The 105,665-nt window shown below is 46.9% G+C and overlaps 3 protein-coding genes across 7 annotated transcripts in view; all 3 read left to right on the top strand.

The window, feature by feature from the left end:
* The window catches only part of LOC142578198 (flavin-containing monooxygenase 5-like), a 62,685-nt gene extending 57,751 nt beyond the window's left edge, over positions 1–4,934 (top strand). The window contains exons 4-6 of the mRNA XM_075687600.1: positions 2,681–3,042; positions 3,818–4,025; positions 4,467–4,934. Coding sequence (XP_075543715.1) covers positions 2,681–3,042; positions 3,818–4,025; positions 4,467–4,934 — 1,038 coding nt within the window. The remainder of the gene's footprint in view (positions 1–2,680; positions 3,043–3,817; positions 4,026–4,466) is intronic.
* A 26,267-nt stretch (positions 4,935–31,201) lies between these two features.
* Positions 31,202–69,974, top strand: LOC142579119 (flavin-containing monooxygenase 5-like). 4 transcript variants are annotated; one of them, XM_075689007.1, is made up of 6 exons: positions 31,202–31,538; positions 62,131–62,417; positions 62,888–63,305; positions 64,034–64,360; positions 65,664–65,864; positions 69,224–69,974. In XM_075689007.1, the coding sequence occupies exons 2-6, from the start codon at positions 62,206–62,208 to the stop codon at positions 69,683–69,685; spliced, it is 1,620 nt and encodes a 539-aa protein (XP_075545122.1). In that variant the 5' UTR covers positions 31,202–31,538; positions 62,131–62,205; the 3' UTR covers positions 69,686–69,974. The 4 variants fall into 4 exon arrangements, with proteins under 4 accessions (XP_075545122.1, XP_075545123.1, XP_075545125.1 ...); XM_075689008.1 differs by lacking the exon at positions 31,202–31,538 and adding an exon at positions 56,126–56,148; XM_075689006.1 differs by lacking the exon at positions 31,202–31,538 and adding an exon at positions 58,098–58,301.
* A 14,025-nt stretch (positions 69,975–83,999) lies between these two features.
* On the top strand, positions 84,000–102,532 carry LOC142579120 (flavin-containing monooxygenase 5-like). Of its 2 annotated transcripts, XM_075689012.1 has the most exons (6): positions 84,000–84,015; positions 92,011–92,247; positions 93,863–94,280; positions 95,058–95,384; positions 99,178–99,378; positions 101,779–102,532. In XM_075689012.1, exons 2-6 carry the CDS (start codon positions 92,036–92,038, stop codon positions 102,238–102,240), a joined length of 1,620 nt encoding a protein of 539 aa, XP_075545127.1. In that variant the 5' UTR covers positions 84,000–84,015; positions 92,011–92,035; the 3' UTR covers positions 102,241–102,532. The 2 variants fall into 2 exon arrangements, with proteins under 2 accessions (XP_075545127.1, XP_075545126.1); XM_075689011.1 differs by lacking the exon at positions 84,000–84,015 and having other exon boundaries at positions 91,818–92,247.
* The last annotated feature ends 3,133 nt before the right edge of the window (positions 102,533–105,665 follow it).

A 105,665-nucleotide genomic window follows, 5' to 3' on the forward strand; every position in this document is an offset into this window, starting at 1 on the left:
TTAAGCAGGTACGTACCTTGTGCGTCAGAGCACCTTTTCTTACGCTACATTTGGTAGAGAGATGAATTTCTTTGACTGCATGTTCAGCTTACCAACGTCGTTTTCGTTTTATTTTCGTTTTTGCTCGCTGCGTATCTTTTGCGATGACGCAATAAAGTCCTTCCGTTGCCAGCTGGCGCTTGCGTTTGTCTTTTACCTTCAATCCTGTCTTCGCGAGCAGTTGTTCCTTTCTTTACAAGATGCAGAACCCGTATTCACAAAAAGCTCTTACAATATTATTGAGATATCTTTCAGCATGTTAAGTTGCAAAGACGCCCGTGCCCCGTGCAATATGTGCACGTTAAGGATCCCGTGCTGGTCAAAATTAATCCGGAGTCCCCCCCTACGGTGTGCTTCATAATCGAATCATGGTTTTGGCACGTAAAACCACAGAATTCAATTCAAGAAATTGGACGCACACAGCGCTGAATTAGCTCAGTGAACTAACAACAAACTGAGTTGTTAGCTTGGCGCTTTGTGCCTCCACATTCTTGTCCCTGTCTAATACTCTGAAAAATACCTCAATAATGCAGAGCCAACTAGTCCCACGCTCAACCTCGGTGAATTCTTACGACAGAATTGTTCGTAAGAAAAAATTCCAGTCAATCCTTATGCTGGACATATTATTAGTGAAGGCGACTGACCAATGGCAAAGAGAATTTATGGACGAAGAACTTTCTGAACGCACTAGAAGAAGAAAGAACCGATTTCCATCTATGTTATTTCTTTCTTGCGCGGAAGGCGTCTGCTGTGGTCAGTGCACAAAATGCATGAGTGCGTTGATTTTGAAAGCACTTAAGCACGAAGCCTGCGGGCAACATACCTCTTTCAAATGCCCATTGAAAGTACTTTTCATTACCTTTGTGATGCAGGAGAGCACATAGTTAAAATTTGTAAAAAATTAAATTATGGGGTTTTACGTGCCAAAACCACTTTCTGATTATGAGGCACGCCGTAGTGGAGGACTCCGGAAATTTCGACCACCTGGGGTTCTTTAACGTGCACCTAAATCTAAGTACACGGGTGTTTTCGCATTTCGCCCCCATCGAAATGCGGCCGCCGTGGCCAGGATTCGATCCCGCGACCTCGTGCTCAGCAGCCCAACACCATAGCCACTGAGCAACCACGGCGGGTGTTAAAATTTTTGTCGGGGCATTCCTACATAGCCCCCTGTGCGAGGCGCTTGTCAATATATGGCTGGCGCCGGCAGCTCTTGATATGCCATATATACGAGGGACGTTCGGAAAATAAGTTTCTTTTTTCTTTAAAAGAGAGTATGGTACACCAGGTGAAACAAAAAATCACCATAAGAATCCACTCCCATTGCTGGATCAACAACGGAAGTAGCGTCAGCGGAGGAGGAATGACGCATGCGCAGAGCTGCGAAGAAGAGAGAGCAGCAGCAGACCGGCGTGCCCCAAGGTTATTCGAGTACAAATCACGATGGCAGATGGATGTGTGCTGACACCGTGGTCGCCAGTGGAAGTGCGTGCTGTTTATCCGGTATGAATTGGCACGTGGGACTAGTGCGTCCGACATCCACGAACGCCTACAGATCGTGTATAGTGGAGAGGTCATGCCTCAGGCCTTGCATTGCAGGGCACCGAGTTTTACGAGAGTGCTATCTTCAAACTGATTACACGCTACGACGAGTGTCTCAATATCGTGGAGGCTATGTGGAAAAATAGTGCAAAGTGTATAGCCTATGATGCCCATGGTATATATATATTTTTTGTTTTTGGAAATAAAGTTTCCGTGTGAAAATAAATGACGCAACTTACTTTCGGAAGTTCCCTCGTAGAATGTATTCTTTAGTGACACCGGGAATTCCCTTAAAACGCCCTCTTCAAGGTTAAGGTAACTAGTAGCTTCCGGTTGTATAGAAGCGGCAACCTCTTCGAAGCTATATAGGGGCAGGTCAGATTCTTATTTAGCTGATTGCTAAAACGCCGCAGATGACGCACGCAAGTAGAGACACTTGAAGAAGCCCTTCGCGTTCATATCATACATTTGGAAAAGGCATTTGCATTTAGTGGGTGACGGCGAAAATCTCTCGTATGAATGTGACCAGGTACTTGCCCTCCTCCCCTCTTCGTCCTCCGATAAATTTGTTAGCAATAACCCACGATGGTCATCTCCCGTTCTCACTCTTTAAGGAAAATAAAAAGAAAGAAAGAAAGAAAGAAAGAAAGGAAGAAAGAAATTTTATTAAAATAAAATGTTTCATACTGGTTGGGAAAAATGAGATTAAGAAAAAGGCAGATTTGTTAGACGTTGGCTCAGTCTTCCTCGAGCCTGGACGCAGGGGACGACACCTGTCTCCTTCGCCAAGGCCAGGAAGCTAGGCAGCAGGTATTTTTCTTTATAAATAAATAAAAACTAAGCTCGCACGCTTTATGAAGCGAGAACTATGTCTCAGAGGTCCCTCGGTGATCTGAAATGTACAGCTCCGTAAGGACGAATGAAAGCGACACGCATCGATCGCACCACGAACGTGGCCAACTAGTACGGCGAGACGACAGTGTTGCGTAGGTTGAAAAGCGTGCAAGGTTACTCAGCGCTACGGTGCTCTTATTGTGTCACAGGCGCACTGCCGCTCTCTGGCCCTCTGACGTGGTGCGTGCGGCGCGCGCGACCGCAGGTGTACCTGAGCACGCGCCGCGGCACCTGGGTCCTGCACCGGGTGGCGCCCAACGGGTTGCCCATGGACACGCTCATACAGCGCCGCTACTTCCAGCACTTGCCCCTGTGGCTGCTCAACAGGATGGCGGAGCGCGAGTGCCAGAAGCTGCTCAACCACGAGCTGTTCGGTCTGAAGCCCCGACACCGCCTCTTCCAGCAGCACCCGACCATCAACGACGCACTGGCCAACCGCGTCCTCAGCGGCACGCTCGTCATCAAGGGCGACGTCGACGAGTTCACGGAGACGGGCGTCCGCTTCGGCGGCGACGCCGAGGACACCAAGGTCGATGACGTCGTGCTCGCCACGGGATACGACATCAGGTGAGCGGCGACAGGAGCGCATGCATGTAGCATGCGTCCGGTAGAAGTGCGCTGTATACAGACGGAGGTTGTACTATACAGGGGATGCACGTGGGTGGGCGAACGAAACTTTGAGAAAACGTTTGGGCCAACCAGAGTTCGCGTACGAAGGGAACACTGTACCCTTATGCAGCAGAGGTATTTAGAGAACCATTAACAAGCCAAACTCATCCGCTCCGTTACTGCCCTCGCTGCGCCACTTTCCTCACCCACTCTCACGCTCGCTTACACTCACCCACTCACTCATTCATTTAAACTCGCATTGTTGATCGGTTGTTCCGTAGGTAAAAACTTCATGAAGTACATGCCTGGATGATTAACTCTTTCAACTAGCAAACCAGCTAGAGCTTCCATATATATTGTTACGGATCGACTGTGTACCAGGATGGACGAGGTGTGCCACAGAGCAATCAAGACGATGATGGTGTGAGACGCACGCTTGCGCCTGCACCCCTTCGGACACATTGCCTTATCAAACTTGCCGGTTCTCTGTAAACGGTATGTAAATATACCTCTCGTCTCCGTCACAATATCACACCTGAATACTGTTGGCAGCACAATTCGTTAGAACATGTGGCATTTTCTGAAAATGCTCCAGGCATCGCCCCCCCCCCCATGCCAAACCGACCCCTCAAAAAGCTGATTGATTTACATAATGACAAGTATAAGTAACATCTCGGATAGTTGCACGAAACCGAACTGTGATCGGCACAGCGCGTTTGTTTCATTGTTTCAGGTTTCCCTTCTTGGACGAGTCCTTGCTGCGGATTGAGGGCAATCGGCTTCCGCTGTTCCGATACGTCTTCCCGGCACACCTGGAACATCCCGAGACCCTGAGCTTCCTAGGCTATATCCAGCCGCTCGGCGCAATCAACCCCATCGCCGAGATGCAAGCACGCTGGGTCGTCCAGGTTCTCCTGGGCAACGTCCGGCTACCGTCTAAGGCAAGTGAAACCGTATCCTATCGATTGGTCGGCCGAGAGTAGGGACCCAGGCACGTCTGCGAGGGCGCAAAACACTGAATTTTCTTTTCACGGTTCCCTGTTGCTGATAATAAGGTCGCGGGATCGTCTCCTGGTTGCGGCGGCCGCGTGCCGATGTCGGTGCGCGCAGGACGTAAAAACGCTGGTGTGCTCCGGTATAAGTGTCCATGAAAGAACCCCAGGTTCTCAATATTATTCCGGAGCCTATGCCATTGCGGTGTCTCCCATAGACTCAGTGCTGGTTTGAGACAATCAATCAATCAATCAATCAATCGATCGATCGATCAATCAATCAATCAATCAATCAATCAATCAATCAATCAATCAATCAATCAATCAATCAATCAATCAATCAATCAATCAATCAATCAATTGAAATCTATTCTATGTTTCTCCCCGCAGGAGGAGATGATTTCCGACATGGAGCGCACGGAGACGTCACAACGCTCACGCTACGTGTCAAGCCCACGTCACACCATCCAGGTGGACTACATGCCGTACACGCGCGACCTGGCTCGCCGCATCGGCGCCGACCCGAGCCTCGTCACGGCGCTGCTGCGGCGGCCGGCGCTTTTCTGGGCGTTGCTCGCAGGACCGCAGGTGCCCTACATGTTCCGGCTGCAAGGGCCGCACTCGTGGCAAGGAGCGGCAGAGGCCGTGATAAGCACACAGCGGCGCATCGAGGCACCGATCCGGACGAGGCGCCATTCGGCCGTTGGAGACGTCGGTGGCGGAGTCTCTTCACCGCGGCCACTGAACAAGCTCTTGGGCGCCGACAGGATTGTCGCTCACGCTCTAGAGATGGCCATCGTCATCGTCAGTGTGTGCGTGGTCGTTGTGCCGCTGTTGGTGAACTACCTGTTTGGGTGATGAGGTATACATCCGACACACCATGACTCTTCCTTCGCAAGCACATCGTGCCACTCAGGGAAGAATTCTCACAAGAACCAACTCAGGGAGCCTCGGGCAATCCGTCTGGCTAATTTGTGTGCAACACCATAAAGTCCTAGAAGTCGTGTTGGGCTCGACGATTCGTGCGCGGTGTTCGAGGCGTCTAAGTGGCATGCACGTGTGGGCCTTCCTTTCAGCGCCACAAGAAACGAAGATCGGTGCTCACCTCGAATCTTCGTTTTCTTTCGCCACGTTGTCATAAAGAGCGCGCACCAATGGAGAATAGCGCCGCATCGCACAACTTTTCGTGGAATGTACTGGCAATATATCCGGCCATCGAAGGAGAAGAATAAGTGCACGTGTACGGTGCACGCTTTTACGCGTCGCCACTGTACGATATGCAATGCTATCTCCATCTAACGAACGTGCCAAACGTTGCGCTTCGTTATAACGTCATCTTCCGATACCTTAGCCGCGGCAACACGCCCGGTAGAGCAACCACTTGAGAGCTACGGTTATTTACAGTTACACCACACCTCACGAGCTGTTTACTCCGCACTGTCCTGCTCATATCCTCTTGGAATAATTTGTCTGAATTTTTTATGATGAAACTAAATTACAGGAAGCAATGAATTTTTGTTCTCGAACAAAAAAATCACGAGACAGTCAGCCGATGCACACTCGGGGCCGAATTCACGAAGCTTTTCGTTCGTAAAAGCTGTTCGCCGATGGCCGACCCCCGCCTTCGCAAATGTGTCCAGAACCACGACTGGCTGCCACCTCTTCTCACGCCAGTTGTAGCGTGAAAACGTTTTTCGTGAATACGAGCCGATGTACTTAACGCCTTTCATTTTTCATCCTCTCCATCTTGAGTAGCACGCTAGGCATGCGCGCCAGCCAGACATCTCCTGAATCCATCAAAGTGTCTCTCTCTCTTGTCAGTAAAACAAAGAAAAGGTTTGATCTTTGCATTTGGAATAATAATGTACGCATAAAGTGACTGCGCTGACTCTTCAGCGATAAACAGTCGTCTACGTCTCTGTGTTCGCAGCTAATAGTATATAAGTTGTTATTCTTGAAAAGGATTCCCGAAACGTTTAACTGCCTTTGTATCTTATGACGGCTTTGCTGCTCGCCAAGCATGCGTAATGAGTAAGCACGAATATAACTCTAACGGTTCTTTATTTTTCTGCATACATCTCAATCCGCGTTTAGCGGACAGCGTTACATACAGGTTGTCCCACGTAACTTGATCCACGGCTTCAAAAAAGAAAGGCCCACCGGACGCGAATTGAACCGTTGTTGGCAATGTTGTTGTACAATGTTGGCAATAGCCTAAAGTAAATCAGGCTGCATTTTTTTTAGTTTCGCCATAATAACGATCTAACTACATTTAATTACACAACTCTTTAAATTAATGACTTAAGACTATAAGTGTGATACACAAATTTGAAGAGCACGTTCAGAAATCACCTAATAAATTGCGTTCTGCACCATATGTCTCGCGTAGTTCTTCTTTCCGCGTGCAAAAGAAAGTCCGAGAAATGCGAAAAAAAGACAACGTGATTGGCCTTTGCGCATTGCTATTGTGCTGCACTAAAGCAGTACAATAATGCAGACCAATTTAAGCACAATTTAATGCAGACCAGCATTAAATACTTTTAGTGCTGGTCAAATAGCACAGTTTTGTTCGATACAGTAAAGGAGACACGTAGTCGCGGAAGGCTCACGTTGCCATATATGGCTGAGAGGCTTAGGCGGCTGCAGGGCGATGTCACTTTGCAGCGAGACCAAGGTAGTCACGCAAGACCAGACTGGTTATAACACGTTTGAATATGCAAGTGATAACGCTGGAAGTTGTTCCTGGAAAACCAGCACGTTGTTCGTCCGATGATGCAATTCCAATGATGCAACCTTTCTACCACCTTATACCATTGAAGAAAGGACTTGATGTCCTAAATGCTTGAACGATTACCCGCATCACGCCAACATACGGTATAGGCGTGTCTTAGTGGGAGCGCCTATATTCAATCGCATAAGTTCACGCCTCACTCAATGGATTAAGAATTTCTTCTTGTACCAGACAGCTGGAACAATGAAGATGATGATGTTGCATAAGGTATTATTCAGGAAACGCTTATTTTCGTCCTATGGTGGGAGGCCTCCCTTACTCCAGGAAGCCTTGGCGCCGAGCCGTCCTCTTCGCCCGGTCAACAAGCTTGCGCTGGTCATCCGGGTGGGATGGGTGCTGGCCAGCACGCGCTCCTACTACTCAATGAACAAAAATAAACTATCCAGCAGACTTCCGCGATTGCTTTGGCTCTCAACTCTGCTGCATTCTCTCCCAGCGCGTATCGCAATTTTATATGCTTGTTTGCTTGTACCTCAAATTGCTTGCACCACTGTATATGACGGTGGGAGAGAGAGATACTTTCTGAGAATATTGTATTAAACGAAAGTAAAAATATGTAAAAGTGAAATATTTTAAGTAATAATTAAGAGAATAGTATAAAGTTTGTGTTATTGAAGACAAAATCACTGTTTATAAATCATGCTGGGAATTTTTTCTTCTTTGTGAGCCATGCACGCAGCTCCGTTTCTGTATGATATAGTATTCAGCTCAAAAGTGCATGTGCCATTAATCTGCGTTGTATATGCTATATAGTTTACAGCCTCGGTGAAGCCGTTTTGAGGGCGCTGGTTGGGGATTATCCACCCCGGATGCCGCATAACTTCTGTACAATGCATGTCACGAACGAAATGATGCTGTGCAACTTACCATAGTTTCCACGAAATGAAGAATTTTGTTCTAAATACGTCTGTAATGCTCATACAAACGACACTTGATGGCTGCGAATCGCGTGAGATAATATGTAATAACACTTGTGAGTCGCGGTCATTAAAACATCATTCATGAAAGCGACGCACTCGGTGTTTTCGACGTAGTTTAACGCCGAGCTTCTGGTTCTTTGCCAAATCCTCCGTTCTGGGTACTTGATATTGCAGAAGCGATGCACACCACTTAGCTGAGAAGGAACACCTCGTCCTTTTTCAGTGGTCACGAAGCCACTGTGGCGTTATCGCAAATGAACGCGCGCATGTAGCGGCTCGGTTAGCTCGCGAATAAATAAATGCTGCTTTCAAGAATGGATGCTGCAAGAACGTGCCGCGAATTTGCATGTCAATGCAAGCAAGCTGATTGGAATGGGCCCAACTTCAGACATACGCCTACATTCCATGTACCCTGACTTAAGCCTTCGGTCACCGTCAGCTAGGCGCGGTTAGCTCGCGAATAAATAAATGCTGCTTTCAAGAATGGATGCTGCAAGAACGTGCCGCGAATTTGCATGTCAATGCAAGCTAGCTGATTGGAACCGGCCCAACTTCAGACATACGCCTACATTCCATGTACCCTGACTTAAGCCTTCGGTCACCGTCAGCTAGGCCTTCCCCGACGAAACGCGACCCTATTATGTGGTTTTCCGCATTTATTATTGAAACGGTTGAATATCGTGCGCTGTTATACTAACAGATCTGTGTGCTTTAGACATATTCGTGATCTTGCTATAGTGTATTGGTGGGCTTTCTTTCTTGATTTATTGTTTCATTACGGGAAACAGATATGCGCTGACTGGTGCGCCAGTGTGTGGGTCAAAATGCCGTTCTATAAAAACCGGGTTTTATTGGCCTTGGATCGTCTGCATTGCGAGGATTGTAGTGACTCTATCTCTTTATTCGCTCTATAGCGATCGCGAAGCTTATTGCGAGAAGGCGGCCTGGCCAATACACAATGACGTCAGTGACGACAACGGTGTGTTCAGCATCACGGAATGGACAGGCGGGCAAACCAGTTTCACTAAAGCTAATAAAATTTGTTGTATTCACTTCCCGCCAACGAACATTTCACTCCATTCCTCACATTTTTTCTTGGTGTCAGTCCTATCCCCGCAAGTTTCTCCTGTAGTTATCTTGGTATAGAAGTAGACAGAAATCTCAAAATTTATTGAACAAATAACCAACGCAAAACAGAAGATTACCTACGGGATCAGAGTACTTCTATAGGCCCGAAACATATTTAACCATCAAATGTTACTATCATTATACGTTTCATTTATTTATTCTCACATTAACTACTGCGTTACTTGTTGGGGAAACACTTATGTAACCCATTTAAACTCAGTGCCAATTCTACAGGATAAGGCTGTTAGGATAATTAAATTTAGCCCATACAACCACAACGTCTCATATCTTTTACTAACTAATCACATTCAGTCACACAACTCCTTAAATATAACCTCGGTACCTTTTTGTTCCGTCAAATCAATTACACACGATGCGATAGCTTGATACCACAATCTACTCTAATAAATACTAATATTACCAGGCTTGCAGTAAATAGTAACTTCATTTTGCCCAAAATAAATACTAATTATGGCAAGCAGAGCGTCCATTTTTCATCCATCGCATTCTGGAACGCACTACCATTAGACATAAAAACACTTAAAACTCACCAATTCAAGAAACAACTAAAAGAATGCATTCTGTCGAATACTGATGTCTAGCTCATAAGCACAACCATTCTTTCAGGGTGTCTTCATTTAATTTTCATTATCATACCATCAGATTTCCGTTTGATGTCCTTGCAATGCATATATATTCGAGTTCGCAAATTATGCTGTGTACGTCATGTCATTTACGCTGTTAAATTATTAGTGGTCGACGAAATTGTGCTACAGTGCTGTTTTATATGACTTATTTATGCACATTTAATTCTTCAATTATGCTATTCATACTAAAACCTGTAATTCTTCCTTGTTAACGATTTGTTGAAACTGCTGTAATCTGTCTTCATTACGTTTAGCTTGTAAAGGAGGTCCCATTGCAGTCCTTAACTTCGGAACCTTCTTCTGTACAATAACATCCTGTAATCTTTCTAACCATCACAATAAAACTTATTCTGATTCTGACCACTTTCGAACACTTAACTGTTGTCACAGAAAAAAAAGGAAAAAGTCCAAGTTTGGCAGGTAGATATCCCAACCATCGCTTCCATGACGTGAAGCATATTGAACTGCATAAAATGTGTCATAACTATGGGGTATATTACGTTTTCGCCTGCCCGGTCTGTGAACTCCCTCTACGTTTTCTTCGGTGCAGGGACTACACAGGACCACATAATCATCATCGGAATTTGAAGGCACACTTGAACAGAGTTATAAATACCATCGCATGAAGAATGTTTCGCCATACCTGCAAACTTTCCCGAATTTTTCGTAAGCTTTACGAATTTGGGCCCGTTCTGCGATATTACGAATGCTAAACCACGTTTTGCGAAAAACAAATACAGTTAGCGAGAAAATCTTTAAAGGTGCTGAAAGATGGACCGGTGAAAAAGAAATGCAGGCAAAAAAAGAAACTGCGATGGTATAGTTACGCCGCCTGCTCGTGGCTGCGCAAGACGCGATATACCTGAGAGATACTTAATTGGTTCGAGCAAGTTTATTTAGACAAGTTACTGAAGCAGGCGAAGTCGGCGTCGGCAAAGTCGCGGAAAAAAGTTACTCTGATATAAAAACGCTACGTTCGCTTGTCGGTCCCTGCTGTGCCAAGCTTGCTACTGCTTTCGTGCTACGCGTAGAGCTAGACCATTGTAAGTGAAGTGTGCATGCATGTCACAGAAGGTTTGCGCTCAGGGCAAAGTTCTTAATGTGTAGTTGCTTAAAGAAAGCACTCCAGCGTATTGAAGGCAAGATTTACGGCGGGCACGTGCGCTGAGCTGGCGTCCTTTGATTTAAGCAACTTCCGCGATTCGGTTCTTCAATTCGAGGACGTGGTATATCTCGAGAGCCTTGACTCATGAGCGCTCACGCGATGCGGTGAAAACGTTGCTTCATTCTCAGCTCCTCCTATCCTTGCTACATGCCTGTTACTCACCTTGTTTTCCCCTTTGGGCGCACCGTCTGCGACTATTAGTGCGATTACTATAAGACCACACGCGTCAGCGAACTCACGGCTAATTTCCTTCTTTCCTTCCCTCCTTTCTCTCCCTGTCATCTTTGTTTTCCCTTTTCCCATTCGGCGTAGAAGGCCAACCGGACGCTACTCTAGTTAACCTCCCTTCCTTCTGCTTTTCTCTTTCCCTTCTTTGGCCGCCCTTCAGGTGTCAGCATACTCAGCCAGACAGTTACAATGCAGCGAGAAGTAATTTCCTCCTTTCATTTTTTTTCTAATTTTGTAATAAGTAAACGCTCAATTACAACAACAACGATGACGACGACAACAACAATACCTTCTACTACTACTACTACTACTACTACTACTACTACTACTACTACTACTACTACTACTACTACTACTACAAACAATAACAAGAACACGTTTTCTTCGTTTTCTGTGCTCTTTTTTTCGTTCTTTGTAGTGCTTTGTTAAGCAAGCGTTTGTCTTCGTTCTGTCGCACGAAGGTTTGGAGGCGGAATCCGCAACCAAGCAGAAGAAAGAAAGATATCTAATGAGAGCCATTTTTGTACCTATAAGAGCCAGGGGCCTCAATCGGACGACAACGAAAGTCACTAGTTGGAGTTGAGCATGAGTTGGAGTAACGTCCTGACACCGTTGCTCCTTATCCACTAAAGGTGCGCAGCTGTTCATCGCTGCGTTTAACTTTATTTAGCTGTGTGCTGTTGCGTTTCGCCTGCGACACGTGGTTTTGCCGGCGCGACTGCGGCGGGGCGGCAGACATTTTGGCCCGATCGTCGTCGCCGCAACGCTCATCGGCAGGTGTTTCCAGGCGCGACTGCGGCGATGCGACCGCAAAGGATCACCCTCGCATTCCAGTCATTGTGCCAGAACCAGGCGCTGCGAAAGCAGGGATCATCCTCTCATTACAGTCATTGTGCCCGACCGGCAGCGCTACAACAGGGTGCTACGAGATCGTGCTCGACATGGTGCTACGGCATCGCTACAACAGGGTGCTACGAGATCGTGCTCGACATGGTGCTACGGCATCGCTACAACAGGGTGCTACGAGATCGTGCTCGACATGGTGCTACGGCAGCGCTACGACAGTGTGCGTCACCATTAGCCCATTGTACATTCACGTGCTCGTCTTTTGAGGGGTTCCTTCTTGCCCTCAACTGCGAGAGTATAAAAACAGCTGCCCCGGACGCCAAAAGGAGGGCTCCGATTTCTTCTGTTGAGTGAAGTGCTCTCCCGTCTCTCTACTTCGGTCAACCTGACCGCCAACTCTTTGCGATGTTAAAATAAACAAGTTGTTTCGTTGTTACCAGTCGACTCATGCTTTGCCGGGACCTTCGGATGCTTCCAGTTGTACCCCAGGCCGCCAGGCCAACGCTACCCTTGGGGCTTGCGACCCAGGTACAACCACGGGCGTCAGCGCCGAGTTCCCAACAGATCGTACCAGCGGTGCGATCCAAACAACTGGTTGGCAGCGGTGAGATCGCCTCCGACTTCAAACATCTGGTTGGCAGCGGTGAGATCGCCTCCGACTTCAAACAACTGTCTGCCAGCGGTGAGATCGCGACAACGGAGGCCAGCAGCGAAGAGATGCAGTTGACTGTATGCTGAGCAGCTCATCGACGATCCGGGAGCAGTGCAACGAGCCCTGTGTGATGACTGGTTGCCTGCAGCGGAACGACTGCGCTGGACTCTTGGCTGCGAGGTTTGGTGAGTGCGGGACTTTCTTCTTCTGAGCTTTGCCAGGCTTTTTGTTAGTGTCAGAAACAGAGCTGGTAATTGTGGTTGTCGTTGCTGCCGGGTTAGTTTGCGGCAAGACAATAGTAAGCAGTAGAGAAAGCAGCATTCAGAGCAGCCATGGATTTGAAGTCGTTGCGCAAACCGAAATTGTTGGAGCTTGCAAGAGAGTTGGGTCTGGATGTCTCGGACAAACTCAGAAAACCAGAACTGCTAAAGGCTATTCTTGAGTTAGAGGCTGAGGATGACGAGCTGTCGGAATGCCTTGAGACTATTGAGGAGAGGTCAAAAAGACAGGAGCGCGAACTTAAAGAGCAAAAAGAGAAACAGGAGCGCGAACTTAAAGAGCAAAAAGAGAAACAGGAGCGCGAACTTAAAGAGCAAAAAGAGAAACAGGAGCGCGAACTTAAAGAGCAGAAAGAAAAAGAAGAGCGTGACCGTCAACACGCTTTGGAAATGAAGCGTCTTGAGGTAGAGATGGAACGCGCTCGTAATGGAAGTCAGGCACACGGTGCAGGAGAACGCGTATTGTTCAAAATGACTGACCTGATGCGGCCGTTTAAGCTTGGAGAGGACATTGGTTTGTTCCTGGTTAACTTTGAGCGAACGTGCGAGAAGCAGGGGTTCTCTCGGGAAACGTGGCCACAGCGCTTGCTCACTTTGTTACCCGGCGAGGCGGCCGACGTAGTCGCTCGCTTGGATAGAGAGGAAGCAGAGGATTTCGACAAAGTAAAATCGAGTCTGCTAAAAAAGTACCGGCTGTCTGCGGAGGCGTTCCGTCGGAAGTTTCGGGAAAATGAGAAAGGCAGAAGTGAGTCATATACAGAGTTTGCGTATAAGCTTATGTCAAACATGCAGGAGTGGCTCAAAGAAGAGAAAGCGTTCGGTGACCACGATAAAGTTCTGCACTGTTTCGGGCTAGAACAGTTTTATAGTCGGTTACCGGAGAACGTGCGATACTGGGTCTTGGATAGGCCAGACGTTTGTACGGTGGCTAAAGCCGCTGAGCTAGCCGAGGAGTTTGTGACGCGTCGGGCTCGCGGAGCTAAGGACGGTCAAAAGGGTGAATTTGGCTCGAAGTTTGAGAGGCCGAAGTTCACACCCATGAGATTAAAGGGGGACACGCGTAGTGAGGATGCGAGTGAAAGCAGTCCGACCAAACGTAAAGAGACGGCGGCAGCCCAACGCAGAAAGCGGTTCGAGATGAGGCGAGCGCGCTTGTGTTATACGTGCCAGAAGCCGGGTCACTTTTCGGCGCAGTGTCCGGAAACAACACCAAAAGTTGTGTTTTTTTCAATAGGCAGCACTGACGAGAACATGAAGCTTCTCGAGCCTTACATGCGAGACCTCCTCGTGAACGGGAAAGAGTGCCGAGTGCTTCGCGATTCCGCAGCTACGATGGATGTAGTTCACCCGTCTTACGTAGAACCCCATATGTTCACGGGCGAGTGCGCATGGATCAAGCAAGCCGTGGAAGCTCATAGCGTGTGTCTGCCGGTAGCAAAAGTGCTTATTGAAGGACCTTTCGGAGCGCTTGAGACGGAGGCGGCAGTGTCATCTATGCTGCCCCCCCCCCAGTACCCGTACCTATTTTCAAACAGGTCCGATCACCTCCTGCGCGAGAAGGGGCTTTTGTTTGGTGAAGCTAGTGTTCAGGCCTTAACCAGATCGAAGGTTCGGGAGCTCGCTGCAAAGGCGGTAGTTGCGGGGCCGACGTTATCAAACAACGAAAAAGGGTCAGAGGCGCAGCAAGCTGATATTCCGAGCACGCCCGAACTGGATAAACTTGAGTCTGTAACGTTAAAGGCGCCAGATACTGGAGAGGAAACGCCCGACGCGGGAAAGTTAGAAGAGCTATCTACTGATTTGCTCATCGCGCCTACGTCAGACGGACTTGATAGGTTGCTAAAAGTCAGCCGGTCGGCTTTGATAGCCGAGCAAAAGAAGGATGGTAGCCTAGAAAACATACGCTGCAATGTCAAAGAAGGTATCGCCAGGAAAACTGCGCGTTTTGTGGAAAGAGGTGGAGTCCTGTACCGGAAGTATCTAGACCGCAGAGGAGTGGAGTTCGATCAGCTGATCGTGCCTCAATGCTATCGTCAGGATCTGTTGCGCTTGTCACACGGGGGTTCGTGGTCCGGACACCTTGGAGTTAAGAAAACTAAGGACCGTCTCTTGCAAGAGTACTATTGGCCAGGGTGTTTTCGGGACGCAGACCATTTCGTGAGGACATGTGACACTTGTCAGCGGGTGGGCAAACCAGGGGACAAATCGAGGGCGCCGTTGAAATTGGTACCTATCATTACGGAGCCTTTTAGACGGCTCGTTATTGATACTGTGGGACCTCTGCCGGTAACAGCCACGGGGTACAGACACATTTTGACTGTGATCTGCCCAGCGACAAAGTTCCCTGAAGCAGTGCCGCTTAAAGAACTCAGCTCAGTTGAGATAGTTAATGCACTACTGTCCATATTTGCGCGAGTTGGTTTCCCTGCGGAAATCCAATCAGATCAGGGCACAGTGTTTACTAGCGCTTTGACGACAACTTTTCTCGAAAGGTGTGGGGTAAAGCTGTTACACAGCTCAGTGTACCACCCACAGTCGAATTCCGTTGAGAAGCTCCACTCCGTCATGAAGCGCCTGTTGAGAGCGTTGTGTTTTGAACATCGAACTGACTGGGAGCTGTGTCTGCCTGGGGTGATGTTTGCTTTAAGGACCGCGCCGCATGCGGCTACGGGGTTTTCGCCAGCTGAACTGGTGTACGGTCGCTCGCTTCGATCTCCGCTTCGCATGCTTCGAGAATCGTGGGAAGGCAGGGGCGACGACCCAGTCGTGGTGGAGTACGTGCTTAAGCTCCTCGAACGCTTAAGAAGGGCACAGGAGTTGTCAGGTGAAGCAATGACAAAGGCCCAGCAGAGGGCCAAGGTTTATTATGATCGGACAGCCAGGGCCCGTCGTTTTGAGGTTGGCGATGAGGTCATGATATTGCGCACATCGCTAAACAACAAACTAGACGTGCAGTGGGAGGGCCCAGCACGAATTGTTCAGAAACTGTCGGACGTTAACTACGTGGTAAGTCTGCCAGGAAAGCGGAAAGCACAGCAAGTTTACCACTGTAATCTGCTCAAACCTTATAGACAAAGGGAAGCAGTGGTGTGCATGATGGTAAACGTTCCTGAAGAGCTTCCGGTCGAGCTTCCGGGACTAGGCTCAGTGACGAACAGGGAAGACACCGGTCAAGTCATTAGTGACCTTATCAGTAAAGCACCGCTGTCGCCGGAACAGAAAACCGAACTACACCAGCTCTTACAAGAGTTTCAAGGTCTGTTCTCTGAGAGGCCTGGTAGGACTTCTGTCCTTACTCATGACATAGAACTTACCTCCCCAGAGCCAGTACGATCCAAGGCGTACCGGGTGTCACCCCGCCAGAGCGATATTATGGAGGCTGAGGTAAAGAAAATGCTACAGCTCGGTGTTATTGAGGCAGGTGAGAGTGATTATACCTCCCCTTTGATTTTAGTTGAGGTACCGGGCAAGGAACCTCGTCCTTGCGTCGACTACCGCAGGCTTAATTCCATCACTAAGGATCAAATTTATCCGATCCCTAACATCGAGGAGCGCCTTGAGAAAGTTAGTAGCGCTCAGTTTATTTCCACCCTAGATCTTGTCAGGGGTTATTGGCAGGTTCCACTTACAGAAGAGGCTAGTAGGTATGCGGCGTTCATTTCACCAATGGGAACATTCCGTCCTAAAGTGTTGAGTTTTGGTTTGAAGAACGCGCCATACTGTTTTTCAAGCCTCATGGATAAAGTGTTGCGGGGACAGCAAGAATTCGCTTTACCGTATCTAGACGACGTAGCGATATTCTCCGCATCCTGGTCTGAGCATATGGCACACTTGCGGGCAGTGCTAACCCGCCTGCGCGAAGCGGGCTTGACAGTCAAGGCTCCTAAGTGCCAGTTAGCACAGGCCGAGGTTGTCTACCTGGGTCACGTGATTGGTCAGGGTCGTCGCCGCCCCTCTGAAATAAAAGTGGCCGCTGTGCGAGACTTTCCGCAACCGCGCACCAAGACCGATATTCGGTCGTTCTTGGGTGTCGCCGGCTACTATCAGAGGTACATCCCTAGGTACTCTGATATCGCGGCTCCCCTGACGGATGCTCTAAGAAAGACAGAGCCTCAAACAGTCGTCTGGGACGAGACAAAGGAAAGAGCTTTTAGCGCCCTAAAGAGTGCCCTAACAAGCCAGCCTGTGCTACGATCGCCAGACTATACAAAAGGGTTCATTGTTCAGTGCGATGCTAGTGAGCGAGGCATGGGCGTTGTACTGTGCCAACGGGAAAATGGAGAAGTAGAACACCCCGTCCTGTATGCTAGTCGTAAGCTGACCAGTCGTGAGCAGGCGTATAGCGCCACCGAGAAAGAGTGTGCGTGTCTCGTGTGGGCCGTTCAGAAATTGTCATGCTATCTAGCCGGCTCGAGGTTTATCATTGAGACGGATCACTGCCCTCTCCAATGGCTGCAGACCATCTCTCCCAAAAATGGCCGCCTCCTGCGCTGGAGCCTCGCTTTACAACAATATTCCTTTGAGGTGCGTTACAAAAAGGGGAGTCTCAACGGTAACGCCGATGGCTTAAGTCGAAGCCCCTAACGTAGGAATCAGCCTCAAAATTGTTTGTTACTGATGTTTTTCTTCCTGAGGCAGGATTTTTTTTAACATATTGCTTTTGTTTAGTGTTTCAAAGTGATGATATGCTTTCTAGTGCAATTTTTCAATTTGTGGACGCGTTCTGAGTGATGCTAGACTACTGTAAGGAACTAGGCAGTGGTATAAAAAGGGGAAAGAGCCTGGCAGGGCTTAGTGAGGGTTGTGCCGTGCTTGCTGACTGAGCGGTTGAGTTTCAGCGTAGTTCTAACGCTTGCCGGGAACGAGAACAAAAATGTGAACTCTCCCGAAGTCACTTTGCAGTGTCCCGTGCGAACCTGAACGAGAGAACGAGGCCTTCTCTGTGCGCTGCGCTCAAGAAACGTCGAGGGACGCCCGACTTAGGTTATGAGCATCATCGAGCGACATCCCTCCGGACAGCGGATGCAGTCCCCTGTCCATCGGGATCTCCTTCCCCCGGCGGGGCGGTCTGTTGCGTTTCGCCTGCGACACGTGGTTTTGCCGGCGCGACTGCGGCGGGGCGGCAGACATTTTGGCCCGATCGTCGTCGCCGCAACGCTCATCGGCAGGTGTTTCCAGGCGCGACTGCGGCGATGCGACCGCAAAGGATCACCCTCGCATTCCAGTCATTGTGCCAGAACCAGGCGCTGCGAAAGCAGGGATCATCCTCTCATTACAGTCATTGTGCCCGACCGGCAGCGCTACAACAGGGTGCTACGAGATCGTGCTCGACATGGTGCTACGGCATCGCTACAACAGGGTGCTACGAGATCGTGCTCGACATGGTGCTACGGCATCGCTACAACAGGGTGCTACGAGATCGTGCTCGACATGGTGCTACGGCAGCGCTACGACAGTGTGCGTCACCATTAGCCCATTGTACATTCACGTGCTCGTCTTTTGAGGGGTTCCTTCTTGCCCTCAACTGCGAGAGTATAAAAACAGCTGCCCCGGACGCCAAAAGGAGGGCTCCGATTTCTTCTGTTGAGTGAAGTGCTCTCCCGTCTCTCTACTTCGGTCAACCTGACCGCCAACTCTTTGCGATGTTAAAATAAACAAGTTGTTTCGTTGTTACCAGTCGACTCATGCTTTGCCGGGACCTTCGGATGCTTCCAGTTGTACCCCAGGCCGCCAGGCCAACGCTACCCTTGGGGCTTGCGACCCAGGTACAACCACGGGCGTCAGCGCCGAGTTCCCAACAGATCGTACCAGCGGTGCGATCCGAAACAGTGCGCTTGCGCGCACTTGTCGGACACAGAAGGCTGTCCGTCTATTGCGCTTTCGTCCACTCCGCACGTGACTTCAGAACCGCAGTCGTAGTGTCACACTTGTCCACAGTTATGTGCCAGCGAAAATTCCCGGCAGTTCTCTGCCAAGGACGCTTTCAGAAATGTCCAAGTCCGAGAAGGAATGGGCATATACACACGCCGACTTCAGTTTCTCCTCTGCTGCTGCTTTTTCTTCCTTGGAAACCTTGGCAAACACATCTTGGAAAACTTGGCGAACTGTAAATCTCATATTTGGTTCCCTATACGCGAGTTCACTATAACGAGGTTCTGCTGTATACGTGCGGTCCGGGGCCAACCGCTCGATCAATGCAGACAAGTTCTATTCGGTTTGCACACACGAAGAGGAACTGTGCGCATTTGTGTGACAAGCGGGCCTCGATCAACAACATGCGGGAAATTTGTTCATCTGGACACGCGCTCTGCGCTCCGTTTGAGCAAAGCGACTATCTATTTTGGAGGGAAGTGCAACGGACTAGGGTTAAAAAGATTTAGGTCAGCAATAGCTTGCGTAGTCTCGAGAAAGCGTAACTGGGGTACCGTAGGGCATGTATTAACAAAGAACTGTTACACTAGAATGCTTCATAAGAGCAAATTTCAAAAAAGTTTGTTTACAGTACCTTACAGGTGCCGTGGAGGGAGCAGTCGGTAAGGGTGGTTACAAAAACAACCAATCCTCATGGTGAATATGTTAGCGAAAGAGGGCAATCAAAAGCAAAAAAAAAAAACACTTACGAACGAAAAGCTTTGTGGTGACTTCGGTCTCGTACACGCAAAACTTGTCTTTCGTAAGTGTCATCTGGGATTCGTAAGTGCCACGGCGCAACGGTTTCGCTTTCACGGGTGAGAGAGAGAGAGAGACGAAGTGCCGCTAGTTGCACCTTTCTTCGTTGATTTCTAGCGTGATTGGCGGATGCCGGAGCTGCATGGGTATAACTGAGAAACGCTCATAAGTAAAAGGGCCCAGATTCTGAAGGCTTTTCGTTTGTAAGTGCAGTGCTGTTTGCCACTGGCCATCCACTGCTCACATGTCCAATTTTACGATTGGCGCGCATCTGCTGTTACGAACAGTAATAGGGATAGACATTGTTTTTTTTTTTCTTTTTGCGAATATGGGCCGAGGAGTTTTGTGAACGTGGAGCAGGATTGAGGAGGTTCAAATGAATACGCTTCCGGACGCTCCGCTTGACGTATATTAGGCGGATAGCAATATTAGCGAGAAGCACTTCTTGACACCCGAGAATACTGGCACCTACTTTCTCCGCTTTCATTTGTGTATTCACAAAAAAGTTGTTACGCTAAAACTGTTCGTAAAGATAGCGCAGCCAATCGCGATGTTGGGCATACAGCGAAGGCGGCCGGTCAAGAGAAAAGGGCCGGCCGCCTTCGCGGCATGCCCAAAAGTGTCACAACGTGCGTAGGAAATAAAAATAATTTGTGCATACACGCGATCGCGGTTGCCTGCCTACGACATGATAACGGCATCTAAAGATTTGCCTCCCACATCTATAAGCAGTGTATATACTCTTCTAATTTGTTGTGCAAGGCGATTTGCGATCGTCCCTGTCATTACCGCAACCTCACTTGCCCGAAATGTGTGAGTGCGTGAATAAAGTTTACTTCAGAAACAACATAAAGAAGCCTCTGCGCTTAAATAAGCCCAAGTACTCCGTCTAATCTAAATATTCCATCTTTACGCCATCGTTACTCACTGGTTTACACCAGCCCTATACTTCGCTGCATTGCACGGAATTGCTAGCCGAAGGCACGCCCATGGTGACTTTCATTCTGAATAAATAATTACGATGTATTCCCTGAGGTAACCAAGCGTCTACGGCGAATGCAAATTAGACGTCCCAACTCGACGCTAAACATTGCACGTGTCGTGCAGCGACGCACCCTGGCGAACTCAAATTTAAATAGAAAGGTGATTCGGGCGCGCAGCGGCAAGACTATAACGTGACGCGTGACACGCATGATGGCGCTTGCAGTGGTCATACGGCATGCGGAAGCCACGATAAAGGTCAAGCCATCGGCAAGGGGAGCCGCATTGCCGTTCCGTGTCGCCACACATGCCACGCTGCGAGCGCCACGCGACAGCTGAGCGCAGGAGCTGCGCGCGCTGTCGTGCCCACCCTTAAAACAATGTCAGGACGAGCTCGCAGGAGGCAGCACGTGGAATAACACAGCCGCTTCGTCGTCGTCGTAATAGTAGTAAGTGCTGTGAAGCCATTGGGCCGGGGTAGTGTTCGGCAGTGATGGCGATCGGCAGACGTCTGCTCTTACGAAAGGTTTTGAGCGCGAACAGCTTTCCACAGCGTTCCCGTCACATGTGCAGCGCATGGAGTTCGTTAACCCGCGGTAAACGTCACGTGCTATTCGTTTCTTCTTTTTGCTTGCGTAGTATGTTGTGAAGTTTTCGTGGCAGTACGCTGGCGCCCGAAGGCAGGCGAACACGGCAAGCTGATTGATACTGGGGCCGAATTCACGAAGCTGTTCGTTCGTTAGTGCCCTTTTGCCACTGGATGGTTGCCTTCGCCAATGTTTGAATCCCTTTATGCATCGATATCTTTTTACCGATTGTATCTCGTGATAAACCATATGCCTCCCTCGCTGTATGCCTCTTCGTAGGCCTCTTAGGTCTTTCTAAATAAATAAATAGATATGCCCAGCATCAGGATTGGCTGGAATTTGCTCTCATACGAACACTACTATGCGTAAGAGCTTCTTGTGAATACGGGCCCTGATCTCTTTCTTGGGGCGGTAAAGGGCAATGTGCACCCGTGTTTGTAAGGCGATTCTTACGACACCGGAGCTTTTCGCAAGATTAGACGCTGGCCAGATCGCGTATGCGGATCGTAAGGCGAGACTACTCCGTGACCCAGACACCGACCAGTAACAGGCAGCATTAAGAGCAAAATATTGCGTATATGATGCACCATGCAGCAGTCGAATTTCGCCTGTAGTTTCGTAGAATTACTAGAGGGGATTGTGGCGCTAGTGTCTGCGGGAGCTGCAAGCCGCGCGAGTCATCATGGGAATGATGTTTTGTACATGGATTTGCCCAAACGTCGTCCTTGTGGCTTTGAACGGCTTCGTGACTTATCAAACTCGTCATTAAAAAAAAGTACTGCGTTGCAAATAATTAAATAAGCGTTATTAAAAAAATTGTTCGACGACAGGATTCTAAAACAGGACCGCTAGCACAGAAGCCCGATATAGAAACCATTACATCACGGATGCATGGACAAGTGGAACCACTGCAATTAACAGTAATTAAGCGTGTTCGCGGCGTCTTATTACCTTCTGCACTTAAAAGGGAAAGTATATATTGCTTTGGAATTCCGGCCAATTTAGGCCAAGGGAAAGCGTAACAAACGAAGCCATAAGAACGATGATCAGGCAAATCCATGTAGGAACGATCATTCCCATGGTGGCTGAACGATCGCACCGCCAGAGTTTCCTCTGGTGATTATTGTAGGAAACGCTATGGTTTTCCTTTCGTAGGAGCTGTTTGTCATTGAACGCCTGCTTTCGGTACTGTGTCCAACAGCACGATTGGAACACACCTACTCCTACGAACAATTCTGGCGTAAGAATTTATAGTGGCCCAAGTGCGGAATTCACAAAGCTTTTCCTTTGTGAAAACTGTTTGTGATTGGCCGGCTTCTTTCGCTAACGCTATTTTTGCTATCTTGGTCGCCTCGCATCCATATTTAGGAACCGCTACAGCTAATGTACGATGTGTTTTGACGATGCGGGCCTGTAAGGGGGCTAAGCTCACACAGCGTTCTTCCGCAGTCAATATCGTTTCTCAGCCGCCTTCAGTAATGCGAAATGTACTAGTCGCAACTGAAGTTCATGTACCTCAACTGCGGACTGCGCACACTGATAGGAAATGTAGCCATATCAGAAGGTCTAAGTAAGCCGAAGCTTAATGTACGTCTTCTTTTAATATTCTTCTTTTTTTTGCCGCAGCTGAGCAGACCTGTCAAAACCCAAGTCGCATGCACAGACAGCCTATCGACAGCCCGTATGCACGAAGCCATTTTCACACGCAATTTAGAAGTTCGTGAAAGCCTTTCGTATGCAAGAACAGATGCGGGCACGGCCTGCGGCGTGGTACTGCATTTACGGGGAGCTTCTTATACGGGATAAAACCTGCCTCTAATCCGCAGTGCTCTTCTTGCCATCTAGACGAAGATGTGCATCATCTCCTTCCCGAGTGCAATAAATACGATCCACAACGAAGCAAATTTGCCGCTTTTAGACAGAAGACCATTCACTCTAAAAAAAAAAATGCTTAATTAGACCATGGACAACTGCAGGCCTTCAGAAAGAAGCACTTCTTGCTTTGAAGAAGTTTTTCGATGACACCAAATTTCTGGGGAAATGTTAAGTTTCAGTTGATACTAATGAGCTAAATGAGTGATATAAACGTTGTTCTGGGTTCAAAATTTATTTATATGGTGATCGTAACTTTTACGCAATGCGTAATTGTGTTCTGTGCTTGCGTTGTAATTACATGTGTTGTATGTTTTGGCTATTCAAGATATCTGACTTTATATATGCGTAAGTGTACTGAACTCATGCACAAAAACTTTGCGATTCATGTACGGTTGGACTGTATAGTTTTCATTCATAGGGTGCTCTAATGAGTGCCATATTTCGTGACATTACTCTCCTTTCTTTCTTAGATTGTGCTTTTAGATTTAGGTTTTTAGATTTTAGATTTTTAGATTTTTTAGATCACCCTTCTAAATTACTCTCCCTTTTTGTGCATATTTGTTTCCTTTGCTAAGTGACAAGTAGTAGCCGGTGCCGCCATAAAGGTTCCAATACCTTCTATTATTCATTTCAATTTAAAAAAAAACAGATGCCAGCAAATGTGGACGCAGTCTACATCACTAATCAAGACAGCTGGTCCTCCCAACAGTCCTCCCGAATGAGTCCTCCCGAATGAACAGTCCTCCCGAATGAAATTATTAGTGAATTCAGGTCCCGGTTTCTTAGTCTGCCCATCTCTCTCCGAGGAAAACCAGCACTCACAAAAAGTTCTTACGCTAGAGAATTGTTTGTAACAGTATATCCCAGCTAATTTTGATGCTCGATATGTTATCATCGAAGGCGGCCAGCCAAAGTAAAAAAATTAAAAATTAAAAAAACTCTCTAAAACGAGAAGCTTTTTGAATCCGACCGCCCTTCATTCTTCGTACAAGTGGCAGCCGTTCATATGATCAATTAATTCATCAGATGTACCGCACATCATTGAGTAATTGACGGTGTGGCAATGGCGTGGTACGCTGTGCCAATTAAAGGACTGTCAATAAATCATGGACGAAAGAACAGCGCTCATAGCACTTAACCTTTTTTCGTGTTTCTATTTTACTGCTTTTTTTTTTGTCAATATGTCCGGCGAATAGAAGTTACCTATTTAATTTCATATTTTTTAGAAAGTTCGCCACGATTCCTAAGGAAAAAATAGCAGCAAAAGAAGAGAAACTTCTTAAGCCGTCTTATGCGCACCCATTGCTCCCCAGACCTGAACATTGCTGAAAGCATCCCCGGCAAAGAACTGTCCAGCACTTTTCACTCGCAGATAGCTACGGACAGGTGCGATAAGTAGAGTTTCGAAAAGTCCTGAGTTCAGCAGCAATATCCCGACTTGACGCAGTCTGGACGGCAAAATGTCCGGACTAAAGTTTTTTTTTACTGCTGAATAACGATCAATAAACCAAATTTCGTTTTTATAGTACCAGACTGCTCGGTTACGCATTCTTTTCTTTTGTCTTTTGTTGCATTGTCATAAACGTAAAGGCAGTTTCAATGTTGTCGTGGTTCTAGTTGCGTCGTAGGCCCAAACCGTTCATAGTATATGTCTATCAATTCTGTATTGGTAGCTGTGCAAGCCAGGCTACTGCGTCTTAAAATTTATTTTGTAAATCCCGACATGATAGGGCCAAGAAATATGCGGATCCCACGCACTGTGGGAATTGATGTAAGCGAAGCTTTGTATGCTGTTTGCTTTGATTGACGATAATTGGCGGTGATGTTCGCGGCGAATGTGTAATTTCTCCATCGTTTAGTCCAATACGAGAGTGTTGAGTTGATGCTAAACGTTACCTTGCTTGCACCGCTGCTGCTTGTTTGCGTAGTCCAAAGAACACACAGGGAGACGTGTTTGCTTTAGGTGTTGTTGTGCGTCATTGTTCATAATCTCTGAGAGGCTTGAGCATTGTCATTGCCTCAAATGGCACATCGCGTCGTGGCAGGAGTGTGGAGAAAAAACTTTCCTCAACAACGGCTAGACAGCAAGGAAACTGCTCATGCGCGTTCGCCTGCTGGAAAGGAGCGTTCGGACGTTTGACACGCGGGCGCGGCAGCGCATCGAGCTTCACCACTGCTCGTACCGGCAGAGGCAGCAGCTCCAAACGCTTTCTTCAGACTGTGGACGATTATAATGTTTACGCCATCACATCCAAGCGCGCAACCTCCACAGCCTGGCACCTACACTTGTCATGCTCACAAACTGTGAAACGCTGCCGCGGCGGCGCCGGCTGGTGGGATGGATGGATGGATGGATGGATGTTATGAGCGTCTCCTTTGGAACGGGGCTGGTGGGTTGCGCCCCCAAGCTCTTGTTATTAGACTGGTTAATGTCCTACCTACTTAAAAAAACACGAAGAATGTCCATCACCAAACTTTCTGAACCCCCATTGGGAATTTTGTTTTGTACGCCATCACATCCAAGCACGCAACCTCCACAGCCTGGCACCTACACTTGTCATGCTCACAAACTGTGAAACGCTGCCGCCGCGGCGCCGGCTGGTGGGATGGATGGATGGATGAATGGATGGATGGATGTTATGAGCGTCCCCTTTGGAACGGGGGTGGTGGGTTGCGCCCCCAAGCTCTTGTTATTAGACTGGTTAATGTCCTACCTAATTAAAAAGCTGAAAATCACGCGGATGGGCACGGACCAGGGCAAGCCAGGTACGTTAGCCGAAAATTGTGTTCAACCATCGCGAAGGCTGGTTTAATAGAAGATTTTGTGCAAGAATATCGCCAAATTTTACTGCTAGAATGACATACGTTTTGTACTACTGCAGGATTTTAAAATATGCCTGTTTGATTTTATGCAAAATCTAACGTTTAGGTTTTACATTAACAATATATTTAGGTTATAGTACAAATTTATTTTGGCTGCTCTATCAAGACCTCTGACCCCGCATCTTGACCATATGCATGGACATGCCTTCTTTTCAGAGGAACAAAGAAAAAAATTACCGACGATTACGTTACTTCCTAATGCGAAATTTGAGCGCAGCAAATAAGCTGTTTCACCTTTTCGATAGATTGAGGCAAAGAAATCGACCAACACATGTATGCGCTATCACAGAATTTTTTTTTAATTTTTCACACGTATTCCTTTAACAAAGGCTCCACTAGGTAAGCTTCTGCTTCGGCGGCACGCACCTCTGGATTCTGACGGCGACGGCGCTGGGCCTCTGCTCTGGCAGCTCGTTTAGCAGCAGCAGCAGCAGCAGCAGACGGAGGACTTCCATCGGTCGTCTCGCTCATGGCTCAGAAAGAACTGGCAGATAATTTCGCAGTGGCGAACGGCAGCGGCAATTTCGGCTCGGGCGGTGCACATATACAGATCCGCCGCCACCGATCTGGCTCTCTGATTGCCACCGCACAGGGGTTGCATTGGAGGAGGAGCGAAGAAAGGAATTAAGTTCGAGCCGGCGCTTTGACAACCGGAGACTCGCAGGAAGAGGGGGGAGGGGGGCGGCGTGTACACCCAGCGGCAAACGATGGGGGCAGAAGCGCGCGCAGCAAGCGGACAACACGATAAAGGGAGGAGGGAAGAGATAGCAGCGACTGACTGATGCCGCTGACGCCGATAGTGAGTCAACCCCAGCTGCGGAGTTGGTTTCAGGGACAACGCCGCCGATGCCGACACAAACAATATGATACCCTCGCTTCCGCAGCGCTAAGAACCAGGTCTAGCCGTGGGAAGGTGGTCACGTATTCGTCGACGTGCCGGGGCCTACGTGAAATAACCGGCGCGTCGGCAACTGAAGAGCACCCTATCCGCCACACAAGAACAGGGGGGGGGGACCCTTTCCTCCTCTTTCTGCATGGCGGCGACGGTGTTCTATGCAGTCACGTTATCTTGACTCTCTAGCGGCGTCAGCGGCATCCAGCGGTATCAGTCGGTCGCTGCTAGCGCTGGGGGGATGAAAGGGGGGCGGAGCTGGTTACGAGGCCGACGACAACGCCGACGACGACGCGAAACCCAGGAACGGACGCCAAAGAGCTGCGCTCTAAAAAACACGAAGAATGTCCATCACCAAACTTTCTGAACCCCCATTGGGAATTTTGTTTTGTACGGCTTCGTTGTTTGTTGTTTCCATACTTTTCTTCCACCAATCTTCCAATCACCTTTTGTTAATCTATTGCAGACATGTTTGGTTTGCTTTCTCCCTTCTTTCGTTGAACCCAAGTGCTTCAAGGAGGCCAGAGGTGCCTAAATCGATCGCTGGGTAGATATCTCTCACATTTTAATAAAAAAATACTTCACTGTTTCCCTAACATTACCGCAGCATGCACATGCGTCTTCTTCCTTGTTGTATCTCGCTTTGTAAGTGCGTGTTCTAAGGCATCCTGATCTCGCTTCAAAAGTAAAGACCTTCCGTATGAGCTATAATATTTTTTTCTTTCCTGATTTAGTTACTCATAGCAGGTTTCTTTTCTATTGCCGCCACCCGTGAGATTGTCTCAGCCTCTCTGACTTTCCGCTTGACGTTATTTGTTGCCATGTTGCTCAACGTACCGGTCGCATACTTGCTGGTAAGCTTCCTAGTTCTTTTCCTCCACTGTGAATCAGTGTTTTTTCTTGTAAAAATATCTGGACACTCTCCCAGCCCATTTACTCTCTTCCATATTCCTCAGTAAATAAAGGGAAAATGAGACATCCACCAGATTTGTAGCAATTGCTACAAAGGAAACCCATACGGGTTCCTCGAAAGAAAAGCCTCATAGTTGAAGAAAAATTCGTCCTGGTCCGGGACTCGAACCCGGGACCACCGCCTTTCCGGGGCAGCCGCTCTACCATCTGAGCTAACCAGGCGGCTAGCAGATGGTAGGGCGAAGTCGAATTTGTCGACAACACGAACTATGAGGCTTTTCTTTCGAGGAACCCGTATGGGTTTCCTTTGTAGCAATTGCTACAAATCTGGTGGATGTCTCATTTTCCCTTTATTCATTGCTTCTCTCCACCTTGCGGGTTTCCGCAGAACTACTACGTCATATTCCTCAGTAGTTCTTGATAATTAATTTTACTGTGAGCATCCCTGACTTCAAAACTCGTCCAGCCCATATCATCCTGTACAGCTTCATTTGTAGTCTTCCAGTGAATGCCCAATGCGAGGCGTCCCACTGACTTTTGGTCGTCATCGAGTCCTGATTGTACCCCTGATTTCAAGCAAACAATTGCATTTTTAAATTTAAGTCCTGAAACCATTACATCTTTCCACATACACTGGAGCACCTCGTACGTAATGTAGCCCCATAGCGCTCTGTTTCATTATTACCGAATTCCTCTTCCCCTTTGACGATGTTGCTTTTTCCTGCGTTTCCATACATTTATTGCCTTCGGTTATCCATATACCAAGGTATTTATATCCTTTTACCCAAGTTATTTCTTGACCCTGTACTGACACTGACTGTTTACTGTTTTCGTCGAATACCATAACATCTGATTTTTTAACGTAAATTTCAGACCTGAATTCTGGCCTTCTTGTCCACAGATATTAATCAGACTTTGCATATCACTTTGCTTGTTAGCTAGCAACACAATTTCGTCCGCATAAAACAAACCTGGTAGCTGCTGCTCTACTATTGTACCCGCCTGTTTGTATGAGAGATTAAACCTGATATTGGTTCCCCCCAACACCTTTTTCATCTTTACTATGTGCATTATAAGCAGCAGCGGGGACAGAGGGCACCCCTGTCTCAAACCATTGATATCAACTTGCTCCTCGCTCCACATCCCTTCCTATTCAACGCAAACTGTATTTTCTAGGTAAATCTATCTCGAAACCTGCATACAGCCGTTGCCTATGCCTTGCCCTTCCAGAATACCCACAATAATTTACGGTTTGCGTTGTCATAGGCTCCAGTAATGTCTGAAAAAGTCACATATAACGCTCTCCTTTCTTCTCTGGATATGCGCCGAGGCGAGCGCCATCTGGGGGTGTTGCAAGAAATCCAGCGGCGCGTGCGAGCTAGACCACAATAGCAGCAGCAGCGCCCGAAAATTGGGGCGAAGAGACCAAAGAAAGCTTCCCTTAAAAAAAAAAAAAAAAACGTGTGCGTGGCTCGTGGCACTGACAGGGTCGGTCGTCGCCTTTGCGCGATGTGACGAGGACAGACAACCGAGCGCTAAAACGGCGTGCTACAAAAATAACAAGAAATAAATAAAAATACGTGATGTAGTAGTAGTAGCAGTAGTAGTAGTAGTAGTAGTAGTAGTGGCAGTAGTAGTAGTAGTAGTAGTAGTAGTAGTAGTAGTAGTAGTAGTAGGAGTAGTAGCAGCAGCAGCAGCAGCAGCAGCACTGGTAGAGGTAATATTAGCAGCAGTAGTTGTTGTAGTAGTAATAGTAGTAGGGGCAGTAAAAATAGTAGTGGCAATAGTAATAGTAGTAATTAGGTGCAGTAGAAGTAGTAGGAGCAGTAGTAGTAGTAGTAATAGTAGTATGGGGGGTAGTAGTAGTAGTAGTAGTAGTAGTAGTAGTAGTAGTAGTAGTAGTAGTAGTAGTAGTAGTAGTAGTAGGTCGGGAGCAAAGGAATTTATCTGCGTTTGCGCCAAATACTCATGGACGGATGTTCACAACATGCTCGCCATGTTGCAGTCATGTCATGGACAAAAAAAGTCTTCTGCTGTGCACACGAGCTTCGAAAGCGATAGCTGCGGAAACCATCTTGTGCACACACACTATGAGTCTTCTTCGAAGACGACAGACATCACGAAGATGAAAACTACGACGATGGCACGACAATGACGACCCGAGCGCGTAACATCGAAGCTGTTCTCTCACTGCGACGTCAGAAGCGGTTTAAATAAGTGCTGCATCGGGAATCAGCTGGCTTCGGTTACGATGCAGATCATCAACGCGGTGGTTTCCGATTAGAGCGAAGGCCTCATAAAGGCAATCGCTGTCGAAGGTGCGAAAGGACAGAGAAGGGCACCGACCTTAGCGAAGAGTGGGAAATATAGAAACGCATCTTCGGGCAGGAAGATGAGATTGAGCCTTTCAAGGCGCAGACGGGACGACGGGGGTTAACCGGCAGTTTTCGACAAAGTAGAGACATTCTATGCTTAGAGACACGGGCTGCCAAAGCAAAACTGCTGCGTCCTCCTCGAAGGGAACGTTCGTTCACTTTCTCGCTTTACTTTACCCAGGCGAACGCAGTTTATTTTAACGAGGTGCTCATTTTCCCGTGGCGGACGAGGAAGGGTGGAGAGGAATTGTATTGGGCGGCGCTCAACTTTGTAAAGGCTCTGAGGTAGCGGAGGAAGGGTCAAGATATCCGCACTGCCGCTTTTCTCCAGGTTCGACACTTCAAATCGCGAAGACGCTATTCGAACTATCGTGCAGGTCGTGTGTTTCGGTATGGATGGTCCGGTGTTGCGTCGTCCTTTATAACGTTTCGTCTCCTTCTACCATAAGTTCTTGGCCTAAACAGCATGGTTTGGTTGAAGACCGGCATACATTAGGTGTATTTGTTTTCGCTTAAGGGCGTACGGGATATCGCGTCGGGCGGTGCCATGTTCTTTTTGTGTCTCTGTGGAGTCTAATTGGAGACTGCCTTGAGTCTGAAAGTGCAGCCTGCAGTTACTTTGTATACTTCCTTAAAGGGCACCTATTTAGAGACTTCGGCTATTTTGGCGTTCAAGAACCTTCTTAGCTATATGGCTGGTCAGGTATAATTATGCCGAAGTCGCTGCAGTTCTCCCAGACGTTCGCCGGGAGACGCTTGCCTCCGCGACGCGATGCAAGAAGATAACATCAGTGTTGTCATCGTCGTCGCATCAAAGGCGGTGCAGGATTTTCAGCGAGCTGTGCCACCACGACCTCGCGAGAGCTCTCGCTTTTCCCAGCGGTTGGCGCACTCGCGACCAGAGGCCGGCTCGGTCGTTTATCTCGCCGTAATCAGCGCCAATGTCCTCCAAAAAAAATTTGCCGCGACGACGGCGATAGCGCAACTAAATGGTGGCCTGCGTAGCGTACTACGCGCACATACCGCACGCACGGAAGAGTGTCCTAGCCTTACGTTGGAGAAGGGCACACGGCGAGTGAGTGCCCTTCGATTTTTGAGAAGCGCGCGCGCGTCGTCTCAATCGCGCGCACCAATGCCGACCATTGCCATTGCTGCGAGGCCGTCAAGTGGCGAGGGAGAGGGGGCGCCAAGCAATATCCCGAGCCGGAAACACGAGGGCGAAAGTGTGGAGAGTGAGAAATTGAGTGAGTGAGAGAGCAGCAGGGAGGCTTGCTGCTACTGCTGCTGCTGCTGCTGGCTGCGTTACCGTACGCGCGGGGGTTTCGTTTTTATCGGGCTCATTTAGCGGCTCTCCGGCGGACGGAGGGTCCTTTCCCATATTGCCGACCTTCGACAGCGTGCGCGTTTGCGCACGACTCCAGAGCAAGAATCAGCAGCGCTGTCGGAGAGACCTGCGCCTGGAAAAAACTTGGAGTCAATGCCAGACAAGAGGCGTTCGCCGGGAATTCAAGAGCAGCGGCTGCGAGACTTGGGGCTGCGAGACAGTTTCCTTCATTTGTTCGTGGAGTACGCGGCGCACAGCCGCAGTATACGACAACATCGCCGTCCGGACGCAGCTGCAAGCAGGGAGAACGTGAGTGTCGCTTCGTCGATCACCTCCCCCTCCCCTCCCTTTATTTTTATTTTTTTAAATCATTTTTACGTAACAGCTGCGTCCGTTGTCGTCCCATGCGCGACGGAAATAACGGGCCTCCGCTGCGTATTGTGTTTTCCGGATCGTGTGTTGCGCTCGAGCAGCTGTTCCAGTAGAAATTGGAGTACTAGAAAAACGATACTGGCAGCATCATACCAGATATGAAAAAGGTATTAAACCCTACCGCGTCGGTACGCTAGGGCATTTATTTCGGCGCTCGTGGTATACGACAGCAGCTAGTGTGGGAAAATAATTTGATTCGTTATTGCCGTATTGGAGTCCGAGTGGTTCTCGTTAGAAACGTTTCCGAAGTAAAAACGCTATTGCCGCAAATTCCTGGCCGAATCCAGCGTGTAGGTTCGCGTGCGCGGGGCGTGGCGCATGGCAACAGACGCATAAATGAACTGTCACCCTGAGCGGTCATTGTGCTTGGAAATGCGCTAAACTAAAGCGCTCCCAATTTCGTAAGCGTTCCTGTGGTTACCTAAGGAGAAAACTTTCCGTGCGTCTGTCCGTCTGTCCTTAGCGTAAGACGATGACTTTCAACATAGGGCCAGTCACCTGTGGAAGACTACGACGACGAACGCGCGAGCACTGGCACGAGCTCGTCTCTGCGATCACGTGACGCGCGCACTCGGGCACGCAGTAGGCACATCTTTCGTAAAGCCCGAACTGTGGCGCAACCGTGGCCTCGGATCGGAACGCCACCAGCGCAACCTAATAGTTCGGTGTCGCAACCGCGCTTCTCCGTTTTACGTTTCTTTCACGGCCATTCTCGCAATAATGCCAAACACGGCAGCGCGCGACCACTCGACACACCGCCTCGTTACTACGAGATGCTTACCCGTCATTCAGATAACTTCCCTGGGGAGAGTCCGCATGCAATTTTTTTTATTGAGAATTCACTATATGCCCCATTACGCGAAAATCCGCCGACTGGAGCGAAACGGCCATGGTGCCAGATGTGGCCGACGGCTCAAAGAGCACGAACGTGTGAAAGAATGCTCGGATTGACGTCAAATTTCTCAGGGAGGTTCCTGTAAACAAAGTAAATCAATGGCTTTGTACACAAACTTTCCTACACATCGGTCTGAGTGGGACATGAAGTGGTGAAAACTTTTATGCAACAGGGCACCACGGTTCAGCCTGACTAAAGGTGAGCCTATAGTGCGCGCGTTCACGAGCTCGTTGATGCGTGTTATGAGCGCGTTCATGACGTTCCGAGGTCTACGAACGGTATAATGCTTTCCCATTCCCACACGTAAGCAGTCCTAAGTGTCTCTGCCGAATTCGTTTTTTTTTTTTTTTTCTGCGTATCACAGAGCGAAAGAGTTTAGTTTGAAGCAGGGTCCCGAGCTGCCGCTATTGGAGATCGGTCGGGCGTTTGTTCATTTGGTTAGCAACATAAAGATAGGCAGGTTTAACCGACGTTTAGTGCTCACATTCGTTAAATATCCGACGCATACGAGAAACCCACCTTGCCTTTGAAATTCTAAAGCTCTTTTTTTTTTTTCTCGCCTTCATTTGCCGCGCAAGCTCTCTACAGCTGGGACAATCGCACACTTCCATAAAGTCATACCTGGGTCCGCATTTGCAAAACAATGTTCTCGCGCAAGAAATACTCGTACGAACATGCGAGCGGATTGTCGAGCATATCAGCGAAAGTAGTCGGCCAATTCGGCAAACAGCATTACCGAATGAAAATCGGTTTAATACGGCTTCTGGGCGTTTCCTCAAGCATGCCTTTTTCTACAGAAAGAAATTATCAACTAAATTATTATTATTATTATTATTATTATTATTATTATTATTATTATTATTATTATTATTATTATTATTATTTGTCAGCGAGCCATTGCTCAGAGTCGTCAGCTTGGTCAATTCCTAACAATCCGAGTGCGTATCGCAAACGTCCTTAAAACGTGCATGAAAAAAAAAAGAAGAACGTTTAAGCTATAACCGTTTCCTAAAAATGTACTTTTGAGCAGTTGGTGACGGTCTTCAGTCAAAGGACAATTCATTTTTTTTTTATTGTCGCATTTTGGGGACGGATATCGATGATGCTTGTCTTAAGGCTTCCTCCGGGTACACATGATTTCACCACTGCTCGGCTTAAGTTTCGCAATTGCAACGCGCATTCTACAGTGAATATTTAACGAGCTAACTAGTGAATTCCTCTTTAATTATAGCTATCCGCGCAGTGCGATTTAGCGGCTAAGCAAAGTGCGCCTCTGTAGGTAGTGAACCCGAACCGGCTAGATTGCGCTACACACTCCATGCATTTTTTTAGTCTATCGGGAAAAAAAAACGCCCGGTATAGTCCACAATGTTCTCGAAAGAACGATTTGCGAGTTTATATGACTATATTTTCAATATAGGCCCCAAGTTCTTCTTCTAACAGAAAAAATATACGAAAGCCAGTACATAAAAAAAAAAGGAAATGATGAATTAAGTATAGAATGCTGGCCCCGGATTCACCAAAACGTTTTTACGCTATTGAGTTCTTCGTAAAAGCAGATGCCTGTCAGTCTCGATGTTGGACTTATCATTGGCGTAGGCGACCATGCAGCCACTCCCAAAGAGCACTTGCGAACGAAGAGCTTTGTGATTTCGGCCCCATGGCTACGCCGTATAACAAAGGCAGATATCATAAAGAACAGCGGCGCAGGGTCACATCCATGCACTTGCCATACTCGCGTTTTCACCGAATTTTCACTGGCAGGCTTACAAACGAGCCAAAGCGTAGCATCGCTGTGAACCACGAAGGCACCGCGCTATTGTCTTTAACATTTAGATACGGTCTGGGGAATTGCCTTCGTGAAGAAGAAAAAACAAAAAAGAAATGAAATGGTCCGCCGGAATGACCACGTCAATACAGGAAAAGTGGAAAAGACGTTATCAATGCATGCGAGGTCACATATTTGCTTCAAGAACATCAACAAGTTTCGGTAGAATACTACTGGCAGCGCTTGCCAAGTCTTGCTACGGAAGTCGGCAAGAGAGAGCGACGCATATATAATATGTAAACATGGAAGCTGGCCAATGATGACACACGCTCAGACACTCTAGGTCAGGGTGCCTGTGCTGTCACAACGATAGGCCCACGACGGTCTGTCAATCTACCGCTACATCAGATGAGGCATTACGTTGATTACTCCCCAATTTAGATATTCAACACAGCAACGCTCTTGTTTGGAGGCCGCTGTACCTGTTTTAACGATATGTGTTGCATTTATAGGAACGAAATTCTAATGGCCGTTTGAACGAATGTATTTTTGATTTAGAACCCATAGCTCTTTTTTTTTCAATATCACAAGCAAACTGATAAATAAATTTTAAAGAGCATCAACTTTAGAATCTTTTCACGAACAAGTCATCAGAATTGTTTGTACTGAATTTGTTTAGGGACGCATACAAAACGTAAGAAAATTTATATATTACGCCGCACTCTTAAATATACCGATAATTGGTGAATAGTAACCTCGTAAAACTTGGATAAACAATGTAACGGTTACACCGAAACCGCATAGTAAAATATTCTATACTGCCGGTTCTATATATATATATATATATATATATATATATATATATATATATATATATATATGTATATATATATATATATATATATATATATATATATATATATACATATATATATATAAGCTGTGAGCTTACGGAATTGCGACGTGTACTTTTCGTGCGAAGTCGCAGAGTTATAGACTTGGTGCGCCATCCTTTATTTCATTCAGCAATCTCCTGAAATCCGGAAATCTTCTTACGAACACTGGCTGCAAGACGTTAGACGTTGGCTGCTATTGCATAAATGTTAACGAAAGCATTCGTAGCTCATTAGCGTACGGCAAAAAAAAAAGCCGTAACACTGAAAGTAAACGTGCATGGTCATTTCCGTCTGCTAAAGTATCAGGGGCCGAATTCACAAAGCTTTTCGTTCGTAAGTGCTGTTTTTCATAGGCTGATCGCCTTCGCTAATGATATGTCCTGCACCACCATTGGCTGGCACGAACGCTTTTAGAGTAAGATCGTTTTGTGAACGCGGGCCCGGGGCCCTTATTCACGAAAAGCCTTTACGCTAAAGTTGTTCGTAAGAGAAAATTGCTGCCAATCCATATGCCTTCGCTAATGATATGTCCTACATCACTATTGGCTGGCACGAACGCTTTTAGCCTAAGAACGTTTTCGGAATATGGGCCCGGAGCCCTATTACGAAGAGCCTTTACGCTAGAGCTGTTCGTAAGAGAAAATTGCTGCCAATCCTTGTGCCTTCGCGAATGATATGTCCTACATTACTATTGGCTGGCACGAACGCTTCTAGCGTAAGATCATTTTGTGAATACGGGCCCGGGGCCCTTATTTACGAAGAGCCTTTACGCTAGAGTTGTTCGTAAGAGAAAATTGCTGCCAATCCTGATGACAGACATAATAATAGCGAAGGCGGCCAGCCAATGGCAAAAGACACAACCGAAAAACCGTTGCGAATACGAAGTTTTTCGTTCGTAAGTGCCGTTCGTTATTGGTCGGCCGTCTTCGCCACTATCGTCCGACACCATGATTGGTTGACTGTAGCTCTTAAGAAAAGCCTAAGCGTAATAACTTTTTCGCAAATACGAACCCAGCTTCCTACATGGTAATGTCTCGCTTTCTGTAACCGTGATGAGAAGGTCAGCAACATAGTAGATCCTCTTATCGCTATTTTCACTACCTCGGAGACCACCTGCAAGAGGCTTAAAAACTGGGACGCTGCTTGAACTTCTTTACAGTGCCTCCGTAGTGTTCGCGCTGTCAATGTCACTACCGCTGGACTACGGTTACGAACACAAGAACGTGATTAAAACCAGGGAAAACAGAACACAGACAGAAAAGAGAATAGCAACACATATAGGCACAGCACGATGCCACGTGATAATCGTTAGAAATGAGGTGGCGGACAGATTAGCCCTGACGCCCGTGACAGTTTTTGCACCAGAGGCCAAGAATGCTCTTTGCGCCCTACGGTGCACTCCTTGCAGTGACATGCGGTTCGACGAACATGCAAAAGTTACCCGCCGTGGTTGCTCAGTGGCTATGGTGTTAGGCTGCTGAGCACGAGGTCGCGGGATCGAATCCCGGCCACGGCGGCCGCATTTCGATGGGGGCGAAATGCAAAAACACCCGTGTACTTAGTTTAGGTGCACGTTAAAGCACCCCAGGTGGTCGAAATTTCCGGAGTCCCCCACTACGGCGTGCCTCATAATCAGGAAGTGGTTTTGGCACGTAAAACCCCATAATTCTTTTAACATGCTAAAGTCTTCACTCCTATGCAGAGTTGACCCATTTCTGCGGTTTTCACCAAACCAAAAAAAAAAAAAATTTACGGCACCTTTGACACGCTCCTCCATTGTCTGCACTTAAGCGGCCTAGACGCCTCACTTCTTGTGTCGTGCCAAAAGACGAACGTCGCCACACTGTAGTTAACGCGATCACTCCGACGCTTCGGTGGTGCAGATTACCATAGAATGTTCTCAATATGACGAACAGCGAACTCGCTTGCGTGACCGTTTTGAACATCTATGACAGACGTCCTATCCCAGTGAGCAAAGTGCTCAGACCGCGGTCATGCCCCAATAAGGAAGAGCGTGCCGTTAGTGCCCTTCAAGATTTTTCATTAGAGGGTAACCTTATAGACTGCCTATAAGTGGCATTACTGTTTTTTCTTCTCCATGTTGGGTTTCTTTTTTTACCGAGATGATCTCGCGGTGATGTTGACCTTACGCATGTGTAAAGAGACTTGTGCGGACTTCTCCATTCCTGTGTAATGGGTGACCATCCTGTAGTTCCTGGACTGTGCTTTCGGTGCTGGTACCCGTAGAGAAATTATACGTGCACTTGTGTTGGTGTATTTGTTGAGCTTTTTGATATTTTCTTCTTTTCTTTCTTAAAATTTGTTGCTTGAGTTACGAGTTTGAGATTTTGGTATAGCCGGTTCTTACGTAGCCTACTTGCCCATGTTTATACATCTAAAAAAAAAAAGAAAACATGAGCGATGTCTACATGTTGCTCTTCTCTCAGCGTTCTATTGCTCTGGTTTTTAATTATGAAGTTACCAACTAGCGCAGTTTTTCGTGTTAACAATGCAAACACGACGCGCGTCACCATCCAAGCCGTGTTTCCTCGCGTTTACGCCCGCCTTCCAGCTTGCAGTCACCTCAGTAGTATGCCGCAAGGACTGTAGGCGGAGTTAAGCCTTCTCTTGGTCTGCAGCCTCCACTTATAGGCATGCGCAAGGAATATGGAGGACTCCCCGATAGCCGACGATTTTCGAGGAAATAACACCTGGCATCCTGCCGCGTATAGGAATACAGATGGGGCAACACTGGATGATCGAGACGACGACGGCGAAGATGCCCTCCGCGACGTTTTTTCTTTTTTTTTTTTTTGTCTCGCGCACGCGCACATGCCCCGCGGCGTGCACATGAACCGCGACGCGATCACTGACGCCGTTTCTCCTTCGGATAAAAAAGAAAAAAGAAAAAGGCGGCGAAAGGCACGCGAGCAGACCTTGGACAAGGTCGACCGCTTCCCCCATTGAAACAAGCAGCGGCGCAACATCGACGAAGGACACTCACAGACAATTGTAAAACCGATCATAGCCGCCCGGAGCGAGGTTACGTCGGTGGCCGTCTGAAAAGCAAACAACCATTTTTAGCTGAATCAAAGCCACGGCAAAATGCGTTCAATGTCGCCTCACGGCCTCCCGGACCTGTTCTGACTTCGTATATGACCGGTCTCTCGATCAGCAGAGAGACCTGGCGAGACCTGGAACACAGTGCTCTTGCATTGCCCTACATGTTAATCTAGGTTTTGATGACTACCGGTGGCTCTCCCGTGCCTAGTCCTGCCGTTTTGCGAACGCACTGCTTCGATTGCGATCGCGTTCTAGATCTCAAAGCAGCTAACCTTGACGCGGCATTTCTCTGGGCTTTTGCCGCCTGTCCAATTGGAACATCGTGGATATATTTTTCTTCTTTGCTTTGGTCTTGGTGGGAGAGGGGGGGGGGGTCAAATATTGGAGGACGTTTCTATTGTTATTGCGATCAACCACGCAGCGTTGAGGACTTTTTGCTGCCAAAAAGAGGCCGTTGCTGTTCTAAGCCGGCGAAAGTGGCAAGTTGAATGGCGAAACGAAGACATCGTGGAGAGTAACGAGAGTGATCCATAAAGAAATGACAAGTGATAGGCAGTAGGAGGTTTGTCTTGCTGGTGTTGTGATCGGCCGCTTACCCCGCGACAACCGCCGGTCACGGATACCGCGATAATGGGGAACGGGCCGACGGCGTCGTCAAAACCATTCTCCACTGGGATGATATATGGCCACCAGTGGAGCACCTCTGTCAGGAGAGGTTTGGGCAATTAACGAGACGACTGTCCTTCACCTGCCACCCACCCAAACTCGCGCGTGCACGCCGGAGACGGGGTCAGTTTGCTACCCCCCCCTCCCATGCTCGTGCCCCGTGATGTGCGCGTGTTTTGGACAAAGCTGCTTTCGGAGGGAAAGGGCAACAAACCTCCGGATTGGTGGGACCTGATGCCATCCGTCTCCTGACGCCGGATTGGGGTAAGGCGACTGAACAATGAGAACGAAGGGGATAAAAAGAGCGACGGACGTCTGGAGTGATCGGCGGCTACAACTTGCTCATGAACTTATGTTTCAGTACTTCTTTGAAACTTTTGTAATTGTGTAATATAAGCTTGTGAGTAAGACGCCTTGGATATCGGGCCCAGCCCCACGTTCTCTTACTCCTCCACGATGAAAGGACAAACCACATCTTCGAACCCCGAGTCGCAACACAAGCGAAAATCTAGAGAAACAGAGAGCTCTTCTCGATTAAGCCCAGCGAAACACAGCTAGAGACTAGTGGCGTCCTGTACTAAGGGACCCATCCACCAACCAAAACACATAAGAGAAATAAACTTTATACTACTACTACTACTACTACTACTACTACTACTACTACTACTACTACTACTACTACTACTACTACTACTACCAAACTATGGGCATTTGTCATACAGGCTATTAGCAGAGCCGGAAGTTTTAAATAAAGGGGAGAAAATACAGTTCGATAAAACACGGGGACGACGAATAGAATGCGCGGAACGTTTTGTCATCGCCGTGTTTTTTGCCCTTGTCTTCTGCCTCAGGTATTTTTCCCCTTTCCTTTTTCGAAGTACTAATGCATACCAACGCCTGCAGTTCTACAACACTATTGCTGCAGCAATACATTTAATCTCCCCAAACTGCATAAGTGGACTCTGCGTGACGACTTACTGGACTTCGGACTCGCTGAAAACTGCAGACGAGACGCTTCGTTGTAGCGCGGTTGTAGTAAAAAAAGGGATTGGTGCCAACGACAGCGTGAAAATGAGCCATGCTCATCGTACCAGACGGGAACTGCACTGAGGAAAAAATTAAATTATGGGGTTTTACGTGCCAAAACCACTTTCTGATTATGAGGCACGCCGTAGTGGAGGACTCCGGAAATTTCGACCACCTGGGGTTCTTTAACGTGCACCTAAATCTAAGAACACGGGTGTTTTCGCCTTTCGCCCCCATCGAAACGCGGCCTCCGTGGCCAGGATTCGATCCCGCGACCTCGTGCTCAGCAGCCTAACACCATAGCCACTGAGCAACCACGGCGGGTGGCACTGAGGAAAGACATCCTAGCCTTGCTAACCAACGTTTATCTTCAGCAAGTAAAATACAACGAGTGCCCAAGGCGGTGTGACCAGCCGATGAACAGCGTACAGCAACGGCACTAACTGCTCCACAATACTTGCGGAAAAAAGCATGAAACAACGTCAGGACAAGTGTTTGTAGGCAGCCAGTATATGGAGAGCTAACAGCAGTCAGACGACGACACACTCAACGCAAATTCTTCGGTACAATCGTGACGGCATGAAGAAGTCAAGAGGAGTTCCAAGACTACATACGCAACGAAACATTCGAGAAACACGTTGTGGACAATCCCACCGGCTGTGCCCCTCTCTTTGTGCGTGACATCCTGCGCTTTAAAACATATTCGAATACGGTGGCGCGGGCAGTAGCAAGGTTAATCGTCGATCCAAGGTGTGCATTTCTGTGCAACGTGAGAACGTTTTAGTACGTCGTCCGGCAGCGCTTAGGAAAAAAAAAATGAACACAAAAGTTTTCGCTCATAGACGGATACCGTTGCTCTCCAATCTGCCATCTATTTAACATGCATAGAAGGGTGAGCCTGAATGTGGGTTTACGATTTCCTTCGCACGTGTCCGATGACTGCGAGGACGCCGTTCGGCCAAGTCGGGTAGTTTGCCAATCTGCCCGCGCGGTGATTTCAGCTGTAATCAATGCCTTGCCCCGAGAGATTCACAAAGACGAGGCGCTTAGCGTTTACACCGAACGCTGCATAATTTCGCATCTGTGCATCTACGTGCGTAAGTTGTAGTTGTTGCCCTGGCTTGGAAGTTTTTAATTGCACTACTTTATACAAGCACTTTAACACAAAAGTGACCTCGCTAGGCTGAACCCGGACGACATACTTAACGATCCAGCCCAGCTCACTGTGCAGTCACTATTTGGGGGTATATAGCACAACATTCTTGCGTCCACAGATGCCGACGCTTATCGCACTAAGCTTGTTAGGTGGCAAAATCTCTCGAGCCATCCTACATGACGAAACCTTGCATATATTTCAAAGGTTGCTTGGAGGCGCTTGAGTAGTGGTCCACGAGCGCTCATCTGTTTCATATTTCTCGTATATCGCGGGATTTTGTTTTTTCTAGGAAATGAAAAACCAGGCATACTTCAGCAGGAAGTAAATACTTGATTCGGAGGTTATTTAAGGTGCCCTACAACATTGTAATTGATATGTTTGCGATTCGAGCAATAATTTTAAAAAGTTCGCTAATTGTTAGCAAATAATTAATTATTACTTCGTCATTAAAAAAATATTCGCTGTAAGTACACATGACTACGGCTACTACGCAGTCGGTACGGTTTCTCTACAGCTCTAGTTTTTTTTTTTTTAAACCTTGGTCCAAGTTAACTAGAACACCCAATATATGCACCCCGAGCATTCAGGACAACAACAACAACAACAACAACAACAACAACAACAACAATAATAATAATAATAATAATAATAATAATAATAATAATAATAATAATAATAACCCTGAAGGTACCGTATGTCATCATGATCACAGCGTAAGACTCATAGTGCGAATTCCAGTGTAGGTTATTATTATTATTATTTGCTTTGAAAACATATATACACATGACAGGAAAGGGAAAGCAACGAGCAGGAGGGGCACGCCTGCCTACTCTTCATAAAGGAGGAGACAGAAACACAGAAATGGAAGATAGGAAGAAGGGGAGGGAAGAGGAAAGAAAGAGAAAGATGACAAATATCAAAGGATAAAGTAGAACGCACACAGCACAGGTCGCACACAGTAGGGCCGGTCACTGCAGGTCACGTTATCGAAGAATGTTAAGACAGAATAGTGTCTGAGGTAACCTCATTGTCATTTGAAACGTAGAAATGGGCCACAAACGTGAACCTAAATTAGTTACTTTTAGAAAAGTAAGGATAGCGCGATGAGCCCGATTATGTCGAGACGTACCAACCACTGGGATACAAACATTTGTCGAGCGTCATACACCGCAGGCTCTTGCGTCGAAGTGGGCCGCCGCTCTGCGCAGCTCCAACCTCAAGACACAAGAGTGGGCTGTCCAGCAAGCCCGAGAGGCGGCGACGAGGCAAGGCCTCGAAGTCCCCTCATGGGAGACCTGAGCCCGGGTCATCAAATTTGCCAGATTCAGAATAAAGTTGTTTCCATCCATCTACACCGCAGGCCAAGGAGGTGATAGTCCCTCAGTACCGACGTGCGCTGTTCAATGAAAGCGGGACGCTCCAATATCAGGTGCTGAAGTGCCTCGCAGCAACCGCAAGACGCACAACGATGGAACGGCCGCACGTCCCCGTCGGTATAAGCGTTCGAACATGTTCGCGCAGCCAACCCTTAGCTTGAGTAGCAGCGCTCTAGCGCGACGAGGCAAGCCTCGACTGCGAACACGGAGCGGAAACGTTCCATTTACGACGCGCTGGTTTGGATGTTGCTTGAGCAGGTGACGACGAATCAGCAGACAAGCGTCATTAAGCTTGCACAAAATTTCGTGGCAGACACAGCCGTTATAGCGCAAGTTGAAGCCAGCCGATCAGCCTCTTCATTGCCGGCGATCCCTACGTGTGAAGGAATCCATTGGGCAACGACAGATACCCCATGTGATGCGATTTTGTTGGCAGAGTCGGTAATGTTACGTTGTAAACAATAACAAGCCACACTGTAGAAGACTATTCAGGGCGATTCAGTCAGGAAGCGTAAACAGCGTAAAAGCGTAAACAAACAGCGATAGCTGGCGCGACGACCACGACAGAGGCGATGACGACAAGAACATAGACGATGACGACCCGACACCACTCCCGGCGACATCGGCGTGACGTCACAACACGTCGCGAACTTGAGATGGTGGACGCCTTGGTGCGGTAAACAAGTGGCCTTTACCTGGCGACTGCTGTCTTCTACAAAGAAAACGTTATGAACAGGCTATGGTGCAATTATACGAACGGAGCCATTAAAATTTCCTAAAGAGTAACTCAACAGCTCTCGTTGTGAAACGTTTTTGCTTGGCCTTGAAGGTCACCACCTTCACCGGCGGCGCATTTTCCACCCGACGGCCTGACGAGAAGCGAGACGAAGCGAGACGACGCGCGCTATACATTCGAACCACGACATCGACGCTGTTCGAGATATGCTGTGACAATCATGAACAACAGGATCTTGTGCACCGAGTGCCATCTTTCCCGCGACAATGCCAGTATAGAGTACCTCTCTCTCGGTAACCCTGCCACGCGTCTTCGTCAACCAACTCCTTTGGGCAATAAAGACGCGGGCTCGCCAGCCTTGAGTAAGGTCATTCTGAAAGCCACGCTTCGTTAATGCATGCGCGTGGCGGTGGCTCGGTAGCCATGGCGCTCTGCCGTTGAACGCAAAGAAGCGGGTACGATCCCTGTACTCAATGGCCACATGCCGGTGCGCGCTTAATGCAAAAACACCCATTTACCGAGTGGAGATGCTCATTAAAGAAAACAGAGGCAAAAATAACAGAGGTATTCGGTCATAAATGATGCTTGGGGATTGGTAGACCGCACTTAGTAACTAAACATTACGGCAGAACCCATCTCACGATGACTGTCGACGGTAATGGGATTAGCATTGAATCATTACAGCGACCTAACGTACTGTCACCGTCGGAACGGATTATGCATGAGGCGTGTATTGGAGCAGGACTCCTCTCTCGCGTTTCCCTAAGGACGCTCGGTGCCATCTGGAGCCGCCGAATCTGTGCGTGGCTTCCAAAAGACGTGGCGCGCCGCCGCGTACGAATGCGGAAAAACGCGTCGCGGGGCAATCGGGCTGCTGTCTTGCGCTTCTTTCTGGACACACTACGCCACCTAGCGTCACTGCCGAGGAGTCCGCGCGTGGCCTCCGAGACGAGAAGTGTGGCATGCCGATGGCAGCAAACGCGGAGTATTGTATCCTCGCTTTGCCGCACACTCTGTGGCACATACTCAGTGACCCAAGTCGGCGATAGGTTCGTTGAAGAGCGGCACATACTCGATGCATTCGTGGCACAGTTCGCTAAAGCGTTGGCGTGAAAGGCGTTCATTGAAAAGCGTCACCTACCCAGTGCGTCTGTCACGTAGCCCGCTAATGCGTCGGGTTGCTGTCCTTGAGGAATCCTAGTGACGAGGGTTCGATTCCCTTCCGCATCGGATAAATTTAAGGGTCACTTTTCGCTGTGTTGCTTTCGGTGGTCATGGGCTCAGCAATTTCGCGAGTGAGAAAACTAGGTTAGGATCAATTGCATGTAGCTCTTGTTCTAACTGCTCTCTGTGCATGGCGTGTCTACGGCAATCGACGAGTATATGGCGCACATCGTCATTGCCACAGGAGGTAGCTGGGAATGACGTCCGTTCGGCAATTATGGAAATGTTTTGTGTATGCTGTTCCAAAGCGCGGTCGACGAATTAGTGTGTCAATATTTCTTGAACGGTCTACATCCAAGTGGCATTTTAAATGGGGGTCAACTCCGTAGATGACCGATTGCTTAGTCTTTTCAGTAGACCAGGCGCGCACACACACAAACCCTTCTTTAGTACTTTTAATAGTCGTAGCGTGTCCATGGACGACAAAGGGATCAGGTGAATTTCTGCATCCTAAAGAGTCAATTTTGTCAGCGGGTCCGATAACTTAAACGCAAACTACACAGTCATACAATCAGTCAGATTATCGCATGGATGAACTGTTTTATTTCAAATGAGGTACCTAGAACAAGTAAAAAAACTAAAACTCTTGGGGGTCTGGTCCCAAGATAAACTCGGTTGGAACTCATGTAAGTTAAGTAAGCTTTACTAAGCCCATGTCAATGAGTTTAGTAAACTAGTAAGCTGTAGGTATCATGACGTTGCTCATTAAGACTGAAGAAAGCAACGTACTATGCACTTTCTTAAAGTAAGATTACTTATTTCCCGTTAAATTGGGGAACAAAAACTGCAAAAAGTACGATAAATTAGCACTTTTACAAAAAGGGTAATACGAATGTTCGAAAACTATCACGCTAGGCCGCGAAATCTACAGGCACATAACTTCTTTGACAAGCACTCATTGCTCCAAGAGAGCCAAATATATATTTTTAGATTACATTTACATATAAAAAGTAATTGGCTTCACATCATTAGCAAAGCCGCCTCTACATTACGTTACCCGTTGCGCAAACAACCCAGAACACCATTCACCCGAACAAATATGATTGGGCACACCTACAGACTACCGATAGCCCTGCTATAAATATTGTCGAGCAGGAAAGTCATTCTTATGCTCATCAATTTAAAAATTGCATAAAATATTTTCTGCTAAATAAGGACATTTACTATAAGTAAATATGCTCCCTGAGAAGTAGTCCTGGTAGAAAGGAAAATAATTACGCTGCGCCATTCTAATCTATCAGACATTTAAGTCAGGCAACCGAATTATTTTTTCGTAAATTCTTTGAAAATTAGGGTTGAGGAGCGACTTACGCATAGTAAAACTTTCGACGTAATGAACTACGCATCTGTGATACGCCGTGTTCACTGCCGTGCCTTCATTTTTGTTGTTTTGCTAGTTGGCTCGCATCGCGGTCTTGAAGCCTTGGGCTCTTTATATGGGTAGAGTAAAGTCTGGTTAAGCCATGGTTGCTTGAATGTGACCAGGGGCACTAGAACGTAAAACTATTCCAATTCATTTTTATTTCAACCTCCTGACGTCAAATTTCTGTAACCACCGACGCTAGCATCGGGAGGTGTGCCGCAGCGTTGTCTGGACAGCCCAATCAAACGCCTTCCTCCTTTATGGGAGATAACTTTTGCTTGCTTTGAAAGCGAATAGCATTGCCTACCTTGATTGTATTTTTTTTCTTACCTGGTTGGCTGACAAAACGTGGGAACACGCAGAAGTGTAAAGGGTTTCGGTAGGTCCGAGCTAGCGCAGTGAAACTAGATTACCGAGCGAGGAAGGCAGTGCCGGCGTCTGCAATTGGTCCGCTTCCCCTTGCTTAGCTTGTGGTTGCTGGTCGAACATCGTGGTGGCGTGCAGTGGGAGGTTAAAAATTCCGCTAAAACGGAAATTCATCGAATATAAGTTGGCAGAGTGATGTCGCATACGTGGCCAAAAGGGCTAGACAACGTTATTCTTCTACGAAAATGTTTTTAATGTACGCGAATAAATTATTCTTCTCGGCAGGTCTGAGTACCCAGTGCCAGAGCGATCGGCGGGGAGCCATCTTGTATTTCAGTCGCGACAGGGCAGTCCCCGGCTATTAAGAAAAAAAATTCAGTTATCTTCGGCATATTAATGCACCTGTAAAGCGTACCCGTCATTTTGGCGTCCTGAGTTTTCGTGGTCTTGTGGCGTCGTGTGAAAGACAGGTGAAATGAGCGCAGCCCGAAAAATATTTCGACCAATAGCAGTGGGTTGATGTAAAAAAGGAAGCGTAGAATCGGAAATAATTACTCTTCTTCTGTTCGGTCTAATGATGCATAATCAGTTTGTACATGCCATATCTCGTGGAAAGTTTTCGCGGTTTCCGTGATGTCATGTGAGAGACTGGCATAGTGGCTCACCCACTATGCCAGTCTCTTACATGACATCACGCCCAAAAAGCGTTTCACCAGTCATAGAGGGCTGATTGCAGATATGGGATAGAAACCGCTTGGAATAGCTTTACGTTATAGCTCATCTTCGTAGTCACTGGGTGAAGCCGTACGTTATTAATACTCATCGAGTGAAGCGTGTGGTGTGTGTGAAGGCTGTGTAATTGAACGGGCAAGTCGGCCTTGAAGAACCAGCTGAAACCTATGAAGCACATGTCCAAAATTGCCGCTATTAAGGAGATTTGAGCATTTGTTAGTTCAATGCGTGAGTAAAGTTTACTTCCCCCTCCCCCACTCCTTGAATTTTAGCCTACAGCCTCCTCGAATTTCTTTAATTGTCCTTGTCGAGTCAGATGTTCTGTACGAATTCTAGTGTATGTGTCGTTTTGCGTTGCATTTCAAGTTTGTCAGATGTACAAGGATATGTGAATCATTTTTCGCTGCAACGTGCATGAGGAAGATGTGTTTCACACTACGGGTCAGTGAGCCAAAGCGCGAATGAATGAATTAATTAATACATGCACAAACACGTTGAAAAGACGATTCTTATTAAATCTTGTTGCTAAGCTAGTTTGTTATAGGTGACTTGATAGATGCTTACCAACTTGATAAACGACAACATTCGTGTAAGAAGGCGGGACAGGCGCTGTGCTGACTGCGCCGTTCATGAGAAAAAAAAATTAAACATTTGCACACGTCATTGCAGCTATCATAATTGTTTGTTTGTTTTCACAGGAGATCTCGATACAGTCTGCGACCATGGGACCTCCTTCTGTGTATTAATACCTGTAATGTGACCAAAATTTGAATAATAAATTCTCATTATGACGTCACGCAAACGCGATTGTGCGTGGCCTGAAAGAACAGTTGCACGTATACGCGCCACCAAGGGGTGCTTTGAGAAACACCGCGTCAAGCATAGGCAAGGTTACCGACGCAGGAAGGGCGGGGGAGCCGATCGCTATCGGCTAAAAGTCGTACGCACGCTTCTCGTGTGGTCGCCTATAACCTTGACGATACGGATCGCGTTTCACTGCCGTGCATGATCTCATTTAAAGTGCCTAGACGCGCTGTAAGCTTTCTTTCTTCAAGTTCGCTGGGCAACTTGTCCGCAAGCGATAGCGGTAAGTGACAACCACTTGATAGTAAGCTTGCCCATCCTGATAAACCATTTTGGTTCTCTTGAAGCGCGTTACCGAGAAGGGCGAGCGCGAACGAAAGCGGAACTTTTGCATGGAAGCGCGGTGAAGGCGCGCGGCTTGCAGCCCCACGGTTAACGACGAGCGATCTCATTCACACCTTTGGCCGTGGCACGTACACGCTGTTGGCGATTGACCTCAGAAGGATCTTCAATGTACATATTTTTATTCCTTTCGAGACCTCTTTTCTATGACCTTCAAAGGAAAAAGAAAGCCAAAGGAAGATTTAGATTTCGAAGCAATTAAGACTGCGGGCCTTCAGAAAAGAGCACTTCTTGCTCTGAAAAAGCTTTTTAGAGGACACCAACATTTTGGGAAAATATTAAGTTTCAGATGATCCTAATACGCTAAATGAGTAACATAAATGTTGTTCGCGGTTCAAAATTGATTTATGTATTGATCGCAACATTTATGCGATATGTGAAATTCTGTTCTGTAGTTGCAGTGTATTACATGTGTGTTTTGGCTGTTCAAAATATCTGACTTTTATATGCGAACGTGTACTGAACTCATGCACAGAACTTTGCGATTCATGTACTGTCGGACTGTATATTTTTTATTCATCTATCGTTCTACTTAGTGTCATATTTTGTGTCACTATTTCCCCTTCTTACGCAAATTTGTTTCCTTTGCCAAGTGGCAAGGAGTAGCCGCTGCCACCATAAAGGCGCCTACCTCTCCTTATATTCATTTCAATAAAAAAGACTTGATAATAAAGCGGATCGCAGCCCAACAGACGTTTTTTGTGCGGGCAACACGATACTGACATCCCTAATGATAGTAAAAAATACAGAGAATGGGAAGGGTATACCACACCGGGGTTGATCGCTGAATTGGCGGGCGAATTTTAACGTTTATCATCTTGAAGAATTGATGTATTTCACTGTGTCGCTCCATAAATGTGAAGAAATAAAGAAATGCTAGACATTTGCAAAAGAGAAAAAAGAAACGAGATAAGCTACAGACTTACAACAAATTTAACAGTACATCGGGGCTCGTATTCACGGTGGCAAAGACCATTGGCTGACCGCCTTTGCTAATGATATGTCTAGCATCAATATTTGCTTGAATTTGCTCTTGCGAAGATTGCACCGCAAGGGCGCTTTCGTGAATGCGGGACTTGCATTATTACCACATAGATTAGTGTAAGAGCCGCACAATTTTGACGAGGTGCGGCCGTTACACGGGACCGGATCTTTTGGGTCAAAATGGTGCCGGCGCAGCCAGCGACTACGGCTCACCCCGGATCGCCGAATGTACCATTGCATCAGAGGTCAATACGCTGTGCTCGCCATCAATAGCGGCATGTGGAAGTTTCGCGGCATGCGAAAATTAGCCGATGCGAGCGCGCGCGGCATCGGAGCACTAGTGTACCTGTATATGCTCCCTGCGGGAGCATATATATAAATATGTGGGGTATGACCCCACATATTTGTCGATTTTTGAGCGAACAATCTGAACTACTCGACGAATACTTAACATAGGACTTTTCGAGAACTTTCGGCTGCGAACTAATGGCTGTACCTCAGAAAGCGTCGCGTGCGAATGCGGGGGCAAATTCACAAAGTTTTTTCGTCTTTCGTAACTGTTATTTTTCCATTAACTGGCAACCTACGCTAGTACAGAATGTCCAGTATTAAAGTTGGCTGGCATTAGCTCATGCGAACAATTGTAGCGTTAGAGCTCTTTGTGGATAAGGGGCCGCGGTTTTCTGCAAACAGGGGCACTCCGTAGCCGCGAAATGGAAGTGGAACGATAATAATGCACCAGTGCCATTTAGTCGCTAAAAGAAAGAATAAATCGAAATGTAATCGCACAGTTTTGTGTTATACCGCACGAAAAACATGGTACATATCATCTAATCAAAATACGTACGCCAACGTTAAAAGGTAATCTACGCAAGCAAAAAAAAAAAGAGAGAGAGAGACAACGTAGAATATCACGAAGTAAGGAGCACGAAAATATAAAGAAGGTGAAAGTTAGTCTGTACGTAAGGCTATGAGGAGTGTCTGAGGGAACAATATGAGAGTCCCCCCCTCTCCCTTTTTTTTCATCGCAAGTGCGACAGCTATTGATGGCCAAAATTTTTCATTTCCTCCAATTATCGTATCTCACCTATTTACCAAAGTTAGCGTCGCGAAGACATAGCAGGCGCCATATTGTACTTGTTGCCAACGTTTACAATTCATAATAAATAAATCAACAAGCGAATACTTTCCTTTACCTTCAGCTCAAAGGTAACAGTCAGCAGAAATATTAGCTAAAGACAAATACGGCGCTCAAGCCTTTTCAGAATATTAGACAGCTTGTCTAAGTTTCTTCTTTACTAATAAAGTGCGAAGAAGAAAAAAACGCCCCCGCATAAAGAAGAAAGAAATTATTTATGCCCACGCGCATTACTCGTACAAAGTAATGAGGGAGTTGGTGGGAAGAGTAGTATTCCTACCAGATTACATCTGATCGAACTGTATTTAGTGGAACAATCAATCCCTTACTATAATTTTTTGGGCACGCTGTATGGAATAGACAAATGCGAGCAGCTCGTCGTTGCTGAGCGCAAATATCATATGCAATGATAGCGTTACTCAATACGCAGTGGGAGAAATCGCAAGGCCAAATGCGTATACACATAAACATGGGCGAGTTTCACGTTTGACATATGCGTCAGCCTCTTTGTCTTCGGACGCCTTTAGGCAGTTTTCGGCTAAAACCGGAAGCCCACTCCTAATTTGAAGTTTCACACGCTATACTCACAGGCCGATGTGCCATATTCCTCACAAACAATTTATTTGTTCGTTTCTGTCCCGCGTCAGCGAGCTCCAAACGGTGTATGCAAATTTCCTCGTCTCACCGTATCCTCACTGGTATCCGGATTCTTACAAAAGCACGTCCATACTTTAGTCTACCAACCTTTCTTCCTCTTTATCATGCATTCATTCAGTCACTTCGCCTACTGCATTGCGACTTGGGGCAACACATACAGCTCTCATCTTGTTCCTTTACAATATGTCCAGAACCAGCCCATCCGAATTATTACATTCCAGTTACCCCGATGTAGTGTATCTGGTCTTTTGCAAGAGCATCGCGTTCTCACAATTCATAAACAATTTCAATTAAACATGGCAATCCTTGCCTACAATTCCCTTCACTCAAACATTCCCCAAATAATCTTTAACACTGAACAACTTGCTAATCATAATAAAACTCGATTTGCATTAGCTAACAACTTCTTATTACCTAAAATCAGAACTAATTTTGGTAAGGATCTGGCCTTTGTTAAGAATGCCACCTCTATTAGTTGGCACAATAAGCAAGAAAACCTGGGAAGTGACCATTTTATTGTGGAGATTTCTCTGGAAGTTGCCGCAGCCCCCCTTAGGGCGTTCACCGTAGTAGACTGGGAGGCCTTCCGTAAACGCCGGGGAGAGGGCATGGAGGAGTACGAGTCCTTCGAAGACCTCTTAAGGAGAATCAAAGAGGACGTCAAGGCTGTTACTAAAACAGTCGAAACTGATTTAAAAGTAAACAGGATGGATGAGCACTTGGCGCACCTGGTAGAGGCCAAAAACTCATTACTCGCCAGATGGCAAACGCAGAGGCTCAATCGGAGGCTGCGTAAGAAAGTAGCGATGTTAAATCGTGAAATCGAAGCGTATTGCCAAGAGTTCAGCAAGCAGCAATGGAACGAGGTTTGCTCGGCACTTGACGGACAGATGCGTACGGGAGGCAAATGGAACCTCCTGAAGCAACCGTTAGATGACTCCCAATCCAAAAGCAATCAGGCCCTAGCTGTTGATAGAATAATTCATGATCTTAAAGGAAAGGGGCTAACAGATGTAGACATAGTTCAGAGCCTAAAGGACAGGTATCTCCCCGTAGGTCCCACGGGGAACGAGGACTACCCAGAGTATACAGGCGAACCCATGGAGGAGCTTGATGCCGCGGTGACTAAAGCGGAAGTCAGAGAGGTGCTACACGAGCTAAACGGCCGCTCGGCGTCCGGGCCGGATGGCATCTCCAACAGACTCCTGCGTATCCTCGATGAGAAATCAATTGAGAAGCTTACGGAACAGATCAACCGCACGTGGGAAACTGGCTGGGTGCCACAGGACTGGAAAACGGCCTCTGTTGTCCTTATCCCGAAAGCAGGTAAAACACTGACACCCGAGAACCTTAGACCAATCTCGCTCACGTCCTGCGTGGGCAAGGTGGCTGAGCACGTCTTCCATGAGAGAGTAACGAGATACATCGAGGAATGAGAACTGTTCCCGTATAACATGGTAGGCTTCAGGCCCTCTCTATCCGCGCAAGACATCATGCTTCTCATCAAAAGGCAGATAATCGACGTGAACACCAGGTATGTTAGAGGCATTTTAGCGTTAGATCTCGCCAAAGCCTTTGACACCATCACACACATATTCCTTCTGGAATCTATCTCGCACCTAAACTTAGGGAAACGCTTTCACGCTTACGTCAGCTCTTTCTTAAGGGACCGTAAAGCCACTATTAAAATCGGTCAACTAAGATCCGACGAGTTCAAGTTAGGGGCTAAGGGCACTCCGCAGGGTGCAGTAATATCACCCCTCCTTTTCAATATAGCGATGAAAGGCCTCTCGGAAAGACTGGCTAGGGTCGAGGGCGCGAATCATGCGCTCTATGTGGACGACATCACCGTTTGGACCGGTGGGGGGTCCTAGGGGGCCGTGGAGCGTGCCCTTCAGGAGGCCTTGGATATTACGGAAGAGTACTTAAAAGGGACGGGACTCTCTCTATCACCCTCAAAGTCAGAACTACTGCTTTATAGACCGGATCGCAGGGGCAAGAGGCACTCTACCCCTCTCGAACAGATTCCTATTAACCTATACGCAGAATCTGGTCAGATGATCCCTAGAGTCGAATCGGTCAGGATTCTAGGTCTGATCCTAAATGCAAAGGGAAGCAACCATCAAACTGTTGTCCGCGTCAAGGCAAAAACGGAAAACATGCTCCGATTAATCACAAGAGTCTCGAACCGCAGAGGCGGCCTCAGTGAGAGCAATCTTCTTAGGCTGTATCATTCGTTCCTGATGAGTCACATAAACTACGTAGCATCGGCGCTCAATTGGTCCCGCTCGGAAGAGGCCGAAATTGATGCGCTGATGAGAAAAAGCATTAAACACATACTGGGAATTCCCACTAGCACCAGCACGGAGAAGCTCCTACAATTAGGGGTTCACAATACCCTGACGGAGGTAGTCGAAGCACAAAGAACGGCACAAACCGTCCGCCTCTCGTCTTCGAAGGCAGGCAGAAGCATATTAATGTCCGCAGGTCTAGCCCCCTTGGCAGTCGACGAGAATGCCATCATGCTCTCTCACACCGTTAGAGCAACCTTTCAGGTTAGCCCTTTCCCTCGGAATGTACACCCCCAATATAATGCAGCTAGACGCAAGGCACGAGCCCGCTCTCTCATTGACTTTACGCACAAAAACCTGCAATTAAACACCTATGTAGATGCTGCCCAGTACGGGCGCACAGATTCATTTGTAGCTGTTGTAGCTGATCCTCATGGGAAAATTCTTAATGCAGCTTCGGTAAGACACACCACGGTAGCGGCGGCTGAACAGGCTGCCATCGCGCTAGCTATGAATGACCCCTCGCGGCCTTACATCTACACTGACTCGAGATCAGCCATACGAGCCTTTCTATCTGGCCTAATCTCAAAAGAGGCGGCGGCTATAATCAAGCAAAGACCGCCTGATGCTGTTCACACTATCGCATGGTTCCTGGCGCACATGGGATCCAATGTACATTCCAGCAAGGCCAACCCGAATGAGCTAGTTCATGACCAGGCGCGAGGTCTAACATTCCGCAATGGTCCTAATACGCTAAGCAGTCGGGATTGTGAGCATAACTCTGATCCTCTACTCTCTTTTAATGAAATAGTTAAACGCTATCAGCTTGGGCGCAGGCAATTCCCGCTGCCACACCCACAGCTAACTAGACCTCAATCTTCCACATTGAGAATGTTACAAACGGGATCTTTCCCTTCGAGAGGAAAGTTTAGCCGCTTTGCTCCGTACATCGACCCACACTGCCCCGAGTGCAATGAAGAGTATTGCTCGTTAGCACACATGCTCTGGCAATGCTATGCGTTACAAAACGCATCTTTTAATAAACAAGAGGACTGGGAAGAGGCCCTTAAAAGCGGCGATCCCCAGGACCAACTAAGGGCTGTCCAAAGGGCCCGCGAACGGGCGGAGGACCATGGTCTTCCGGCCCCAACGTGGGAGCGGCCCGCAACTACGACTTAGTAGTTCCTTAGGACCTTAATAAAGTTTGTTGACTGACTGACCGATTCACTTCTGCGCTCACAGCGATGTCTTTCTGGAACTGTATTCCAACGGACATAAAGCTGTCTCCTAGTATAGACAACCTTAAAAAGCATTTATTCTCATATCTACTTAACTTGTGAATGCTGCGATGTAATTTAACATGTTCTGTTTGCTTCATTATGTGTAAATCCTTATATCTCTTTAACAATTAACCATATCTCAGTCCACTTGTTTCCTTGTGTCAGTACTTGTCAAAACTCTGCCTCTTGGCTACATTTCGCTTCCCCTGATTTGTTTTGTTTTTAATTAGGTGCAAGATGTAATTCTATACAGCGTTATATCATGTTTTCAGTTTACTTGTTTTCTTGCATTACTACGTAAGATTGCATTAACGTTTTCTTGCATTAATAATAAGAATTCTACCTCTCTGCTGTATTTGTATTAACCTGAATTGTTTTGTTACTTTTCATTTGTTGAAATCGCAGTTCTGTATACTATTATATAATCTTTCAGTTCATTTGCTGTCGTGTGTAATTATTTGTAGACAACTTTACAACTTTGCTGCATTTGCTCTAACCTAATTTGTTTTGTTCTTTCTAATTAGAACCGAAGGTTCCCTTACAGCCTTGAGCTTTGGGACCTCCTTCTGTATATCTTGTCACTGTGCTTTTATTTTCGTGAGTGAATAAATAAAATTCTAAAAATTCTTTTAGAAAATGCACCTAACACTCTGCCGATCCCGACTACATTTTCTTTTTTCAAGCACCCATTACGCCGAGATAATAGACCACCAGTTTGCTGTTTTAAGCTTTGCAGGAAGTGTGAGATTCCCGCCTACGTTCTCCTCCGTCTCTTGCGCTCCGCCTCTTGCGCTTCGTCTTTTTCCGCCGCAGTTCAATATGGTCAAGCCATGCCAACTCGCTCAGTTTTCTGTTTCGCTGAAGTACATTCATTTGCCACTTATACCAGCGTCACGCGGGCACTGTCGATCGAGATCGAGTCCAATCGGTACCAAGTTTTTCCGATCGCGGTTGGCTTCATTCCGTGAGTTTGCGCGAAGGATCGAAAAATCTCATCCCGATCGGGATCGATCCCGATCGAAAGTGCCCCTGTTTCACAAGTATAAGTTAATATCAGGTATCAGCTGCAAAAAGTCGCTTACCTACGTGCTTCGAGCTTAAAAACGAAAATGATGGAACTACAGGACATTTGGGGGGGGGGGGGAGAGAAAAGGGGAGTGCAGGGAGGGGGAGTAGAGAGAGAGAGAAGTTTAATGATACGAAACGCTGAGAGGTCGGCCTGAGGTATATTCCTCTAGCCAGCTACTCGGCATTGGAGGAAGGGGAAGAGGGAAAGAAAGAGGGAAGAAAGAGGTGCATGATGGGTGACGAGGACGATAGAAGGAAGATGTAGAAGATATGGCAAGCAATTTGGCATGCTCAAAGTCTGCAATCCAGGCCAGTAATTTTTAAAAAGTTCAGTAATGCCTGGATGGCCTTCAAACTCGATTGAGCATCTGGCCAAGGGCCTAAAATAACATCCTCCGACAACGGTGCGCTGTCGAGACGCGTAAGGTCGTTGTCCAACCTTTCACGCTCTTCCACGTACTTAGGGCAGTCAGGCTACAATACGGTCTCTGCGTGTAAACAACTAACTGAACCCTAAACGCTCCAATGTCTGTTTCAGGTCGTTGACTGATGACCCACAAAAGACAATCCACGTCAAAGACCCGATCATCTTTTGTGTACGTCTAACGGTAATGTAGATAGCATACGCCTGCACTTCACTCCCATGTGGAGCGGCCAAGTCGAGCCTCACAGCGCTTCCATTATCTTGCCTTTCGAGCACCGTTCAAGAGCATCTCATAACTCGTACAAGCCGCAGATCGTGCACTGACAGTACGGGAAGGAGTGAAACATTTCTGTCTTCTTCCGTCTGAATATCGACACCACGAGCATACCACGAACCAAATCATTCCCAGTGTTCACATAACAGAGCCTAAATACACGCAATTAGTCGTACAGAATTGTGAACGTGCGGGCCCTATAACTGACGCTTTCACTGAAAATTCCCAAAAGAAACCTAGCTGGCATTGACTGATGTTGCAGATAGGACAAACAACTACTTTATTACGGCCGAGCATTAATTAATGAGGCCGCTAACGAAGAGCAATATGTACCACAGGAAAGCTGCAGCCAGACATGCTGATATGAGCTTGTGTGCAGCGCAGGCAACGGCAAGGTGTGCCAGCTACAGGACGCACTTGGATATACCAGTGATGCAAACCCAAAGACAACAAATTATGTACGGCTTTTGTCAATGAAACGAGGCCACTAAGAACGTGAGTGTTGCCGAGTACAGGTGACTGGTCGTCGTGTCGCAAGCGTGGGACTCCTGGTGGTGTAACGCTGAATACTTAAGGAAGTGGGTTCACCACCCTCTCTAGAGCTTTCGAGTTCTCCGGGGCCACGGTCGCATCGTTTCTTTTGAGAATGAATGCGCATAGACGTGACAACGAAGCCAGCCTGCCTTGAAAAAAAGAATAGTGCTTGTTTCTGAGAAATTAAAGGTCACTCCAGGAGTTCTTTACACCCTGCAGGTGTTGAATTTTTGAACCGGAAGTAAGTTAGGCCCGCGAGTGATGTCTGGCGTGTGCTTCTGACCTATTATTAAAGATGCCACATTCTTTTTTTCGTTTGAAAATATCAAACCATGTTGCCGATGATGCAACCAATAAACACTAAGCCAACATTAAAGTGAGATATTGATCTCCATTCCTTGAGTACGCTTTTGGAATGCAAATATATGTCATTCTTACAGTGATCGGAGGAATCTGTAAGCCAAAAAAGGGCGTAAAAATGACAAAAAGGTGGATCCGCACACTGATATTTTCGCGCTAGCCTCCTCTCATGACGTCACAGATTCTGGCGGCGTCTGCAGGTAGAAAAATTATTAGATTGCATTCAATATGTATGCTATGGCTCAACTTGCGAACTTACAAAAACTTCTCGTGCGCAAAAGAGGCTCATATGCACGAAATCTCAGTGAAATTTGTGACGTCGCACTTACGTCATTGGCTCCGTGGTCTGGGCGCTGAATTCGAGAATTAAAGTTCGGCCGTCTTCTTTGTCGCTAATATTCAATCATGTTAATAAATTATTTAGTATATGTGTTCATTGTGTCCGTTTAACTACAATTCAGTAAGTGTAGTAGTCACTAAACTGGATGCAGGTTTTGAATGTAGCCTTTAGGTACAGTTGGACACAAAAGTTTAAGGGACAAGGTATACTTGCGAAATAAACGGAATTTTCGCGAAGCCTGTGCCACGCAGCTTTAAATTGAAAGTTCCAATCTGTAGTAGTTTTTCCTCCATACATATATATTGGTTCATTGAGTTAGTACCGCCATGCCTTAAAAGAATGGAGATTGTCGTTTGTCGTGGATCCGAAACCGTGTTCCTAAACGCTTCTTGTGCGATTGCACAACAGACTTCAGCTTGTTGTTGTGCGTGATACCGGACGCCACTCGTGCACGTGCCGATCACGCATATGCGTAATGCACCGTTGCGACGGAGTCTTGTTTCCCTTCAAGGGAGCCGCAGACATCGGTCAAAGATACGCCCTCGTAAGAAGATAAAGAAGCGGTAAATAGACGCTGCAGGGCGACAAGCTCTTCTGCGACCGCGACTTCCTTCGATAACCTTCTCGTGGAGGGCGCTATCGCGAACTACGCAGCCGTTCTCCCGTTTGGCGTGCCCGCGCACTCCGCCCTTAAATCAGAGGCCTCAGCACTGCGCATAGTTTGTTCGAGGCAGGCAAAGCTGGCCCCCGAACCAATCCGCCGAGCGGAAACTCCCGTTAACGCTGAACAGCACCGACCTCGCCGTTGACAGCCCGGGTGAGTTCGTATTTGCCTCCGCGCCAGCTGCTTCAATGAGCAAGTTGACAGTGTTTGTTCAGAGCTGCGCATAGGCATGCTGGTAGCGTTAGGGCTGAAGCGTGCATTGCCGGAAAGGTCCTTCGCTCGTTCGATCAGAGGCGGAGGCTGCTGCGTCATTAGAAGCAGCGGAGAAAAGCATGCGCACTTTGAGTTGCAACGAAGCCGAGGATATGCGATATTGATGACTTCGCGGAACAACGGCATCGTAGAGGTGGGCCTCACGGGTTGGCAGTGTGGTATATGGCTGTGTATGGTAGTGCTGTTTTGAACCAGTTTATTCAAGTTCAAGCCCTTCATATGTGTTCGTTCTACAGATATGACTTGATTAGCGTGACGCAGAAGAAGCAGGCTAATTCTTTGTCCTGTCAAGGAGTGAACAGGCACAATCAACTTTTATTATAGTTGTTGACGGCTCTCTTAGGCGTCCTCAGTTTGACTCGCATTTTCGTGCTGTGCATAATAGGGTTATTATGCAGTGTCGTCGCGCGAAAACCAGAAACACAGAAACAAACAAACGGAAGGTACTTTTACTCGTTTAATATGCAGCGAACTGTGCCTCGAATAATAGGTCGATAAAGGCTCAGTGTACTTTTCGTTTTGTTTGTTAACTCTTATATGCATGGGCACTATAACGCAAAACTATTCCAAACTTTTCTATTCCAATTCTGCTATCAGACCTCCACAATTGGTCAAAAACTTTTTTCGACCACCCCCACTTCACCTGTCTGTCACGCGACGTCACGAAAACCGCAATACCTCGCCATCTGATATGATGTGTACACACTGATTATGCATGATTTGACAAAAAAAAAGAAAAACAGTTAATTCTGATTCGATCCCTTTTCGCCATTAGCCCTCGGCTATTGGTAAAAAGTTTTCGGGCTGCGCCCACTTCACCTGCCTGTCACGCGACGTCACAAAACCGCAAGAACTCTCCGCGTCAAAGTGACGTGTATGCGATAAAGATGCATTAATATGCCGAACAAAACTGAATTTTCTTCGGAATAGCCGCAGGCTGCCCCGTGCCGAAAGGAATAGAAGATGGCTGCCGCCGATCGCTCAGACGCTGGCTACTCGCACCTGCCGGAGAGCACGGGTGTATTTGAGTATAATAAATCTTCTTGCGTTGCCGTGTAACGTTTTCGAGCACTTTCGGCACGTTTACCCCTTCATTCTTCCAACTCTTCTTTGCTGAGGGTCCGTTTTAGCGTCATTCTTGAGCTTCCGTTGCATGCCGGCGCGATTTTCGACCAGCCACCGCAAGGTAAGTAAGGGAAAGCCGACCAATCGTAGACGCCGGCACCACCCTCTTCACCTCGTTATCGACTTTCAGTGCAGTGGCTCAGCCCCATCGAATCCCTCTCCACTTGAGCGTTCTCCTCGCCTCTTGTCAGCCAATTAGATACGACAAGACGCTAAGTGTAGGCAATGTTATTCGTTTTTCAAGCAAACAAAAGTGACCTCCTATGAACGAGGAGAGTGTTTGATTGGTCTGCGGTGCACCGCCCTGTGCTTGCGTTGGTGGTTACGCAACTTTGATGTCAGGAGATTGGAATAGAAACATATTGGAATAGTTTTACATTATAGGGCCCCATGTGACAATGAGGAGCAATATATTTGGTGTAATATATCCTGCACATTTGGCATGTTGAAGCGCCTGTCGCTTAGTCTGCCATGAATCTTCAATCCTCAATATGCCTCTGTAAACAGCGCCTATTAAATGTATGTGTAGTTCACCTGCCGACTCGGGTGCCGTGTCGACATTACCTGCGGTATTGTGACATGCGTTGCGGAAACGTAGTGCTTGATATTTAATTATCTGCACAAGTTATTTTACACACGCGCATTCAGTAATACACGTGGACTCTCTTACTGTTCGTGTTACGGAAATATACATAGTGCGCGTTTCTCTCTCTCTCTTTCTCTCTCCATATCGACTCGTATGAAATTCCTCAAACTTCTATTGCGGAACTTCTGTGATATGCTCTTTGCTTTCCCGTCACCCAACAGTTGACCGCTGCTCAGTCTTCAAACACTAGGCAAACGTTTTCACTTTAAATATATACATATATACAAATCCTACGCACATTTTGGAATCTGTGTGAAACGAAGCTTTAGTGAAGGGGTTAATTAAATGCTTTATGACCAAAGGCATTCGGTACCATGTTGTTTACTTTTATGCTATACAACGTGCAACCTCATGGAATGGTATGTTTATGCACTACATCGATCACAGGCTATGCAGAAATACAAGCCCCAAATCAGGCTTATGTGCAGTGAGAGGTGTATACGCAGAGACGTCACAAGGACGAACGCGATGCATGGTGCTTGTTCAGGGAAGAATCGTGATGACAGATGTATGTATGCAATAAAAGTGTGACACCTATATCAAGAAACATTTAGGGATTCTTTTGCCGCACACTGGGAGATACCAATTCTGGAGGATTGGCCAAGAACGGGCGCACCTCCAGTGGCACACACCGAATGACCAAGAAAATGAAGTAAACCAAGGAATCCATCAAATATGAATCATCATTCAACGAACAGATCGTCGTGCTTTAGAGATATCTGCGAGCCGACATTATATGTTCAGGCTTCATGTAGGGAGTTGTTTTTCTTTAATATGCACAACATATCAGCTCAATCTGTTCACTGGTGCTGTCATTCAGTTGACATATAAGCGCTGCATATATATCCACAAATATATCCACTGAGAAAGCTACCGACCCACAACAGCACCTAACAGCCATGCAGCCAAGCCAAATCTGGGAAAGTAGGCAAAGAAAACTTCGCTTTAAAAACGTTGATCGGCCCTCTATAGTGTTTCCGTGCTGCGCTAGCATTCGCTGACACCGCGTATGACACTGCTACACTTGAACAACAACAACAACAACAACCGTCGAGCTGTCGAGTTACACACCGAAGTGACACAGCATTCAAAATGCAAAGTACCAACCGGGAGTATTATAAATTCGTGGGCGTTTCTCCTGACCAACCAAGCCAACTGAACACATTCCATTAACATCACTAAGTTCCTTACATCATATTCTCTCTCTCTCTCTCTCTCTCCCTTATTCGGGATTGATGACACTATCAAGAATTAAACATTTCTGCTGACAAAGAAATCGCGGGTTTGGTCCCTGTCCTTGGCAGACGCACTCGTCGGGAAACGGAGTGTGGAAACGCTCTTGTGTTTAAGGTTTACTTCTACTTAGACCCGCCTGAAAATTACTAGCTTTGGCGCTCCCTGTGTATTAATAATACGGAATGTAGTTTTATAGAAAAATAGCATCGTTGACGAATAAACTTTAATGAATTTGAATAAACTTGAATAAACGTTAAAGAATTGCAGGTGGTCATCCGGAGCCCTTCACTAAAACGTTCCTAGACCACTCGAACAAAGCTGTCGCAAAGCTAAGTTGATCTGCCTCTCTAGTGTAGTTCCAGTGTTCTTTTGGGACTTTTAAAAAATAATGAATGAATGAATGAATGAATGAATGAATGAATGAATGAATGAATGAATGAATGAATGAATGAGCCAATAAATCAGTGAAAACTTAAACACACTGAGCCATCGTACAATTTCTAGCCGCTTCATAAATCGCATTTAAAACCCTTAGGAAATTATTTTCCACATAGGATGAGGCTCAACAGGTACCGCGCTCCGCAACTTTCGGTGCAATGTTCCGAAAAACATCTAGTATTGAAATCCATAGGTATTTTTATAGATCTATATTCCCGACTATTTACTAGACGTGACCTTCTTTTTTTTATTCTCTCCTTGCAGGTATTCGGCACGTGGCGTGGCCTCCGCTGAGAGAAAGTGTGGCACGGACGTATCCGGGTGTCACTAAATCAGACCATGTCGAAGAAGAAAGTGTGCATTGTGGGCGCCGGGTCGAGCGGACTGACGTGCGCGCGCCAGATGCTCGACTACGGCTTCGACGTGGTGCTGTACGAGCGGTCCACGGACATGGGAGGCCTCTGGGCGTACCACGACGATGACGTCGAGGGGCGGGCGTCAGTCATGCGCACTACCATAATAAACACCAGCAAAGAGATGAGCGCCTTCAGGTGAGCCAGGAGACCACCCGCATTCTATAGACGTAGTTTCCTCCACCCGACATCCCACCTTGACACCATGGGGAGGAGGGGTGGGTTTTATGAACGTCCCCTGTGAAACTGGGAGTAGGAACATTTTTTACTGTGCCAGCTGAGCGCGAAGTGTCGGACGGACACAATCGAAATGAGAGAACGGCGCCCGATCTTGTCGATATTGTTGTTTTGTTTGTGTCCGTCCACCACTTCGCACTATAAACAACCATAGTAAGAATACAAGACCAACTGCAGTCCAACAGTCAGTCCTCTTGAAAAACATTAATGTGTCGGGAATCCGCATACAGTAATCAGATAACCAGATAATTAAACCGAATAATCAACCAATAGTCAACCAAACAAACGTTCTCGCGACCTTCTCCCGGTACCCAGTACAGGTCTAATTAATCCAAACTGCCTCTACTTCGCGCAATTTTTCCGTCACGCAGTGACTTTCCACCGCCCAAGGATCTTCCCAACTACATGCACAACACCAAGATGCTGGGCTACTTCCGGAGCTACGCCGACCACTTCGGCGTCACCAAGTACGTGAAGACAAAGCACGACGTGGTGCAGGTGATGCCAGCCGCCGACTACGAGAAGACGGGCCGCTGGGACGTGCTCGTCAGGGACCTGGAAGCGAACACCGACCGAAGGGAGACGTACGACGCCGTGGCCGTGTGCGTGGGACACCACGTGTACCCCAACGTGCCGCACTTCAAGGGGCAGGAGAAGTTCCGCGGCCGCATTGTGCACACGCACAGCCTGAAGAACGCCGACACGTTCCGAGACCACCGGGTGGCCGTGGTTGGCATCGGCAACTCGGCCGTCGACGCCGTCGTCGACGCCAGTTACGTTGCCCTCGAGGTAAACATGACGTAACAGCTTCACCGCAACTGCATCAGATCATTTCCTCAATATCGATACCGCATGCACAAATCATTGCGTTTTGTGCGCGTGACCACTCTTCTGCATGCAGCTCGCGGGTTTCAGGAGTCCACGCAGGTTTGCGGAATAGACGAATACACGAGGATAAAGAAGACTCGTAAACAAACTCACGAAGCGCTGATTTCCAGAATTGTTCATTCAAGCAAGAAAATACAGCAGCCGCTACATGTCGGAAGGCCAGTTATGTTGAAGGCAGTCTCGTGCGCCAGGAAGATTTTGAGGATAGCAAGATACTCAGTGGATATCCAGGGCATATATCCGCAAGCTTGTGTGAAGTGCACCTCAGAACCGGTACTATATAGTCCCAAGATTGCTACTAAGTGGACATGGCTTGAGAAGTTACTCGCTTCAACCCTTATATTGCAACGTGTGCTCTCACTTAAATGAGCAATAGTTACTTTCGAGTACGACTAATATTTACCAGGAATTATCACAGGTTTACTGCCATTTAACGCCACTAATATTGAGTTACGGAAAAAATAACTGGATAATCACCATCGCACACTGTCTTAAAAAAGGATCGGCACTCGCGTCATTGAAGCAGCAGGTATATATTTAAGGTTTGAAGCCTGAGTTTCCTCCCAATAGTTTACGCGTGTTTACTTTTACACGTGCTTAAACTTGCGCGCACGTGTTTAAACTCGCAGACGTACCTGTCCACGAGAAGGGGCGCCTGGGTGGCCAAGCGCGTCGGCCCCAATGGCATGCCCATCGACATCTTCCTAGCCACGCGGCTCAAGAACTACATGATGCGCGCCCTGCCCGAATCGGTGACCAATGACTACCTGGAGAACATCTTGAACGGGTTCTTCAACCACGAGGCTTACGGACTCAAGCCCAAGCACCGCTACAACGCACAACACCCGACCGTCAACGACGCGCTGCCCAACCTGATCCTCAGTGGCAAGGTTTGCGTGAAGAAGGACATCGTCGAGTTCACCGAAGACGGCGTACTCTTTGAAGGCGACGACAAGGTGAGTTGACATGAGATCTCAACCTCCAAACAAGTATGTTGACGTAAAAGCCGTCCGATCCTTCGTATATACTTGTAGGCCATCCAACAGTCGCATCGAACAAGTTTCCAACAGGTTTGAACAGCCCGAAGCGCTTATCTTTCTGACGGTTCGATGTGTCGGTTCGATGGATCAACACTTGCGCATAAAAGTCATCTGGGCCTTTATTCATAAGAAAGCTCGTGCTCTAGAATTGTTCGTAAGACAAATCTTCAGTCAATCATATATAATGCTGGACATATCAGCGAATGTTGCCGGCTAATGGCTAAGCGCACGCGGAGGGAGATTAGAGGGAGGCCACTGAGGAAGTCTTTTCCTGGGGCCGAATTCACAAAGCTTTTCCTTCATAAGTGCCCTTTGCCATGAGCCAGCTGGCTTTGCTAATGACATATTCGGTAAAATTTTCTCTTACGAACAATTCTAGCGTAAGACGTTCTTGTGATTGCGGGCCCTGGTTTTCTTTTTTGATTGACTGACTCGACACTGCACGTATACAAACTACTTACAACCGCCTCCATCAAGCTTCCGCTAGGTTGCATTAGTCGCAGCAGCTGTTTCCACCGTGATGTATGATGTCACGTTCGATACAATGTGCGACATGTCTCAAAAATGTAGATAGCTGATCGAACAGTTCGATTATTGGGGAGCCTGTGATATCGAACCACTCGGAAACTTTTGGGATGCGGCTGTTGATGGTATGCGGATCGAACTTCGCATCGCACGCGGAGTCATATTGAGATATTCTTGTTGCTGCAGTCAAAACCAGTTAAATGTCTTCGTTCGTCCGGAACTCGCGGCGTCAGATGCGTTATTTTAAGGTCACAACGTAAAAAATAGGCGTTTCTGTAGGTCTGCACAGTAGTGCTATGCACAAAAGTGCATGTTCAATATGCTAAACAAAACCGTCATTTTGTTATCAAGGTCCATCACTTCTGGCAAAAAAAAAGAGTCGTCCCTCTGTCGAAATCTGAGCGAATAGGCACTGGTTAACTTAAGCAAGCGGCCAGTGATTGGACTGTATACTGTGCCTGCTGCAAACTGTGCCAGTGTCGTCATGAAGAACTCTTGGATCTGAGCATCATTGACGTATGACGCTATGTAATATAACACTGGTAAGAGCAAACAGAGCATGTACAGAATTCGATGGGGCAGCACGCTACAGAGCCTTCGATCAATCAAAGGGCTTGTATACGGTGAAGTACACAGAGCTACATAAACAGTGCATTTGGGGACACACCTTTAAAACATGTATGTGCTGCTTCAGGTGACCCTGCTGGACGACGTAATCCTGGCCACAGGATACCAGATCAAGTTTCCTTTCTTACCGAAGGACGTGGTGTCCGTAGTGGACAACCAAGTGCAGCTGTACAAGTACGTCTTCCCACCCCAGTTGAAGCATCCGAGTCTGGCCATCATTGGGCTCATCCAACCGGTCGGCGCCATATTTCCAATTGCCGAGATGCAGGTGAGTCTGTTTGAACCATTAAAGAACTCAGCATAAAGCAGTATATAGCACCGGCGTAGACAAACAAGGTATATCCCCAAAAGATCGCGCAGTTCGTTCAAAAAAATTCATTTCGCAAACCTTCAGATACATCAATGTGGTCATCTTCAAAATGCTCCTCATTAGATACTATACCCCTTCTTCCATTGCTGGAAGCACCCTGGGGAGTGCTCTTCTGTTAAGTGCTTCAGCAGCGAGGTCGTTTCCTGTTGGATTGTCGTCACATCCTTGCAATGCGGTCTCCGGACCGCCAGCTTGCACTTAGGGGAAAGAAAAAACCACTGGGGGCTAAATCCTGTTAGTTGGAAAGGGAAGGGTGTTCCAGCACAGCGATGCAGTTGCGGGCCAAAATGCACGCATTATTATTGCAGAGTGTGCAGGGGCATTATCACGGTGCAGAAACCAGAGCCCCTCTGTCGACAAATTGGGTCGCTCGCGGCTCACTCGATCTCTCAGACGCTCCATGACTTCCACGTAGAAAGCTGCCTTGAAAGTTTGACCTTGGGGTACAGATTCGTGATGCACAATTCGACGGCAGTAAAAAGGCACTATCAACATGATTTTGAGTTTTGATTTTTTTGTTCCGTGACTCTTCCTTTTTTGGCCTTCACTCATCTTTTTCCGCTCCTTGCTCTGCGACTCCAGTAAGACGTCGTATTCGCAAATGTTAAGCTTCGTCACCGCTGACGGCCCTTTGCAATAATTCATCTCAGACGTCTGAGGTTTTCCAACCAACGCAAGAATATTTTCGTCACATTTTTTGTTCAGGAGTCAGAAGTTTCGGCGCTATATTGGCGAAAACCTTTAATTTGTCACAATCTTTATAACGGAAGAATTTGCCCAAAGGAAAGTGATTCTGCTATAATTCTAACAGGGATTCATCGGTCACTTAGCACAAGAGAACACACAGGATCAATGCTTCCAACTTCATCCCAGATGTAGAAGCACTCTGGTCTTGCATTTTCCTTGGGTTCTTCACGGCCTTCCTGAGAACGCTGGACATGCTTGAACACAGTTTTTAGAGCGCAGCTCTTTGGCGTCCGTTCCTGGGTTTCGCGTCGTCGTCGTCGGCGTCGTCGTCGGCCTCGTAACCAGCTCCGCCCCCCTTTCATCCCCCCAGCGCTAGCAGCGACCGACTGATACCGCTGGATGCCGCTGACGCCGCTAGAGAGTCAAGATAACGTGACTGCATAGAACACCGTCGCCGCCATGCAGAAAGAGGAGGAAAGGGTCCCCCCCCCCTGTTCTTGTGTGGCGGATAGCTGGGGTTGACTCACTATCGCCGTCAGCGGCATCAGTCAGTCGCTGCTATCTCTTCCCTCCTCCCTTTATCGTGTTGTCCGCTTGCTGCGCGCGCTTCTGCCCCCATCGTTTGCCGCTGGGTGTACACGCCGCCCCCCTCCGCTTCCGCTTACTGCTGGTTGCTCTCGACGGCGGCGATGAGCCTCCGCTTCGGCGGCGCGAACTGCAGGGTCTTCTCGGCGGCGGCGATGAGCTTCTGCTTCAGCCTCGCTTACTGCTGGTTGCTCTCGACGGCGGCGATGAGCCTCCGCTTCGGCGGCGCGAACGGCAGGGTCTTCTCGGCGGCGGCGCTTAGCCTCTGCTTCCCCCACGGCTGTGACAACCTCGCGAGGCACTTGTATAGATCTCGTCTTTGAGAATCAAGCATTGGTGTACCAAGTCGAACATATATCAGTCTATTTCTCCGACCACAAAGCTTCCTTCATGACTGTCAAGAACTGTTAGTGGAGTCTTTGTTAAAGGAATACGTGTGAAAAATAAAAAAAAAATTATGTGATAGCGCATACATGTGTTGCTCGATTTCTTTGCCTCAATCTATCCAAAAGGTGAAACAGCTTATTTGCTGCGCTCACATTTCGCATTAGGAAGTAACGTAATCGTCGGTAACTTTTTTTCCTTTCATGAACCCTTTCCTTCAGCTTTTTGCAACATATGATGAGTTTCTGCATTATTCATGCTTAATTTCACGAGAATTTTGAGCTTCGTTTATTTTGTTCCCTCTGTTCGTCGATTTCAATTTCGACAAAGACTAAAGGTGGGTTGCACAAAAAAAATTCGCCGACGATTATGATACTCCCTAATGCGAAATTTGAGCGCAGCTCTATACATGTTTTCATTCCGCGATATATTGGCTGAAGCAGACAGTTTGTCTCGTGCGGTACGTCGCAAGCGGAGCGAAGCGTTGCAAATCAAGTAACGCTCAAGCACAACGATAGCGGCGAGCAGAGTGAATGATCGTTGAAAGTCTAATCTGCCGGTCAAGTGCGTCAGCTTTTATAAATGACTCGTCGAAGGTTCAAGCGCAACCGCGTGGCTTCCAGAAATACCCCACAGTTCACGTCGCGCATACAATCAGACTACGGAAATGATGCAGTCTAATCGTGCGGCTTCCAAAAAGTACAGCACAATTCGTGTCGTGCATACAGTCAGATTACCAAACGATCCATACAATCGAGAAAAAAATACTATGGTCGTAGTCTCGTGGGGCACTCTGTTTTCCTCTTCACCCTTTCGCCATACTGTCTTCCTCCACTTTCCGCCTCATGCTTTCACTGCTATAGCCTTATCCTCCACTTTACTCCTCGCGCTCTCTTCTTTCATCTCACGCCAATCTCCGCGTTCGCTTTCATCTGTTCCTGTGCTCGTTCGGTCGGTTACGCCGAGGAACGACGCCGAGGCACGCCGACGCTCAACGCAGGAATGGACGCCTGAGAGCTGCGCTCTAAAATGTGCAAGCATAATATTCTGCCTGGTCATACAGTCATCCGGCTAGTACGCACTGCAGGTCAACCGGGTCATTTCGGATGGACAGAGCGAGGGAGCAGCACCGCTACATCCTCTCTCACTTTCTTGGTGCATGACTCACTGCATTAATCTTCGGTGCAGACCTCGTATGCCGAATATCAGCGGCCACGTGAGTAATAATGCGGATGGCGACTTATTCCGCGACACAGTGTTCAACTAGAATATGAAAGAAACGTTTATTTTACGCGGAACGACTCACCTCGGATAATTAATAAATCGCCAGAAATACCGCACGTGTACGGCTGCAAAACACCAACAAAGCGAGTGATCTCAGCAAGAGTTTCGCGTGCTACCGAAAAATACGGCGTCGCCACTTGTACGGTTTTAGGCGCGGACTCGACTCTCACGACCGCGCATATGTTTTAACTGAATGCCACGCAGCACTGTAAAGAAAATCCGATGGCGCGTATACGAAACCACGCCGTCGATCTACCCGTTCTTGCTGACTGAGTTCTAGTTACCCTGACAGTATGTGTTTGGTCTGACATCCGCAGAGCCGCTGGATGGCCGAGCTGTTGTCCGAGAAACGCTCGCTCCCCTCGGAGGAGGCCATGTTCGAGAACATCCGCAAGAAGCGAGAATACATGCGGCGCCGCTACGTTTCGTCCCCGCGTCACACCATCCAAGTGGACTGGATCAACTACATGGACGAGCTGGCCAACCAGATAGACGCCCGACCTAACCTCCTCAAGTACTTCTTCACGGACAACGAACTCTTCCGCGCGCTGCTCGGACCCTGCGTGCCGTACCAGTTCCGGCTCGAAGGTCCGCACCCGTGGTCTGGCGCGCGGCAGGCGATCCTCGAGTCGCGCTACAGGGTGATGTACCCGCTCAACGACCAATGCACCTCCTTCAGGCGCAAGAAGAAGAGCCCGTCGGCATTCCTCTACATATTTCTTCTCTTCTTCGTGCTGGCCGTTGCATACGCACTTTCCGGAATACGGCAGCATTCCTAACAACTTCGCCCGTCCTTGTTTGATCTCCTCCCTAAGGACTCAAAATGCAAACGTTTATTCGCTAAGCCCATTGGCGTGCGTGTCCTAGAAACGGCTGCCAGAAGCAGGTGATATCTCCTGTTCAGCGTTGATGTGTTCCAACGGACGAACAAGTGCGCCATAAACGCAGCATACGGACTAGTCGTGTATACAGTGCAGTTGAGTTTACTGTCTACTGTGACATTTATGTTGCTGCGAATAATGCACATTGTTTTGTTGAAAATAAAGACATTATATAGTTTCGTCTTGACGCTTGCCGTCATTTTAGAAAGTGTTCTTTTTTAATACATATTCCTTTCAATATTGTCACGTGGTAGTGACGGCGAAGAAGGCAGTAAAACTGTGAATGAAGAAACTAGCGTTTTATTGGGTGAACCTGTGCCCTCAAAAGCAAGTTACACTCAAAAGAACAATGATGGCGGCGTACACGGTCGCCGATCCTCGGAAGTCTGCTCAGCGGTTCAAGAGCGCCAGTTTTTTATACATCATAGAAGGTTCCAGAGCAATGGCTGGCGTCCGGGTGTCTTCCAGAAAGTTCTACACCGTTCGCGTCGCGCATACATGAAATCAGATTACACAAGGTTCGGTGACAACAGACAGCATAATTAACCATCGATAACATTCGAGAAACTTGAGATACGTGCGGGCGCGTCCCGCGCTAAGCGATAACATTTGCTATCACTCTTAAGCGAAATTACACCCTTTGGGTCGTATCTTGCCACACAGCAATAATTGTCATCTGTCTTGTCCGCATTTCCTTTCTTTAACGCTGCGAGCGCGGTACTTCCAAGTCACGAACGGCATGCACGTTATCAGCAGGACAGCATTATCGACACGAAAAAAGCGAGCGAAGCGTTTTCAAGAAAGGAAACGCAAGACAGATCATGATTATCGTTCTCTGGTAAATATACACCCCAAAGGGTGTACATTTGTTTAAGAGTGTAGATGGTGAAAAGCAGTCACCCGAAAAGACAAAGAATATGCTTCCTTAGCCGTACTTCTGCGATCACTGCAACTAAGAGCCGTGGCTCAATAACCTGTACTTTGATTTCTCGCTTACCGATCACGACGTCTTTCCTACTGGAATCAACGTTCAGTGATTAACATGTATTACCCCTAAAATACTTCGACGGCGTCGACCTTTCACACCGACATGGGATGCACACGTGCGTGACTTGACATTGATCATTCACTCCCCGGTGAAGCTTCATATCCATACTCACAGGGAAGTCACAATCGGCTACGCACATATGGTAAGCGTTTTCAAATACATTCTGCACGAACCACAAGTAGAGTTAATAGGTGGCTGGATAAACTACTCTGAGCGCATTCGAAGGTTGGCGCACGAAAATAACTCGCGGTTCCAGGTACGTCCTCTCTGAATTTGACCGCTCCCCTGGAACCTATACGGGCTACATCATTCAGCTGCGTGCATCCTTGATTTGTCTCCGATTTCGCTGTATTTCGGAGCGCGCGTGCACCTATCGTGAATCCCTCGGCCTTTTCCGCTGCATTGAAGGTCTATTCGATTCGCCTGCGCGACCTCAACCTGTTCACGAGGTGCTGCACTTTGCCATTCGTTTCAGTGATGCAGTAACGGCGCCCTCTGAACGACGCCGTTCGTTTCGAAATGAACAGGAAAGGTGCACGGCTAATTCACGATGATTGGAGAACAAACGGTTGCAGCGGTGGATGTGGTAATGTGCCTACGTGGGTAGGTGTGCAGGCTGCCGGGCGTGAAGTGTAGTTCAGCGCTTCTGCGCCTCATGACGACAAAAATGGCGCCGCTGTAGGAGGCCTGTCGCAAGCGGCGTGCGTCGTGTGCTGCTGCTGCGGCCGTATAACAGCGGAACTGCGGTGTATTTATGACTGTATAAAAACTGGAAACCATCTTCATAGTGACACGTTGGACAGTTACAGATTTATAAATACAGCCTAGCTCTGTCACTTGCGAAGGTAACGTACTTGCCTTGTCCATCAGCTGTTTGTTTCCCGGTTTGAGAAGCAGAAGTACAGATCTCTTAATTCTGTTTTGTTCGGTAAACATGTTAAAATTGAGTCTATGTAGAGCAGCACAAGTTCTCCACGGACGAAATAGCCCTTCATCAGTCCTTTTTAAGGGAGAGCGAGTCAGAGTTGATATTTGTTTTACGAGCGAGTACGTAGGTGCTGTATGCGAACGTAATTCGTGCAGGGTGTGTTCTTATACTACGAAATGCGTAATGAAAACGATTTGGTCTGAAGGAATGCAAAACAGAATCGAATGAATATTGACATTCGCACAACTAAACTCCCTGGGTTTATTTCTTTGCCAGTATTGGCGCTACTGTAAACGAGATGTATGGTAATTTGTGTCGATCGAGCTGTACACGTTTCTTCCTTGCCAATAAACTTGTTTTCCTGCAGAAAAAGAAACTATTTGTTACCTTGTTCGATAATATGATTAATGATCTATGATCATTAATCATATTATCGTATGATCTAGTATGATCTATGATGAGAGTAGCACCTGTAGCATATTCAAAATAATAGTTTGAGCCCTTGACGGGCGTATACATATATTTGAATGTAATAGGGTAATTATTCTGTCGCACGCGTAAACCAGCAACGCCAACAAATTTGCGGCAAACTATAGCCTTAAACAAAACACGGCGCTGCATCACAGCTGGCACTCGTAATACGTGGTAGCGTAGCGTAAAGTGCTTTTTATTTTCTGGAGTATGCTCAGGAGCAAAGTTCTTGCTCGTCACAAGGAATTCCTTGTGACGAGTGCAGGAGAGCCATGAATTAGCTTGATGATGCTGCTCGCAAGTTCAGAAGGCTTGAGCTGGAAAAAGGAAGCCCGCCAGCTGCAGTACACGCAGCGTTGTGCGGGCATTCACTCGTTCTGTCTTCCCTATGCCTCTCCCTTTCTACCCGTGACGGTTGTCGGGGGTGGCTTTTGCCACCGACCGGTTTGGCGCGATGACGCTAGCGCTGCCGGCGTAATCGGCGTAAAAATGTCCTAGATCGACCGCGCGAGCGTGAGGGAGGCTTCTTATCCGCGACAGCTCACGGTACGTAGTAGACGTTTTATCCTCTGTTACACCGGCCCCTTCGTTTGCGCGTCGCTAGGAATTGAGCTCGTCTGCTGTGCCTTGCACCTACGAGGAGCGCGTCCCTTGTGTTGCTCCTTTTCCGAACGCTAAGACGAAGAGCGTTGCTTAGTGACGAGAGCTTTCTCGCGTTTGCCCGACCCAAAAGGTCCCCAGAGGGAAGTGTGAGTACATTGTACTGGGTAACGTTATCTCTGGAGAGATTTGTCGCTCGCGCACATTGCCTCTGTTGCGCCTCAAAAATGTATGTTTGAGTAAATTCTAAGAACGACTAGGTTTGCTTCGTCACCTAAACTTCCGTCCAAACGGGATCATAGTGGCCGACACAAAGTGTGTAATTGCGAAGCGTCAGTTTTTTTGTCGTTAGTGGTTAACCCGTGTCACTGGGGAGTACGTAACATAAGGTTTGCCGCTTCGCTATGCGTCTTCGGCGCTCAGCCAATGAATGGTACGATCGTCGGCGACGGGTGGAGTATAGTGCCACATGGGCATGCGCTGCGTACACGCCACCCAGCGATGAACATGAACTGCGGCATAAAGTGCAACTGAATAATAAAGAATAAACGAATTCGCAGTAACAACGTGTCACTCATCGGTCTGCGGACGCACTAAAACGGAGTCTACCTAAGCACCCACCACCGAGCTTCCCGTCGGGTCGCTTCGCTCCCTTGGCAGGAAACGTCCGTGTCAGGCTTGGTGGCGAAACATAGGAGGAAAAAAAAACGAACAGGCGTGCGCAAACACACAACGTATGCGCACAACGCTCGGGTACAATGCTTGGGCGAACGCGAGAAAGAAAGCTTCGTGTGCTTAGTGCTCGTGGATACGCAATTGCACTACGCCGAGCCGCACTTATCGGAAGCCCAAGCCGACGGCGATTTCTCTGGCTCTAGCAAGCAGCGCCATTGGTCATCGCCAGATTACGCAGCATAGTCGCGGGGACACTCTTCCCTAGCGGCGTGACGTGGGGAGCCTGCCTCCCGCAGTGACGCGCAAGCTGCGCCTCTCTTTTTTTCGGTATTCTTTCTCCCTTGCGTGATACACGAGCCTGTTTGCTCCCCGCGCCGCCCCAGGACTGGGTATGGTGCAGCGTTGGTTGTCGCCAGAGACAAATAAACCTATTCACGTTAACTTAGGGCAACACTGTGTTTTCTTGCGTGCGCAGCGATCGGTGACCCTTCTTCAGGCTGCGCACGCGCACAGCGGCGCGGTAGATTACGCGAGGCGACGGCTGACGCGGTCCTGAGGCTCGTTAAGCCCGAACCCTCGGTGGTTGGTACCCCAGCAACGTACGGCACCCCCACAGTGTCATTGGCCCTTTGCGTGGAATGCCGAGGGCAGGCGAATTGCGGACTTAATGAAAGAATTAATGGAGTGAAGGGGAGGGAGCATTTTGCTTCGGGCAGACGCGAATCCGCAGTTATCTGCAAGATGAACTCGTGCTCTTCTAATCTTTCTATATACCTTCACCTCATTGAGTCTCCATCGCAATTTATCGCTACGGCTTAGCTGGTTTTTCATGCGGAGAAGCTATCACGAGTGAGAATAAAAGTACGCGCCATTAACCACAGCTACCTGTGCTGTAAGGTCCATCACTATCAGTCATCCGTTGCCTCATTGGTGATTTGTGAACCTCCACGCCGTTACCGTCCCCTCCCTCTATCTACCTTATCTTTCTCTTCCCTCTTTCCCATCCTCCAGAGTAGGGTAGCCAACCAGACGCATTTCTGGTTAACATTCCTGCCCTCATCTTTATTTCCTTCTCCTCCTCCTCCGCGCTGTTCAGCCTCAGCGCTTTTACTCGTGCGCTCAAATCTGACTACTATCCTCTGCGCAAGCCATCCTGGCATCTGCTCATAAAAACGTTTTTTTTTCTTTTCTTCTTTTCTTTAGTAGTTACTCAATGCCACAAAACAGGAAAGAGTTACACGCGATGAAGGTGGCCAAACAAAGAAACTGTATACGGACGAGCAGTCACATGTCCAGAACGTGTACAGGAGCATCGCTCTATGCTAAATATAATGTTACGATACCACCTGATGCTATTAGTAGCTACTAGGCGTTTACAGTGCTGTGTAGTACGTGGGCGCAGGAAACAATGGGCCACGTGGCCCCTCTTCACGTCAACGAACACTGACGCCGCAGATAACAAATGAACTTCCAATGTTCGACAGCTTCGGGCACGTGGTCTCGTTGCTCTGCTTACCTGTCCAGCCTCTACAAGGTTCACGCGCTTCCACTACAAGGACAAGTTACACAGAGTGCCGCACACTTCGGCACTATAAGCGACTTGTCCTATTGGCCTGTCTGAAAAAAAGGCCTGAGAATGATTTACTACACGGAACAAGCATATGAAGCCGGCAGACAATTATGCCAGTTGAAGCAAAGAGTAATTATAGCTTTTTTTACTGAAGTGCACAGTTAATTATTATGTGAGGATTAGCAATGGCGACAAACTTCGCATTTGCAATGCAGGAAAAAGGAAATGAAAGTTGAAGAAAAGGCAACTTTACCACAGCTGGGTGCCGAGCCGCCGACCTCTGCATGACGCGCGTGGAGCCTGCGTAACGCGTGCGTGTAGCCTGCAGTTTAGAGGGTGCCCCGCATCCGTCGTCCTGGCTACGAGTGGTGCTGGCTGACGCTTCCGGGGCTATAGGTTATGAACTCGTGCACAGAAATGCGTGACGAAACTAACGCATGCAGTACCGTCGCCGTAACTCAGTGGTTGAGCGCGGCACGTTTCTGTGACACGAGATACATTATTTCTTTGTGTTGGGTCTTTTGTGTTCATTGTGTGTCTGCCGCATGCCCTACGTGTGAAATTTTCAGTTCACCATCGCGTACATCTGGAGTAGTATGTTACAAGTGTGCCGCCAAGCAGGCCACCTCCCAAGTTTCATTAAAGACTATCTCTCCCTCACTGCACGTTTCATGCGTAGGTTGTGCGGTCTGGCTCTCAGAGGCAACAAAGCTTTTTTTTTTCTTACACTTTCATATGCATATTCCTTTATTGCGAATACGAACTTCATCGCAAATTTGACCCTCATCAGAATTACATTATACAGTTTGATGGAGAAAAAGGTGTTTATTTCCCCAATGCCTTCCTTGGATTCATGTCATCATCATCATCATCAGCCTAGTTACGCCCACTGCAGGGCAAAGGCCTCTCCCATACTTCTCCAACTACCCCGGTCATGTACTAATTGTGGCCATGTTGTCCCTGCAAACGTCTTAATGTCATCCGCCCACCTAACTTTCTGCCGCCCCCTGCTACGCATCCCTTCCCTTGGAATCCAGTCCGTAACCCTTAGTGACCATCGGTTATCTTCCCTCCTCATTACATGTCCGGCCCATGCCCATTTCTTTTTCTTGATTTCAACTAAGATGTCGTTTACCCGCGTTTGTTGCCTCACCCAATCTGCTCTTTTCTTATCCCTTAACGTTACACCCATCATTCTTCTTTCCATAGCTCGTTGCGTCGTCCTCAATTTCAGCAGAACCCTTTTCGTAAGCCTCCAGGTTTCTGCCCCATATGTGAGTACTGGTAACACACAGCTGTTATACACTTTCCTTTTGAGGGATAGTGGCAACCTGCTGTTCATGATTTGAGAATGCCTGCCAAACGCACCCCAGCCCATTCTTATTCTTCTGGTTATTTCAGTCTCATGATCCGGATCCGTGGTCACTACCTGCCTTAAGTAGATGTATTCCCTTACCACTTCCAGTGCTTCGCTACCTATCGTAAACTGCTCTTCTCTTCCGAGACTGTTAAACAATACTTTAGTTTTCTGCAGATAAATTTTCAGACCCACCCTTCTGCTTTGCCTCTCCAGGTCAGTGAGCATGCATTGCAATTGGTCTCCTGAGTTACTAAGCAAGGCAATATCAACAGCGAATCGCAAGTTGCTAAGGTATTCTCCATCAACTTTTATCCCCAATTCTTCCCACTCCAGGCCTCTGAATACCTCCTGTAAACATGCTGTGAATAGCATTGGAGATATCGTATCTCCCTGTCTGACGCCTTTCTTTATAGGGATTTTGTTGCTTTCCTTGTGGAGGACTACGGTGGCTGTGGAGCCGCTATAGATATCTTCCAGTATCTTTACATATGGCTCATCTACACCCTGATTCCGTAATGCCTCCATGACTGCTGAGGTTTCGACTGAATCAAACGCTTTCTCGTAATCAATGAAAGCTATATATAAGGGTTGGTTATATTCTGCACATTTCTCTATCACTTGATTGATAGTGTGAATATGGTCTATTGCTGAGTAGCCTTTACGGAATCCTGCCTGGTCCTTTGGTTGACAGAAGTCTAAGGTGTTCCTGATTCTATTTGCGATTACCTTAGTAAATACTTTGTAGGCAACGGACAGTAAGCTGATCGGTCTATAATTTTTCAAGTCTTTGGCGTCCCCTTTCTCATGGATTAGGATTATGTTAGCGTTCTTCCAAGATTCCGGTACGCTCGAGGTTATGAGGCATTGCGTATACAGGGTGGCCAGTTTCTCTAGAACAATCTGACCACCATCCTTCAACAAATCTGCTGTTACCTGATCCTCCCCAGCTGCCTTCCCCCTTTGCATAGCTCCTAAGGCTTTCTTTACTTCTTCTGGCGTTACCTGTGGGATTTCGAATTCCTCTAGGCTATTCTCGCTTCCACTATCGTCGTGGGTGCCACTGGTACTGTATAAATCTCTATAGAACTCCTCAGCCACTTGAACTATCTCATCCATATTAGTAACGATATTGCCGGCTTTGTCTCTTAACGCACACATCTGAGTCTTGCCTATTCCTAGTTTCTTCTTCACTGTTTTTAGGCTTCCTCCGTTCCTGAGAGCCTGTTCAATTCTATCCATATTATAGTTCCTGATGTCCGCTGTCTTACGCTTGTGGATTAACTTAGAAAGTTCTGCCAGTCCTATTCTAGCTGTAGGGTTAGAGGCTTTCATACATTGGCGTTTCTTGATCAGATCTTTCGTCTCCTGCGATAGCTTACTGGTTTCCTGTCTAACGGCGTTACCACCGACTTCTATTGCGCACTCCTTAATGATGCCCATGAGATAGTCGTTCATTGCTTCAACACTAAGGTCCTCTTCCTGAGTTAAAGCCGAATACCTGTTCTGTAGCTTGATCCGGAATTCCTCTAGTTTCCCTCTCACCGCTAACTCATTGATTGGCTTCTTGTGTACCAGTTTCTTCCGTTCCCTCCTCAAGTCTATAGGCTAGTTCGAGTTCTTACCATTCTATGGTCACTGCAGCGTACCTTGCCGAGCACGTCTACATATTGTATGATGCCAGGGTTCGCGCAGAGTATGAAGTCGATTTCATTTCTAGTCTCACCATTCGGGCTCCTCCACGTCCACTTTCGACTAACCCGCTTGCGGAAAAAGGTGTTCATTATCCGCATATTATTCTGTTCTGCAAACTCTACTAATAATTCTCCTCTGCTATTCCTAGAGCCTATGCCATATTCCCCCACTGACTTGTCTCCAGCCTGCTTCTTGCCTACCCTGGCATTGAAGTCGCCCATCAGTATAGTGTATTTTGTTTTGACTTTACCCATCGCCGATTCCACGTCTTCATAAAAGCTTTCGACTTCCTGGTCATCATGACTGCATATAGGGGCATAGACTTGTACCACCTTCAATTTGTACCTCTTATTAAGTTTCACAACAAGACCTGCCACCCTCTCGTTAATGCTATAGAATTCCTGTATGTTACCAGCTATTTCCTTATTAATCAGGAATCCGACTCCTAGTTCTCGTCTCTCCGCTAAGCCCCGGTAACACAGTACATGCCCGCTTTTTAGCACTGTATATGCTTCTTTTGTCCTCCTAACCTCACTGAGCCCTATTATATCCCATTTACTACCCTCTAATTCCTCCAATAACACTGCTAGACTCGCCTCACTAGATAGCGTTCTAACGTTAAATGTTGCCAGGTTCAGATTCCAATGGCGGCCTGTCCGGTCCGGAGCCAATGATGTGATTGTTGCTAAAAATAAAGCCATCGCCTCGGTTTTCCTTCTCTTCGCACATCACTATAATAGAAACTACACTTGCCAAGCTCGGCGATTTCATCGTCTCTTTGACACTATAGCCAGACGGACTTCAGTCTCTGAGACAATAAAGCTTATCTCTCTGTCTCTCTCTCTCTGTCTACAGCCAGGCATGGGTGAGCGGTTTGCGATAGCGGATTGTGCGATACGCGACTACAAGATATCCTTCGATAACCTTCTCCGGTATCGCTATCAGGAACTTGACGGTCGCCCTCGCGTTTCCCAGGCTGTGTCCATATAGTAGTATTTAGCTATCTTCACTGCTGCCGCAGTGCCCCGTGAAGCTTATTGGAGGCAAGAGACACCGAAGTACGTGTACACATTGCGCATTCGTACGGAATATCTCCAACGACGCTATCAGTAGTCAGGGTGAGTTTTTATTTATTTACGTGGCGGCTGCTTCAGTGTGAATACGGGATGTTTCAACAACATACCCATAATTACTAGAAATAGAGAATCCCACACGCAATGACAATTTTCGCTAGCTAACGCTCACGGCAGTGGTGCTGAGAGATACACTGGACGATGATCGCTATCACGCCTAGCCAATAAATTTTCACTAGTTGCCTTTTGTAAATCAGTACTTTAGCGCATTCGTTGTAGGTGCGAAAATCATGCCAGTCAGTGCTCAGTTAAGGTGCATCCATATGAGGCTGTAGGCGCTGTTTCAAGACATCCGTCTCTAAACCTTCGGCGTTCCGCGTATTCTTTTGTCAGAAAACCTTCTTTACGTATATATACCGTGAGTTGATGACAAACACGTACCAATGTATTTCGTCGATAATTTTAGGCATTCATACGTTGATACTGGTGCTATATAGTCTCACGATCCCTAGGTGGTTTCAGCGCCGTAGACAACATCGCACCTAGAGCTATGCACAAAATAGTTTAGAGATCATATTCGCAATCGCGCTGACTTTCACTTATTAGACATTGTCCCTTTGTCTCGGATTCCGCATCCTTTGTAACAGTAAACAGTTCCGGTGGAAACAACGTGTACAGTGCGGTCCGCTGTTAAAGGGAACACGCTAATGTGCTGCATGTACATGCTGAATGTCAACGTCGGTGTACAGTACATATCAATGCAGCGCACCAGTGTGTAGAAAGGTGCCAGCACCGCCAACCACAACTCATCGGCAGCAAAGCGGGGCGATTGTACACTTGCCAGAGGGGGAATTCGCACGGGATTGACATTCCTGCGTTCTCTTTAAGAGTGGACCGCACTGTACACACCAAAATCGAATCGCGTGGTCATCACGAAGCTGCTGCGCAGATAGCAGAAGCAGAGGAATGATGCGCAAGTACAGCGATGTCAGAGCCTAAAAACAGATGCCTATTGTGGCGGCGCATCGCGAACGCTGCGGGCTGCCTTGTTCTACACTGATCTTTAAGCAAGTGTTGCTCCGGCTGCGCAGGTGACCTATGCGTGCATCTGACATACGGCTATATATACCGCATCAATTCAAGTTGCACTTCTGCGATAGAATTCATGAGTTAATTATGTCCTGTTCGCTCTATCATATACAATATGCGCGCTTCTCAAAATAAATTGAAAACGAACTAAATAAGTTTGCCATCTATTTTAATTCTTTTTAAGCGAAGGACACCAAATTTCGATTACATTACTTTGTTTCTATTTAAGTGTAGTGTTAATGTTATCAAGACTTAAAATATAAACGCAAATCTGCTCTTCTTCAAGCTTCTAAGTCAAGTAGAAAGTCCAAGTAGAAAGCAAGAAAATCAGTTCGGTTCTTCGTGTTTGGTTCAATACTGTCGTAAACGCGGCGCCTTCAGTAATGAAGAGGCTGCCGTACTGTTGTCGTAACATGAATCTTCGCTGTCTGTCGCGACAACATGACAAGAATCTTCTGTTATGGCCTAGGAAGAAAAAAAGTCGCTGTTTTGCCCGAAAGGCGAAGCATCGATTTCGATAGCAAATTAGTGGACAGCCATACGAAGTAAGGATAGTAGTTCTTTCAGCCGTATAAACATTCGCTTACTAGCTAAATTAACAAGCATGGTGTCACGCGAGCACAAGCAAGCATGAACACATCTCACTCGATGACCGCGGAAACTCGCTGTCAAAACGCTGGAGTGAGGAAGTGCGGCAGCAGCAGCGAGCGAATTGTCATTCGTGCTGCCTCTCGCTTCAACGTGAACTAAGCGGCGAAAACACAGCGCACTCGAAGCTATCAGCATGTGCGCGCGCTCTTTCTCATCGCTCGTCGCTTTCAAGCTAAGGCCCGTGTGGCCCACGCATATGCCGCAGGCGCCAGTGTAGAACCCCCACCCCACCTTAAATCAGCATCGCATGCGACAGAAGACAACGCGCTTTCTCTCCACTTTCCTCCTTTACGCGCGCGAGATTGAGTCGCCATTATCAGCTCACCTTCGCATGCTTTCACTCGCACATGCAGCATACGGCGCGCTGCGACACTGTTATCGCCCTTAGAGTTTATACGGAGCATTACGAAAACGCCGACGCTGACGGTGACAACGAAATCAGAAATGCGCCTAGAGTGTCTATATACCTAATTGTTATCGCAACAAAATATGTAAGCCACGAGCTTATAATTTTATTATTAGCACTGGCTCTGTTTCTTTCGTCTCCCTCCTGTCTTGTATAATATGTATTCCTTAGTTTTACACCAACTCGCCCAGCAACACATTTTACCGAGCTTATATCTACCTAGAATGCAAATTTTGTCCCTTGTTGACTTTCAGTCCAACCATTCAAAACTGATTAAGAATGGTGTTGCAATATCCACCAACACAAACACACACTAATCAGGAATTGTTTTCATTTTCTGCAGAAGAACATAACTAATCAGGTTAAAAGAGGCGCGGATACCCGAAACCACTTATTTTCTTGACGTGATAAAAATTGGTTCCAGAGGTAAAGACGGCAACTAAACAGAAAATTATCATATCAGAAGTGCTCAGTATGAATATCTACGTGAATGCGATTAGCATTGAAGCAATGTAGCGACATAACTTATTGTCACCACATACACTCGTCATGTACGTGGCGTATATGCAGCGGGGCTCTCATCTCGCGTTGCGATGATGATATAAAGATTTATTGGCATTCCCTTTGAAACGGGGCGGTGACAAATAGTCATCTAGCCTGCTTGAGTTACACAGGTATGTCATGCATACTTTTCACTCTAGCATTTTTGTATGTGTCTCTAACCTTGTTCTCTTCCTCAGAACGTCTCTCTACCTTGTACGGCTACCTATGCTTGTAACGGATCTGGTGGTATCAATCTCTTCCCTGCCTTCTTTCCGCGAACACTCCAAACTTCTCTTGCTCATCTCGACTGCTGACCGGTTGATGCTTCGGACCACTTTAAATCCAAGCACTTCTGGAAGGTGTACGTTACCTACGGGTCTCACTGGGTGGATCGCTTCGCATTCTATTAGGATGCGCTGAGTAGTCTGCGGATTTTTTTCTGTAGTACACATGCCTCATCTAGTTGCGAATATTTGCTCTGGTATCTTTTTATCCTTAGGCAACCGGCTCGAGCCTACTTCCCTTCGTGTTATCGTACAGATTTTCTCTTCTAATTTCTTTCTTCTCGTTCTTGTAAATCTGCATGGCCTCTTTTTTTCATTCTTTGTATCCATTTCACTGTCTATGTCTCTCTTCTTTTCTTTCTGGTGGCTCCTGGTTGTCTATTTACGCTTTCAATTGCCCTGTACTTAGTTCTCATGATGATGAGGATTTAATGGCATCCTCTTTGAAACGGGGCGGTGACAAATAGTCATCTAGCCTGCTTGATATAATCAGGTATGCTATACATGTATACAAAAACGCTAGATAAAAAACGACTCCTTAATATTTTTCTCCCTTCAAAATCTACCTTGTGCCACTAGCCATGACTGTAAGAAATACGGTCGTATCAATCTCTTTGTTTTATTTTTCCACCAATACTCTAAACGTCTTTTGCTTATCCTGACTTCTGTCCGGTTGACGCTTCCGTCCACTTTAAACGCAAGCGCTTCTGGAAGGAGTACGTTACCTCCGGTTCTCACTGGGTGAATCTGGTTCTCACTGGTTCAACTAGGATGTGCTGAGTGGTCTCCGGATTTTTACTGCAGCCATACACATGCCTCATGTATTTCCGAGTATTTTCTCCGGTATGTTTTTGTCCTTAGGCAACTGTCTCGAGCCTCAAATAGCAAGACACTGCCCTTTGTATTATGATAGAGGTTTTCCCTTCTAATTTCTTTCTTCTCATTCTTGGAAATCTCCATGATCCTTTTTGTTTCTGTTATTTGCATCCAATTAACCGTCTCCGTTTCTCTCATTTTTTTTACAGTTTCAATTACCTTGTACTTCGTTGCCAACATCGGACGTTTATTGCGCCAATGTCATCGATTTCAGTCAGAAAGACAAACGTTATCTACCGCATTGCGACGACTGGACGATCGGCAGTTGTCTGTGCAGGTGCTACTTGAAAACCGTCCCTATCGCTCGTCCGCCCACAAACCTGTGAAAGCACTTTTGTATTTATTGAGGGTGGCTGACCTATGCGAACGCCTTTGACTCACCCAGGCCCTCTGTGTGCGTGCGCGAGCTCATGGCAGCTTTCTTCCCCCTCCCCTCCCTCTATCTCATCTTTTTGTTCCCTCTCTCCCGTCCCCCAGTAGCCAACCAGACGCGTTGCTGGTTAACATTCCTGCCTTCTCTATTTATCTTCTCCTCCTCCTCCTCCTGACCTCTTCCTCAATTCTGTGTCCACGCTTTTCAAGTACAGATACTTGTGCACTTTAGCTGCCCATTTATTTTCATTCATGTTCCTGAGTCTTTCTTCAAAACTAATTTTGCTATGTGCTTCTCTGACTTCAAAAGAGATCCAACCCATGTCACCCTGCACTGCCTCTTTTGTGGTTTTAGCGTGGGCTCCCAACGCCAATTGGTCTACCGTTCTTTGGTTAACTTCCAACCCCGACAAAATATCTGATTTTAAGCATAGAATGGGCATCTGCGAACGCTATAGCGCTGGCACCATTACTTCTTCCCAGATTCCACGCACCATCTCGTACTTATTGTAACCCCACAGTACTCTGTGTTTCATTATTGCAGCATTCCGCTTCCCCTTTCTTTTCAGATTCTCTTGGTGGCTGCTTGGGTAAGTCTTTCCTTCGTTTATGTATACGCCGAGGTACTTATATTGCTTGACTACGGGTATGACTTGCTGTTGAACTGACACCACGCAATTACTCGTATCTTCATTAAAGATCACAATTCCCGATTTCTCTCTGCCGAACTTGAGGCCTAGATTTGTCGCTGCGTTGCCAAAGCTATTCGCAAGTGTCTGCAAATCTCTTTTATTGTCATCAGTCCAGGGAGCTCCTGTCGCACCGTTTGTCCATTACGCACGTAGGATAAATCAAACCCTAATTCGCTGTTTTCCAGTCGTCTTTCTATGCTCTAAACATAAAGCGTGAACAACAACGGCAATAGAGAACATCCTTTCTTCAGTCCTTGGTGAAGTTACACCCCTTCATTACCTTTTCAACCTTCCCATGCAACTTGTATTAGGTTGTCTCCATATATCTCCCTCAGCAGCTCCACGAAGTCGTCCCTATGCCTTCGTGCTTAAGAATAGCCCATAACAGTTCCTTGTCTACGTTGTCATAGGCTCCTTTAATATCTAGAAATGCTATCGATAAATGTATATTCTGAGCTACTTAAATATTTATGCACTGACTTAGTACAAGCATATTATCCTCTAAGTGTCTGCCTGGCCTGAACCCATTCTAGAGTTCCCCCAGTACATCATTTTTCACCACCCACTTCGACAGTTCCAAATTTATGGCTAGCATTACCATTCTACATCTCACCGACGTTACTGTGACTGGCATGTATAGCTCGCCTTATCCTTATCACCTTTGCCTTTGTAGATGAGCTTCATCTTGCTTTCACGCCATCCAACCGGAATTTTCTTTGTTAATGTCACTTGCTCCATGGCATTAGTCAGTAGTGCCTTGCTTGTTGGAACGAGGTTTTTGTTTAGCTGTATTGATTTCATCGGGTCCTGCTGCCATGTTATTTCGGACATTTTCTTCTGTTTTTTTTTTCAATAAACGCTTTTTATGTTAATTTTTGATCTCTCAGGCTTCTCTGTTGTTGCTGGATCTGCTTGAGTCTGAGCTACGCCTTCTTTCGTACAGAAGTTATCCCTAATAACGTCTGTGATGTACCGCAGTGCATCGTCTCCTTCATAGATGTTAACGTCCTCGTGCCCTATAGCCCTTTGCGAATATTCAGTTGGAGCGCCGAGTGCTCTTATATGGTTACAGAATCGTTTTGGGGCACCTTTGTCTTTTTTCCGAATTCTATGCACATAACGTTCACTTGAGCCTTTAATTTCTTCTTGCACGAACTCACTCGCCCATCCTTTTCTTTTCTCGGTATTTGTTCCATCTAAGGAGCAAGCCTTCATCGTGTAATCCCAAATTTTTGGCTTCTCGATAATCCCTGCATGCCTACTTATCCTCTCTGAATACACATGACGCATGACACATGACACGGACACTATCTGAATACACATGATGCGGGTTCGATTCTGCCCAGCATGCTAGAAATGTTAAGCGATTTCTTGTCATTGAATAGCGGCACGTTGCATCCTAACAATGCTAATCACAGTAAAAGTCTAACTGAGGAATACACGTGCTGCAGAGTTGCCGTGATACCTGATGGTCATTCTCTTAAAACACTAAATAAGGTGGCCTCAAATTTCCGAGTGAATGCGGTGTGTCCAGCTACGAAGAAGCTTAAGTGAGTTTGTAAGACAGTACAAAAGTGCGTGCCCCTCAAGAATTGTCAAAATATATAAGTGAATATAATAAAAAAATTCGCATGAGGCTTCTTCAGTGCATGCAGAGCGTTCTTTATTCCAATCTTTTATTGCGATATCAATTATATGGACACTCCAGGCGAATTTCTGCCATCGAGGTAGCCGTGATATTTCGTAAAAGTCCGAGGGCGATATAATTGTCGCCGTGAACCGTATGCTGTATGTGCTAGTGAAAGCTTGCGAGGGTGAGCCGACCATGGTGGCTCAATCTCGCGCGCGCAAGAGAGCAAAGCAGGGAGGAAGCGCGCCGTCTTCCGTCACGCGCAACGCACCCATAGCGGTGCTGCAACAACAATGAAACCAATTGCTAGGCTGTTTATTTTATATGCTAAAGGCTAGTGACGTCACTCCCCAGGTCCCAAGCTGCCGTCGCCGCGGTAGCCTGCGCAACCGTAATCGTTGCCGGGAGATGTACGCGGGGAGCGTACGCGCTTCACATTGTTATCAGGAGTGCTTCATCATCAATTATGTGGTTCGGACGCTTGTTTTATGCTTGTTCTTTATTGAAACGAATGCTGTTGTGTATGTTGTATGCGTGATTAGAAAGAATGTATGCAATTTTCGCTTCAGTTTGCTGAGTGCTTGAAGCCTGCTTCACCTCAGGTCGGCCCGATATTGCACTACCTCCGGGAGTGGCCAATATTTTTTGTCCACGGACGACGACACGAAAAATGCCGACCAGGGAGAGGCTAACATCTTCGCTGTAATAGCGCCCGCTCTTTTCACGCATTTTCCTGTAAATATTACTGCACAATGCCTGTACTGAGAGAAAACGGCGTGATTGCGTTTATCAAGCCAGGCGGATGCACCCGGTCTGAAGTGGGAGAAAGTAAGAACCGAGCAAAAGGGTGAGAGCATAGAGTTTCGTGCCATAATTAGGTACTAGAGGGAACTATGGCGCTGTAACCGTTCAGCTAGCCGCCATGGGCATGATGCGTAGCACATGTATTCGTCTGATCTTCCTGCTTTTGGATCCGGACGTCCTTGTGACTTTGGTTATTAATGCGAAAGCATTATATGCCCCCGAAAATGCGTCGCCGCCGGCGTCACCGAATGACGGCAGGAAAAATGACCGACAGCGGAAACAGTGGAAGCACGCCATAAAATACTCGAATTGATGCCACATCTATCAGAAAGGTTCCTGTAAACAAAGTGAATTATTCCCTTTGAAAAGAAAGTATTGTAGGTTTCGGCCCGGATGTGGAATCGAGCACGGGCTTTCGGGTGTGAGACGAGCACGCGCTTTCCTGTCGCCACGGCGGCTCCACGGTTCTAGATGACTCGTGGGGGAAAGGAACAAAATAATGGAGGCCCTGACCTCACGTTTTTCAAGCCGGAAATGCAGCCTTGTTGGAGTTCGGTAAGGAGAGCAGTTCTACAAAAAATATATATCTATTACACTCCTGTTTCCTGTTTTCACGAAACCGTGCCTTATGCTGCTTTAGCGTGTCATATCTTTCGCATTCACAGAAACTAAGGTAACGAATGCCGTTGTTTAGACTCGAACATGTATGATCGAGTTTTTGATTCAGCTATGAAGCATGTATGTTAGTGAAAATTTTTGCACCCGAGGAGAACTTGTAATTTCTTTCGTCTTATCCGAAAATCCTCATTTCACTACATCACTGGAAAGTAAACTATGTTCCTCAGTGTATCTTAATCAAGAGTTCAGCGTAACAATGTTTACAAACAATGAAGTCTGTGCATGCATTCTTCGCAGCATCAGCTGTCTATCTTCTATCAATGAAGCGTGGTGCCTTTCTTGTGCATGGTTCTCTTTTAACGTGCTTGCTGTGCAAGAGTTGAAATTTTACCATAGTACTACCGATGAAATAGCGCCACCAGAATGAAATTACAGACTTCTGTATTTTTTACGCTAAATTACTGTAAGCATGGAGGCGCGTTATTGCAAGTTGTGGAATGAAAACAATGCGCCGCTCGCGCCCCTATTCGCCAAATCTGGTCACATGCGCAAGAAGGCTGCTTTTGAGGGAAAGCCAACTTCACGGCTGCGCCTGCACTGCCGCCTCTGCCACGTCAGTGTTGGATGTGCCGTGTTGGTGTGCTGTTTAGTGCAATTTGGATGGACATTATTTTTGTTGCCCTACGGCGCTACGTCAAGATGTACGATCAAGATGTACGGTGCTTCTCAGTTCTATACGATATTCTATTCTCAGTTCTATACGAGAGTTAATTTTCGCACGCATATATACATTATACCGAATGAGCGGAAGCAAACGATACAAAAAGGGACATCCATTGGTGCATGTCGATGAACCGTTCACGTGACTAAGGCATGATCAAAAAGCGACAAAGTTCCTCTTTTGCTAGTGTCGATTTTTCTGTTGACTTAAAAAACCTTTACCGTTCACTCCCGCAGTATGACTTGAACAAATGTGTGACTGCATTGGCAAGTATGGAACAGTTTGATTTCAAAACGCTTCCGGTTTCACTTGCGACAAATTTCTAAAACTTCTTAGTTTTTATGTTAACTCGACTTACGCGACTTGGGAGGGCAAGGTTGTTAAAAAGAAAGATGGCACATGCTTTAGGTCATGTATTGTTCACTGCTTAAGTGACTTATATCTAGCTAACCGTGACCAGGTTTCTGATGAACATCTGAAATATAACACCGATGTCGTGAAACTGTTCAGGTTTGCTGACAATTTTTGTTAATTATTTTGAGTAACGAATAAGTTAATTTTGGCTCGGTGGTTTCAAAAACCCTAACCTCGTCCACTGAAGTGTTGTCTCCTTTGTCGTTGACGCATGAAGTCCCCGTAGGCAATTTCATAAGGTTTTTAAACTTGGCCTTGTACTTTTCACCACAAAAGGTCTGCTGGAGTTATCAGCCGAGAGGCCATAAGCCAGTCCTACCATTTCCTCCCGCTCATTAAAAACTCGTAAAACGCACAATAACAACATTTAGTTTCAATAATTCCCTCATGAAGTCATGTGACTACAAAACGGAAACCAGTTTCAGGGATCAGGCCAAGCGTCTGGAAGATTTTTGTTACCGATGCGTACGCTCCCCTCGGTCGCGGAGGGCTCCAGCGGAAACGCATCGAAGGGAAGCAGTAGCACTTCTAGGGCAAAGAAAGCTGCTGCGGTACCATAGATTCATTGTATTTATATAATCTCACAAGAATAGCGGCAAAGTCGGGGGTGGCCGTGGTTTTCTCTGCCCCTGAACGCCTACAGAAGTTATGCAAACAAGTTAATTCAGAGAAGAACAAAACGAACGCATGTTCTACTCAACATCGCCAACAATTTGTAACCGGCACTCATAACGTCGTCTATGCCATTCCGCTTTCGTACAGAAGAACGTATGTTGGTCAAATTGGCAAATGCACCAATCGGAGACTAAAAGAGCATCAATATAACATCACTAGAGTTATCTCGGGCCATTTGGGCATTCATCGCCGAGATTGTCCCTGCAAACCCATGTTTGAAAGTGCTTCTATTTTGTATAGGACTGATAGTATAATGACAAGGGAGATCGTGGAGGCCTATGAAATTGCAAAATTGGAAGAAAGGCGCGTGAGCGAGCCTTCAGGGTCGCTATCTGAAAAAGAAATACGATTCCTCGGTTTATGGCTGTAACTGTTGCAGTGTATGTTTTGATCATGCTTCAGACACGTCTACGGTTCACCGACATGCACCCCTGAATGCTCTTTTTTGTCTTGTTTGTTTCCGCTCGTTCGTTTATCGATGTGTGCGAAAATAAGGTCTATAGTTGAAAGTAGCGCTCTCTCTGTGTGTCTGATTGTTCCTACATCCTCGTTCAGTCGCGCTTACACATTCTATCATAAAAATGATCGTCGCGTGTCAAAATTGGCTGCGAGTGGAGTGCGTCGGCTAGTCAAGAAGACTCGTTATTTGTTCCAGCACAGCGGTACGTTCTATATTGCACAAACTTGTTCGCGCCACGCAAGAAATCTGATCATATAGAGTAAGTACAAATCTCATTAGCAATATTTTTTTCGATGAGAATAGGCGATAACATTCAAGACACCCATGGCTCCTCTCGTGCTAGGTAACAGCTGCTTTGCCAGTGAAAAAACTGTACCGGAAAAAGGTACAAATGTGCGCATGTGAATGCATGTTTAACGATTCGCCCTGCAGATGTATCAGGGCAGCATAATACATTCTATACAGACCGTCATAGTCCATAGAACTGCGGAGTATAAAATTTGAAGCCGTATCCAGCGTCTATTACGCCAGACCTAGCTCAATCTGCGCAAAATTTTACTTAGCTTGCGTTATTTATAAAGCACAAAGCACAGATAACTTGTAGCATTTGTTTTATCCACATTCGTTGTTCGCTCAAGTTAGCTATTTTGTCTTTCAAGGCAGTGTGTCAAAAACGACGTGCAACGAACGATTTCTAGAACTTTATCTAGTATAGTGTCTGTTCGAGTTTTCCCTTATTTAAAAAAAATGCTTCTGCCGATAGTGACTCAACGAACAATGTATAGCGTCAATTCTAACTAAATTGGTTCTTTGTCCGACTTTTTTTATGTGAAAGTCTTCTTGGCGCCACGGCGCGAAATGAACGAGCAAGCACACTCGACCGCTGAGTTACGCCGTTTCCTGCATTCAAGAGGAGTTGCATTCCTGTTTAACGTGGATGCGTCGGTGGGCAAGATGGCGGACCTACGTGCAACTCTGCTCCCGTAGGGAGCATATATATAGTTACCTTATTTTGCTACCGCCGCCGCCGCTGCTGCTGTCTTTTGCACGCCGCGTCAGGAGGTAGTTCAGAACACGCGTATACATGGCAGGAACGTAGTAGAGATGAAAGGCGATGCGAGAAACTCGTTTGGACCTTTCCATCGCGTCGCATGTGCCCAACGCCCGCTGGAAGACTCTTGACAGCTGTAATTATCTGTGACCCCCTGCAAAGGCACTGCAGAAACTGTAGTGCTCACCTTTCTATAGAAAGGTGAACGCATAGACCAGAGTGGAGATAGAGGAGAGGTAGGAAAAGGTGGCAGAGAATGGGTAGAACCGACGCAGTCACAAAACATCACTCTTCGTTTGCAGCTCGCATACATGGGGAAAGTCGTAAGAAGGCAAGAAAACGCCGCTGCTAGACACGACAGCGGCTGCGGACAAAGTGGATAAACTTAAGTTCAAGGTACAGCACGGTACGTTTCTGCTGTTTCTGAATAATATACATCATGCGAATTTTGCAAGGGGATAACTGACGCACGACGTACAGACGCAAGGCCGCATTAAAGCCGCAGTGTCTAGGCGACACCATGGAAACGGTCGCACACCAAATCAACACTTCTGTGCCCGCCGCGGTAGCTTTGCGGCTACGACATTGCTCGAGGTCGTGGGTTCAATCCCGACCGTGGCAGCCGAACTTTCATGGAGGCGAAATTAGATTTAGATTTAGAAAACTTAGATTTAAGCGCGCCTTAAAGAACCCCGCGGGTGGGTCAAAATTAATCCGGAGTCCACCACTACGGCGTGCCTCATGACCGGACTGTGGTTTTGGCAAGTGTAGCCTCGCAATTCAATTAATGTTTAGCACTTCTGCCACGATGCGATGTGCCGTGTGAGGCAATGACAATGCTAACATTCTCGGAAGTTATGAACAATGGCGGCCAGCAACGCCTCAAGCAGACACGTCTCGCTGTGTGTTCTGTGTACTACGCAGAAGAAAAACAGTGCTGCACGCTAGGAAACATCTTACATCAACTCATCACTCTCGTATTGCACAAGATGCTGAAGAAATTAAACATTCGTCAGCATCATCGCTAATTATCATCAATCAAAGTAAACAGCACAGAAAGCTTCGTTTACATCGATCCCCAGAGTGCGTGGCATTCGCATAATTTTTTACGTGATTTTTTTTGCTATTTTTATTGATTCGTTTCTGTTTCGTTTTGAAGCGCGTGGCACCAGCGAATAATTGCATGCTGCCAACTTGGCAGATGTTCCGCGATGGCGATTCTTCATGTGAGCAGAGGAAGTCGAGACTACATGTCACTTTTTCGTTATATTGTTTGTTTTCTTGCAACGAAATTTGGTTGAAAGAAAGAGCAGTGCAGTGTCCCATCCGTCCCTAGGTCCTCGTCTTAGCCGCGCTGTTGCAGCCACGAACATATATCAACTTCCCCAATGCCCTGTCCTGAACTTCGCTATGCATACGGGCTCGTGCAATACTAGCCACAACCTCTCTCTCGTTCTGCTGCGGGCCATTACACATCGTAGTTATCAATTTGGCTGGCTTTATTTCCTTCCCCCCTTCAGTAACGGCAACCTTGGAACCCGAACGATGTCGAAGAATAAAGTCTGCGTAGTGGGCGCCGGGCCCAGCGGCCTCGCATGCGCGCGCCAGATGCTCGACTACGACTTCGACGTGGTGCTGTACGACCGTTCCACCGACATCGGAGGTCTCTGGGCGTACAAGGAGGATGACGTCGAGGGACAGGCGTCCGTGATGCGCACGACTATCATCAACTCCAGCAAGGAGATGAGCGCGTTCAGGTATCATATTTACCATCGTTATCGGCCTTTTTTTTCATAGTATTTGTATAGTGCCATGCTTTTTCCTTATCCGCTGCCGGACGAAGGCTTACGTAACAATCTCCGGCTAGCTTCGTCTTGTGCAAGTCGGCTACATTCTACGCTAGCAAGTTTCTTAGCTTCATCGCACCACTCAATCCTCTGCAGTGGCCTGAACTGTGTTTCCCGTCCCTTGGCGTGCATTCTGTCGCTCTACGAGTGGCTTTGTATTGTCGTAATGTTAGTTTTACTTGTATATCTCCTACAGCATCTCCTTATATCATGTCATTAAAAAAAGGGGGACCACTGGTTATTCGTTTTACTTAATATACATGACTCACCCAATTGCAGTTTTCCTTCCTGGTTTAAACTAGACATCAGCTACCGGCCGCATTCATTCTCTGCTCCGTACTGCCGTCTTTCGAGAACTGTCTTCTTAACGTTCTTGCAACGAATTCTGGTAATTTCGCGTTCAGGTATATAAGCAATGTGAACATTTTGCAGGGTCGGCGCTGAAACATTTGTAGTTTCAGCACGCCGCCAGTAGCATTAAGGGACGAAGAAGTTTCATTCATAACAGATAGCCTGTAATCGCTGCCGAGATTAGAACGTGCAGCTGCCCCATTTGGTCGGCTGCTCAGTTTGCGCCTGTAATGCACGCGTGTTCTCATGTGCCTGCATTGACAGTTCAGGTCACTGCAATTACATCGTTAGGTATATCGACTCTGATGATCACTAACCCACCTCCCCCCTCGAGGATAGTCTTGAGAAACCGAAAATGCAGTTTATGGTCTCTAATTCTTTACCATGAAATCAATGGTGTGAAGGGTCAATTCTTTTGCTCCTCGCATCGTGCGACGTCACAGTAGCAGCGTCGCTGTTGACGACATGAAGGTATGTTAAAACTGCGCGAAAAACGAGGACAACGTAAGAAACACACAACACACACGAGCGCAACTCGTGATGTTTTTCGTGCAGTTTTAACCTACCTTCAAGTATAAACCAACTAACTCTCAAGAACGTCCTACTAATGCCAACGACAGTGTATTCTGCGCATTATTCCCGAAAACGCTAGTCTCTGAAAAGATGCCATAGGGATAGCGATGGTACGCAGTGCACGGACAATGTGCTAATGTTTATGAAAGCCTCTCAAGAACTTGATCCATAGCACCATCACTCATATCATGGGCATAGATACGGAAATTGTAGTGAAATCCCCCACCGCCCAACTCCTACAATTTCCATTTCAAGGAATAAGCCAGCGCAATAAAACGCTCGTCCTTTACCACAATGCATTGCGGGATTCAGTCCAATCAGACACCAATGACCAAGAAAATAGCTAAAATGCAACTATGATTAACAATCGCAACAAGTGAAAACATTAAAAATCGCCAATCCCGCGGGGTAACAACATCGTGAATGAACAGCCGATCGAACCTCTAGGCTAATTCTTCTCCATTTCCAGAAACACTTGTCTCTCTGATTAAATTTACGTACGGCCAAGCTGTGGATCGTTAACCTTTTCATCAAGATCCACGTCGAGGTCTGACGAAATTCAAGCATGCCTCCCTTTTCGTGCAATTTTCCTTCCTTGCAGTGACTTCCCGCCGCCCAAGGACTTCGCAAACTACATGCACAGCGCTAAGATGCTGGACTACTTCCGGAGCTACGCCGACCACTTCGGTGTCACCAAGCACGTAAAGACAAGGCACGACGTGGTGCAGGTGACGCCAGCCGGCGACTACGAGAAGACGGGCCGATGGGACGTGCTCGTCAGAGACCTGGAAGCGAACACTGACCGAACGGAGACGTACGACGCCGTGGCCGTGTGCGTGGGCCACCACGTGTACCCGCACGTGCCGCACTTCAAGGGGCAGGAGAAGTTCCGTGGCCGAATCGTGCACACGCACAACCTGAGGAACGCCGACAGGTTCCGGGACCGCCGGGTGGCCGTGGTCGGCATCGGAAACTCAGCACTCGACGCTGCCGAAGACGTCAGTCACGTGGCACGTGAGGTAAGCGTGACGTTGAAGTCTTGCCCCCTCTGCGCGAAAACATTTCGCGGATGGTTCAAACCAGAGTGTTATTCTCGACAATGTCGAATTCCGCCGCGTTGTCAAGTTTCGTCATGACGGCGTTTTGATCCAATCAGAGAGGGCGTAATGAGCCAATCATGCAGAGCTGAAGAGATGGTGGATTTTATGTGGAGGAATTTTACAGTGTCCAGAAAGCAACCATCAACGCCCGTTGGCTGCGCGTCTGACTACACGTCTGTTAGCTCTGTGAACCTAAAGGATCAGAAGTTATTCGACCGGTCTTTTACCAGCGCCATTGTAGTGCGATATTAAGCCGGTCAAATCGTGTAAATCAAGCTTTATTCGTTGCCAATAGGAACTGCTCGCGCTCACAGTGAAACTTATTGTTGCTGTCTTACAAGACCTTTGAAGAGCTGCCGGAGCACCTTGAAATGACCGGCCGAAGTGTCATTATGTAGAATCTCAGTGTCACAGAGTTTATTGGAGACAAAGACTGGACGAAGAGAAAACTTTTATGCGCATACTCACATACCCTCGTATGCAAGAATAACAGAGCGTACATCCTCCTCCTGTCCTCCCACCCCCTGTTCTCAGACGCGGTGTCGCGACGAAAGCATACGCTTTCGAAGAGCATACGGAAAAGTCATATGGCTCTTTCAAATGTTGGAACATGCTGGCATTCGTTGTACACATGTTGGACGCATGTTGTTATTCCATACAACACGCGGTGTTCGTTGTCCAATGATTTCCTCGCAGGCGTATCTGTCCGCGAGGAGAGGAGCCTGGTTGTTGAAGCGCGTCGGCCCCAATGGCATGCCCATCGACTTGTTCTTTAATACTCGGCTCAAATCCTACCTGAGGCGCATCTTGCCGGGCTCATTAGTCAACAACTACGTGGAGAACATCTTGAACGGCTTCTTCAACCACGAGGCTTACGGACTCAAGCCCCAGCACCGCTACAGCGCACAGCACCCGACCCTCAACGACGCGTTGCCGAGCCTCATTCTCAGCGGGAAGGTTCGTATCAAGAAGAACATCGTAGAGTTCACAGAAGACGGTGTGCTCTTCGAAGGTGATGACAAGGTGAGTCGCACTATGACTTAGGTGTTGGTAGACAAAATTCTGCTTTTGCAACCTGATAAAGTTTTCTATCCCTTATTTTGTCAAAAGCAACTCTATTTTGTAGCATTTCGTTGCACAAAGGCATCCGTGCCACTGCTCGGGCCATGGCATGAAAATGGAATTTAGCAGCTTTACGGTGTGCACCACGCGGCAGAGGAGTGCGTGAACTGAACAGCAGTGTCCATTATCTTATTCCTTTATTTTGTTTTGAGCCCACGTCTTGATCTTCGATGCCCTGAAGAAAACTTCCCGGTCACCTGTGCTTCGCATGCATGCGAATATCAAGTTTCGACCTGAAACATATCGTCTAAAAAAAAAGCTAGAAGTCGACTTAAAGTCGTAACAGTGCAGGTCGATTAGCAATGTTGAAATGAATTGAAGACCGCATGATCCTGAAAACGTGCTCTATATACTTGAGATGCGCTCAACGGCGCGGTTTACAAGGCTATCTGTGAGGACAAAGATGCTTACGAAGGTTATGATGCAGAATGTTGACGATTCCTGTACGTAGATCCAGATAATAGGTGGAGGAGAAGAACTGACATTAATGCGCGGTGCAACAGAAGAGAAGTGGAAAAGAGAAACCTATGTGAACATATATATATATATATATATATATATATATATATATATATATATATACACGCTTATACTGGTATACTATAAACATGGTAACTTATAATAGAAGTGTGCATTTGCGCAATTTGATAGGCATATAAATAGAAGTTACCTTTCAAAAAATGTGCCGTTTACTAAAGGTGTAAATTTCCCTGAACTAATAGTTGACAATTGACATTTCAGTCCTGGCAACGCGACCTATAGTATACGTGTGCACCGTACTTGAAGTTAAACGTAACAATTGGTGTTGAGTGTAATGTGCAGTTGCTCAAGAAGTTTTTTTACAGAATTGGGTAGCTGTTGAGTATTCAAGATGTATTAGTTAGCCATTATACAAAGACTCTCACCAGTTTCACCAGTTGGATGGCATTACCAAGAAGAGCGCCCTGAAATGCACCGATCGGGAACATTTTAGTGTACCACAGTGATTAAGGCTTTGTGAATGACCGATACTATAAACACTGACTTAAGGAACGATTTGGGAATCCACAAAGCTCGAATTTGGAGCTATACCTCAGTACTCCTGTCAAGTGCTATGAGCTCTGACTAGCTTGGATTCTGAAATGAAATTGAAATCTGTACACCAAGTTTATCTGTACGGAAAGCAATAATTGCAGTTAAAGAAACAGCTTGCTAGCTGGCTAAGGACGACAGCTGCAGTGATATTGCTGAATCAAGATCCTATCTGAACTCCACAGCTTCACTGCCTTCACTGAACACCCAGTACACCTGTAAGATCTGGTGTACATAAAATGATCGAATCATCGGATTTTAGATAAACTTAATTGAATATAAATTAATTGAAACACAAATGGCACACAGTTCACGTAGTTCAGTGAAGCTGTTGCTAAGAACATTAACTCAATATACATAAAGAAAAATGCTAGATATTCACACTGCGTAGAGCGAGCTAATATAATAGAACCTCAAGAGAATTTTTCTAAACAATGTGTGTTCAGTAAAATGAATAAGTAACACCACGAACATTTGTAGTAAGATGCACTGAAAGTACACAATATTGGTCAGTAGATCAACAGACTTATGTAATGTGCTACATGTGAAAGGTGTTAGTAAGAATAAAATTTTGAACATTGAGCTTTCCAGTTTCAATAATGTTCGCATCTCTATGCATGCGCTTTGGTCGTAAAAGCAGGCGGCTCGTGAAGCGCATGGTACTGAGCACATTTCACGAGCAACTTTGTCTATGTGTAACCCCAACAGTGCATAACAATCTGTAGGCCAACTATCCACATAATGTGCTCATTTGTGCTACAGCTCCCTTATTCATACCAACTAGTAACATTGATTATTGACATTATTATTATTCCTCACAAAATAGACTCAACAGCACAAGAACAATTGTTATTCACAAATTCGAATCAAAGTTGAACGCTGATTAAAATGAAAAAACTGAAGGGAAAGCACAATTGTAGTAAACAACACATCCTGAAAGTACTGCTTTATCAGATCAAACCCTGTAAGATATCGAGTATCACTGTGACGATTACAAAATTGTATACTAAGTGCAGTATGTTTGAAACTAAGATTGCGATCAAAAATATCAATGTTATTGCAGATAATTGTTTCATAAGTACATCACTTAGGAAAGACTTCAAGAAAATATTTTATTTCTATACACTGTCCCTATGAAAAGCAAAATATATATCTTGCATAACATTAAAGTATATATCTTCTCGCGAAATGAACGGAACTCACTCAGATTCATTCGCAAATGACATTTCTGCTTAAGATACACACGCATTCAGACTCACCGAAATTCTGCTCGATCAGGCTCGCTCAGCCTTAGAGTCACATAAGTTTTATTAAGTCTGGCTCACTCTGACTAAGACTCATGAGAATTATACTTTAGCCGGGCTCGCTCGGACTCATACTCCTAGTTCTACTCAGCCGGGCACACTCGGAATCAGTGGACCAAAATCGAACTCAGGCAGGTCAACTTGTCCTGGCTCTCACTCGCTCAGGCTTTCTAGTAAACTGAACACATCAAATATTGAAAGATTTTCACACGAGGCTAATACATAGCACGTGCAGAAGGATTACAAACGCGAGAGCATTTCTGAGAAAGTACACACAAGTCTTACACTTACAAGAAAGATTCTTATTTCCTGCGCATCATAATCAATTGTAAGGAACAAACAACTAGGACAAGTGATCTTGGCAGTGCTGAAGGTATTTCGCTAAAGGATAAAATGTACTACATGTATCTTTAAACAATATCAAAGTTTTTATTCGTGTGTTTGTGCATACGCGCAAGCGCTTGTGCTTGAGTGCCACGCATGTGCATTTTTGGCAGCCCAAGACAAAACTCGGACCTTTTTCCTGGCACTGTGGTATTAAGGCCCACCTCCTAAACAAAAGTGGACGCTGCTAAAATTGTGCACAAAGAAAACTTCACTCACTTAATGTCACTTGATTCTTAACTACGATTCACGATATAACCGCAGATGGTCTGGCTGGCTGTCTTGATTTTTTTAGTCGTCGTACCCCGCGCTAGACGCTGAGAATTTCGTAAGTCCTGGTCGGTCCACAGAATCAACAGTACTTTTGTCATGTCATGCATATCCTGACATACATATCCTGAAGAAACGACCACGACAACATCACGACTCTGGGCCCACCATGCATGTCATGTCACGTCATTCAATTTGATGTGCAAATACTCATATACATATAGCTAGTTAAACAAACGACCACGATGGCATCACGACCAAGGCACATACCATAGTGGCCCCAATGTCACGTCGTGCGATGTCATTTAAGTCATATGTTGCATGCATGTCACATGTCGTGTGTACCGACAGCTTCAGGAACAGGACTCATCCTGGTACTGTCGAAGTTGTGTTCAGGGCCAATGTCGGTCTTAATTATACTTCATTTTAGTACGCTGAGCTGAAAATGAAATAGTCTGTATTACTCATCTTGTTCTGCGTGCCGTTACCGGGCTTCAAAGAGAATTACGAATTCTTCATTCGAAAAAAAAATGCTTGCCAAGACCTGCCATTTCTTGACTTTAGTTGTGTAACCAACACCAGACAAAGAATGAGCCTGTGGAGATCCGATTCGAGTGTACTCTACTTGAGAAGACATCATCTCACGGCTGCTTGCGGTATTTCAGGCGACCCCGCTGGACGACGTGGTCCTGGCCACGGGTTACCAGATCAAATTTCCTTTCCTGTCGAAGGACATGGTCTCCGAGGTGGACAACCATGTGCATCTGTACAAGTACGTCTTCCCGCCCCAGTTGAAACATCCAAGCCTGGCTGTCATAGGGCTCATCCAGCCCCTCGGCCCCATATTCCCAGCAGCTGAAATGCAAGTGAGTCCGTCTTAGACAGTAAGGAGTTTGGCCGTAGCCTTTAAAAGGAGGCGCTACCTACAGGAACGTCGCAAAGCGCCATTTAAGAGCAGTAACTATGACGACATCCTGTGACATGGTGATCATAAATGTAGCCATCGTTTCTACAAAAGTTACTACTATATATAGAGAAGTATGGTGCTATAGCCTCTATGCGAGGTGCAAGCATGGCGGTTACGCAAGAGTGAGAATCACGGTTAGTGCGTGTATTTGCCTAAACTCCTTCCTTCCGGCTTCGAAAAGCATTGCAACTTTGCAAATTGATTACTTTCATCAAACTATTGCGTTATAAGCGTAAAAATTCACAATGATTACGCATGTGCGCCGAGTCTTATTTCTGTTTCTGAAATACTGCTTCAATATGTAGTGCAACATATGCAGATAACGTTTAGTAAAAGAAAAGTTGCAAGGGCGTATCAAGCCACAAGCACGAAGGCAAGACAAATCCATGTGCTAACAGTCATTCCCATGGTATGTGAATGACGGCGGCACCAAAGTTCCCTCTGAAATTTTGATTAGGGCACTTTGAATATCGTGGCCTAAAACTTCATGAGACTGCGCCCCAAGAAGCGTCCCGTCGCTTGTCGTATCAGTCCAAAGCGCAAAAAAGCATGTGTATGTTTTTTTTTTCAAATTAGTTCAATAAGTACAAAACATTTATTCCTACATTTTGAAATAAAAGTAATGCGTAAAAGTAATAAATGTGCAAATATGTACCACTTCTTTGTGTAAACGATGGCGAAAATGATTTATAAAGTTGTGATTAGGTGCAGAGGACAAAGTGTTAAAAACATCTTGTCAAATCTCATATTGCCGCACAACGGCAGCTCGTCATTGTGTCTGTTGTCCGCTAAATTTAGCGGGATATATCTGTGGCAAAACCGGAAGCTTTCCGCGTTCTCTGTCGCAAACAGCGAAATGGTCTCTTCTTGTAATGTATTCTGTGGCTGCACGCTTAGTTCGATTGTCTTGAAAGTTTTAACCGCGACGCAAACTGTTGAAAGTGTCACACTCAGCGGCTTCTGGTTTGAGCGCAGCGTCACCACATCTTAGCACGACGCTACTGTTTCCGTTACAGTCTGCGTATTTCACTTAAACGGTAACGGTAACGACCCGCTGTAGTATAGCGTGGCGGCTTCGACGTTGCGCTGCTAAGCCCGGAGGCGAGGGATCAAATCCCGGCCGCGGTGGCCATATTTCGATGGAAGCGAAATGCAAAAACGGCCGTACGCCGTGCATTGGGTGCACGTTAAAGAACTCCAGGTGGCCCAAATTAATCCGTAGTCTCCCACTGCGGCGTGTCTCATAAACCGTGTCGTGGTGCTGGCCAGTAACACCCCGGAATTCACTTAACGTTAAAACGTATGAATACTCGCTGGAATTCTTTACCCCCATACCTATTTCTCTTTCTCTCCTCTTCTTTTTTTTTTTTTGCACGAACAATGTAGATGTTCGCAGGAGCACGTGCAGCCGCGACCTCCAGTTTGAAAGGTTACTTTAATCACGTGATTCCACCTTCCAAACTTTTTTTACAGCATCCAGGTTCCACCAGCTGAATGGCAAGAACTGTTTTTAACAGACCAAAAATTTAATTGTGCCATTTCCTGATGATATCGCGTTTTCACTTTTATCTTGGTAATTACGTAAAACTAAAGTGCTACTGATTTACTCCGTTCCCTCTCAAGTGTCCTATAATCAGTGGAGAGGCTTTTATCTAGACGCACGCAAACAAAAAATGCAATGAGCATAATGAATTTCCCATGTTATAATATATATACGCCGTGTCTCAGGTAAGACGAATAAAGCTTAAACAAAAAAAGCGAAGCTTTCTATGCGGATGAAACAAACTGTATATATTGTATGCCGTATGTTGTTTGCAGCCTCCTGAAGAAGCCATAGACATATTTTTATGTTGCTATTAATTAGACTGCAGGGATCAATTACCAAGCGTCTGAATTAATGACAATATACGTCCACAATATGAATACAAGGTTTGTAGAGAACATTTGAAAACGTCACCTTCATTTCCTAGCGGCTCGTGTACTTTTTTGCGTATACCTCTTCCGCATTAAACATAAACGACTGTAAGTTATATGCTTTAAACCGCACTCCGCAAACTGCCCGCTCAGTTTTTCTCAGTGCACTCAGCGCACTCAATTCTGTCCTTTTATTTATTTATCATTATTTTTTAGAGCGTTTAGAGCAGAGCACAGGCGAACATAGGAACGACAGAAACTGTACGATGCAACGCCAATGATGCCGCACGACGTTGCAACGTTAGTTCTCATCTTATCATCCATTCCACGTTTTCAGTGGGCGTAGGGTTGACTAATATCATTTGCCTCGCGTGCCAATACACAGAGCCGCTGGGTGGCCCACATGCTGTTCGAGAAACGCTCGCTCCCCTCGGAGGAAGCCATGTTAGAGGACATCCGCAAGAAGCGAGTCTCCATGCGACGTCGCTACGTCGCATCGCCGCGCTACAACATGGAGGTGGACTGGATCAACTACATGGACGAACTGACCGGCCAGATCGGCGCCCGACCTAACCTCCTCAAGTACTTCTTCACGGACAACGAGCTCTTCCGCGCGCTGCTCGGACCCTGCGTGCCGTACCAGTTCCGGCTCGAAGGTCCGCACCCGTGGTCCGGCGCGCGGCAGGCGATCCTCGACACGAGCTACAGGGTGATGTACCCGCTCAACGATCGATTCGCCTCCTTCGAGAGACAAAGAAAGGGCCCGTCGGCATTCCTCTACATCTTCCTTTTCTTCTTCGTGCTGGTCGTTGCATACATACTTTCCGGATCACTGCAACATTCTTGATAACTTCAACCGCCCTTGTTGGTCTCCTCCCTCAGGACTCAAAATGCGAAGGTTTATTCGCTAAGCCCATTGATGTGCGTGTGCTAGAAACAGGCGCCAGAAGAAGATGATAACCTCTGTTCCGTGTTGATGTGCTTCAACGGACGAACAAGGCACGCCTTGCGCCATAAAATCAGCATACAGGTTAGCCATGCATACAATGCAGTTGAGCTTATCGCTTATCGTGAGATTTACGTAATTCCGTATATTACACATTGTTTTGTTGAAAATAAAGTGATTACAGTTTCCCGGTGATGCTTGCCGTCGTTTTAGAAAGTATTTTAGTTCATACCTGCTTCCTTGAATATGCGTTCCCTAGAAGAATTAATTGTTGGGCCAGTTGGTCTTGCGTTGCTGATAAGTAAAATTACCGCAACAAAAAAGACGTCTTTGTCTTCCCTTCCGTTGTGTTTATTGTCTTTTTTGCGCTAATTTGCCTCATAAGCCCTGCGTTCCCTATAGGCGTACTTGCGCGATCAAGACAAATAATAGCCGTGGTCAAATAATCTATATTTTACTTTGATTACCCCCTTTCCGCGACGTGTTTCATACTGGGACCGCTATGCAGTGTTCTAGAAGAAGACAGGACGAGCGTTTCTTCTAGTCTGTGTGTGTGTCACTTCGTGCTACTGTCCAAGAATATGTTACCGTACCAACTCGCCCAACTTTCTATTCCTTTGCTATGCAATGATTTATCTGCGTTATACCCCTAAACTACCTCGACAGCATCGATCGTTCACACCGACATGGGATAGGCACGTGAGTGACTGACGTTGACCATCCACAGCCTGGGTGTAATCACTATCGGAAACACACATCGTAAGCGTGTTCAAAGCTATTCGCCATAAATCACAGAGTTATTAGGTGACTCGAGTCCACTCCTGGCGCATTTGTAGGTTGTTGAATGCAAAGTACTCGCGGTATCAAGTGCACTCTCTTGCTTTGAATTCGGCCGCTTCCCTGCTACTTATAAGTGCTACACCATTCAGCTGCATGCCTGCGCCTTTGATTTGCCTGGGATTTGATTGATGTACCGATCTCGACAGGCTCCTAGTACGCGTGAATTCTTCGGTTATCTCTCACTCTTTTTCACTGCACTTGGTCTCAATTTAACTTGGCGTAGAGTGGTGAACACAGGTGCACTGTAGGTTTAACCAGATAATTATTAGAATGAGAGGGGAAGGCGTATTGTGCTGCATGCAGATGCGTTTTCCCAATCATCTGTATGATCTTGACCTTTTCTAATCTCCCTACCTTCAGCCCATTGTGCCTCCATTGCAATATATCGCAACGGCTTAGATGGTTAGCTAAGCCTAAGAACGGGTGCTTAGTGCTCGCGCGAGGTCGTACCACGCCGACCCGCACTTATCGGAGGCCCAAGTCAAAGGAGATTGCCCGAGCTCTCGCGAGTTGGCCCATGCATTGGTTATCGCCAGAGAAAATAGCATAGCCGCCGGGACTTTTCCTATGGCATGTCCCAGCTTGAGCATGTGCTGTCGCAGCGACGTGCTATAGGCGCCCCTGCCTATATTTTCGCCCTTGGTGCGGGACCCCGCTGGTTACCAGCCGCCCCGGGACCGGGCGTTTGTACGGTGTCGGGTGGCGCCGGATAAAATAAACAATTTCCGTCAACTCATGTCAATAGTGTGTTCTCCCGTGCGTCGCTTGGTAGCCCCTTGTGGCCTGAGCTCGCACACAACGGTGCGCTAGAGGCTGACGGCTGACGCGGCCCTGTGGCTCGCTAAGCTCGACACCGCGGTGGTCGGTACTACTGTGGGACCCTAAGACGCCATAACCTTCAGCCAAAATATTGACTCCATGTCGCTCAGCCTCTGTAAGGATGTTCGCGTGCTCACACCTGACTACTGCCCCTGTGCCGGATATATACAGAATAGGAAAGAATTACAAGTGATGAAGGTAACCAAACACAGGCAGAGCAAACACGTACGCAACGTAATAAAGATTATCGTCTCTTTACTTAGGAAAATAATGCTCTAATAAGCATACTCAATGCATTCTTAAAAGGAAGGGGTCCGGACACCGACCAATATGGTTTCAAATGGTTATTTAAGTTTCAGACCTCTTCCCTTTAAGTATGCATCATCCCGACCAGAAGGGCTTCCGTCAGACTCTCGACTTCACCCAATGCATTGTATTCAGCGAAATGAGCTGCCACAAAAGTGAGTGGAGGAAGCAACGCGCGACGTGGTCCCTCTTCACGGCAGGCGCTGGTACGAAACGCATTTGCAATCGCTCGCCCACTTCGGAGAGCGCGGCCTCGTTGATCTGCTTGCCTGTCAAAAAGCGGCACAAAGTTTGCACGCTTCTCCTACTGCGGCAAGTTACTGACACTGTGCTCTACGGCACTATCAGCAACTTGTCCTACTGGCCTATGTGTGAAAGGAGAAATCTGAAAACGACTTATACGGTGCAAGCATATGATGCCAGCAGACAACTAACCCAATGAAAAAAAAAGAAATTAGCTGTTTCTTTTATTGAAGTGCATAATTACCAATATATCGAGGCTATATTTCCGAAAACCTTTATATTGCAATAAGAAAAGGAAATGAATGAGAGAAAAGTAAACTTTACTACAGTTGGGCGCCGAACCCACGACTAGCTCCACCTGACTAGTAGACAGCCTGCGATACATCTGCAGTTTAATGGGAGAACCACATCCGTCTCCGTGGCTACGATTAGCGCTGGCTGACAATTACACAACTATATTATATACAAATGCAGATAAACATGGAACGGAGTTGGTGCATGGATAACTGTCACAGCATATAGTGACGCATAAATCGCCTCTTGATCGACTACGCCTGGAAGTAGTCCCTCACTTGATGCATCGAACACCTCACTTGATGCATCGAATCAAGAAGAGGCCATCCACTACCTGCACATACTGTAACACATTGGATGCGTCAGTGGAACATCTGCTCATCGTGTGCATACGCAATACGAGCGGACGCGAGAGGCGACCCTGCGCAGCCGTTTGAATTATCTGGGTAAGCGTCCTTTATGTGCAGAAAGTTCCTTGCTCCCTTGTTGTGCGCAGACAAACAAAGACACGCTGTCGCAACTATTCGCGACGTTCTGACAGATAGTGGCTTTATGCAGTACATTCACGCTTAACTGGTCTTAGAGGCAGACTTTCAGCAATGCCGTATTCTCCTTTCCTTTTTACCTTTCTTTATTGCTATTCTTTCCTTTTTTCTTTTGTGACATCTCTTTTCTATTTCCTTTTATTCCCTTTACCCCCTTTCCCCAGCACAGGGTAGCCAGCCGGTCTGTGAACTGGTTAACCTCTCTGTCTTTCCGCCTATTCCTGCTTCCTTCCTTCCTCTGAAACACGATAAGTGCTTGCTACCTGACTTTTTGAACGT

The sequence above is a fragment of the Dermacentor variabilis genome, chromosome 4 (assembly GCF_050947875.1).
Source record: "Dermacentor variabilis isolate Ectoservices chromosome 4, ASM5094787v1, whole genome shotgun sequence".
Lineage (NCBI taxonomy): Eukaryota > Metazoa > Arthropoda > Arachnida > Ixodida > Ixodidae > Dermacentor > Dermacentor variabilis.

Coding starts and splice junctions, on each gene's coding strand:
- LOC142579120 (XM_075689011.1), top strand. CDS start 91,901: ATGCATACGGGCTCGTGCAATACTAGCCACAACCTCTCTCTCGTTCTG. Junction 94,281..95,057: donor TCAGTCACGTGGCACGTGAG/GTAAGCGTGACG, acceptor ATTTCCTCGCAG/GCGTATCTGTCCGCGAGGAG. Junction 99,379..101,778: donor TCCCAGCAGCTGAAATGCAA/GTGAGTCCGTCT, acceptor GCCAATACACAG/AGCCGCTGGGTGGCCCACAT.
- LOC142579119 (XM_075689007.1), top strand. CDS start 62,206: ATGTCGAAGAAGAAAGTGTGCATTGTGGGCGCCGGGTCGAGCGGACTG. Junction 63,306..64,033: donor CCAGTTACGTTGCCCTCGAG/GTAAACATGACG, acceptor TTAAACTCGCAG/ACGTACCTGTCCACGAGAAG. Junction 65,865..69,223: donor TTCCAATTGCCGAGATGCAG/GTGAGTCTGTTT, acceptor TGACATCCGCAG/AGCCGCTGGATGGCCGAGCT.